This window comes from Barbatula barbatula, assembly GCF_947034865.1.
Source record: "Barbatula barbatula genome assembly, chromosome: 25".
NCBI classification, from domain to species: Eukaryota; Metazoa; Chordata; class Actinopteri; order Cypriniformes; family Nemacheilidae; genus Barbatula; species Barbatula barbatula.
Window position 1 is genome coordinate 8,161,464 of NC_136788.1, and position 144,179 is coordinate 8,305,642.

Consider the following 144,179-nt stretch of genomic DNA (forward strand, 5'->3'; position numbering starts at 1 on the left):
TTTGTGCTTATTTGCTTACATTGAAAAAGAAAACAGGAAGGATGTGCCGTGGGCCAATGAATGTCTACTAAAACTAAGTAAAGCCATGCAAACCTCAACCATGAACACGATCTAATATAAGTTCTTAGTATGCGAGTATATGGGTTCACAGGGTTTGCATTATTAACAAGGTATCCCATCATGCCTCAGATCAGACTTTAAAGAATCTTCTGCCCAACCCAGGTGCGGCTGAGTTCAGCGGAGCTCCTGATATGGGTCTCGGTGTTAGGTCTTCATTTCAACATCATTTAATACACACGTGTGACTTTAAAGGGTTCTTAATATGGATCTCAAATGTGTGAACAAAAACGCCTCAACGTCTACTGTTACACTCATGGATTTATAAAAGTTGATCCAAAATAAAGTCTCACTCTGGTATGTAAAATGTGTGCGGTGTCCACTTGTAGTGGTTGAATGGAGTATTTTTTTAAGCGGGGTTGACTCGAGCACACTCCAACAGCCCTAATATGGTGTCGATTGGACAAGCTTTAGTCAGCTGGGAATCTCTGACTCCCTTTACCTTAAATCACAACTAAAAAGGCAGCATTTGTTACTTTTACAATGGAAACTAATGGATACTAAAAGAATGTACCTAAATAATGCATGCGGATGTTTCTTTCAAATGTAACATCATCTGCATTTATTGATTCAGTATCATTTTAAATGCAGTTTTAAAAAGGAACACAACATGCATTTGTACTTGTTTCATTATGAGGCACCATTTTGACCGTACATTATGTTCTGTTATAGTTCACCATCTGGAGCTAAAGGGAAATGCCACATGTCCTTTTTTGGTCACACACACTGTAATTTGGCCATCCCCTACATCTTTCCAAGGATGAACGGGACCACAAATCCTGAAGGAGTAATAGAGACACCTGCAGGAGAAAATGTGTCACATCTAATAACAGACAAACAAACAGCAACAACTCTGTATATTCAACCATTATAAATTATGCAAATTTTTTATTATTGTAATAAAATTCGGCGAATGCTGGTATGGTGGCATTTGCTTGGTTTAGTGCCAACTTGGAGGTCATTTATTTATTGTTTGTACAAATAAATCCAGATTCAGACATGCATGTAAAGCTTTCCAATTCTTAATCTATACTTTTAATAGAGTATTTAAAAATGCAAGGGTTTTAGCCCAAAAAAGGCCGTACTTGTTCATTTTCTGAAGATAATGTGAATTGTGCTTGTGTGCGTAAAACTTGCTGATGGATATTGGGTGTTTTAAGCAGTTTTAAATGTGGTTGTGTGGATTTAACTTACTGGCCCCGACGAAAAGGCTTCCACTCCATATCTAATATTCTGTTCACTCCATGACTGCACTGGGTTGTTTCAATCCATGGTTAGGTCAAATATGGAGATTTTAATTTAAACCTGGTTGGGTTTGTTCATTCAGTTGCTTCCACCCATCCCCTTGGGGTTTTTGTAAATGTAATTTTATGAGTTCTGTTCAATATTTAGAATGAGCAACAGTAGTGATGTTGACCTTTGCAAAAAACCCTAACTAGCTATTTACATGTTTTTATTCAATTCAATCCAGATAGCACAGGTATGTCCGTAAGCCGTCTAATAAAGATCTGGAGATCTAAAATCAAGAAAAAAATCTGTTGTGTAGAAAACAAACATATTAGAAAAAGCAGTTTTGCATCCGTATACATCTGGCAGATATCTATTTGAACTCTACGTCTGCTGTCAGATGTCATATAAACATCTAGAAGATGTCTGTGTGATGTTTATGATTTAGAATGGATGTAAAACTGATCTTTCTAAGGTGCTTATAAGATGTTTTACACAGTAGATGTTTTCCTGTAGCTCAGTGGTAAGAGCATGGCGTAAACAACACCAAGGCCGTGGGTTTGATCCCAGGGGGATCACACATACTTAGAAACAAATGTATAGGATAATGCAATGTAAGTCGCTCCAAAAGCGTCTGGCAAATGCATAGATGTAAATGTTGATATAATAACTTATGGTTAAAAATGTATCATATTTGAGATTATTTTTAATTCAACAAAAACACGTTCACAAGTCACAGTTTGTTGAAACTCTTTATTTTCAGGGAAATACAAAAAATACTTTCATGACCAGATAAATATACATACATCATTTTTAATGTTCATTATTATTATTAATATTATCGTTGATTACAGAAAGCCCTAACTTTATTTCAAAAGGCGATAGTTCTTGCCGTTTTCTCGGTTCCACTATAAGACACCACATTTTCAACCACATATTGAAATATCTTCATTATAGCCATTACATAAAGTAAACATAAAACGAGAAACAAAACTTCATAGTGGTTTATCAAAGTGAAAAACAAAAAATGTATTGTAATATACTGGACCAACTGAACCCAGTCTTTCCCTTTGATTCACTACTGTGGCTTGTTAATTCGTGAAGATATACATCTAAACATTGAATGTTTCATACATGTGGCAGTATAGCGGCCTGCCAAGGCAATCTTTAGGCCTTAAGTAGGTACAACATTGCAGAACAGGATCGAATAACCGTCAAATAGTCGCGCAACGGACGTCCGATAAAACGCCACGATGCTGTACTGTACACATACAAAGCTAGTTATAACAGGACAAATAAACATTTGCTTCACTCATCTTAAAACAGACAATGTTTTGCTCCTACAGCAAACAAATACTCCTACACAGATCTGAGACCAGTTTGGAGGTTACGCCAACATTGTCAAGCTTCATATCCGTGGAGCGAAATCTGGTCCACAAGCAGCATAAAACAGCAACTTACACACCGAGCTACCAGAATAAGGCACTATGACACAATGCAGTCCAGATTTGAAGAGAAACCGGCGTTAACACAACAGTCGATATAGTGTAGCTCATCTCTCATAAGTGCCACACGTTATTCTACGGAGTTATTAAAAGTTCTGACCAAAAACATACACAAAGTACACTGGAAGTAGAATAAAGGCGCGTTATTCGCAGGTAAGTGTACATTGAAAGCTCATTGATGCCGTTTAATCCTACAAAGCTAGATGAGATGTTTCCTGTAGTGTTTGTGTCTCACAGCCATGCAAGTACAATCTTGAAAGTTGATATGTAAATGAACCAAATTATAAAGACACGTGATGTTACTGTGGTATAAGATGGTAAAACTAAGGTACTTTCATAACAGTTGGTTCAGAGTTAGCGTTGCTTTCTAGTTATGACAGATCACTTTATTTTTACATTTTATCCACTCACACTGTGTGTACATGTAAGACTGTAAAATTAAGTGCTACCATAATAGTCCAAAATACCATAGTAGTACCGTGGTACATTTTGTAATGCTAGTCTTTTTGTGTATTGTGGAAACAGTGAGATGTCCGGAAACGAATACAAGAATACTTCTTACTGAATACTGCACAATTCATACTGCCTACTATTTTCGTTTGTATAGGAGCTTGTATTCTTTAGTGACAGTCATTATTGAAATAATAGAAATCAAGTTGTTAAATTAAGAAATGGTATTGCTTCCTATTCATTTATCACACTGGAAACGGAAAGTTAAGCGCACTGCTTTGTGGGAAATTGTGTTCCCAGCTATGCGGTTGTATACTGCAGTTTTGGCTAATATACTGTAAAAGGTCATCTGGTATTTTCATGCATGCAGAAAAGTTGAATATCGTGCGCACAATGCAGAAATACTATGAACCGTACAATAGTATGCTATTCCAAACATTGTCGTTGTGTCGTTTCGAAACACAAAGGATTGTGGGACGTGTTGTGAAACACTCCTACCAGCTATTTTGGATGTCAGACTATAAAGCACTCTGTTGTCCAATGTTTGGATGATAACGTATAACAAACTAAATGACAACGCTACCGTTTGTTTTGCAGGTCTGGGGTTGTAACCGAGATCATTTACACCTTTTTTCTGCGGATGCAACAGTTTGCATGAATGGTCAGTTGAATATCACAGCGTTCTTATTTTGATCAATCTAACTTGCAGATCTGCCGACGCGAAGAGCTACCGGTGAGAAGCTTTAAGCTACTTTTTTACATTTCTTCTATTAATAAATAATACGACAAAGCTCGCCTTGAACATTCTTTCCCTAAATAACTACTTATAACCTTATGTGTCCTAAAACATAATTGATATATGTGTGTGAGATATGTATAAGAGCAGTGCATTCTTTAAAAGCTTATAATGACGCCATACCTCATACACCGAAACAAATCTTTTCTAGCGTTTCCGCCTGCCTGCTTTACCTTTCCCGACATGGAAGGTTTCACATTGGTTGATGCATTCACAAAACATACCCATGACTCAATGACATTGTATAGAACCTTATGGTAAGTTATCATTAAAGTATACTTACGACGGATACATCAAACGTAAACACGCACCGACAAATAAAACTTCTAACAAGTCCTTCAAACTTTAGAATACAAGACAAACGTAACAGATTAGCCCTGTGTAAAAGAAAATCCATTCACACACAAAGATGTCCGCCGTTTGTGAGCCAAACGCCCAATCCGTGGTGCTAGTCCCATGCTGCCGTGAGCCAATTACATTTAACTTAAGCTATCAAAACATCCAATCAGTTCCTTTATGTGAGGAGCCAATCATCAATAGCAGCAGGCAGATAATGGCGTCCGATGGGAGAAGACGGGTTCAGCTCTGGTCTTCCCGCAGTTCGCTGGGCAGGAATTTGTATTGCTGCTGTCGGATGTGGGCGAGTTTCTTGCGAGCTTCCTCTAACTCTCTCTCTTTTCTGAGCATCTCCTCCTGCGCCGCTATGATCTGGTAATAGTGTATAACAGTTAAAGGAAACAGAGGAAATAGTTCGTAAATCCAAAGAAAGTGACATTTCATGCAAGCATGGTTTGAAGAATTATTGATGTTTTATGAGTGAATTTGACATTGCCGTAATGGCTGTTCGTCAACAATTTACCAGTATATTTTATTAATAAATGCAATGAGGAGTGCACATCAGTACAACAGCAACACAAGTATACAGGTCTTCCTTTTTTTCTTAGTAAGAGGTGAAAACGCCTATAATTTGATCCTAACAGCGCTCTGAAAATATGTGACATTTTTAGTGCAGACCTGCAATTTTCCAAAGAGATGGTTTTGTGGATTCAAAATATTTTAATGGGTAAGCTCTGGTCTTCAGAAAAAAAGGCAGATTCAGTTAGAAAAGCCTCTTTTAATTCCAGTAGGCATGCAGACGCACACAACATCCATTGAACTGGGTATATCGCCTGTGCGGAATATTCCAACGCCTTGTCAAGATGAGATGAGATATTCTGGATTCTGGAAGGAAGGCAGCTTTGAACAGGCAGACACACAGTCTTTAATTCAAGTGCATCTGGCCTGCGATGAAACGGCAAAATAAGCTGTTTGCAGAAACAGCGGCCCAATGAAAAATGCCAGCTGTGGATTCTCTGTGCAAAACCGCAGCCTGCAAATTCTAGTCGAGTCAAATCCACAATGAAGCTCTAAATGTCAAATCCCTTTTTTCCAAAAGCAGAGCTAATAAATATAATAGTGCTGACTTTGAAGAAAGTCTTGGAGTGAATGGGAATGATTCGGAAAAAGTATCACCTGAGCGATTCCTCCCACGAATCTCGTTTTAACCACGACGCTGTTGTCTTCGGATTTATCAAAAGCTGCTTTCTGCGCCGCCTTCACCAAATTGTCAGACGCCCGCTTGACAGCGTTACCAGCAGCCTGTGCAAACAAACCACGCAGACAAAAAAAGACACGCTTTTCAGAGGGTGATGATGTAATGCCAACATTAACTATACTATTGAATTTGAAAACAAGAACTGTGCAATTTAACATTCTGATACTCAAACACAACAAAAGCATACGTATTTTTAAAGGTATATAACATTGAGTGTGTGGGGAAAAAAGTATGCAAGTACCAGGAGGACACTAAAACGTAACCGGAGCAAAAGTGGCTGTCTAGACAAAGACTCCGACTCGTTGTTTCATACGTAATGTTTGCTATATATTTCACGTATTCATTTCTATTATGAATTTATTCAATATCTGAGTGAAATGGAGTCTGGAATAAGAAATGAAGAAGTATCCTTCAAAAGCCATCACGAAATCAAAACAGACAATTGTAATTTTTTATTGTATGCTGCAGTGTTTATTACTTATTTAATGGATGCATCCTCATAAGCCCCTCCCCCTCTAACGACAGACAGTATGCAAATGAAGATGCCATCCACATGGAGACGCGTTAACCTGTACACGTGAACATTTTGTATCATATCTGTGTTTCGTCCAGATGGATCCGGTATTTTGGAACCTGAAACCGCAATTTTTTTTAAACCGGGTCCCAGAGTAGATAAATCTGAAAACGACACCCTTGCGTTTTCGTGTGTACAGCCACTCCGTATGTTTTCTAAAACGATGATGTCATCACCCCAGCGAGCAAGGCTGCAAGTCTTTTTCGTTTTAAGTTTATGTCTCGCAGAATTACAGCGCCACATACTGATTTGGTGTGTTTACTACATCGCTTTGAGTCGGTTCGAGTGGTTCTGTATGTACGCAGATATTTCTTGAGCCGTGAGAAAATGTGATTGGCTAGGGAAAGATCTGTCTTCCTGTGCCAAAAACAAGAGCTAAAAAGTCATTGGCTAAATCTCAAAACGCTAACCAAAAATGGTCAAGCATACGACTTTTTTCGATGAAAACTATAATGTCCAACATCCGGCTTAACTGAACCACATAAGAGGATTAAATAAAATCAAGCAAGATCTTTTTTTGTTTGTTTTTCTGTATACATGTGGGTGATTAACCTGCAGTCTTCGCATGGCCTCTGAGTCCTGATCAGCTTTGACTTTACAGGCCACCAGCAGTTGCGCCGTGGAGGCCGCCACCTGTTTGGCTGAAGAAATCAACTTCTCCTCGCTGGCGTGACCCTGGACCGATGCGTTTGCAGCCTCGCACAGGTTACTGGTAGCTGCCGCAACCATCCGGGCCTGACAGAGGCAAAGACTTCTATTCATTCGGTTTCTTTTAGCTGGAACTACTGTTACCATTAACAGATGCATATCAGATGGTATGAGAAGACAAATAAAACTCACAGCCGATATCAAACCCTGGGACCACTGGCCGTCATCAACTGCATTGGCGGGGATAGAGCCCACCTACGTTAAACACAACGCGATGTGTTTAACATGAGAATAATCTGTATTTAATCATAATAAACGCTGTAACAGATGATTTTAATACCTTGCCCTGTGCCACGAGTTCTCTCTGAGCTGCCGATGCAGATTTGACCAGAGCGCTGGTTGCCGCGGCGATCGACTTGGCCGCTTCCAAGATCTGCTCCTCGAAGTCCAGAGACTCGTCGGCTTGCTGAGGACACAATAGGAAAGCAGAACACATAGTAAACTGTAGGCTGTCGGATGACACAGCTAATCGTGAAGCTTCAAATATGACTATATTTGCTTCAATCAAAGATAAATATTAAAAAATAGATTCATCTGGCTATCGATTTTAGACAAAGTGTGTCTTTCTAAAGAATTTCCAAAGGTTCAAAACAATTTCGATTTCATGTTTGTATAATAAAATAATGTTTTATGTTTTTAATGTCAATAATCACAAGTTTATTCAGTCATAGCTTCATTAATACTCTCAATTGTTCCAATTAACAATAAACATTTCTTTATAATAATATTAAAAAATAAATCTTAAAGTTTCCCCAAACTTTAGAAAGGTCAAGTTTAGTTTCATTCTATTGCATTTTACTGAGAACAAACAGTTCATTGATTTTTTCAATGTCAAGATAAATGGGTAAAATTCTTTCATTATTTACACGGCCTCTTGTCATTTGAAATCTGTATGACTTTCTTCTGCAGAACACAAACAAAGATATTTTGAAGAATGTTGGTACAAAAAAACGTTGGTCCCCATTGACTCTGTGTCTGTACAATGGAAGTCAATGGGGACCAATAGTTTTTGGCGACAAACATTCTTCAAAATATCTTCTTTTGGGTGCTGCGGAAGAAAGAAAGTCATACAGATATAACATGACAAAAGGGTGAGTAAATGATGACAGAATAATTGTTTTTATCTCATTTATGTTAAAAAGAACAATTGAAAAGATGCAACCCAAACTATTTCTGATATGAGAAGACACTTCACTATTAAACTAACATGAAGTATGAGTACAGTATGTTGGTAATAGCATCCTACAATACTACTTGTACCATTTTGTAGCATGTAGAATGCATCACTATGGAAATCAAAGATGAAGTTCATTTGGATTAAAACATTGTAACTTGATTTTATTACAGTAAGCATGAGTGCATTGCATTGTGGGATTAAGCATTCCATGCAGTGTGCTTTTTTGCATACATTTTAACAAATTAAGTCAACTGTGTGTTATTTGCTTACAGAAAATGTAAATACTGTGCACAGTTTACATACTATATGCCGTTGAAATAGTAAGATTACCATGTTTGTATGCATTTCTCAACATAACCAAAGTAGTGAAGGCAAAAATGAAATCTAACTTTGAACTGTAATCTGAGGGTGACACCTAGTGGCTTGGAGGTGCTGTGACAGCATCTAAGGTTTACCTTTGACATGGTCAAAGAAACAAACGCGACTCAACAAATACACACCCTTGCTAACCACCTTCGCAAATAGATCGGTCAGAGGCCACAAAAGCACACACGTTCATGAAACACAACACACACAAGTCTGGAGACGGAGCAGGACACTGTAGGAATATGTTTGATATATAGTTGGACAGAATAACAACCTAATATATCAAACATATCAAACAGAGCCCTGCAGAAAGGCTTCCAGGTTTACCTTAACTCCAGAACATGGGGAAGAGAGGAGAGAATGAGAGGACAAGGTGAAGCAGGGCATGCTGGGATAGCAGTTGGACAAACAAGGATGGATAGAGGAGGGAGCTCTGAAGTAAGTGAGGAATGAAGATATATTAGGGAGGACACTCCAGGGGTGATAATAAGCACCAATGACTCTGTTTTTGGGTCTAGACTGAAGTTAAAAAGTCAGTGTCTGGCAGGATACAACGTTGTAAAGTGAACCCGTACATTCATGAGCTCTAAAACTGATTCAAGTGTTTAGGTGTAATCGGAGAGTCTAGACCGACAGATATATAAATAGAAAGATAGACATGAAAACAGACAGACAGACAGACAGACATGTAAAGATACATGTAGATAAACAGACACATATAAAAAGACAGAGACAGACGCAGACATGTAGATATAGACAGACAGTCAGACAGAAATAGACGGACAGACATGTAGAAAGGGGAAGAGAGATATATATATACACAGGCAGACAAACACAGACATTTATAGGTACAGACAGACAGACAGATGCATACATGTAAAGATAGACAGACAGACAGACAGACGCATACATGTAGAGACAGACAGACAGATGCATAGATGTAGAGACAGACAGACATGGAGAGACAGACAGACAGACAGAGAGAGACAGACAGACAGAGATACAAAGGCAGATAGACATGCAGAGACACATACATGTAAAGATAGACAGACAGACATGTAGAGACAGACATACAGACAAGTAGAGACAGACATACAGACAGATGCATACATGTGAAGATCGACAGAAAAAGACAGAAAGAAAGAGACAGACAGACAGACAGACAGACAGACATAGATACACAGGCAGACACAGAGGTGTAGAGACAGACAGACAGATGCATACATGTAAAGATAGATAGACAGACAGGCAGGCAGAGAGACGGACACATGTAGAGATAGATAGACTGAAAGACAGACATATACAGACAGACATACAAAGAGACAGACGCAAACATGTGAACATAGACGGACAGAAAAACACAAACAGACAGGCAGACAGATAAAGGAAAAAGACAACACATAGAGATAGAGAGACAGATGGATAAACAGGCAGACATGTAGATATAGACAGACAGAAAAACACAAACAGACAGGCAGACAGATAAAGGGAAAGACGACACAGAGATAGAGAGACAGATGGATAAACAGGCAGACATGTAGATATAGACAGACAGAAAGACATGCACAGATGCAGACAGACAGACATACATACATGTAGAGACAGACAGATGGATATGTAAAAGTTTTCACTTGAACACAGAATGAGCTGTTCTTCTTTAGCCTGAGCAATAATTTAAGCAGCAGTCAGTGAAATCTTCATCTTGAGCAGTGTGCAATATCAAGAGCTTTATGAATATTCTTCCCCTGAAACAATAACATGATATTATTAGAGACGTTCTTTCTCTCTACAGTGTTTGGCCTGTGGCTGAAAAGATCGTTTCTTGGCAGCACTTTTGAGTTTGCTTTGTGATTTCGCTACAGAGAAGTCATTGATATACACCCAGGAGGGGGAAACAGGTTTAGCTTTGAGAGGCAAAATGTGGATGGATGTTTTTCCGGCGAAAAGCATCGCTGACAGTCGAGCTATAATACAGATGGATGGAACAATAAAACAGCTCCAGGGAAGAGCGTTTCTAGAAAGTGCTGACCACCTTCTTGGAGATGAGATTCAGAGCGGCAAATATAAAGTAAAATGAAACTGAAGAATATTGAATCATTAAAACGCTAGACAGAAAATATTGTAACCACAATAAAAACAAACAAGAACCGTACAGACGTGTACTTCAAGTACAGTGTGCTTCAGACAATATCTAATTCTTAAAGAGATGGAATTAATTTTACCACAAAAGAAAAAGCTGTAAAGATGTTTTAATACTTACAAAATACATCAAAAACACAAACATATCACATTCGGAGTCATAAAATTGCTAAAATTGTTTGACCAACCCACTTTCAAGTGAAATAGCAGAGATGGTTTCAGTGGAATTGATTTGACAGAGATTTCTTGGTAGGCTCTTTATGTCTATTTGTGGGCGTTATGTTTAATGGGGCGAGGGGTGATGGATGAATACCTTTGGTTTGGCTCTGGGCTTCAGCTGCTCTAGTTTCTTGGCCGCGGCCTCGATGGATGCGGCGGCACCCAGGAGCTCGGTCTCTGCTATCACAGTAGGGTCTTCTGGGTCCACCCACTCAGAACCTGAGATGATGGACAAACAGTCGACATGACCAACATTCACTCAACACATGTATAATATTGATGGATGGAAATGTGATCACGTGGTATAAAGATAGCTGAAATCTTTCAACAACAACAACAAAACATGCAAGATGATGAAGATTCAAACAAAATAAGCTTTGGAGGGATAGAATCACATTCCAACACAAGAACTTCGAAAAACATAAAAATGACAAACTTAATTTTACACAAAAAATATAGTAATTATTGGTAAATTTGACAAAAAAATAAATCAGGGTGATACTTCACACGAATTGTAAAAAAATACATTTTGCAATGAACCATTACCAGTTTTTATCTTTTATGACAATAAGCCACACTCAAATGTATAACGCAAGACATAAACATTATAAAAACACATTAAGTAATCACTTAAAATTATTTAGTGAGTTTGAATTTGGCTCGAAGCTATGATTCGTAATTTTTAAAGATGAAAAATATTTATATTAGGGCTGTCAAACGCATGACAGTAATCGCATCCAGAATAAAAGTTTGTTTTTAAATGATACTGTACAGTGCATAATCATTTTGTATTTATAAGCACATATATACATGCATATATTTGAGAAAAATATAAAAATCGATAAACGTTCATATATAATATAATTATTCAATTATCGGTAAATCTAAATGAATACATCAAAATATTTATTAAATTTTCTTGATGCCATTAATGACAGAATAATTTTCTTCTGATTTTAGTAAAGAATTGTCTAAGAATTTTGGTCTAATGTCCTGGACATTTTTTGCAATTTAACAAATCTTAAATGACTACTAAAACGCGACTTAAAACTAATTTTCAAGGCTATATGACATCACGCAAAATGACACAGCTTTTATATTATTCTTGTTAATTTGCAGTGTATTTCTGTTATTTTATTTTTACCCAATTATTAAAATCTGTAAAATTAAAGACTTTTTTGAAGTGTATAATATCGATTTAAAACGATTCTGTCAATTTATTTCCTTTTTAACACTTGAAATTCATAAATGTTCTGGATAAATGCACACATCTCTGTACTAACAACCGTAGAGAATTCCTTAATAAAGCACTAAAAGATGTCAGTTTCCTCTCAACAGCTTCAAACAGATGGAGCGAATCTGTTTGAGGATTATGTTTAACCTGAGGGAATTCAATTCTATCTTTCCTTCAATCTATAAATCCCTGCGTGCGTCCGTGCCGCTCAAGTTTGTGTGTGGCCTGACACTGGAGAGGATCAACATTGTGTGTGTCATACTCACCTCCATCTGTGGCAGAAGGAAACAGAATAACAGCGTTATAGAAGAGAGCTAAAGAGTGCCATCACACAAACGGCTCTATTAAACCTGCACAAATACAGCTCAATTGAGCTTCAATCTGGCCTGTTAGCTCTCAAACGGATATACTATTACTGGACCAACACAACTTTTTTTTTTAAATGCAAAAAGATGTTAACACTTGAAAATCTTTTTTAACCAAAATACCAAATAATAAATTAAAAAATTAAGAAGCAGGATGCAGATTTATAATAGTGTTATATATTTACTTTTATATTTTAAATAAGCTTTTCTTTTAAATAATTGTTTGTTTTTATGTAAAATTTAGTTCAAGATTTAGAAACTTTGTTATATGCTTTTATCATTTTACGCATGTTTATTTTTATAATTTTGGTGCTCAATTATTTGTAAGTTTTTCCAAAAATATTTTAGGTAAATTTTCTATTTCACTTTAATAAACAGAAAGGGTTTCAAAGTTTTAATCTTAGTAAACTAAAATAACTAAAATGCAAAGCAAACGAATTAGCAAATTCTAGTCAAACTGTGACTATTGCACTTTGAAGATTTATTTTAGATGCTTTTAGTCACAACACATTACAATTGTTATTTCATAGTTGTAACGGGTTTACTATTGCTCTAAAATGTAAAAAAATAAAGCCGGTAGTGTACATATTTTCACCATCTGGCAACTAAAATGCCAACTTTTCACTAAAAATGCAATGCTTTGCCAATAATGATAATCTTAAATAAAAATTTGTATTCATTTTGCCTTGTTGTTTTGCACTGTCGAGCTTGTGCAGAGGCTGCAGCTTTTGCCAGAGGGGAACTGGAATCCCCTGGTTAGGCCTGGTTTCCCTCTGAGGTTTTGGGTTCCTCGCCACCGTTTGCATACTGTTTTACACTGTTTGCCTGGCCGGGGGGCTGCTAGAATTTTAGAGTCTTATTTAATTAACACTGCATATAGGAATTTATACTGTGTCTGATATTTGACCTGTGTTTTGACTTGCATAACCTCATATGTTTTGCTTATAGTCAATGTTTTCTTGTACAGCTGCTTTGTAACAATGAAAATTGTAAAAAGTGCTATATAAATAAAGCTGACTTGACTTGACCAATAGAGCTACAGGAACACAAAAGCTCAGTTTAAGTAAAGTAAAACATTATGGTTCCTCAAACCAAAATGGTATACGGTTTCAGCTATGCATAAAATCACAGAGGAACCATGAATTTGGTTATTTTGGGGGAATTTTAGGAACCGATTTAAAAATCCTATCATGTGTCAACATTAAAGATCTTGATTGGCATCAAGTTTTATCCACTGGCCAAGAATTGTCTGTTCTGTTCTGCAGCACGTAACCGCATGTCCAACTTAAATCAGCTGAACAAATAAAAACAAGCTGTTCTGTTAGGTAGTACATGTGACTGATATGCAGATTACTGTGTTTTAATAAACTGATATGAAGTTTATTATAGTGAGAGATTACTAACACAATAACCTGTATCAGTTGTGTGTGTGCATGCGTGTGTTTGCTCACCTTTCATGGCCTCAGCAGTCTGAATGAGCTCTGTGACCGAGCTGGCCACTTTTTTGGACAGGGTGACCAGCTGCTGTTTCTGTTCGGCTGTTGGTTTCTGCAGGACCTGTATATAGTAAACACACACAGTTACGAGTGCACACGAAAGCTTTACTTTTACAAAAGTAAAAACTCTTACTCACGAGAAGAACGTGTTCCAGCAGGTCGATGTATCCGGTGGTGCACTCGATACCGTACAGAAAAGCTTTATTCCTCACATCCTTGCATACTTCTGGGTGGTACGCGGCTTGCTGATAAACACAGACACATTATTTAAGACACGTGACCTGCGTTACACAACATGCCTAATTCATATTACTAAATGAAGCCACTTTCATAGTGCTGTAATGTTAATGGTAATGCAGGAAACAATAAATCAAATTAGGGTTTTTTAAGAAAGGGAATGAGCAAACCAATGTAAGGTGTTGAGGTGCAGCACTTAAAAAAAGGAATGCTTTTTTCTTCTTTTGGCTTTATTAAATGAACCAGTCTGCTGCAGGAAATGCAGTACATCAGAATGACACAAGGTGGCGCCATTTGGGGCTCAAAAGTAGGACAGGTCTTGTTGACATGGAGAAGTATTCAGATGTACATAAGGAGCAGTTGTGCCAGCTTAACTAGCTGTGTGTGTGTATGTGTGTGTGTGTGGAAACACAGTGTTTATAAATGTGCAGTTGTTTATGCGGTTACAGTGGGTCAGCACGTGTTGTGTGTGTTTGTGCGTGTATAAGCACCTTGCAGGTGGTGAGCATGTCAGTGAGGGCTTTGCGACTCAGGTTGGCAGTGGATATCACATCCTCCTGCTGGGCAGAGTTGCCTGCTGCCACAGCTTTGGCCGTGGCTACGGTGATGCCCTTGGTCATGCGGATGAACTCTTCCGGGGTGGTGGATTTCTCCGGAACGTCCTTGGACTGGAAAACCTAGAACACGGGTGATGCAACAGTGAGTCAAAGCCAAACTTTGAGGCCATTTTATACATAGTCTACACATCTTAAAGGGATACTTCACCCTAAAATTTTCATGCAGTCATCATTTACTCACATTCGAGTTTCTCGAAGAACATTCCCTTTGTTCTGATGAACACGGAGAAAGATATTTGGAAGAATGCTTTAGTGCATTTTTATATTCTATTGTCTTGTAATTTATTGCATGTTGCCCTTCAAACATCTCTTCTTGAAATAAATGAACAAAATACAAATTTTATTGTACCAAGTACATAATGATCTTTTGGAATCTATATCTAGATAAAATGTGTTTATGTAATGCACAAATTTGGCATGGAATTTTGCCTTTTTTAACCCTTTCATGCTATTAAAAAGCCATTTCTTGCTTATGCATTGGTTTTAAGGGCATAGCTGCACATCAATCACTACAGAAGTGCATCATCTTATACATTGTTACATTCACTTTAAAGTGGTTAAAAAAGAGCAAAATGTGAATAAAAGGGGGATAAAATCATGTTTTCATACCCCGAGTGCAATAACAACATCCTGAGGTTTGTATAATTCATAAACAGGTAATACAGTGCATGTGTTAGTATAAGTCCCTTACCAACCTTTATGGGTTCAAACATGCAACCGTTTACACAGCATCCACTGTGCTGCATCATTTTAACATATAGACGGTTTCATCTATACAGCACTTTTGTGACACAAACAAGCAAAAGAAATCGAGAAGAACCGTTACTTGACTAAACTTGTCTCTCCAATATTTTAAATTTAGACTTTAGTTGTACCCTACGGTTTGTTTAAATGCGACCAAACTACAGGACCCATTCAACAAATTGTTTATTTAATACAATCATTATACATTAAAATAAAAATACAGATTAATATAAACATAAATGAAATCAAATATAAATAGTTATATTATTAGACACTAGCCAAACACAAACCGGAAGTTAACTGGGTGTCAGGCGCACGTCCGACGAAACGGTCTATTCTGCTTTCTGAATGTCCCAAGTTTCCTGATACTTATCTGATAACAGAAGCATTAAAGCCTTCAAACCAGCATAAAATCTCTTGCCTCCTCATCCCCTCATCTCAATCTGTCACACAGCCCCTGATAAGTGGAGACGCCAGTGAGAGGAGAACGAGGAGCAGGTGGAGAACGGGCGAATATTCACGCGGTATCCCCCTCTGTATTAGCGGTTCGTATCACAGATGGATGGGTTTTATTTTGGTTTGGGCTGATGCTAATTAGGCCGGACCTAATTGGTGCTAATTCAAGGCCAGACACACAGAGACCGTATTTGCATATCTTAATTAAGATCAAAATGAACATAACATCATTGACTTTTCCAATGTAAAGACTAGACTCAAGGGCTTGAGAGTCGAACACGTGTTTTGGAACAACTCCAGTACACACAAGTACTTATTTAAGAGGTGGGCGGCAATAAACACAGTCTGGGCTGATGTGACCCAGACAGGAACTGAACACCTACTGACCTGTCAATCAAACACAGAATTGCCTACCCTCCCCTTAAGATTCAATCACAGGAGATTCACTGCAGATGCATGTTACCACGAGGTGTTATTTAAAATCAGTCTCGTCTGTCCACTGCCAAACGGATCACACACAACACTGATAGAGCTAAAAATGTTTCGTACTGTAAGTTCCTGTTTGATGCACTCGATAGTGGCTTCCAATGCTCTTGTCCCACGAGTGGCCTCATCCTCCACTGCTTTCACAGTCTTCAGTAGAGACGTTACGTTCGTCACCATTACCTACAACACAAAAACAAATAAGAGAGGTCAGATTTTGCTTAGAAAAGCTGCTCCTGTTTTGGGTATGAGAGCTAAAATGACATAACTAAAGAATGTCAGCTGCATTGATATAATACAAACCACCCAACAAAACATTAGGGAGGGGGATTGAGATTATGTTTCATTTAACCCCTTTAAATGGGCATAACCATGTTTTTTTTGCAGGGGCCAATTAACTACAACGTTCTTTTTTATTCAACAGCTGCTTAGTTACTTATGTACTTTTACAATAACTTTATACTTCTCAACAATTAAAATGAAAACATTTTCAAAAACATTAGCTTAAAATAAACGATTCAAGATAATGCTAGTGTAAACATATACATTTCTTAGATTATTTGATCTGTTTAGCTTACTAAAATAATTTTTTACCAAAATTATGGTGGTCCAAAAACATTTTGTGAAAACTATCCCACCTAGAACAGTATGACTGATTTGCTTGGCAATTATATCCCAAAATATACCGGTGAAAATGGAGCAGTCGTGTGTGAGCTGTCAAATAATTGAGAGAGGTCCGTCTCCTAGGGTTTAGTTAAAAACCTCTCTCAAATCTAAACCAAAACATTAGCAAAGTCTCTCATGTTTTAATGGACTAAAGATGAAGTCTATATAAGGGATTGTAGCCTTACTTTAGGCAAACTTTCAAACATAAGAGGAACAAATGGGGAAAACCCAGGAAAACAAAAGGGGGTCTGACGCTAAACCCTTGGGGGTTACCAACACTACTTTAAAAACTAACTAAAAAAACAATGAATGGGAAACCCCAGAAGACCTCAAGAAAACATATGTTGGAGGAATGTTGAAAAAGGAAATCAGCGTGAAGGTCACAAGGGCGTCACAGACTGCATTAAGACTCATCCCTTGAATACGTTAAACAAAACATATCGTAGACATGGAGGTTAATCCCAAATGTTAAACAGAAAAAGTGAATGAAAAAGGATTAGGGAAAGATGGTAGTGCAAGATCCCTGTGTAGTAAACATCAAATTTCTGTTCTTACCGGCCTGAGGAACGTTCTCCTGCTTAATATGATAAACAGTGTGCAATGAGCCACACAGTAACTTCACAGAAAATCAGCAAGTGCTGTTTTAATTTTCTTTTAATTAGCTTTACAAAATGAATCATTCATGCTTTGCTAGATAATAATAATGTGGAATGGAGGGTAGATGGTAAAGAGAAAGGGAGGAAACCGTCCACACAGTGTACTCATACACAGCATGGTTTTGTCCCCTGCAGCGTGTCCATTGGGTCGTTAATACTAACACACACATGCATGCACGCACATACACACATGAAACACACACCACCGTAAGATAGTGCTTTAGTAATTTGTGGCCACACACAACGATGACAACCACTGAAGAATGAGATGACAGCACCCAGCCAAGAAAATGATAGACTGGGCCAGCTGTTAGCTAGACACGCACACACACATACACATCATGATAGCCATAGGCATAAGATATGGTCATTACTAAGCTGCATAATGCCTTACTAATAAACAGGAAAACACAGACACGCACACAGTACCTTAGCGGCACTCTTCAGCTGGTACATAGACGGGTCGTCCGCTGCTTTGCCTGCGGCACATTTGGTGGAGCTAATCAGCTCTGCCAAAGCTTTGGCAACGTCTCTGACTGCATTTATCAGAACCACCTGAGAGAGAGAGAGAGAGAGAGAGAGGAAGTCTTTATCTGAGCCACCTTTATCTGACACTCCATCCCATAATGCATTGCACTCCTCCAGGGGCGTCACAGAGAAAGAAGGGAGTCTTTATCTGTACCAGCTACAGTCACGACACAAATGCCATCGGCTTTTACACAAAGCGAGTCAGAGCATGCACGCTTTCCACCTGAGCAACTAATGATCTGTGTCTAAATAGGATCCATTTATTTTGAGAAAACTGCACATGAAAGATTTCATGAACATCACAGCACGCACCTGTGTCTCCGGGTCCTCTGAGCCCATGCTCGTGGCGCCCAGCTTGACCACGTCTGTGAGCTGCGTGATGGTCTTGGCAGACGACTGGGCCGCCTGGGCGAGTTTGTCCTGGCTCGAAGCAGCACCAGACACGAGCAGCTTGGTGTCCTCAACCAGAGCTTTTGCAGTTTTCAATATGTTCTCCCTGAAGCGAGAAACCAAAGAATGCACTGGGGTTTTTAGAAACTTCTACTACACAGGAAACAAACAATCAAGACAAAACTTAATCTTGACATTGTTGCACATGTCTCTGATTTACTCAAAGAAAGTGTAAAGTTTGGATTCAAGTTAGAGATTAGAGTTGGCTGGTCTGCAGATTTGGGGCAGTTGGAGTGAGATGCCATTAAATTACATATAGGCCGCTTCTCAATACGTGTTCTTCAGCGGTCTTGTGTCCTTGTGTTCTCGCTCTACGTCATCAAGAACCGTCAAAGTCCGTTCCATTACTCAAGAAAAGAGAACGCATGAAAGTACCCTGATTTGTTCTTGATGTCAAGGATGCATCGGAAGCAGCCTTGCACACATACAGTGTCAGCTTGAAGTCCCAGAAGTCACTGGGGCATGTCCATCCAAGTTCGTTCTTCCAAGGCTGCCTCCCAAGACCCGTCTCCACGAGAACACAAGTCCGTTCTTTGCGTTCTTAGAATTGAGAAACGGCCATTGTGTCCAAGCGCTTATATTTAGTTTTTTACCCTCCAACTAGTCAGATAACATCAAACATGTTGAATTTATAGATTTTACGCTTTGTAGAAAATCTTGTAGTTTATGATGCTCCACAACTCAAATATGAATTCATACGCTGACCTTCTCTGCAAAACATGTCTCGGCAAGAAAGTGAGACTTAACTGACTGTCCAATGGCCAGGCTTCCAACGATCCATTTAATTTTCAAAGAACAAAAGTCATTTCACTTGAATACATGTCACAAAAAAAAGCACTATACCAACTTGTTTCACGGTGACGTCAATATCTGTTTAGACTTTAAAAGTTGTGTCATCTCGCATTCTGTTGTGTCTCACCTGTGGTCAGCGAAGGACTCTTCATTCTCAGCATTGAGCGTGCCAGCCGAAGCAAACATGATGGTTGTGTCCAGATCAGCGATGATGCCGGAAACAGAACTGGCAGCAGTTATGCAGGCCTGAGTTCCTTTATTACCGGCCTGCAGGGCTGATAACACCATGGACACCTGGAGGAAAGAATCACACTTCATTATAAACTCCATAGGTAGCATCTGGACGACCTTCAAAACCTTTAGGAGCTTCTTGCGTGATGATAATAAAATGAATAATGTTTAGACAGAAACACACTTCAAATAACTTTGTATTTTTTGTGCCTTTACAGAAACAGCTACATTAATGGTATGCACTTAATAAAATATATTTTTATGACCCATTTAATACGTATTCACTTTACCTCTTTTTGTAATATATTTTGTACAATATCATTGTAAATCATAGTTTTTGGGGCTTGGTAAACCATTTCATTTGGGACACTAAGCAACTGCTTGAAAGGCAAAGAGAAGACCCTAGCAGCCACTTTTCTCAAGACCACTTCAAACACATAGCAACCACCTGAAATACCCTAGCAACTGCACATAAATGCTAAAAAGATCACAGACACCATTAAAACTACACAATAATGATACACATTCACCCACAACACGTATAGAGGCTCTTATATTTCTTCAGAACATGTCAATTATTTTACATTAATCCAAATCAAAATCAAAAGTTCACTCTTAAACTGTTTACTCTTAAATACCGGTTTTCACGAGGGTTAATAAATACATACATTTTTTTAGGTCAACTCTCCCAACATAAAAGTGATCCATGATCTATATAAAAAACAACTTCTACCATCCCCAACACCATAGAGAGACAACGGACTGCTTCAGAAAAAAATATTACAGTGTCATAATCCCCAGCAGTTAAATGCCATTAGGGATGCGTTTAAACACAAAGGTCCCATTAGAGAAATGAGTCTGTGTTGAGGTTACAATATACAGTCGGGCTGGTGGGGGACCTGGACACATTTAAACTGAGCTCATTTCTAGCAGTGAGAGGCAACAGCACGACCACAGCAGGGACAGAACAAACTCCAGCTATTGAGATGTAATCAAAGACAAAGAACATCATGCTGAATATAATTCACTGCATATGATGTCACAAGCAACAGGGATTTACTGTTATCATTCCAGAACGGTATAAAAATGGCAGTAGATACGGAATGCGCTTTTCACCGCAACTGAAACAAGGCAGTCGGCTCTCGTAGCTTCTTCCACAGGCTTGAGATGTCAATGGCAGGTAAATCATTTGCACAACTTTCTGCGAAAGTACAGTTTTTATCATGGCTTTCACTGATGTTAAACTGTAAACATTGAAGGTTAAAATCGTTTGATGTCAATGTGAGCTGGATTTGCCATCAAAAGTCGGTTTGCAGTACAAAAATCAAACATTCTTAAATCAAAGTATGTTTTTTCACAAGCAAAATGACCTAAGACATCAGGCCTTGTTTCTAAAACCAGATAGTACAGGTATGTCTGTTAAAGATATGGAATACATCTACTCTGTAAAAACATCTGATAAATGTCGTAAAAAGACAGTTTAACATTCCTTCTAAATCATTGACGTTTCACAGACATCTATAAGACAACTGACAGGAGACATATGAGAAGAAAAATATTGAAGAAGATCGAACTTAAAACCTTAAATAAATCTTGCAGACATCAAATAGACATCTCGTGTGTGATCAGTGTGTTTGTGCTTAAAACAAGCAAAAATAAACTTCAATTAAGTTCGACCTCTTTATAAAGTACTTACGTTTATGTTTCTCAGTCCAGTGGCAGATATTTTGGCTTGTTTTATGCATAAATGTACTTCATTTTTTTTTAAAGATATTTGCACTAGAAAAAAGAACTAAGTATTTTTTTTCCGCAGTGTGGATTTGTTAAGGTTGAATGTCAAAATGAACACTATACAAAAAGGTGACAAACTGGATTTTAGTAATAACTACATTATTACAGTTAATAAAGAAATGTCAGTGCTTTGTCATGCCAAAATGTGCCGTGCCTAAATTAATGGTTTGCATTTAATAAACAATCTTTTTATGAAACATTTAATACGTATTTTAGTAGAATATCATTGTATTTTGGGGCTTGGTAAACCATTTGATTTGGGCCCCTAAGCAACTGCTTGAAAGGCAAAGAGAAGACCCTAGCAGCCACCTTTCTCAAGACCACTTCAAACACATAGCAACCACCTGAAATACCCTAGCAACCGCACATAAATGCTAAAAAGATCACAGACACCATTAAACCTACACAATATTGATACACATTCACTAACAACACGTATAGAGGCTCTTATATTTCTTCAGAACATATAACGGCCCAAAATAAAAATTATTTCATAACTTTTTTCACCTTCATATTATTTCATATGACTATTTCAAACCTGTACGACTTGTAGGTGTGGTTGGTTGCCGGGGTGAAGTTTGCATGCAGTCGCTGGGATGTCTTGGGTGGTTGCTTATCGGATGTCAAAAAAGTCATAAGAGCCCCCACCCCAAGTTCCTAAACACCGCTCCTTTTTGCTTATTTATCATCCGTAGCCGAAATCAGTCACTTTGAAACTTGACATCACACCTATTCTCAATATGCGTAATAAAATAAAGCCACATATGAGCCACGTGCAGAAATTGTAAAATTTTAAAAATTTCTTTCAATTACTATCATTAAAGGTCCGACACAACCTCAAACACAACAAAATCACCCAGACACCAGTCGTACCTTTTCAGTGACGGCACGGGCGCATTCGATCAGCTCTCTCTTGGTGAAGCTATCTGTCGGGCTGATCTGAAGAGCTCCAGCTTTCTGCACCAGGTAGATACATCCGTGGCCCAACTCCTGAACCCTGGATTTGATCTGGGATCCCACCTGGAAACATGGCCACGTTACAGCTCCTATATCGAAACCTCGCATAAAAAGTTAAGCCATACCGAGATCTGTATTCAAGTCTAATTTCATGAATGCATGTGCGTTCAGCGGCTGCCTGTAAAAGGCACTGCATCCGTTCAACAAAGCGCTGTGCGATAATTAAGAAGTGATTGTGATGGCCTTTGAGGGGGTCCGCTGTATGTTCATTACCTGACACACAGATCCACGGGTGGGCGGCTCTTCATTATGAATATCACAACAGGCTTTTAGGGCTTGTGGGGGCGCGCGGTTGCTACGGCAACGGCGGCTGCTAACAGTGTGCGGAACAAGTAGCGAGGACAGCTAGCGAGTAATTTCTTTTCTAACATGGATGATGACAAAGATCAAAGGTGTGAAATGTGTTGGCTGGTGTTTATGGTTTGCTTATGGCCTTAAAGTCGAAGTGTGTATGTTTGCTTTAGCTTAAACACATGTTTTTCATTCATTTTTATGGCTGTCGTTAGCTATAATCTAAAATGGTGTGAATGAGTCTATTGCATTTACGATTAACAACCCAAAAAAATATAAGGATAAAGGAACAGTTCATCCACAAATGATGGCAGTACCCATTGGGGTTTGCTGTGGTCAAAGATGCAGCCGTGCCTTTAACAAAATGATTAATCATGACACATAATCGGGCAAAAAATAAATACGAAACGAAAATAAAATGTTAAATAAGTTGCCTATATTAACAAAACTAGTGATCACGGCACACACTGTGCAAAAAACTAATAAATACGAAACGAATAAGAAAGGGGATACAAAACAAAAAGATGTACAAGGATTGTAATCGGTTTGCGGGTGGGCACCTTGCATCACTGGTGACACAGACATCGCAACAAGCCTAGTTTAAAATGATTTCTTGGATAAACTATCCCTTAAATCGCAGAAATGTCCCTTTACATCTTAAATATGTGTGCCGTTTATAGCATCTGGGTTTTAAAAAACAGCATGTTCATCTCAGATCACTGGTCTGTGGGATGTAGTCTCACAACGCTGAATTGATCCTCACCTCCTCCAGCTCGGCGGTGGCGGCTGCCAGACGGCCTTGCTGTGCCAGCTGGCTGTAATCCACAGTCACCTGAGACGCAAGACCACCCAGCTCTTCTGGACATGTCACAGACTTCGTCATCTGGGGTCACATATCAAAACACATGACAGTTTGAGAATGATAAGCTATACAACTAATGCGATCAAGTGTCAGTAAAAGCATTTTTTTACAAACCACAATAAAACATAAATTATATTCTTTTATGTAAAACGTTTTATTTTATAATCAGTATAATATCAATAAAATAATTAAAAAGCATATATAATAAATTAAAGAATGTTATGTTATAATGCAATTTATAAGACAAAATTTTTCTTGACACAAACAAAAATAATATTTGTCATATTTACGGCTTGATGACCAGTCAAACCCCTGACAGGATGATAAGCACAGCATTCATCTCCGCACATTTATCCAACAAGTGTCAGACAGGAAGCGAGGCTCTTTTGAAAAGCACCCAGAGAGGAAGTGTCTGAGAGGTGCTCACCATTTCCTGTGCGGTTATAGCGATAGCTTTCGAAAACTTCACCATGGTGGTCTGGTAATCCACAAAAGTGCCGTCAGGCTCTGGCGGCGTTCCTTCATCCATCTGTGAAGCCAAGAGATCCAGATAAAAATGACAAACTGCTGGAGTGAGTCCTAATACAAGCTTCCAACAGAAAACACATGAGGATGGATTTGCTATCAGCTGTATTGTCTCCAGTGACAGAATAATTAAAGACTGCATGAATCCAGTGCTGATGAATAGAGATGTTGTGTGAAGTCGGTCTAATAATGAGATTTACAGACAGCTGGAGTGTGTGACCCTCGTTTATATGACTGGCAGATTGAGGTTTTGAAAAATAAAGTATACTATTCATTTCCTTTATATAAACTAAATTCTCAATTTGGCACTTTATTTATAGGAAACGTGGATATGGATTTGCTGCGAGCCAATTTTTTCTTGTGTCAGTTGAGTTAAGTTCATAAATCTTCATTTATATTTCTTGAGTTCATAATTCTTGATTTAAGTTCAGTGCGTTTTTTCCAAATAAGATTATTATTGTCTGAGGTTTTTTTCTCCTCCAATGGAGTTTTGGGTTCCTCGCCACCGTTTGCATACTGTTTTACACTATTTGACTGGCCGGGGGGCTGCTAGAATTTGATTATCTTATATAATAACACTGCATATAGGAATTTATTGTGTGTCTGATATTTGACCTGTGTTTTGACTTCCATAACCTTTTATGTTTTACTTATAGTCAATGTTTTCTTGTACAGCTGCTTTGTAACAATGAAAATTGTAAAAAGCGCTATATAAATAAAGCTGAATTGACTTTATTAATATTCATGTTATAATCAGGGTCGATATATCCTGTCAATCAAAAGAGGACGGGAAAATGCAACAAATGTGTGCTCTGTATATAGAAAATGTTAAGAAACATCACCAGTTTGATGTTCAATATTTCTAGTCATTATATTCATTAATAACATATTAACATATACTGTATCAGTGCATCTCGAAAAAATATTACATTACAAATGACATTATCAGCATAACACATTTGAATTTTAAAATATGCATTGATTTCATAATGTCTCAGTATTTTCTTTTTTATTTAAAGACGCCATGCGCTCAAGCTGCCATGAACTCCACACAGTTACTGCAAAACTTGATCATCTAGAGCATGATTTTAAAAGAGCATCTCATGCTTCACAGCATCTTACGTCCTTTAACAGAAGCAAAGACATTCTGAACTGTTGGGTTAACAAGACGTTTAGTGCCCAAAATACATTCACATTAAATCAGTGACCTATACATCATGCATCCTAAACATTTCTTATTCATTGAAAATCGGCAATGAAAAACCCATTTCGGTCATTTTGGATGTAGTTGTATAAAGCCACTGACCCGTCCGATGGCCTCAGCGATGGATTCCACCATGCCGCCCACCATCCCCCCCTCACTCGCTGCCTCATTCAGAGTCACCATGATGTCATCAACCGCCTCTTTCATCAGCTGGGCCGCCTCAGCTATGGCATCATGGGTGTGATTAGCCTGCAAGATGACGGCCATGTCATGTCATTGATATGGCACACATCCAAACCCAACGGTTAACCAACACACATAAACATTACATTGCATCATACCTTAGGATTTCCACCGCCCTCTTTGGCAGCATAGAGCATCTGTAGAGCCGATTCAAACAGGGTCTTGGTCTGATCTAATATGTTCATCTGTTGCTGATGGTCGGCGTGTTTAGACGCCAGGCCCACCGATGCCACGATAACCGGCTCGAAGTAGCCCGCCAACTGAGTCACCTGGAAAGGAGGATTGTGTGTTATATTCGGCACATATAAATCAACCGAAATTAGCGAGTCTTGCACTCATGTTCCTGTCGCTCAGTTTTTTTTAAGGTGTGATCCATAGCCATCATAAATGACTGCAACACTCATTTGGATTGATAGTGCTCTCATATGGTAATTCGTTCATTAAGGTAATTTGAGGGATTTGAGTGGCACTGTTTCAGCAATAATGAATCCTAAGTGCGGTGCAGAAGCAGCATTAAATCTATCTAGAGAAATTTTGAAGCTACGACTCCGTTTTTACCTTGTGTCCGAGTTGAGCAGCTTCTCCTCGTGCCGCAGTAGAGATAGGGTCAATGAGGTGACCGATCTCCTGTACAGCAGAGGTCAGCTGCTCCTGCAAAGCCTGATGGGAAACGGTATCATCAAAAATGTACGTGAATACAAATACTGACACTATCATTCATTTATAGCACGTGTGATGCTGTAACCCGTTTCATAGGTGAAAAGGATAGCCAATAATACAGAGATCATTTACATATAGCTCTTAAAGGAACAGTTCAACCATTAATTTAAATTCGTTTTTTCAAACCTCTATGCATTTCTTTGTTCTGTTCAACACAAAAGATACTTTGAAGAATGTGAACACCATTATCTACCATAGTTCTGGGTCATTATTGACTACCATAGTAGCAAAGGAAAACTACGGTTTCGTTATAAATTTAACAGTTTGTCTTCCAAATATCATTTTTTGTGTTTAGCAGAACAACACAATTTATACAGGTGAACTTTGGAACAACTTGAGGGTGAGTAAATGATGACAGAAATGTCATTTTTTGGGTAATCGATCCCTTTAAAGGCGCTGAAGCAAAAACAGCTTTTTAAAACCCAATAATGTGTTAGGATAAAGTGATTTCTTTGTTACCTCCAGTGAGATGTCGTCTCTGCGGGGCAAACTTTGACCTACAGCGGCAAGGGACACCTGCTCAATGTCCCTGATGCTCTTGTTGATGCAGTCTATGGACTGGTCACATTCTCGTTGCCCAGGGGCCTTGTCCCTATGACAACCGAGCAGGAGAGATTGCGTCAGAGATGCCCGACATATTTTTCTGCTAGGACTTAATTTAATTACATTCCTCCACTCGATCTGGATATTGTACATTACAGTATCATAAAAAGGCAGATTAAGTGCAATCTTAGGTAGGCTGGATGACCTCCAGTTTTGATTGGATGTAGCGGGAGGGCAATGTTAGTCAAGGGCAGTCAAGTGGGCAATGATCCCGGTTACTGCTTCTGTTAGAGCGCTGATCTCAGATCAGATTCAGCGTACGCTCTGTAAGCATACGCATGGATGAGTATCTGATCTGTGTTCGGTCCTTGTCATGCTACATTAATCTACCCGGGCGCTCTCTGCGAGGTTGGAAACCCATTAAGAGTCGCTTACGATCGTAATATACAATCCAGCGAAATCGCACGCCGCCTGTTATCCAGCTGTTATTATTTACAGTGAAAAGAGCTTTTGGATTGTTTTATGATTTTCTGAAACAGGTGGTCATGCACATCACAGTCAATATAATGGAACATTCAGTGGCAATTAAATGAAGTCATTTAAATACAAACTAAGTAGCCAATTTATTTTTTTGTTGGAAATGTTTGCTTTGCTTTTACAATGCCAGAGGATGTTATGCGGTTGTCACAGTGATGCAGTGGTTGCTACGGCATTGCTTTTGAGGTTTCTAGGGCATTGCTTTTGTGGTTGCTAGGGTGTTCTGGGTGGTTGCTAATTGGTCCATGTCAGAAGAGACCACCATCAGGTATCTGAAATGATCTTATTTTATTCCTTCAATGCAAGTCTGTGAGCTAGGAGAGTTACAAAAAGTACTCCTTTTGCATTACCGAGAATATCTACAGACCTGATGGATGTGATGAGGCCCTTAATGGAGTCTGACACAGTGCGGGAGTGGCCTGCCAGGATGGACCATGTGGGTGGGTCTTTGGGGTTGATGATGAGGGAGCGGGCGGTCTCTAACAGGTGGGTTGAGCTGTCCAGCATTGAACGAGCAGAACGTAGAATCGGCTCCTGCGCTGCTGAACCCTGAATAAATGGTTTAAGAAAAAACAGACACACATTTTATCTTGCCTGTAAAGCCTTTATCATCTTCTGTTAGGTTTTTAGTGTGAGCTGTGCTTGTGTACATGTCTGTCAATGTTTTAATGTTAGGTTAGAAAAAACATAACTTTAAAAGTGTTTATAGCTTATGTAAAAACTCATTCATTCGAAACAGTACAGAAAAACAGAAAAAAGGGACTGCGCTTCGCGTGTGCTAAACATAGGAAACATCTCATCCACATTCATTGACCTATTGTGCTTTCTGTGAAAAGGCAGATAAGAGACAATTCAGTGTCACACAACTGAGAGAGAGCACTTTTATTCGCCATTACAGGGCAATACTTTGGAAAAACTGAAAGTACATTTTAACGCACTTGATAAAAATAACAATACACTTAGTGCACATAAAACTAAAAAGTTATTTCTCCTTTTGTTTTTTCTTTTAATGAAATTATAAAATAGTAAATGTGAATTATGTAATTTATAAGTATAAATATATAATAAAGAAATATAAATAATGAATACACCCTAAAACAAACCGTAACGCTTGGTAGTTCTGTTACAAGGTTATTTAAGATTTGAATGATCATTTTTGGCCTAATAAATATCTTCAATTTAATAATATTTTAGACCTTAATAGAACCAATTCACTAGCAAAACCAATTAAAGTGTTCATTTGCTAAGGTTAAAAAAATCATGTTTATTTTTAACTTATTTGTATTAATTTATATCAATCAAACTGCAGTTAGTTTGTTAGGATTAAGTAATAATAACAAAATTAATAGGGCTAACCAAAACAATAAAAACATGATAACACCAAAAAACTGTTATTTGTTTTTGCAAATAAACTCTTCAAATATACAGTCTACAGTCATATAAGTTTGCACGCACACAGTGAGTAACATGTGGTATATTTGGATATTCAGCACATCATCACCTCATGGCTTATCTGTGCAGGAATGCTTGCAAACTCCGGGTTGGAGGCAAAGGTGGAGAGATTATCTACGGCTTCAATCAGCGGCGTCGTGGCCACTCGGCACCTTTCACGGTTCTCATCTGAGAAATCTCCATCTAAAGCCTGAGAAAAACAAAATATAGAGGACTTACGGTTAAAATCTTTAACCCACAACAGAAAATATGCAATATTGGGTGACTAAGAGCTTGCCACGCAAGCTCACGTCTGTCATGCTAATGCAGACAATTCAATCAATTCTCAAATACTCCTCAAATGACTTTTTGGTTATTATTATAATTATGATTATCATTATTATTGGCTATTACCTTTATAGTTTTGACAAGGTTAGCCGTGGTATTGGCAACCTCTTTAGCTGACTGCACAAAATGTCTTCTGGCTACCGGATTGGCTGTTTTGGAAGACGCCAGACGGCAGGCGTTGCAAAGTGCCGAGGTGTGTTTTGCAACAATGGTAGCTGCTGACAGAACCTACATTATAAAGAAATGTTAATTGGTCTTTAGGCTCTTGTTGAATGACAGTACAAGAATCAATTAGAAAATGACCAGAAATGGAATAAAGGGATGCAGAACTGAAGAGTCAAGTTCATAAAAAAGATAACATCTCCACCTGTGAGGGGCTGCTGGCTGGGTCAACCAGGTTCTGGCAGGCCATCTGAATCGCCTGATTGGCTCTAGCAAACTGGATGGGATCGACCAATCCCTGATGGCCGGACTGGCTATTGGGGTCTGAGACGCCAACTAAATAGGAGGCCTAAGAGAGACCGAAAACTCATAACATCACGGATAAACCTGCTCGCAACAAATGTGATTTTGTTTCAAGACACAGCGTTGCATGTGCATTGTGGGTGTAGAATCAGACAGAACCGGGCTAAAAGCTCACCTGTCCCGCGGCCTCAGTCAACCCACACAGTGCTTTTGAAGCCACGCCCACGCAATCCCCGAACGCTGGCACGTTTCCAGTCTTACAATGCTGCGAGATTCCAGCCATAGCTTCCCCGAGAACCTGCTCGGCAAACAGCGGAGACACGTCAGACCTTTAAAACCGACGTGTTTTTCTTAAAGTCCCAGTGAAATAAAAAATGTGGGTCATTCTCTTTTAAAAATCTCTTTGTAAGTCGCTTTGGATAAATGCGTCGGCTAAATGACTAAATGTAAATGTAAAGTTTGTGTGGTTTCATTAACTGTAGTTGAAATTTGAAAAGGCACTTCCTTCCCGTAATGACTATCCATCTTAAATGACGTATGTTAGCCGGCTTGGGCGGAGCATCCGTTAAATCCTCCCCATCATCTGTCAGTCTGCTCTGATGTCCATTTCAAAATGCAACAGCTGTTTTACATCCAATCAAATCTCAGAGAAAGCCCACTCTCATTAAAAATTTGATTTCACCCGGAAATGCGTCAAATACAGAAGTAAAAACGATAAAAACCTTCGGTTCACAGGGACTTTAAAAATTTGGGGAATAAATTCCTTACCTTGGAATTCTCCATTACACTTTCAATGCAGTCGAAGTAGGAGAGATCGCTGACTGGCTCATTGGGATTGTCCAGCATTCCTCGAACAGCCTGTGTGTATTTGGAGGAGAGATAAGATACACTAGGACTTTTAAAACAGTCTGAAGATTCTTTTAAAACAACATGAAGAGGAATTTCAAGGTTCATAAATTCAATACAATAGGTTTTATCACAAGCCTTGTTAAAGTTAGTAGGGCAAATAAACAACTAAAAAACAAACTCTCCTTGAGGACAGAGTGTGTACGGTGTGTGCGTACCTCTAGTTCTCTGAGAGCATTGTCACACTCTTTTTGTCCTGGTGCCTGCTGGGTACACAGTGTGATGAGCTGATTAATGCTCTCTGTCACTGCTCTGAAACACAAGAAACACAGAAAATCAGAGATGCCAACCTGTACCAACGTCTGGCAAACACATCAGCGTCAGACAAAACTAGGTTTTATTTCAGTCAAATGAGCCCAGATGTATGAGTCTTCTCTCTCCGTCATTAAAGGACAAATAAATCCATCTTACCCCAAACCATCAGGAACAGGTGCCATACCTGAAGGGATTCAAGCAGCGCACACACAGGTGGGTTTTGCTTTACACATGTTTGGTATCTTCGTGGGGAGAGATTTTTCATACTAACCGAATAGTATTTCTATCTCCTACCCTTAACCACACCTCTTATCAAACACTCTAACATCTTTTGGGTGTTTTTACTTTTTGAAATAAGCAATTTAGCCAGTTTGCAGTCTATATTCAAAATATTGGAGAGACAAGTTTAGCCAAGTATCGGTTCTTCTCGGTTTCTTTTGCTTGTTTTCAGAAATAATCTATTTGTTTGTGAATGTGTACTGGAAGTTCAGTTGGGTTCAAAAAAGTGTGCAGAGCAATAAAGTTTGTTTAAGTTGTTGAGATGAACCCGTCTATAAACTGTTTCTTTTTTATTTCTCAAATTTGTATTGGTTTGTGTTTTATGGGTATTTTAATTTATGTCCTTGTGTAAAGCCGCTTTGCCAAAGAATAAACTGTGAAAAGCACTTTACAAATAAATGTTTTTTTGAACAGACTTATTTAAATAATTAACATTTTACTTATTTATATACACGTAATTTTTAATGAGTTATGTGGGACCTTGGACCTTACCCGATATTTCAAGTTTTTTGTCAGCAAAAACCATGTGACAAAAGCTTGCATTTCATGGTGCAGGTAACATAGAAAAAGTAAAAAAATAAATATATGTATACAATAACATTGTAGACATTGTAACTATGTGGGATGAAAACCTATAAATTTGCACTTCATAAACATTGAAAATATACACCCACACTTGCTCAGAAACAAACATATCGCTGCGTCCTCCTGAAACCTTGTATTTCCATATTTCGTGATTTTTATTTTTTCAAAAAATAATAATAATTATTACTATTATTAAACTTTTATGTTTGTCACTGTGTTTTGCAAATATCTAACCAATAAAAACTATTTATTAATTTTAAAATGACAGTGTTTTTTCCATCTCCTGAAAACTGTGAATTTGGACATCTGAGGTTTACGAAGGACAACAACGATTTATATTTTCACACATATAATTCAAAACATTAAGCTGAATAGAAAATGACGGCTCAACTCTCCTCAGACCGACGTCTGAATGTTATTCCTACCGTGCTGCAGCTGCGAGGAGATTCTTGGCGTTTGCGGCTCCTGGATCTACAGAAAGGGACTTGGCAGCCAACAGCAGTTTACTGGATGCCATGGAGATGTTCTTCAGGTTGCCAATTACATGGATCTGGTCGTCTTTTGACTGTGAAAAAATAACATGCAAGCTAAGACAAAAGTGAAATGAATGAAAATAATGAATCTATTAGGTCTTTAAAGCGACAATCCGTTTCTTATTTTTAAACAGAAAACGGGTATTGAGCAAATATGTGCTCAAATCTGTCTTTACTATAAGCTAACTGTTGCCGATTGAGTTAAGATTTACTATTTGAGCTGTCTGGTCTGATTTCGTGGGAAATTTCCAACACACTTTAGATAAGCAACCTGCAATTTTACGTTTCAAACAAAGATGGCAATAGAGAGGTCATCAGTACCTGAGTATGTCCGGCCATCTCAATGCCAGCATCTAGAAACTCATCAAAGTCTTGGCTGAACTTTCCAGAGGCCACAGCCAGCTGACTGCTGGTTCCTCGGGTTGACTGCACCACATCTCCAGCGGAGTGGTTCAACTCTGCCGCCGTGTGATTCAGATCCGTCTGTGCCTCTTGGAAGGATTTGGAGCATGGAGGAAGCTGGAAGGCCAGTGGAAGATGACATGTCACAGATATGGTTGCATTTGGTTAAGTGGAACAGGAGCATACAGTACAGTATATACACAATATTGTCAACGTCAGATGGAAAACTTGTACTTGCATTTTAGTTTTTTCCTAACTCACTGCTGTTGGTCACCCTTCACTTTATTTTGTGGGCTTTGCCAAAATTCAACATATGAAAAAGTAACAATTCATAACTCAAAGTTTTTATCCATTTCCTGGAAAGTAGTGGATTTGGATATACAAGGTTTCTACCTGTCATGATATTCAGATAACGCATGTTCCACATCTATTTGGCTAGACTGCAATATGTTAAAAATAACAAAATTTGTAGGTAAACTAAATAAATAAGTAAATGAATAAAAACTATTATTTTGAGTCCAAAACTCGCAAGGACAATGCTTAAAATGACATTTAGACAGGATTGTATTTGTTTATGTAATCATTTTCGAGGAAAAGGGAGTGCAATACAAACTGTGCATGTTTGCACTTATATTTATTTGCTAGCTTCTACCAAATGAGAGATCATTTAACACCAGAATAGCATTTACATTTTAACTCGTAGCCTTTGAAGTCAACAGCATAAAGATATGGCATCTTAAAGCTTCACATTTAAATGCATGCGAATTCAAGGGGCGTAGGGCGAGATTAATGACTTCAATTCCGTCTAGTTTTCACACAAAGCTATTGTACAGCTTCAGTAGACTGAGTATACAATGCACAAGACTCGAAGAATACTTTCATGGTGTTATATTAGTCAGTTCTGAGCTTGACAACCACAGTCTCCATTCCCTTTCATTATATGGACTCTCACACTTTTAAATATCAGTCTCCCTGAAAAGTTATTTTAAGGATCAGAAGCACTGGTAAACGTATAAACCAAAGGGACGACTCACATTTTCCACCAGGAGTTTCTTACTGGCCTCTCCGATGCTCCTGAGGGCCATGTCCACATCTTTCTGTCCAGGTAAGCAATTCACGCAGTTATTGAGGGAGTGAGACACGGCCTTCGCCACCTGAGACACAAAAAAACACATTCCCACCAAATAACTCTATGATGTCCTGGGGAGATGCATGATGAATCTAAAAAGTCAAATCATTCCCTTAACAAAACAGAAAAATCCATCTCTTTAATTTATGCTGCTGTCAAAGACATATGCCAGGCAATATGTTTGCGTCCCAAAGGAACCTGCGCGAGTCGGGAGCACGCTGGCACGCTCTAAAAAGCGAAAAAGAGACACAGCTATGCCGAAAAAGGGCTGATGGGACATCATTCAAAAACAATATTGTGGCCTCCAGCCTTGAAGGCTGAAGACAAACAAAAGCATACCGTAGATGCCGCAACCTTTCTGAAAATTATTTGAACCCAAGTGTGTGAATGTGTGTAATGTACGATTCAACTAAACCTCCCACCTGCGCTAGTCTCTGCTGGCTCTCGGCATCGCCAGGGCACACCAGGGCTTGGTGGGCTTCGTGGATTAACATGGCTGAGCCCTCCATCACGTGACAGGCCGAGTCCAGCATGCCGGCCGCAGCCTGGAGCTCCACGCTGCTTGCAGCCACTCCTCTCGCCGCCTGGGCCAGCGACCTCAGGGCCTGAGCGGTTTCCCTCGCGGCTACACCTGTCCAATGAACCAACCCACGTAGTTAAGGTTGAGTCACTCTCCTCTTCGAAAATCTTACTGTGTACACAGATATTAAATGTAATGTCTGGTTGTATACAAATACAAATTCAACTATATAATATCATGAGAAATATACTAAAAATGCTATACACAAAGGCATAAAGTTGTAGAATAATAACTTTTTTGAATAAAAACTCCTAAAGGCACTATTACTCATACTTTACTATTAGTCTATTTGTATTTATTTTCCACATATTAGAGTAGTAAATTGAGTGTTGTTTTGCTTCAAAGTGAATATGAGAAACAGGTCAGAATTACAAATAATGTTCAGACCTCAAATACTGCCGTCTTCTTTTGGTCAAACGTCATCACGTGATACAAATTCACAAGTCGGAGTTCACGAAACGAGACCTTTGTATGAATGGAAGTCAATTGGATCGACATCGGTATATGAAAAAACGATATGTCTGTCAGACTAACCTGATCTCACGGGAATTCATAACCTTTTTATGAGGTGGCCATTTTGTATAAATTTGTACGATGTGAATCGTACAAAAAACTAACAATTATTAGAAAAAAGCAATACTGAAGCCCCTCCCCTAATCCAACCCCTAAACCTTGCATCACTGGCGCTAAAGTAAATCGTACTAAAACAAACGAATAAGATCATACAAACTCATACGAATTAGCCACCTTGTAAAATAGTTACGGATTCCTGTAAGATGTGTTCGCCACACAGATAAGTCAGATATTTTGCATTGCAAGACTAACGTCATTATCCTTCTCAATGTCAACTTCTAGATATGGCCGATAATGGATTAAAAAACAATCAACCACTAGCATGCGATCATTACACCGCATTATACAATAAATAAGCATTAAAATATTTGCCTTAACTATACTTGTGAATCAACGACCTCAACTCCATTCCTAATAAAGTGCCACAAACAGTAAACGAGGGACACATTTCTGGAGTAATACAGAGAACAAGCCCAAACATTCAGTTCCAAAATAAGCTTTCAGCCTCGTTTTGGTGCATGGCTGACCCACAACGCCCCTGCTGTTCCAACAAATGAGCGTGGAAGGAAAATGAGGCGCCATATGGGATATGGCCTTTACTTATAGAACAGAAAGCAAAAAACTGTAAGAGGCGAATGCGGGCAAATTGCATAAAATTGCATTATCCAGCCAAGTAGAGCCCAATTGCTGATGGTATGTTAAATCTAGTGAAAATAAGATTAATGAGGGACGGGGGTTAGTTATACCCTCGGCTTGAGAAGCTGCAGGAGCTGGGCTGGTAGAGGAGGGGTTTGCTCGAGCGTGCCAATGAAATCTGTCTTCAGAAACTCTCCGGAGAGCAACGATCCAGCCAGAGAGAGTGAAAAATTGATGGGTGGTGCAGGTAAGGAGCAGCGTACATCTATCTGTTCTGTTTTAAAGGTCCAGTGTGTAATTTTAGGAGGATCTATTGACAGAAATGCAGTTCAATATACATAACTATGTCTTCAGAGGTGTATAAAGACCTCACGTAATGAAGCGATGTTTTTATTATCTTAGAATGACCTATTTCCATCTAAATACACCGTGTGTCCCCTTGCATGGAATTCACCATGTTGTTTCTACAGTAGCCCTAAACGGACAAACTGCTCTACAGAGCGCGTTTTGTAAATACATTATCTCCTTCAGCAAAAAAGCAATAACGCACCGATATCTTAGCCCAGTGTCAGCCGACGTAGTGCGAAAGGGAGGAGTGGAGTGAGCTGTTGGTTGCGATTCGCATCCTCACCACTAGAAGCCGTTAAATTTCATACACTGGACTTTTAGGCTTTTAATTTGGAAAATGTAGCTTTGTTGGGAAAACACAGGATGTTTTCTAGATTTGACGACACAAACAAATGTTCAAGTGGAAAATACCTCTCGGCGGATACAGACCCTAGTTGTAAAATCATGTTGTACACATCATTATTCATCGATTAATAGTCGATAGAAATATCTCTTTTATACGTTGTAAAGTCTTAGAGGTCCTCTTACCTGTATAATGTTCATTACCCTGGGCGGCACAGGTAAGGAGTTGTGCCATGGAAGAGCCCACAGCCTTGGATGTACTCCCGAGATCCTGGGCACACTTTTCTAGCTATAAACATGAGAGAGTTTAATATGAGTCCTCAGGTTTTTTGTATTTCGCCTTTGTAATTTCGTTAAAATAATACAGAAGGTAGAATTTGACATACCGATTCCCCAGGCAATGGTTTGAGTTGCCCGTCAAGTGCAGCCATTTTAGCATCCTGTAGTTCACTCTTAAGAGACTGAACGGCATTGAGCGCCGAGTCGATTTCTAGAGGACCACACGCTTCATGTGCCTACGACACAGTACACACGGGAAAATCTTCAAAACTACAATTGTATAATTGTGCCAATGCACATGACGACTACTAAGGCTGCAGTCACGTGCTTAAAATATTTGAAATGGAAAAAGTTTGATGTCTATAAATTTTTTTAAAGGATATTAGCTATTAAACATTTAAAGGGATAGTTCACCCAAAAATGAAAATTCTGTCATCATTTACTACCCCACATGTAATATCATACCTGTATAAATTACTTTATTCTGATGAACACTGAGAAAAAATATTGAGAGAATTTTAGCAGATTCACTTTTGGGACATCATTGAATACCATAGTACCAACTCTTTATTTTCCTAAATTCTTAACGATATCTCATTTTGTGTTTTTTTCTACTATGGTAGTGGATGATGTCCCAGAACTGTTAATGGCTAACATTCTTCATATAGCTTCCTTTGTGTTCAACAGAACAAAGATATTTAGACAGGCTTGAAACAACCCGAGGGTGAGTAAATGATGAAAGAATTTTCATCTTCGGGTGGACTATCCCTTTAAATTCAGTAAATGTCACATTGAGAGCTTTACTTAAAGCAATGCATTGTCGGTACCTTCTGCGCCGCTGTCCGCAGTTCTGCCAGGCACGTGGCAAGGTTCTTGGCACACTGACCGAGTTGCATCGCAGCTGCCTGGTCGGCTACCGTTGGAACAGCCGATTTAGCCGACGTCACCATTTTACTACCGGGCTTTTTGGAGATAAACACATAAACGTTCAGTCGCCAATGTAAGAGTTTGATCAAACAAACATTCAAGTTTGTTTGTAGACAGTGGGCACCTGTATAAAACACTGGCTAGCGATGATCAGTGCCAGCTGAGCACCGAGGTCTTCGGGGTGGGTCTGACTGCCCCTCATTCCCTGGACAAGCTGTGGAATATGATCTGCTACGGCCTGGACAGACATCCATTCACAGAAAGAAGAAAAGCAAATGCACACGTATTAAATAAGCATCCCGTTATCACACATTCAATTTTCAAAACTTCTTAAAACATATGTTTACCCACAATACCTTGCAACTGAACACTAGCTGCTGATGTGACATTGGGTTCTTATTGGACGCAGCTGCATTCTGAGCTGCCGCGATGGTCTGCGTCGCTGCTGCCGCGGCCTGCTTGGCTGCATTCTGTGCGAAGATTCAAACGTAGTTAGCATAGTATATAGCAATCGTATTTCTGGTTGTTTCGGGACCCCTCTGAAGTTGTCGCTCTCCTGCCAATCGTTAAAAGATTGGGCAAAAACTCACAGGGCACCTTGAGTCTGCCGGTGCATGAAAACATCATACCACATGCAACACTTTAGAAGCATTAAAAAAGGCAGCGAGGAAGAAGAGAAAGATCCTCAAATGAATAGTAAGGGATTTAGGAAGGGTGGAAGAGAGAGGAGAAAAACAAAGCAATCTTTGTGGACGTGAAAGTCCAAACAGATCTCAGAATGCTAGATTCTGGGTCCTAACTAGGATTCAAGCTACAATAAATAATAATGAACATAAAATAAATAAATTAAAGCTATTTTTGCCATTTAAAATCAACATTCATGCAATGAAATATTTTTGTCACCCGTGTGCGTTCCAACCAAAGTTGTTGTTTATTACTGTAACAAGGCCAAAAAATATCACATTTTTAAATAAAAAATGGTTATTTTAACTCCGTTAACCAAACTATCGGCAAACAACATACGTAAATCAACAGCCGTACCACATTTCCACAATACGAACGCTAAAGCAAACCCCAGATCTCCATTTTCACACAGACTTCCTTTCTACACCCGGAGGTGATTAACAGCAGGATGTTGAGTGTTCTAATATAACCCTCAGGATAAATGAACGAGGAGCCATTTAAAGAAAGAGATCAAGGCTGCTCTTAAAGGAACAGTTCTTCTTTCTTTAATTAAAATGTCAAATACAAGTTCTTAGCTAAAAGACAATTAAAAAGAAATATAACAATGACTAAATTTGATCATAACATTATTTTAGTAACCTTGCTTGCTGCAGTTTAACATTGTAATTGCACAAGGCCTTTACATTTTGACCGGCTATCTATTTTTTATTGTTCATTAGTTGGTAAACATAAATGATCCCAATAATAGGTGTTGGAAAGAAACTTTATTGTCCTTAATGTAAATGGCCTTTTTATCAGGTGCCATTCTATACAATGAGTGAATGGGAGAACCGGCTGTTGCACTTAAATATGAAAACAATTAACAATATAGACGGTTTCAAAGTCACAACATACGTAACTGCTCGTTCGTGGATTGTCCTTAATTTCCGGTACACATTCACAAACAATAGAGTGCCTGTGGATTATTTCTGATAACTATCAAAACAGCCGAGAAGAAGCGTTACTTGGCTAAACTTGTCTCTCCAATATTTTGACTTTAGACTGCGATGTCAAGCTCAACCGCTAGATGTCAATGTACAACACGGTTTCTTTGAATGCGACCCAACGACAGGACCATTAAACAAATTGTTTATTTAATTAAATGATTATACAATAAAATACTAATATATTTATATTATCATAAATAAATATATATATATATATAAAATATTATAAGATACTAGCCAAACATAAACCGGAAGTTAACTCCCGGCGTGCACGTTCCGATGAAACGGTCTATATTATAACAAAAATATTTTTGGGTAAACTGTTTCTTTCTACATTTCCTCAGCACCCTTCACACCACTATAATTCACCAGATTGAAAACTGTGTTAGACGGCTGAACAGGAAGTGGGAGGATAATGCACTTCTCACCTCCAGCCGGTGAATGAGCTTCTTTTTGATGGCGTTCTGAGCAGCTGCGTTGGTGGCGACTCGCAGCCCTTCAGCAGCCTCGCGCAACCTCTGCTGCTGGTCTTCATTCTCCGGGTATGCGGCGGCTCCCTGCAGGGGAGCAATTCGGTTTTAACTGCTGCATATAAAGCATTTCCTGCATTTTGCACCGTACTGTCCATTTCGTTTTATATTTACATAATCTAAATGAAAATATTGGCAGTAGCCAGAAAGAAGTGTGTTGTCCAATCAGCAGCCAGCGTTGGCTACATTGTACAGTATAATAATATTGCAGTATCATATTGTCAATAAAAGGTTAGCTTGATAGCTATATAGTTTCCCATATAGTCAAATCTACCCGCTAGTATGCAACGTCAACCTTGGCTTAATCTCACTGTTTTTGAATTTTGTATTTGTTTAAGCAGAAAGTGATGGATAACTCTGAGAGGACAGAGATGAATTTTATACTCGGTCAGCCCTGCTACGACATCCGCACATTAGAAAACGTTTAATGCAAAGAGGAATTAGGGGCTGTCTGCTCCATTTCTGTTACCAAGGAAACTGTCTGCGGCGCATTGCTCTTCTTTACATTTGATAATGGCAGCGATGTTTTGATTAATGCATCATGGATCAAATGTGCCTAACAAACCAGCGTTTCTCACGTCTGAATATGAATCACTTCCTGGCCATTTAATGTGTGTTGCTAAGAGAGGGGCTGACAACCATTTCTGTAGCCCATCTTCAGTCAAATCTAAATGATGGCTCAGGGCTTCTTGGGTATCACAGAGATGAAGCACTGAAGAGGATAGAAAGCATTTTTTACAGTATGTCTGCTGATCCTGGTTTCTGGATTAAAGAAGCGAGCTTTAAGCACTGTTTGCATCCAAAACCAATATTTAAAAGGGAAAAAGACACTGTTCAGATAATGTGACAGACATTAAAACAATGCATGCTTATTTTATCAATATATTTTTATATACCATGTATAAATATACACATACAGTACATATATACAACTCGTCTAGAAGCACTACACCAACGTAAAAATACATATATATTTTTTATTGAAATAATTTTTTTCCAGAAAGTGGTATGTGTTGTATATGTGCATACTTTTATACTAGATGTAAAATATTTACATCTATATACATCTTCATATTTTTTTGTATATTCTGGTTTACAACATAATTCTAAATGTATGAGCAAATGCCTTTTAAAATCACAAAATACATCTAATACATTTTTAGCTTTTGAATTGTAGAGTATAATATATATAAGAGGAATATACAATATACATCATACTGAAAAAATTAAGAGACCACTGCAAATTTTCGTTTAAATCAGCATTTCTAGATGTATTGTGATCATTCGAGTCCAGTGTCTGTTGAGTTTCAACTAAATCAAACCTCAGAAGTGACGTAAAGTCATCAAATAGTAATGTGAAAGACTCACAGCATGACAAGACACTTGAGAACTGTGATACAAATCCAGGTTATCACATAAAAAATATATTACTGTTGTATTGCTTAAAAGGGAATATGAACTTGTTTTCTTTGCGGTTTTTGAGGTCTGAAAAAACAGAGCATCTTTCTTTTAGTCGTCACATTTTTCTCCAGTTTAAATGCAAATGGAAACAAAAATTGTACTTGAAATTTGATAAAAATACTGTTAGTAGTTCACAGATTGAAACAAAAAAGATCATTTTGCCAAAACACATACCAATAAATCAGAAATCATCTAAAATCAGAAACAACGACTCTAAAATGGTCTCTTCATTTTTTCCACAGCTGTATATATTAAATATAGTCTTCCTACAGCTTTCATACCTTTGCAGCCTCCACCATTCTGGCAGTAGCATCGGCCAACAGCTTGGCAGCCGCCAGCAGTTTCTTAGAATTATCCACATCGATTTCAGCTTCGGCATCGGAGCGCATCGCGTTCACCAGGTCAGACGTGGCCTGGGCCAGAACCCTCGCCTGCCGTACCATCTCACCTGCAAACCCACAAACACATATCCCCACATAAACCTTATTCAAAAATAAAAATACCATCGTGTTTTGTGGGTAGATCTTATGTTTGTCCAAAAACCTGCTCTATCCATTCCCAACGTCCTTGACTACAGACTGTGAAAAGGCCTACGAGTGCTTTCCGTTTCTTTGATTTGTGTGAATCTGGCGGCGTTGAAGCCTGCTTGAAAATCAATCTCTCTGCATATCGCTTTTAGAAACCGAAGCGCTCGAATGTTTGTGATCCTGTGTGACCTGAAGAGCATCACTGATCAAGAGCCCTTTCAAAAGCGTGCCTACACGCATTCCCTAACTGGTCTCTGTATTTCCCGAACACCTACGTACATCCAAAAATACAAGCGGTGATGAGATTGTCGTGGGAGAGCGATGCACGTACAATGTGTTTCACCTTTGTAAACGTAGGATGCGCTCGGTACGAAAATGGTATGATTGATGAAACAATATGGAATGACAATCCAACGCATTTTAGTGTTACGCATGTTCTAACGTGTAAAATTATTCATTGGCCATTGACTGGATTGTGGAAAGTGGGCATTGCACAAAAGAACAGAGCGAGATCTGAATGTCAGATGGACTTCTCCGATACTCACATTTTAGGTTTATCCTCGAGGTGTCGCAAGGGTATCGCCTACCTATTGTTATTTGCTACAGAATAATTGCTGTAACCCAATTACATTAATGCTAACTGGCACTCATTTACCGCGATACTATTGCCAAGATGTGAAAAAAGGTACATTACATACAACTATTGCCTAGAACAATGCCTAAAATTTTTGCTTTAACAGAATTGCCTAAAAAAAAAAAATCTGTTCATTTTAAGCGACATTAGAGCCAAAACAGCAAAGTGAATTATTACATTTGAATGAATGATTATGAAAACAATCGTTTTTTCCCTCTGGGTCAACATACACTGATTAAGGATGGAAAATGATGGAAAATAAGACTAGGTGTGTAAAAACAGTAAACAGTTTAAAATAACGTTCACTCAAAACAATTTTACGTGCAGATTCCTTGGCCGAGTCATACATCATTCCTTGTTTTACTTGTTTTGCATTTGTAGCCAACCCCCCGGCACCTTTATGCCATGTGTTTTCTTTTAAGAAGTTCAAAGACAGGGCGTTTATGATTGGGACCAGATCGGATTCTCTGTTGAGTTTTTTCGCATGGCATGTTTTCATCAACGTCACAGAGGATCCTTTGAGGATTCTTTGAATTTACGGCCATACCATAACAAAGTCTTCAGTTTTGCAAACAGCTCGAAAATGTGGTTTACGCCACAGACAAAATAACGCTCAAGGACCTTTGTTGAGACTTGATTGCAATAAGTAGGGCTGCGGGGGGGCGAGAGAACCAAAATGAGGGCAGAAACACCAGGAAAATCGTTGGGAACACGTTGTGCAATACTGTTCGTGTTCTGTCCGAATACATACAATATATGCTTTGTCAGACATACGGAGTGCATGCTTTTTGTGGACGATATGAATGAAATACATCAATGCTCGCTTGGGGGATACTGTATGCCTATTTGACTTCGATTTCAAACTACAGGGAACTTATTTAATAAATGGAAATCTGTGTCAGTTCTCTGGTTTAGCCCATCTATTGTAATCTCTATTACTATTGCTTATGTTTGGGGATTTAAAAAAAACCCTTAACAACCCATTAAAGGCTGGAGCGTAACTCATCCTGCACAGTTTGTGCTACGGACATAAATGTTTTCAGAAATTCTATGGTTCATTGAGAGCTTATGTTCTATTACTTTTCTAAGCAATTGGGCGAATTATAAATTCAAGCAAATCCAAAACTATCCAAAGAAGCAGAATATTAAACACATTTAAGGTAGTGCTGTATCAAAAGATTGGACATCCGTGACCTAGCCTGCGCACTATTTCTTCATCTTCTCACGGGTCTCACCTGCATCCCCCATCGATGTGAAAATACTCTCTGTTACTGTCATGATGGTATCAGTGGCCTGGTCGTAGCGTCCGATCGGTTCCCCACAACTGGCGTAGTGCCGCACATGCTGGAGAAGGTCGCTGAGGGCCTGGCTGACAGCGGCGGCCGCCATGCTCACCTGTCGGAGCAGTTCGCCTTCCTCAGAGGCGGCGTGGCATGCTTTTACACACCCCTCCACCGAACGCTCCACCAGACGCCCGGACTCCACCAGCTGCTCCTGACAGACCGGGGAGGAGATGGTAGGGCTCACCACCTACGACAAGTACACATACACAGAGAAATGTTATTTTAGGCAAGAGAAAATCTTATCATACCGTTTTTTTCTCATAGCTCATCATCACACTCATGACATATGAAAAGCAAACCAACCGCATGAAAATAAAAATAAAAACGTTTAGTAATAAACACCATTCACTTTTAATAAATGTGAATGTTGTTAAAAAAATAGTTGAGCTATGTAATGATTTACAAGTGGTCAATAAAATATAAGCAAAGCAAATACATTTGGTGTTGTATTGACACTGTATTTGTAAACGATCCAAATAATTTATTTAAAAAAAATGAGTGATGTAATTTCAAAATAAATGTTTGTGTTAATTTAATATTGTATGAGTTTTGTGGATGTATATATACTTACCTAAAGGATTATTAGGAACACCATACTAATAAGTGTTTGACCCCCTTGACCACTTAATTCTACATGGCATTGATTCAACAAGGTGCTGAAAGCATTCATTAGAAATGTTAGCCCATATTTATAGGAAAGCATCTTGCAGTTGATGGAGATTTGTGGGATGCACATCCAGGGCACGAAGCTCCCGTTCCACCACATCCCAAAGATGCTCTATTGGGTTGAGATCTGGTGACTGTGGGGGCCATTTTAGTACAGTGAACTCATTGTCATGTTCAAGAAACCAATTTGAAATGATTCGAGCTTTGTGACATGGTGCATTATCCTGCTGGTCATAAAAGGGTTGTACATGGTCAGAAACAATGCTCAGGTAGGCCGTGGCATTTAAACGATGCCCAATTGGCACTAAGGGGCCTAAAGTGTGCCAAGAAAACATCCCCCACACCATTACACCAACACCACCAGCCTGTACAGTGGTAACAAGGCAGGATGGATCCATGTTCTCATTTTGTTTACGCCAAAATCTGACTCTACCATCTGAATGTCTCAACAGAAATCGAGACTTATCAGACCAGGCAACATTTTTCCAGTCTTCAACTGGCCAATTTTGGTGAGCTCGTGCAAATTGTAGCCTCCTTTTCCTATTTGTAGTGAAGATGAGTGGTACCCGGTGGGGTCTTCTGCTGTTGTATCCCATCCGCCTCAAGGTTGTGTGTGTTGTGGCTTCACAAATGCTTTTCTGCATACTTCAGTGTAACCAGTGGATATTTCAGTCAAAGTTGCTCTTCTATCAACTTGAATCAGTCGGCCCATTCTCCTCTGACCTCTAGCATCAACAAGGCATTTTCGCCCACAGGACTGCCACATACTGGAAGGTTTTCCCTTTTCACACAATTCTTAGTAAACCCTAGAAATGGTTGTGCGTGAAAATCCCAGTAATTGAGCAGATTGTGAAATACTCAGAGCGGCCCGTCTGGCACCAACAACCATGCCACCCTCAAAATTGCTAAAATCACCTTTCTTTCCCATTCTGACATTCAGTTTGGAGTTCAGGAGATTGTCTTGACCAGGACCACACCCCTAAATGCATTGAAGCAACTGCCATGTGATTGATTGATTAGATAATTGCATTAATGAGAAATTGAACAGGTGCTCCTAATAATCCTTTTGATGAGTGTATATATACATACATACATGTATATGTAACAAACATTTACATTGATATACATTTTTATTGAAATCTAATTCAGGTAATGTAATGTATAAATATCATTGTATATCACACGCTTTTTTGTTTAAAATATATACATGTATGTTTGAGTTTTTATATATACATATAAATATACATGCCACATACACATTTATAATATAAACACAAACATTTATTTTGATATAATACATTTGTTTATTAGATTAAAATAACTATATTAACCTTTTCTCTCTTTTGGCAAATGTATGAGCACACATAGAAGCACCAGTTCTAGAATACTGTATGTTATTATAAAACTTAAAATAAACAGAACAGAACTTAGAATGACAATTACATTCAGTTCAATGAAACTCAAAGGAATAGTTCATCTTCAAAATTAAAATGATGTCATTATTTACACGCCCTGTAGTCATTTACATTCATGTGCTGTACTTTCTTCTGAAGAACACAAAAAACATGTTTTGAAAACCGCTGGTCCCCATTGACACTGGTTTTGTGTCCGTACATTAGAAGTCAATGGAGACCAACGGTTTTTGGTTACAAACATTTTACGAAATATCTTCTTTAGCGTTTTGCAGAAGAAAGAAAAGCAGACAGGTTTACAATGACAACAGGGTGAGTAAATGATGACTTCTCCAATAACAAATTGTCATCTTCAGTGAACTCCAATAAAAAAGTTGTAGCATGCACTTGAACTAAGTACGCGAGTACCTTCGTGCAGGCCACCAGCTGTGAAGTGGAGAGTGCACACTGTGTGGCGGCAGTAATGACTCGGTTTTGGAGCGCAGTGTCCTCGGCAACCTGTGCCACGTTCTTAGCCTTCAGCACCAGCATGGCGGCGGCATTGGCCACGGCTTTGGCCAGGTTCATCATAATGTCCTGGAACATATTCATCAGTCAAGCAACACACTGTGAGGCAACCTGGCCCAGACAAATGAAAGAAATAAACCGAAGGATAGAGTGTAACAGAATAAAACACGGGCTAATAAAACGCTCACATTGGCTAACCAAGTGTGACAGTATCACCCAAATCACACAAAATTAAATTATACGTGAAGAAAATGAACGCTGAAGTGTTTACAAGGAGAGAAAAAACACACTGCCAGGGGATAATGAACGATGTGATTGGGTAAGAGGCTGGACCTAAACCAATCAGAGATTGCGAGAGAAAAATAAAGCGTAAAATATCTCTTTATTAAGAAAAAAGGTTTATTATTGAAAACTGTTGCAAACAACAGTACGATTCCAGACAAACACTTTGAAGTGGAGACAGGCATGCACATAAAAACATACCTGAAATCTTTCATCAGTTTCACCTTCTCCTATCTGTTTCAGGAGGTCTCCGCTGGCCTGGCCGATGCTGCCCGCCGCACTCAACACCGTCTGTCTGGGCTGAAGAGCGATAACATCACCACAACGTTAAAAGAGATCCTCATATCACCGCCGCAACGTCTCAAAACTCGACACGCAGCTAATCACATCCTGTCTATCATCTCTACACTCCACTACAATTACCCTGTCAAACACGAGCCAAACAAGTCAACAGACTGTGCCAGTGCTCTGTACGCCAGAAAGCACAAACAAATTTTAACGAGTTCATTATAAAATCTGCCCGCAAACAACGCCGCGTTATTGACGGATTAGATGTGTAGAGGTCAAAGGGTTTGAATGTTTCGTCACCTCTCCAGAAGCTGGTTCCACTGCCCTTAACAGATCAGACACGGCTCCTGTGAGGGTCCGGGCGGCTCCCATGAGGTTCTGACCGCTGCCCACCTCATCTTCAATGAGGGCTGCCAGGAGCTTCACTCCTTTGGACATCTCGGTCAGGTTGGATGAGATGGTGGTGATTGCACAACCCACGGCAGTGTAGTCTGTGTCCGTGGGGTCACCTTGAGGAAGGAACATGTTGATTATTTTTCAATTGAGTCATGAAAATGAAAAGGTACGATGCTATCGGTTCAAATACTTGAACCAAAATTGAAAGCGATTATTCACCCGAAAATGAACATTCTGTCATTATTTATTCACCCTAATGTCATTTCAAACCTGTCACGCACCCATTCACTTATGTTTTATGGACACAAAACCAATGCAAATAAAATGTTTAGGTCTATGCAACCATGAAACTTCTTTAAACTTCGTAAAGTTTTTTTGTATGTTTTTAGTACTCTATTACAGCAGTTAAATGAATTTCTTCACATTTCAATTTATTTAGCTACAATTTCCTTCCATTATTAAATCTAACAATGACATTCAACATTGTGATTCTACCTCCCGTTGCCACCACCATTCAAATTCCGGGCTGAAATGTGAATTTTAAAGGCATTCTCAATGACAATTCTATATGGCGCACGATTCTGATATGTACATCAACACATCAGTAAATCCTAACAAGCTCTTCGGGGTATGTGAACAGATGTAAAGCACAGGCTGCGAAGAAAAAACAGGCGAACTGCCGCACAATCAAACAGATGGTATGGAGACATCCAATCCAGTAAAAACCTGATCTGGTTCGCATGGAATCTCACCAGAACGTGGGAAGAACTACAAACCCTGCCAAACAGTTCAGCCGAAGGACACCACGATCTATATAATGTGAAATATTTATTACAGCAAATGGAATTGCTTATTTAAGAATCAGATGACGCATTATGGCAGGTAGATTTTTTGAAGTGTGAAGGTTCGTCATTTGAGGGTATTTTCTGCTTTCTACTAAGGAGACACTTTTTAGACAGATGGGGCACTTAAAACTCTGAACGACCAACTCTTGAGCTGCTTAAGAGCAAACACTGGACGCTTGCATACCGGCAGTGAGGTTGACCACGGACGCTGTACCAGCTGTAATGGCGTCCACCTGGGAGTGGATCTCGTGTTTGGATTCATCCACCTTGTTCTGGACCCACACTCTAGATGCCTTGTTGTAAAAAGTAAAGAAAAGTAAACATACAAAAACATTAATAGCAATCCCAGGAACATCCATATCATCTTAGCACAGGTCAATAAAGCCACTTTATAGTAGAATGATAAACATACAACAAAGCCACAGTCCGTTACTGTAATGTCACAATAACAAATAACTGTCTCTTGACCACAGTTCTTGTAGTGTGTGCACCTGTTGTGTAGCGCACCATCATTGGGTTGTGTAATAGGCCCTTTTTTCTTTTCTTTTTTAACATCATGCCAACTTCTATGGCTCATGTTAACGGCAGTAGTTCATTGATGCATATGCCCTGTAAGCAACAGCAAAACTACTTTATCTTGTGATTGGTTCTTACCATGTCCTGTCCAAGTGGTGGCAGATTATCAACCTCTCCCAGGTCAGCTTGTGCCTGATGGACAGCCTGCATACTGGTGTTGATGGTTCCCATTAGCGCTTGCTGGGCCAGACTCTGACGTCACAAGAAAACATCATTTAGTAACTTAATAGTAAAATGATGATTTGTAGTCCAACGATAGCTGTCAACTGTCAGCCACAAACAGATCGCAAAACAAAGACTTAAGTGCCAGATGGAGCCCTGAAAGCATAACATTCCATATGATGCCATCTATAACATAAACACCCGTGAAGTTGCACATACTCACCAGAGGGGGCATGTGTCCTCTATGCATCTGTCCCATGGTGATCTGCTGCTGAGCCGAGGGCATGCTGCCCATGTTAAACGTGTCGGGGCCTCCAATTGACCCTGATCGCATAATGCCGGGCAGAGCCACGGACCCGTGCTCGACCCGACCGACCCGGTTAAACTGCTGCTGGAGGATGGTGGACCTACAAAGTACAACAATAAATTATAAACTTCTATTCTGTGAATGATGTCTGTTGTTTCGGTGGCATCTACAAACAGTCATTAAAACGGGTTCACAGCATAGAAACAGAGGCTTCAGGCTTTTATTGCTTAATTACTGCTCATTGTGTGAGGCTTCAATTTTTGGATTACACTTCTAGTGGTAACATGAGCAAGTTGGCACAATGACAGACACGGACACTGATGCCCGACGTGGCTGTCTCTCTCAGGGGCTCTGAAGAGAAAGATGTGGGATGCAGTCGCCCATAACAACCGCTTCCTAGGCCGTGCTTGAGAGTGCGATTTCATTTTGATAGAAGCAAAGCCCAGGCCAGATAAAAGCTGCGCAGCTGGACGAGGAAAAAACATTGTTTGTGAATCTCCTAAACAACACGGCTGGATTTTACCACAAAATAAAAAGACAATTATTATATTTCTGTAACAAGAATATAAAGCTTATTTTATGAGGATTTTTTGTATAGTATACATATTTTTTTACATTCAAGCACATATCCTCGTACAATTCTCATTGTGAAGATTCAACTTTTTATAGATTTTTTATAAAATAATTAGCATTTGTATTAAAATAATCATGCATTATGTTAATGTGAATGTGGTATTTTGTATATTGAATATTACACGTACTATTAAATAAGTTATTGAGCATGTACATACAGTACACTATTAAAAATAGACTAAAAATAATTTTTCCGTAGCTGAGACGCAAGTTATTTTCATGTAAAATCACATGTTTTTCTTGTAATGTTTAACAGTTTTTTTAAATAAGAAAATCCTGTAAGAACAGTTATTTTACAGCAGCTGGGGCGCCAGTCAAATACCGTTAAATAACAAATTTTTCAAATAAAAAATTACATATATAGTCTTTTTTTGTAGACGAATGTGAAAATCTTTATAAAACAGAAAACTCTTTATAATGTTTGTTCATTCTACTAAAAACGATAAATATTCAAACCATAGATTGTAAAAAAGAATGACGGCGTGACGCCGCTTCCTTCCACTGTAATGAACTGAACGTAAATCGTCCAACGATGGAAGCTGACATGTTACGCAAAAAAGTCAGTTTGGAGCCTGGTGCCGTGCAGAAAAAAATCGTCAGTGGAGCCAAGAGGCGGAGCCGCGGTATCGAACTTCCGCAGAAACTCTCAAACGCCCAAAAAACCACACCCCCTGAACTTCTCATTTGACTGTCCTATACCGAAGGGATTTCTATAATAAGATACATACAACAAATCCTTAGATATCAAACATGAATAGTTGGTTATATCTTCAATCTTCACTCGTACCTCCGACAGTCTGCTCAGAGAAGCTGTCAATCACAACTGTCAATCATCATGACACCCACCGTTTTTATATCATCAAATTACTAGCTAAAATAAAACTTATCATAAAGATGAATAATTGAACATATATCAGCGTTTTGACAACGAGCTTAAATGATCAAAACCATATTTCGGAAGATTTTATTAAAAGTGTAAGTTATTTTTTAATTTGACTCGACTCCTATTCGTTTACATGGAGAGGGCGGGGTTTATGACTTGTTCTGCAGCCAGCCATCAGGGGGCAGCAGAGAGCCCACAGCTTCACTTTTCAGGACGTGTGAGGCACACCAGATTCAAAATCACTGCGGTTTGTAACAATAAGCTTATAATACTGATTTATAAATTAAGCTATCGAGTCAGTTTTACAGGAAATGTCAGTTTGACCTTATTTGACTTAAACCCACGTAGAGATATGTGCATACAGTTACCTGCAATGTTATGTGTTAAACAGAGATGGCGATAGAGCGACAATAGTAACAGATTGTAGCTTTACGCTAATGAGTATGTTTACATTACTTATGCTTCGAGAGGGGGGGCAATTTCTTATTAAAATATTTAAATGCTAACAATCTTTAAAGTATCATTTCTTTCTTTTGCATTTGGAGTGGCACATGATAGACGTATTCTTGACAGTTTCGTGAGATTCACATATCCTCACTTGCTTTCTCCCTTCCAGGAACCGAATATCTTAATTGAAGTCTTTCTGATGAGTTAGCGATTCCTGTAGCAATAATATTCTCGCTCTCGACGTCCTCTCCTTCCTTCTCAAGGGTAAAGGAGGAAAAAAGCCTCTCTCCATCTCTGTGATTAAAAACGGCAGTGTGCAGAGTCTGCAGACTGAGCATTTCTCCGAAGTCATCTGACACTTCGATTTCATCCCTCTTTTGCTTGCATACAAATTCAACTGCTCTGCGATTAAAAGTTCTCTAGGTGTGTAATCGCAACGTAATTACAAGTGTGACAAGCAGCTATTCTGAGTGGATGACTGCCTTTTCGAAACAAAGCATCATGGGTAGTCTAAACACGTGCACTGACTTTTTGGGGGATACGGATTCCTCCAGCATAGTGGCTTCCTCATCACCGTCCAAACCAAACCGATCTTTACTCTGCTTCTGTAGAATTAAGACGTAAAGGAAAACGTTCAAACAAACAAGTGATAAACAATGATTTGAATATTTATAAGGTCGAATATTAAAAAAATCTTTTGGGAGGAGGAAGTGTCAAGTTCTGTGACTTGCTTTCTTAAGGATGATGTCGATGTATCCAGCGATGAGCTGAGAGATCTGTTCCCCCTCTGTGGTTTGAACAGAGTAATAGCTTTCCTGGTACTCACCGAAGTCCTGCACGACACACACATACACACATGATATAAGAAGCACACGTCTCGCGTCTTATACAGTGTGCATGTAAATATTCTATTTCTGCTACCAGGAAGTCACACGGATGTCCTTGAAGGACGAGAACGCGCGATGCTATAAGTGGCTCTTAATGGTCGAGCAGAACTGTCCATAAGAATGCAAGGTTAAGTCTAGTAAAAAATCATCCTTGACCTCGTTTCACAACGACATCAATGTGTTCTATTTATTGACTGAAAACAAATGCCATTATAAAAACAATAGATATGTTTAAAACGGATGGTTATGTGAAAATGACTTTTTGTATCTAAATGAACAGAAAACATTCCAAGCCAGCAAACCTGATTGGGTTTCATGTTTGTCCTCGTGCTCTTTCAAAGAACGGATTAACATGGATTCACGCTGGTTTTTATAATTACACATTTCTTTATACTCGTATTTCTTTTAGGTTGAGTAAAAACACATATGCTACCCTGGATCACAAAACCAGTCTTAAGTAGAACGGATTTTTCGCCTTTTATGCCCAAAATCATTAGAATATTAAGTAAGCATCGTGCTCCATAAAGATATTTTGAACATTTCCTACCGCGCATATATCCAAACTTTATGTCTGTGAGTAGATGCAGCAAAATCGCGAATAAAAAGGGCCAGAAACACACCTACACACTTGCTCACTGCTATTCGCTCTTTGAAAATTACCCACTCGAGTTAAGTCTCAATGTAAAGCTTAGAATTTCTGCTTTCGGGTTCATCCACTCTCCACAATATCATAACAGCGGTGAGCCAAAAGAGAGCCTTAAAACAACCCGTTTTTTCTTAGAAGCATGAATCCATGTTAATCCGTTCATTGAAACAGAAACTGTACTCATCCTACAGGATCTATCTGCTGCCTTTGCTAATGTTAACCACCACTTCACCATCAACTTTAATTGAAAGAGATTAAGTGGAAAATAAAACCTTTTTTGCAAAGATCACAAGTTTGATTTCAGGGATCAAGACTGTACTTTTTTCGTACGTTACGTTCGGTAAAAACATTAAATCACAACTTATCAAAACAACTTGAATCTATTTCAAAGAAAGCACAAGCACATTAATGCAAGCCAAATATATAAAATATATGTATGTTAAAATTGATCCAACAACAGACAAAGTTGGGAATTAAGTTTTTGGTTGCCAGATATTAGTGGATCAAATCTCTTGGTAGAGGGAGATTATTTTTATTGACATCATTTTTTATAAAATTTTTTCAAAGTCATGTAATTTTAAAACTTGATGTCTTTCTTCCTTCAGCAGAACACAAAAGATGAAGAAATTTTGAAGAATGTTGCTAACCAAACAACAGTGGATCCCACTGACTATCATTGTATGAACAAAAAACCACCAAGACATTTCTCTAAAATATTTTCTTTCGTGTTTCACAGAAGAGTCATATACAGGTTTTAAACAACACGAGGATGAATAAATGATGATGGAATTTTTGTTTTTGGCTTATCTATCCCTTGAACCTAAGATATGACTCATTAATATCGGGCAACTGTTAATATCAGGCAACTAAATATACTGCAGTGTGTTTCTTTGCCATGTTAAATATTCCCTTAAATTGATAGCTCACCCAAAAATGAAAATCTTGTATGATTTTCTTGTATGAAACCTCTATGACTTTCTTTCTTCCGCAGAACACAAAAGATGATATATTGGAAAAAAGCTGGTAACCGAACAGCTCTGGGCCCCATTAACTTCTATTATACAGTATGGACACAAACCAAAGCAGGTGAATGTGGTCCAGTTAACAGCATTTCTCAAAATATCTTCTTTTGTGTTCTGCGTAAGAAAGAAAGTCTTACAGGTTTGAAATGACAACAGTGTGAGTAAATCATGACAGAGTCTTTATTTTTGGGTGAACTATCACTTTAATACGATGAACCGACTTCACACATCAACAGTAAATGACCTTGACAGCAGTGGGTTAAAACATCCTGTAAAAAAGTGAAGCTAATCCTATGTAATAAATGTGGCAAATGCCATTTGATATTTTGTAATTATTAAAAATGGTCTCCAAATACGGTTGTGTTTTTCGGAGACTGTATATGTAACTATACAAACATATAGCAAACAGTCAGTCAGATGCAGAGGAATTCAAAGGAGCGGTGCAAACGCTGCCTGCTGGAGATAAAAGAAGCCCAGGCTGAGAGTGAATAATGGAACATACCAGTGTAAAGCTCTTGGGGGACGCCGCCCACCTCTTCACTGTGGTGAGAGGCCACTCCTGTACCACCTCTTTGGTCTTCTCCTCCACACGCATCACTGACTCTTTGGTAATGCCCAGAAGACGCGGCACCAACTTATTCTTGCTTTTCATCTTCTCCTGTTTAAAAATAAGCCGTTTGTTTATTGTGTGGAGAGCGCTGAAATATACAATGGGTACGCCGCGCCGACTTCATCTCCGCATTTATGTTCACTATATTTGTTTAGCTCATTAATCACGCTGAACAAAACGTTGCCTTGCTTGCATGCGGTTTATTGGCCTTATTTCCCTCTGTATTTTTACCTCTTTTTGTACCATAACTAGAAAAATGTGTTGAATCCCATATGTAATATACACATACACAAACAATAACAGCATTATTCTATCTGGTCTAAGACACACACAGATAAAAATACGTCCACAGATGACACCCTGCCAGGGGTTTTGAACCTCACACAAAAAATTATAAAATAAAATGCTGGACGTTTAAATGACCTCTTACGCTGTACTATGGGCTATTGTTTCACCTCAGGGGCGAAAATAAGCCCTGATATAAGCACAATATAAATAACTGCTTATCTCACGTTAAGACGTGCAGATATTGTTTACTCTCAGGCGTGACGTCTCAGTCTCAAGGATGAGTCCTATTCAGTGTGGGTAGATATAGATTTTTAAAGAGATGTTCATTGTGTAATCGCGTGCATCAGTCAGGGACAAGTGCTTTAGCTCAAAGTGTTGTGGTCTATTGTTAGGATGCATTCTTTAAAAGCATTTAGCAACACAGAACTAATGAGCCCAGAAAGATCCATGAGCAGACAGCTTGGTGCCCCACTTTCCAAACTCAGAGACTATATATGTATACACATACATTTTGGTATGTTACGTGTAAATTTGTAAAAATGGTTAAACAATTTATGTAATTGGCATAACATTACGCTGACAAATTTTCGGCAAAGATCCAGCTAGGTCTAGGCCGATGAATTATATAATATAAACTTGCAATAAAACATATGTCAATAACGATATGGATTCATCTCACACTAGGTTCACACCAAACACGAATTAAGCGTTTTGCGCGCGTAAATTACATAAAAAGTAAATGCAAAAACGCGTCTAGAGCCGAACTCGCGGAAGGCGGTGCGAATGACACGAATCGGGTGGCGTGATTCTTAAATCTTCCGCGAAGGTTGAAAATATATGTCAGATCGAGTCACTCAAGCGTAAATAACTAACTTTTCCCGCGAGTAATGAAGAGCGTGGAATGGGATTGTTCGCGTTTGGTGTGAACCCAGCATTACAGTCAATCAGACAGCAAAAATAAATGCGATAACAGCCAGTCAAGCACGCTGTTTTTACCATGCACGTCAAACTTCGGAGTTCTTTTTATAGAGCTTGGCAAAGAAAACTCGACACGCGGAGGAAAACATGATTGGAAGCGGCAACGAAAGTGTAACTGACGCCCTTTCAGACTGCCAGCGACTAGCAGCGGCAATCAACGAAATCTCAATCATTTCAATGGAGAGCCTCCGACTTCCAGCGACAGTGATCATTGGCGACAGAAAGAGGGCGTTGTCCAGCAACGAGAGTCAAGCGACAAAAGTTAAGAATTGTTCAACTTTATTCAAATGATGAGCGACTTTCGTGAGCGACTACCAAAAGGAGTGAAGCAGTGAAGCTCACGTCATCAGTCTCGTCAGTTACTTGAGGGTTTGTTCAAACTGTTACTAGCTAAAAGCTAAGAACACCTTTAGACGATCTTTATATGGAACGTTAACTTATCCGCTGATGCATAACGTGAATTATATTATTTGAAACATAAGAAAATGGAAACCAGCCCTGTCCATCTCTCATTACAAAAGTGATGAAATAAATTGGGTGCATTAAAAGATCGAATCATATATGTAACATGCTTGCATTATTGAAGAAATGTTTATGCAAGATGTCTTTTTGATCGTTTTATTGGGGCTCACAGAACGCATTAAATCTCGCTACTAGAGCAAGACATTGCAGCGTAAAATAGTATGCTGGTGCGGCTCTTCTTTTCAAATAGAAATGAGCCCATAGCGTTCGAGTGTGAGCCGCGACGGAGTGTTTTTATTGGTTGAATGTACTGAATGAATACGCCCTTTACAGAACTAGTCAATTGAGTCAAAAATGAGATCGAACGAACTGATACATGCCAATCATGGTCTTGGTCTAATATCCTCTGTGTTGCATTTCTAATTAGGTCATATTCATGACGTGATTTAAGTCAATTAAATTAATTTAAACTTTGTTTATGAATTGTATTTCTCCCTTTCTCTTTTGGCTTCAGTTATTGTTGGGAAACTCTCAAAGCTGGCAACATTAGCATATTCTTTGTCGATATAAATATCGTTATCGATCAATATGGAAAAAAAATTATCAAGTTGCCATATCGCCCGGCCCTACGTCCGGTGGTCCTGTGTCAATGATAATCAATAGCAAAATCACAAAAAATACCTAAAATACAACAGTCTTACGAAAATCCTTCGACTACTGTGACTCTTTTAAATGGCCATCTGTTATCCGGAAGTGTCCTGCAGTAACAGTAGTAGTTTTGTTTACAGGTGCATTTTAAATACTGCTCACTACATGTTCACATAATGTCAACCAGAGAACAAGAAGCCCAGTCCTGGACTTCACATCAAACAGATTAGAAAATTGCGGAACACCGCTGTGATATGATTCTGCGAGAGATGTTTTATTGGGTTTTCTCCACTCATACATACACATACACAACCACCGGCCCGTCTACACGCAGAAGTGAAAATTCATTTTGACAGGGTCAGCAGAAGCAGATTAAATGATGATACACCGGTAAAGGTCCAGTGTTTTGTACAAAATCTCACTTGTGTTGCTGATAGAATGAATTATTAAACGCTACATCCAAACGCTATTTCCAGAGTTAAAAAATGTACGCACATATTTTTTTCACAGATCCCCTCAGTCCATATTTATTTCATTTCTCCTCTCTTTGCACTTTGAATGAAACGTGTAATTTAGTCACCTAAAAGGTAACTCACCTTTACCAAGAAGAACGACACCCCGTACGTGCGCAGGGAGCGGGCAAGCTTTACGTATTTCACCTTCACCTCAATCTCCATCATCTCACCGCAGCTTTTGTGCTCCTGTGACGTAAACAAACATAACTAAACATCTTCCAACATTTCCTTTAAAAGTACTCGCCCTACAGAACGCTTCCTTTCTAACCTCATAAGTGAATGTTTCTTGCTCAACAGGGCCTCCGGGCTAAATAAACATGTCCAGAAACGAATAGACCTTTCTCAGGCCGAACACATGCTGAGAGCTGAACTAGCATTTTTTTACTAGGAAAATGGATTAAGTAAAACCAACAGAGGGCCACAAACCTGAAAAACTCTCTTCTCGGCCCCTCTCTGTTTGATATACTCTTTTGGAAGGAACTCCTTCAGGCTGCAACAAACATTTGACACATTTACAGCAATCATTTCCCTTCAGAAAAGCACAAAACATGTGAGGTCATCCTGAAACATGTGACTTCCCAAATCCTGACAACACTCAATGAATGTCTGGGAAAAACCATCGTGAACATGTAACAACTGTACAGAGTGAGTTGAATGGGGTCTTACTCCAGAAATCCCTGCTTGTGTTTGTGCTCCACGTGCGGACCAAACTGGATCTGTGCCTGAATTCCAGCAAACTCGCAGGCCTTGTCAAAGGACACCGGGTGGGAGCCGTTGAGAATGTCATCTCTCGCCTGAAACACAGACATGAAAAAGAAGATGGAGTTGTGGAATGTGAGCGAAAGTAACAAGAGTAACTATAAATGATGGGTTGAATAGGTGGTTGCTAAGGTGTTCTGGGTGGTCACTAGCATTGGTAGGGAGTTCACTATGTCAAGAATAATTGAAATGATGCGAGATAAACACCCCATTTTTGCATGCAAGGATTGAAAAGGATGAACAGGAAGAACAGTTCGGAATTGATATTATAGACTGTTTCATCGGACGCACGCGTCGGGCCCGAAGTTAACTTCCGGTCTTTGTTTGTTGATCGGTCTGGCTAATTATATAACTATTTATTTAATTTCTATTTTTATTCAATTTTATAAATGAAATGTATATTACACTTATTTATAACACATGTTTTTGCCTATCAGAAATAATCTACAGGCACTATATTGTTTGCAGATGTACCTGAAATTACATTTGGGCAACAAAATTTTGCGCAGTAATGTTTGTTTATGTTGTCGCTTTGAAATCCTCTATATGTTTCTGGTAATATAATAATAATAATTGTATTATTAATATGATATATTATGGTCATGTGACTGACCACATGAGAAGCGCATTTATTGTTCCCTTACATTACAAACGCACACTTTCACTGTGAATTTATCTTCATGTGAACACACGAGTTTTAACACCGAGAAGCCATGCACATTTCCAGACAATGATAACCATACAAAGTGATTAAACAGTAAAATAAACACTTGAACATTTTATAAAAGAGATTAACATTAAGGGTCGTCCATTACCATAGAATGAGATACTAGCAGAGACAACGAAATAAAATGCAGTTTTACAGTGGAGCGTGACAAATAAGCAGCTTTAACAACTTGATGAGCGCTAGAAAACAGCTTATTCGTACAGGGCTGGGTAATCCAAGGACATCTGCGGTAGATAGATTTTATGAAGAGGAGGGGTGTGTTCTTATCTGAGCTGCTAAAATTATGCCATTTTTTCACACGAAATTGGACGAAAAAAGGCTTATGACTCAAGTAAACATGCCATAGTTGAACTACAAAACTAAAACTGTGGTTACTGTGGTATTGAGACCATAGTACATTTGTTGTAAATATGGTTTTGCTACAAATAAACCCAAAAAGAAAACCCCCACAAATTTTAGTTTGACATCACATCAATGTAAAGAAAAGTATGTAAAGTGCAACTCTACGTTTAAAACAGAGATGGCGCCAGAGAGGCAAGAGTTACACATTGCAGCTTTGAAGCTTTTGCCAAGTGAGTATATTTTAAATAAGAGAGCATCTTTTCTGCCAGTGTCAGGTCTGTGGGAATGCGTTTTCAATTAAGATGAAGCCATTAAATCCGCAGATCCGCACTCGTACGCCAGCGAGTAAACTTGGCACAGATTTGAGTGCGAGGGTGTGCTGAGGTCATGAAAGTTAAACATCATCACAAACAAGACCGTGAGGCCCCGCCCTCAGGAAATCCACCAATCATCTGGCAGCGTTCCTGGGATGACATCCACATGGTAACGGTAGCAGAAACACAGAAGGTTTATGAGAGCATGACAAACCCAGATATCACTTCATCACACCCCCCGTGTCTCTGTCTCAGTGCTGAGAGGAGAAATCCCCTTCAGCCTGCCAAACATTACCGCTCATATGTATGCACAAGAGACTGTGTGTGTCTGCATGTGTCTATGTGATCCAATCTTCTGTTTCTCAAAGTATGTGGGTGTGTGTTTGGCAACGTGTCAGAGAATTTCATGGGGGAGTGTGTGTTTACTAGAGAGGAAGAGAGAGGCAGAGGAACGGAGGTAAGTGTGTGTGTGTTTCCACTGTATCCATTATAAAAATATAATGGTATTATCACTGTATCATGGTACGTTTCGGTAAAGAATGTTTTTTGGACAAGTACCAGGAAAGGTACAAACTGCTCTACAGCGCGTTTCATAAATCAATTATCTCCTTCAGCAAAAAAGCGAAAACGTGACGAGATCTAAGTCCTGTGTCAGCCACTGTAGTGCTTTGAAACAGAGGAGTGTTAAATGACATTCAAGCTCTGTGTGATTTACAACTGCGTGTGATCACGCTTTAATGTTTTTCTGTTCCGTGCAATAGAAATCTATAAAAAATACTAATAATTATATCAATACAATTATACAAAGAATGTAAAATGGTAAAATGGTTCTCCGTGAACATACAATGGATTGAATATATTTATTTATTCCTATTTTTTGCGTTCTGACCTCAGTTTTCTTTCCGGTTGCAAAGCCGTCTGCTTGATTATTTCCACTGATGCCTTTTCTTTCATGTGCTTCAATTTGCTTTTTTTATTAGTTTATGTCCAATTTATGTTATATTCTACGTAAAAAAAATCGCTGTAATTAAATGTCGTTTTTGAAGATAATACAAAACTAGCCTATAATGTGATATAGGCTAGTTTTCACATTATAGGCTATTTTCGCGGTCTGATGTTGTGTCCTTAGACCTTTTAATTTTTTGCACTAATATTTTAGTTTGGGAAACAGAGCCGAGACGATAAACAAATCAGCATCTGTGAAGACAACTGGATTGCCTTCTGGGCTGACCAATAATTCATTCTTGAGTACAGATGAATTTCCACAGCTTTCACAAAACTAAAACAATGACAGCCAAATGTTTAAATGTCTATGTAATAGTGATTCAGAGAAGCTTATTAATTGTTAGAGCAGGTGGCGACACAGACTTTTTGGCAAACTGCTGCAATACAGACAATCCAGCCAAAAAAGAGGACATAGAGGACAGACAGAATTTCAGCAGTTATTGCAGTTTTGCTTTCAATTATATTGTATGTTTATTGTTTTATATATTTTGAATTAACCTTTGATTTTTTTCATGATAGTTTTAGTTAAAGTTAAACTTTAATAAAGAGTATTATTATGAAAAGAAATGCAGAACAGTCTGAAAGCGAACAGAAAGCGCATCAATAAAGGACAAAGTGTCAGCGCTTAATTTCTAGCAATTTTATGAAGTGCTTTCTTTATTTTTAATATTGCAATATACATTTTAAATAGTGCCTTAAACTTATATCAGTTTATTCCTAAAGTATCATTTCTAATTTCATTTGATTTCAAGTAACAGAAATGTTTTTATTGCAAACTATAATACCTTTGCATGAAAGTAAAAGACGATAACACTAGGTTAAATAAATTATTATTATTATGTTAAAATTATTACTTAATAATAATGAAAATAATATATATTTTTTGGGGGGGTTTAACCTAAAGTTATTGTCATGCAAAGGTATTATAGTTTACTAATGATGATGATAATAATGATGATTTTTATTATTATATTGTTTATTATTATCGTTTATTGACTACTATGCTGTTCCCCAATTTACAGAGAGCTGTCGCTCCAAAGCTTACTAGCCAATGAGAAAGAGGTTTGTGTTAGAATGAAAAACCTAAACTATGGTATAAAATCACAAGCAGCTAAGATTTTAAGCACAGCAACCACAATCATGAAGCCTAAAATAAATCTCATCATAACATCCCAGTAAACGTTTGGAAGGTCGCTCGGTTTCTACTTCAGTTTCGCTGTGATGGGAAACCCCGCCCACAGTGATATCTTACTGGTCAAAACTACTCCACACAAGTGCATTTTAAACATGAAGTATTAGGGCTGTTAGATTATGAATTGATTCCGAGTCGATTCCGATTCATTCGAAAGAATCGATTCCTAACTGCTGTTTTCGATTCCTGCTCATTTCCCTGTTTTACAGTGGATTTTAATTTATTGTTACACATTTTTAATGCGATACAATTTTCGAAGCTGTGTATTCATTGTTTCTATAACAAAAACCTAAACCAAATATGTTGATCTTGCCTGCAATTCCAATGTGTGAAATTTACTTGCTGTTTTCAAAAATAAAGCACAGGTCAAGTTATTCCGCAGTGTACACAAAGATACTTGAGGAATATAGATAGAGCAGACAGATCGAATATGTAAGAATATGATGCATATTAATATTACTGTTAAATGCAAGTAGTGCAGACAGGTGTTGAAAAAGTTCAGTCCGGCTTCAAACAGATGTCCAAGTAAATATAGTGTGAGATTGTGCTACAGTTATTTCTCTTTACGCACGCACTGAGCTCATCGGTAGAGAGTAAGACGGTCCGCTTACACTTATATGATTTTTTAAATGTGTGGATACATGTAAATATATTGTGTGTGCGAACAAAGCGTTTGCTTTAATGGATGCAGAATATTTGGGCGCTAGACTTCATCCATAATTTCTATCTGAAGTCTGTACTGTTTCAGACAAAAAACTGATGTGAATTAGTTGACCAATGACATCAGCTAAGGGGCGGGAGCTTGTGCTTATGAAGGCTCCTTTGGACTCGACTCTCAATTCTTTATGGAATCGATTCCCAGCCCTATTAAATATGCTGTGATTGCTTTAAAGAACTAAAATAACTGGAGATCATCCTTTACCTGCACGTAGAGGAGGTTGAGCTGAACGGGGTCGCGCGAGTCCACGTTCTGATCTGAGTAGAAGAACTTCCTTCTGAGAAGTAGTATCTCGCTCTCCTCTACGCCTTGCTCGCGAAACGTCCGACTGTGATCCAGCCAATTTACTTCGAAAGAAACGTAAGCATTAGCAAAATCATTTTCCTGGTAGGTAAAACACCTACAATTTGTATTTCCTATAAACGATTTGTTATTATGAATGAGTCATTTGTCATGAATTTGGATGGTTTCTGTCAGCTGCAAATATTCATTGTATTTTAGATTATAGAAATCTCTCAGAAGTGTGTGTGTGTGTGTGTGCGTTTAATTCTTAGTGAAGTGTTTTGTTGTCAGGAGTGTTTGGTGAGGAATCTCACAGTCATCGTCCGTGTGAAGTTTGGCTTTCAGCTTCTCCATCTTCCTCTCGTCTCGGAGGAGAGTTCTGTCTTTCTTCAGCGTCCCCATCCCATCCTCTTTCTTCTCCTCCACCTGCTCCTGGATCAGTGAGTACTCCTCATAGTTAGTTATTCCTGTGGGGCAGAAGACAATCAGCCGTGTCCATCGATCGATCTTTCCCTCTCATCTATGGGTTTTGGACAGAATTTTGTGCTATTAAAATAAAATATAATTTAGCTCACAGGAATCTGAAAATATAATCAATAGTTGTGCCTGCAGGCTTTACCGCAGGTTGTAAATCATTAGGAAAACTAAGAAGGGATAAATAATTCAAGGGACTGAGGGAGAGTTTTACTTCTCACGCTGGGATAAGTCTGGTCCACATTGCTGCTTAAAAACAACTGCCCAATTAAACACGGAATCATTTTGACATACATGTAAAAGGACCACCCTTAAAAAGTAGTATACTTAAAACAAGCAGTATAGTTGTACACTTAAAACTATAACTAGTAGTATGGTAGCATACTTAATAAAATGATAAAGTGTACTTTAATAAAGTTCTTTTAATGTACAGTCTACTGTCAATGTACTCTTAATGAGAAATATAGTTAGTCCAGTAAACTTGCATATAAATGCCAAACATTCTTAAAATACAATTAGTACTTCTAAAGTGCACTTGACCTGTATTTTTTTTACTTTTTTGATTAAGCTGAATTTTCAATAAACAGCAGGTACAGTACATAAATAATACACAAATAGTGAACTAAGTATGATTTTAAAATGACTATCCGAGTAGTTTGCTGAGAGTATACAGTACTTCAAAGTGTACTTTTATAACCAATAAAATGTGCCCCGAGTATAAAACCAGTACAGGTTAGTTAACAAGTATTATAGTTAAATAATAAGTATTATCTTAAAAACGTAGTTGTGTATACCTTGTCCAAAAATACGAACCGTCCCAAATAGAACAAAAATACCCTCACAAAATACTACTACTACATTAATATAAGTTGACTTACTACATAAAGTATATGGTTAAAACTATACTTCAATGTAATTCAATTCCTTAGATACTTAAGTACTATACTATAAATATACTTATTTTTGAAGAGGCAATTTCTATTTTTAAGATTGTTACGGATGAGCAAAAAACTGGTTCATAGCTTAGACATCTTTATATAAAGACTTCTATTTCGTTATAATTTTCCAATTAAATTGTGAAAAGTGGAAATTTTAGCGACATCTAGTGGTGAAGCTGCGAATTGCAACCAATGCCTCACTCCACCCCTCCACTTCCAAGCATGGGGGTGGCTGAAACAGAACTAAGATGTTGGCATGTTTTCGCTTCTTTGCCAAAGGCGATGACGTATTTACGAAACGCGCTCTGTAGAGCATTTTGTCTGTTAAGGGCTACACTAGAAACAACATGGTGAATTCCATGCAAGGGGACCCGCGCTGTATTTAGATAAATAAAGCTCATTCTAAAATAATAAAAACGTAACGCTTAGTTATGCAAGTTCTTTATACACCTCTGAAGACATCGTTATGTATATTATATTGTATGTCTGCCAAAAGATCCTCCCTAAGTTTCACACACAGCACCTTTAAAAAGCAGGTGGTCATTTTGCACACTATTCAGTGGATGATTCCTGATAAACACAGCACTCACCTATCCTACTGGAAATGGTGACCAACAGCTCGCCTACTGTCTTGGAGTCATCAACCATGATGGTTTTAATGGTCCCATCCAGCATTCTGATCTTTTGAGGTCTTTGTTTCTTCTTGTACTCCAAGACATCCTGCCAAGATGACAACACGGCTCAACTGATGTTCAGAACCACAATGGATGTAAAAGAAATGTAAGCATCTGTTTTGCATCACTGTTTACCTACGGCCTGAGGAAACTGCAAATTTGTTTAACAATGTGATTTACCCCATTCCGCAGCATGTAGTAATCGAGGGTGCGTCCGGATTCCAACCAGATTCCTTTTCTAGGGTCATCATCGGACAGGAACAGCCCATAATCTGATGCTGAAATAATATTGATATTATAAAAATAAAAAAACTCGCCCCACGAAAGAAAATACCAGAAGCTCTGGTTACTTTATGTGCTAACAAATATGGATGTAATTAATCCGACTCTTCATTAAATCTTAAAGCAATGTCAAGAATGCTCGTAGTTGAAAACAACTGACATTTACAAGATCGAATTCAATCCATTGCGGCCATTAAGAATAGCAATCATGTCCAATGCACTGAGACAGCAGTCATATAAATGTAGATGGGTGTATGAGCTCAATCACTCTGTGTACATTCATTAGAGTCATCACACACAAGCACATTTTTGAGACTCAGACAGAGATGGATGTGTAGGCGATGAAAGCGAGAGAGAGACGGAGAGCATAAACTCAGTATGAAGCAGAATTGGTGATCAGCTGAGGCTGTTTATAAAGCAACTGAAGTTTTGACATGTCGGATTAACAAACATTTCTTTCCACACTGCAGATGTGAAACATGTATCCTGAAATCCAAACTTTTGTCAAGATCTGGAGATTTGCAGAAGTCAGCTGGCCAAAGATCAAGTTTACGCTACTCTACAGTAGATTGAACGTCTAGCTAAATAAATAGTTTTACTCATTTTAATGATACATTTAGTTTCTGTATACCATTTTTATTTTTTATTACGGCCTACTCCTAACATTATTTCAAAGGAATTTTTCAATTCATAAACAAATTACAGCTATAAAAAATAAACACATTACAGCATTATCTGCAAGTGCATGGAAAATCTTTATTCAAAATCACCTCCTTACCCCTATTCGCAAAGCTGAGCTTGGAATAATATTGGTAATATCTTGGAATATATATATATATATATATATAAATAATATTGTTATCTTAAAGTCTTTTGACCTCAATAATAATCTAAATATTAGTAATAAAAGTAATAAAATCTGATATTGTGACAGCCCCATCACGACTGAAGGGGTTTACATTTTTTCATATAAAAGAACAACCATTTTTAAAAGCCTAAACATGCTGGAACACACATTTTGGAACTCGTACCTTGTCCGGTTTGGGCTTCTGGAACTCTCTCTCTGATAATCCGACATGCGTCATAAATTGGAGTGGAGGGCTCAAACTGCATGGTCTTGACCACATTGCACTGCCGCACACAAATCTTCAGCGACAGCGCCACCATCTTGACTGCTGCTCAAATGGGAGCTGCCACTACCAAGACTGGGGAGAGAGAAACAAACCTTAATCTTAAAATATGAAACAGTAAATCTATATCTACTGCAACACAATAGAGACACGATTCGATCTGGATTAACTAATGTGAACACTCCTAAAGGGAATTGCAATCCAGTTCAACTTCACTCCATCACTGAGCGAACCACCGAAGGAAGATACATCAAAGCTTTCCAGAGGCTTATAATTCTAGCTCCTTACTTTTATGTAAGACATCTGTAATATAGTTATTAGATTAGTGGAACAGCGCTGCCCTTTAAATGTCGAGCAGAGAAAAATATACCACAGCCAAGCGGGACTCGAGTTTAATCTCTCCTCTGCCACATATCAAATCCTAATCGGTAATCTTCAAACAATAAAGAAAATCGTCTTATATGGTATGAAAAAGTGGGCAAATATGAATTGATTAAGACAGGAATTAAGTAGAGCCTTTGGAAATGTGTCTATTTTATATTCTTAGACAATACAGCTCAAAGACCAGCACCAAATCAAAGATCTCTGTTCTGAGTGTGATCCAAATCTGATCTAATTCACATATAAGAAAGTTTAGAACCAAAACCAAAAATTAAATTGTCGCCATCATTTATTCACACTCATGTCGTTCACAACCTGTATATGACTCTTTCTTCTGTAGAGCATAAAAGAAGATATTTCGAGAAATGTCTTGGTGGTTTTTCTCTATGGAATGGAAGTCATTGGGGGTCAATGCTGTAAGGTTACCAACATTTTTCTAAATATCTTCTTTTGTGTTGTCCAGAAGAAAGAAAGTCATACAGGTTTGGATTGACATGAGAGTACTGTAACACTTAAACTGACATAAAAACTGGTTTTACTACACACACAGGAAAACATTATTCAAGAGTCTTAAAGAAATGTATTCAGGTCTGGAACAATCTGAGGGTGGGTAAATGATGACAGAATTTGCTTTTTTTGGTGAAATTTCCCTTTAAAGGACTTATCTTTTATTGATAATGGATTTGTGAATGAACTTTGCCCATGTTTTACTCTCTCACTCAGCAAGCACACACACACACATTACTAGGAAACTAGGAATATCTCTACATGGTTCTTTTACTCTTGGTAGGGAACAAAGGGAACATGCCGAGGTATTTTTAGAAACCGGATAAAGGTCCCACAGAGACCACACACACAGTCTATATCAGAGGCACAAAACTTAAGACAAACTCTATTGAGCACGGTGACTTCATTAGAAACTGCAATATTACAGGTTTTGAGTAGAACTGTATAAGAATGACAGCCTGACGTTTCCTATTGTTAATGATGTGATTCAGTATCAAAGACATGCAAAATGACCTACAAAAGAAAACATCATCTTTGTTGAAATTTGATGAACACAGAGAAAGATATTTGGAAGAATGCTTGCAACCAAAATGTTTGGCCACCATTGATTACAAGGGATGTACCAAATGTTTGGCAACTGAACATATTTGGCAGAAAATAGCTAACAAAGCATGTTCGGTCGAATAAGGGAAATAGACGAATATATTTTAACCGAACATCAGGGGTTTCATGCACCCATTGTCTTTAAGGGGGGCACAGTGTGCACAACACAGAGACAACATGTCCTGTACGTCCAAATACATACATTTAAAGCAATGTTATAGTGAATAACTAAAAAGCGTATTAAAAACATCGCACAAATCATTGCGAGAACACGATCCGATTGATATATGGATCTTCTTCCCCGTCAAAAAACAATGTATATTTTAAAAGTAAATCTATCAGTCATTTTGAGAACAATATCTCTATATAAAATGTTGTGCTATAGTAGTAAAGAGTCATTGTTTGCATGAATATAGAGCACAAAAGTAAAAGCAAAGTGGTTACCCTTTGTTAAACTGCCTTTAGTACAGATTTATTATCCATTACAAAATTCCTTCCATTATGAAACAAAAATATATAATGCGCCATAATACATAATATACTAATTGCATATATTTCTTAATATATAAAAATTGTGATATGTAATGTATATTATTTAATATATTATCTCAAATAAAAACAAATGCTTTGCCTAAATGACGGCGCATACTAGCATAGAACGTGTCTGAAAGTCTTGTTTCGGGGACGCGGGTGTTTCTGTGAGCCGAGCTCCCGCATTTAATAAGTGTCAGAGAAAGACACAGCGACAGAGTAAATCTCAGAACGAAAGCGTCTTTACCGGTCGGTAACTTCAACTTGTGTATTTCACACCGGAGAGGGCGGTCTGACAGTAGCTTTGCCGCTCGCGACATCATTTGACATCATACAGTGGTCGCGTGCTAAGTTCCCTGTACTTGTCAAAGTATGTTCTGTGCATCCCCGCCACGGCTGCACCTCCTGAGGAAACAGTGATAGTCTGGGTGATAGAGGGTGTGAACTGAAAAGGTTGCATGGATGTTTTTTCCTTTAAATCATTCTGCAGTGCAGCCTATAACATCTAACAGTTTCGTTTATTCATATTTTTATCTTATAATGTTGAATGACACTTTTTAATGAAGGTTTGCCGAGGGGTACAGAGTACAGTACATTCTTTCCGCAGTCAGTTAAAGGCCCAATATAGGTTATTCAAGAAGTGAGAGGGCTCAATTTTTTGTTTTCATTTAGACTACTTGTTATGCTCCATTTTCTTTGAAGTTATATTGGATTATATTGGAAAGCAAGACAAAATATGAAAAGCACATTTTGACCATTCGGTTTATGCAATGGTGAAACTACTGGCTAAATAAATCGAAGAAATACAAAAAGCCATGTTCGGTGTTTGGCCTTTGGCCAAGTGTTTCATTCATATTTGGCTTCAGCCAAGAATTTTTCTTTTCGGTGCATCCCTATTGAATACTATAGTAGGAAAGAATGCTTTATAAATTTCTTTATTCTGTTGAACACAAAAAATATATTTTGAATGTAGGAAAGCAAACGTCGAACAGCACTTTTGACTGCCATTGTAATTTTTCCTACTTTGGTAGTCAATTTTGGCCAAGAACTGTTTGGTTACAGGCATTCTTCCAAATATACTATTTATACAGATTTGGAACAACTTCATGGTGTGTAAATGATGACAGAATATTCGTTTTTGGTTGAACTGTCCTTTTAACAAAAACACGAGATATTGTACAAACTCGACACACAGACAAACTCGATGTTTTGACTTTCCCAGTTATTTTAACAGATAAATGGAGTTACACAATCCCCAAACAAGAAGTACAATAACCTGTTCTGTTTGATGCAAATATGGATTATTGGAAATTGGTTAATTACAAAAAGAAAGCAATATACAGCTTCACAGCTACAGAAACACGTAAGGCAACGTCCCCAATTCACCTGCTATGGGCAAAAAAACGAATTTTTGGTCCCTGCTTGGGAAAACAAGCTGCAGGACAATACAGCTTATGTACAATCACACTGTGATTGCAGAGGACATCTGAAGTGAGACGGAGAAAAGGAAGGTTCATTTCTCATCTGATTCTCTTGCTTTTTCTATACTTTGGCCCTGTGTGACAGACTCTGCAAAATACCTCTCATTTCTGCCCGCACCTCCAGCCACGCTCAAAGCATTCCAACACTCACACCGTTCATGCCCGAAACAGCATGTGACTCTACATGCACTAATAACCTAGTGAAGCCCCGGGGACAGTGAGAAAGCAGAAATCACAACTGTTATAAATGTATCTATATGATCTTTTATGGCTTTCATCCGTTTTTCACAAAACAAGATCCGCTTCCTACATGATGTTTTGCGTCCATGTGAAGGATGCAGAACCAACGAGGATAAGGGTACTTATAATAATAATGCTTCAGCAAGCACAACATGAACCAAAATATTTGAAGACATATTGAATGCGAAACATTTCGATCTTACCCGTTTCACGGAGGAAGAAAGTCACACAGGTGGAATGATATGATATGTCAGCAATTGATTTGTTATGGTGATGTAGTTTTAAACCTCATCTTTATTGCGAAATTATAAACCAATATCTTATAAAAGTTTATATAAATTAAAACCGTGCCAATGAACACATGCACTAAATTGTTATGTCATACAAGTATACAGCTCAGGTAAAGGATGGATGCCATAAAAAGCGTCTCAGGGGTTGAAATAACGATCTGCTCCTTCTAGATTCTTCACTATCCTTCCTTCAACTTCAGCTTTAAGAACAGCAGATCTTTCTTACATCGACACTCAACACGGTCGGCTCATTATCCAGCAACGCAAACGGAAATCTGCCATGAAGCGCTAAAAGCATCTCTGCATTTCACGTTGAACTTTGAAGTGCCTCTCGAGGGCATTCCCTCTAATCAGAGCCAAGACCTCTCCGCAACAGTGACCATATTAAGTTATGCTGCTGTACATCCTACAGAAAAGACAAAGCGAGACGTTTCCGGATACGGGCAGAAAGATGCATGAAAACTCGCTCCGGAGGCAGTCGTAAAAACGGGCAATTGGATCAGGCAGAGGGAGAGGATGGGGCCATCTGGAAGGGATTGTGGTGTGGTGATTTGCAGTAATAACAAAAGCAACAGAACAGAGCCCTGAAAGCCACTAAGCCTGAATTCATTATGGAGTGTGTGTGCGCGTGGGACTGGAATGAAAGAGTCCGATTCTGTTCACCTCAACAGGTATTACAGTACAGTTCGCAAACTTTGGTGTCATTTTATATTTTTTCTACACCTAAATCCCTAAGCAGAGTATACGAATGTCCTAAAGAAATAACTTGATGCCACTTTGCTTCTTTAACAAAGATATGTTTTAACAGTTTATATGTCACAGTATGTAACAAACCTGATCACGATTTATGCTTCCCACCATTAACTGAGCATAAGGTCACAAAATGTGCATTTTTCGATGATAGCGTACATTTTTATAAATCACAGCAGCTTAAAACATGTATCAATTGGCAGTAAAGTATATTAAACCTGCTGAAGTGTAATTAAAAATGGATTATCACGATTCTTCATTCAAATTAGAAATTGGAAAAATGTATCTCGACTATCATTTTGCCCGTAATCGTGCAGCCCTAACCATAACAGAAAGGTGTTTCACAAAAACTGATACAACTCAAATGATGGAGAAATGTCAGAGGTACTACAGGAAATACAGATCCATGTCTCTTCTAAAGATACACAACAAAAGGTCTAACAACCGCCATGGTCAAATATTTATTTCACGACTCTTGTCGGGGACAATTTCGAGGGAAATATCAGTTTGATGTCACTTAACTTAAACCTGTGTAAAGATAGGTATGTAGTAACCTGTAAGTGACCTGCAATGTTATGTTCCAAACAAAGATACAGAGGCAAAAGTTATAGACTCTCCAACCAAATATTGTTTTTAATCCTGAGAAATGTGAGTCTTAAGGCGTACTACCAGGTGTCCAAACAACCCCCTCCATCCAAACTTTAAAGAGTCACAATAATTGACTTAACCTAAATTTTCAAGGCAAACGCTGCACAACTTTTTGAGTTAACTCAACTTTTGGCCAAGTACTCAATTAACTGATTAATGTCACATGACGCTCAACTGAAAAGAAGATTCTGCAATGTCAACCGTGTGGAATGTGTTTTTTGTGAACAATTTCACATGCCCTGGAAAGAGAGTCAGAACCCATAGAGCAACAATCTGGAAGCGTTTGCGTTCGGAACCGGAGCTTTGGAAGACGGACCCAAGAGTCTCCAGCTGTGATCTGTAAACATCACCGGCCAGCTGTTAGCAATGAGATACAGACTGAACCGGTTGTGTTAAACAAGGCCTATCTTTGTGAGACTTACTTTTATTATAAACATTGGCACGACAACAAAGAAATGGGAATATCAAAGGTAATACTGTCATTTTGTGATGGAGGGAAGATGTGAGGTCACACATCATTTTTGTCGAATGAAAACACTCTAAGTCTGACCAAACTTTAGCCTGGGAAGACAAACAGGAAGAAGATTGAGATATAAAAAGACGCGAGGGCGATCTACATTAAGCTTCCTATTCTAACACACAAAAACAAGAACTTCTCTGGTATGCGAAGATGCACCGATGACTCTCCACAGATCAAACGAGAATGTTTGACTACGATTCTCTTTGGATTGTGAAACTAAACATAGTTTGCATCTGGGCTCAGAATGAAAGTGCGTTTTCAGTGTGTAAATAAATACCTCATAGTTACCTTTCATTATTTCAAGGAAAGACAGCAAAAGATAAAGGTTGAGCAGTAAGCTGTTCCATATTCAATCCAGTTTCATTTTAATTGTATTGTAAGAAGTATCTTTTTATTAATGTACACTGTAAAAAAGTTTACATAAATATTTATTCCCAAATGTATTATATAAGATGCTCTACAGCTGTTCTTGAAGGTTGAGGTTCATTCAAACATACAGTAGGCCAGACATCTCTTTTAACATAGCTCTTAGTGAAAAATCTCTTCTTTCACAATCATTTTCTGTCGTCCTCTGTTTACCCCATAACTCCGAGTCGTCCATCCCCAACATGCACACATTAAATGAGAAGATTGAGAATCTTTCATTACAGCAAAGTAAGGCCTTGATCTACTAGAAACCCATTCAGTATTCGCCTCGATCTCTAACAATAACATTAAGATCACCGTGACCATCCACAGAAACAGAGGCAAAGCGACTCTTATTGGACTCATCCGTGTAATTTCCTGCTCCATCTCTCTTCACTTATATCATCCGATATCCTGCAGTACGTCCTCTTGTTTTTTCTCCTTTCTGTTCATGACGTGCTTACCATTTTTTACGATTTGGCATAATGGGCAAATGAATCATATTGTGCACCTATAGGGATAGTGATTGTAACTGCGTATGTTGTAAGATACTTCAAATCCAGACAAACTGACCTTTGCAACCACCCAGAACATCACAGCAACTGCATAGCAACCACCTGAACATCATAGCAAATGGATGACGATGCCATTGCAACAGTCTGGAGCATCATAGCAACCGCACAGCAAGCACCCTGGCAACCACTTACAACATCACAACATCTGCATAGCAAAGACCCAGAACATCTTAGCAATCATATATCAATGTCCGTGCATCCATCTAGAACATCTTAGCAACCGCATTGCAACACCCTGGCAACCACCTAGAACACCATAACAACCGTACAGCAACGTCCCAACAACCATCCAGAACATTGTGGCGGGCGTCTTTTCCACAGCTTACATTGTCTGAAGGAAATATGTTTAATTCTTCTCATTGACCTCTGCAGTGGTTCCTAATCTCACAGTAAGTACCAATACTAACACAATGTTCAAATCCATAACTTAAAGATGCAAATAATGACTTTCATATTAATAGTGTAAGAGTCATCAGAGTGAGAGTAATTGAAAAGCAGTAAATCAGTCTGCTTTAAAACAGCTTGCCAATCTGTACACCCATTAATCAGCCATCATAAATACAAGAGCCATGTGTGATTTATTCTGTATCCCAGAACCACTACCTCATTAAATGACTTAATTTAAGGGAAGTCGATGTGAAACAGTATGTGCCCTCTGAATGAAATATTCCATTGCTCCAGCATGATATCCCATGACATTTTTTGTCCATTTGTATACCTGGGTAACAAAACAAAAGGAAGAAAGAGAGAGAGCGAGTGAGTGAGTGAAATTAATACAAACTCCAACTTAATCTGGACGGACCAACAGCTTGCTTTTTTCAAAAACATTAACAATGTTGCCATCCATGGCTTTATTTGCGTAAGAAGGTTTAGTGCTTCAAAATTACGCAATGTTTAGAGATATAGCTGATGGAAATACCATTTGTCGATAAAACCATAAAATGTCAACACAATCTTTTTCCATCAATTTTTAAAGCATTAAATACATATAGATACATCAAATATCGCAAAAAAAGGGTCTTTATCTTAATAAATGTGGTCACATGACGGAATTCGCTAATACAGCAGCATCAGTGTTCGTGATGTTGTTCCCATTAAAGCACTGATTCTCTGTAAAAGGTGCTTCGCGGGTCTGGATGAGAACAATATTGTCTTGGAAATTTGGAGCTCAACAAAAATGAGTGGCACTGAAATTGATATTTTGATGTTTGTAGTATTAAGCTTTATTCATATTTTAAATTAACTTTCATTTTAAGATTCATAGTTTTGTGGATTTTTGTTCAAATTTTAGCAATTTTGGTGTATACGTTTGTCTTTTCATAAGATTTATGTTTTTTTATGATGCTTTATAAGATTAATATATTTGTATGAGAGTTATATTTTAGTTTTTTTATTTAAGTGCTTTTTGAGCCAACGTTAAAAAAAAACAAAATAAAGTTTTTCTAATAAACAGAATAAACAGAAACGTTTTCAAAATTAGAATTTATGAAAAAAATAACCTTGCTTGCGAATTTGGATTTTCTCATTACTCCGTACATTTAAAAAAACATTTGCGATGCAAAAGGCCTACTTATTTGCGAGAAAAGCAACATTCGCTAATGTCATAACATTTAAGCATTTGGCTATAATCAAGACGATCAAGAAACAGGAAATGAACTGAAAAAGGATGTATAAAGGCTCCTTTATTAGAGTAGAGAGCGTTGAAGATCCCCTGTCTAGTTCTGAATGAAAATGATAATGGCACATTGACCCGAAGACAAAGATAATAGTAGAATCTGCTGGAAACACTGGCTCTGTTTCCTCAGAGGGCAGAGGGACCGACAGGAGCCTTCTGATGAAACCCCCAACACCGAAGCGTGGTAATTGGGTAAATCGTGTTTCAGCGGAGGTCACGGACACGTGGAGGAGGAGGTTAAAAGATTGTGGCCAGGCTATGAATCACAGAATACTTCGCTTATCAGCCTATATCTAGAGATTGTTTCAGATGTTTTAATCAGGGAAGATTGTCCACTGACCTCGACCCAACCGGTCAATGGTGTAAACCTTTCTTTTACATAAACCCATGAAATGAATATCTCTTTGTAAATAATTGTGAAAAAACACGTTTTAGAGGGATAGTTCACCCAAAAATGAAAATGCTGACATCATTAACGCACCCTCATGTCATTTTATACCTGTATAAATGAATTGTACTGATGAACACAGAGAAAGATATTTGGAAGAATACTTCTGCGACATCATTGACTACCATAGTTGGAAAAATTAAAATGGTAGTCAAAGGTGGCCCAGAACTGTTTGTTTTCCGAAATTCTTCCAAATATCTTTTTATTGTGTGTTCAACAGAACAAATACATTTATACAGATTGTAAAGACAGTAAATGATACAGAATTTTCATCTATACTATAATTGTTTTATAACTAAGAGTTTCAATGGTGACAATATTGCTAAGAGAGTTAATGGCATTGCTTTATTATAAATTTCTATTTAACCTCTCCAAATTGTGCAAGTTTGGTTTTTATTAAGATACGTAAGTGCTACAGCAGTGCTACGCTAGCTGACAGAAACATGAATCCCTGTCTCTGGGAAAAAGTAGAAAAGAGGCTCTTCTGCCGCTAAAAATACCCCTCGACGTAGAACATCCCACGGCATTCTCTTACGCTCTCATTCTGCAATCCTCTTCGAAATCCCCCTCCACCATATGGGAGTTTGGCCTCTTTGAGGCTCATTGAATCGCTCAAACTAATCAGCGGGTGAAGAGTTTCATGTGTTTTCAATGTCTTCCATGTTCAAACCGGCCCCTGGCGCTTCCAAACACGGTAAAGAGATACGGATTTGAGAATTTCCGGTGCTGTTCTTCCCCCAGAGGTTTCGGAACGGCTTATTTCCGATTAACGTTGATTCATTGCGATCACATTTAAGGACGTTGGAGACGTGATTTTGGTAACATGCAGCGGGGGCCGAGACGAGTAACAAAACAGTCAAGCTGGGTCGGAAAAACAACACACCCAAATACAGATGCTCATGAGAATCTGCAAACATACACAATGTGCTGATGAACATGACTAGTATCATTTAATCTTATTTTCCAGAAGCTTTAATCCAACGTGTTTATATTCAATTACACAAACACACAGAAGTAATACAACATGTCTTCACACAACCATCTTCTCGCATCCAAACCAAGCTTTTGCCCCTCGAATCAAAACTTCCCTGATAACCAGTGTTAGGTTGTGATCTCAGGATATACCTTGGTAGATGTAGAGACAGAGCCCATGAATACATTGACAATAATCATATTTGATACAACAAACGCACTGAGAAAATGAGTTTGAGAGATAAAGGAAACATCTCAGCTCCCACCCTATAAACTGCATATACTCACACTCCCATTCGCTTGGGTTATCATGGTCACAGTGTGTGTAGTAGTTACAGTGCAATCCCTCACAGGGTAGTAGTCATCTAAACTAAAGCCGTGTCTGAATTCGCTCACACTTTCACTCATTCCTTCTATAGCGAATGCTAAATAGTACACTATATGGGGAAGAAGTGAGTGAGTGAACGATTTCAGTCACAGACGTAAAATAACCTGTCAGACGGTACTGTCGCGAACATTTGTTATAACACTTATATTACACATGAGGAAGAAAACGTTGACCTTATTTGCCACGTTTATTTTATTACGTTTAATACGATTATTTAATATATTTAAAATAAAGCACCACTGTCTATAACATCCATTTAATTAGTTTATTCTCCAAAAATAGATAAATAACAACAAGAACAAATTTTAAACATATTATTAAACAATTGATATTATTAAACAAAAAAACAAAAAAAAACTAACACTCTTCTCTCAACAGGTAGTGGTCTAGCTTTTGTTGAAACTAGTAATTTTTACTTTGTATTAGCTCCTATCGTACTATTGCTCTTTGTATGACATATCACTTATTGCTCCCCGAACTCTTTGTAAGTCGCTTTGGATAAAAGTGTATGCTAAATGACTAAATGTAAATATTATAAAGTATAAACGTGCAGTCATGGAATTTACAGTCACTCTCCACCATCTGATTCAAAACATACGGTTGATTCGCAATGTGTTTTGGGAAATAACATGCACATAATAAATAACTAGATGTCGTATTGGCGGCTTTGCTCCACTGCTGTGATACGTCAACGGCGCCGCCATATTAGTGAGGGCAACAGCGCACTAAAAGCCCACTGAACCCAATGTGAGAGCTGCGCTTTTTTGACATTAATAGCAGAGTCACGTTTACATTACTTAACACATTTCAATGGTTTACAATACACGTAGAGTGCAACTTTATCATCTATGTGCTTCTTATCTCAATATTTATAGCCTACTTCAAAATGACTGGTTGTCATAAGGAAATTAAAATCCATTATTTGTGCCTGTTACTCGTGAGAATCAACTAGATGGCACTATGTTCAGTGATATGTTGTAGACAAGACAAGCCGCAGAATAAATAACCACGTCGCAGTAGTCGAGAATTAAACATTTAAAACAGAGATTTACAGATCAATCCTGCGATTTATTTGAATCATCGAACAAAACACCCAAGGTAATATAGTTTAATTTACGTATTATATGAAAATATGGAAATAGTTTTTTTCTGTTGCAGTTTTAGACGATAAAAAGATTAAAGATATTAATCCGGTAAACCCGTAACAGCAGTAAAACATGATGTATGTGATATAGTACAACAAATAACACTTCCGTGCATTATAAGTATATAAATAGCAGTATATATAGCAGTCAAAAAAAAGACGCATTGTTTCGATTTTTTTCAGGATTTTAAAGGAAACGAGCATATGTATTTAATCCACCTAAAATTATTTCATATTAGCTATGTGTACACAATTATTAAGCCTAAACAATTTCTTGACAAGTTTTAACAGTCCGTATGACAATAAATAGATTCTCAAGTCTAACCATATTTAACTGGAGCCAAAACGTTTATGTACTCCACGTAAATAGAAAAGTATTGAAATACAAACTATTTTTTATCGAGAAAACTGCAGCTCCACCATTCACTCTTATGTCTTTGTAGTCGGCTTTTGCCCTCACCAGTATTGCGGCGTTGACGTACGATCCAGTGGACAATGAGGCATCTAGTTAATATACAGTCTATGGGAAATAGTGAAAGAATGAGTGGACATCGGATGTACACTCAAAATCAGAATGCACGGTGGGTAAAAAGTAGTAAACGAATGTAGGGAATGAGTTGTTCACTCAGAATTCAAACAACATTACAAAATGGCGGACACCCGAAATAGTGCACTATTTAGGAGATGGGCGGAGAATTCAGAAAACAGCAGCTTCAATTTAGATAATCTAGTTTACGCTTTTAATATAATGGTAGATGGACAGTACTTCAACGTTTTCTGAATAGGCAAAAGTCTATGATTTTGATTTGAAATGCACACAACTCAAGAATATAAGCCACTTTGCAAAATGTAAACACATCTTTCACAAGAGGCCTGCTTCGTCTTCTTGGACGAGAGCACTTTTCCACGTTGTGAGTCAGAGCGCCGGCGTCCAATAGCACACAAACCTAATACGCATGCGTCATAGTGCTCTCGTCCAAGAAGAAGACAAAAAACACCAGAGGAAAATATATCGATTAAAATTGATATTTTGGTATGTTTTTCCCTTTAAGGGTGCAAGAACACTGTTTGGAATTTGTCCTCACAGTCATGCCAACTTTAAATCTACAATCTGTAAATTTGCCTCTCTATCGCCATCTCGGTTTATGACATAAAATTGCAGGTTCAGTTTTAAACATGTTTTCTGTATATTCATTTTAAAACAAAAAAGTTACGGACTGCGGCTTTAAATATCATGTTTGCAATTCACACACATTTTTTAAAGATACCCCACCATTCGGTGGGAAGGAGACCGCCAAACCTCTCGTTTCAGCTGTACGGACCTCCAGCGCATTTCGTGATGCTGGGGGCAGACAGCTGGCATTCCCCATTAACCTCACAGTAAGCTTTTCGAAGGCTGAACGCTGTGGATTTCTCATCAGGATGCTGTCAAAGGGAACGTCAGTCAGTGGGAAGGCTAGAGGGGTGGCGGGCTGAGCGAGGAAGAGATTCAGGCTCGATGATCTCCAGTAACCCTCAACAGTGTAACATATAAATACGCTGCCAGGAACATAATCAAATCAGGCAGAAACTCTGGCCTGTTGTTTCAAGCTATTTCTGTTCACTCTTCTTCTCAAAAGACTCAATTACTACCACCCCAACTAAACCTGACGGGTGTTACACTACATTTACAGAACAATGAACATTACTTTACCTCTCTATTTGATATTTATTTTAAGGATCGTCTTATCTTTTGGTTGTGTTTAACGTATGTTGTTTGTCTTGGTTGTGGTTTTCTCGTAAAGCTGCTTTGATGCAATTCAAATTGTAAAAGCGCTATAAAAAAGGAATTGAATGGACAGTATGTCTGGATCTATGGGCGTTTATCACTGATGCATATGTAAAGGACGTAATGTAAAGGTCACGTCAATGTAAAGCTAAATACTGTACATGCGATAGCAGGCGTTTTCTGAAAACTAAAACTGACAATTCGCTATTTATTTGCATATCGTGCATAATGCAGTGTTTTTAACCCAACCCTAACTTTATCACTAAACCCACTAAACATTCTTGTAATGTTGTGCCAGACGCAGCAAGCATGTTGAACATAAAGTCCAAAAAACCAAAGCAAGGAAAGTTATCTCTCTCTCCGGCCATATCTGCAACACCTCTGGGCAGATGTTTCAGCTACCGTATTAAGTGTTGCCTTTTCCCATTTACAGTAATGGAACGGAGGCATTTATTTAATGTTTATAATCGTTGGGTTGAATCAGCAACATGTGGAACTCTACAAAATCAGGCTCACCATCAACTGGCCCCTAGAATATGAATTACAGTGAAATGCTGTGATTTATGAGGTATGGAAATTGGTATTTTTAACCATAATAAATGTAAAGGTTATTTTTGGGGGGGGCCGGAACATTGTTTTGAACCATCATTAGGAGCTGGTTTAGAGTTACAGCAGAACCAAGCGGTTTCCCTTTTTGTGACAAATAATTGTGGGTGCGTGTACAACAAAAGAATCTCACAGACCGCTAGTCTCAATTCACCGTAAGGGTTTACAGAAATATCTGATACGAGCTCATAAAATAAGATGCAGAGAAGAGCTTCCAATTTTACAGACACGGATGTGCCAAATTGACTAGAACTGATCTTAGGTCTGTTTTGGGGGGCGTAACAGCAGGCAGTCACCGGGTCTCAGATTATGGTTTAAGAAAATACAAAAAGTCATCCATGTGGTGATCTTTCCCACCTAAAAAACATGTCTGGTTAACAGTGACTACGTTTACATGCGCATCAATAATGCAATTATTTCCAATAATCAGAGTAAAGACTTAATAGCAGTAACATGACGGGTGCCAAGTAATATATCTTTAGGCTTGAGGTTGTGACCAAGTGTGCTCAAAGCTGTATAAAGAGTTGAATACTCATTAAAGACACATGTCATTTGAAGAATTTTCTTCATTGATTTGATCGTTTAAAGGTTATGTGTTGTATATGTTCAATGTGAGATTTTGTCTCCCCTACAGTTGGTAAGGATCTTGCTGCTTAAAGCAAGTCATTTCTTTGTTCAGAATGCGTCAAAGTATGCATATGCAGAATGCGACAGAGTATAGTGCCATTATGTTTGTGAACTCGTCGTTAGATTGTTTCTTTTTTTGTACTTTATACCTACAGTGTACATGTTTCATCTCAATTCTGCCTCAATTAAACACATTTTGGGATTATAATCCATGTCTTCTGAGCCTTCGTACCACCTCCCCTTAACCAACTCGGGGCGCACTGCAACAGTGTGTTACTGGCTTTCGTTTTAATATCTTTGCGTCAAATGCAAAACACCTGGTTATTCGGCCCCGTGATGAATATAGAAATGCGATGAAAAATGCCTCAGCAGCGGTGTTGTACACTGTCGTAGCGTTCGCGCCGTTTCTGTTTGAAGTTAAGGAGCAGAGACTGCTGACAGCAAGTTGTGTTGATGGTAAAATTTCAGACTTTCATGTTTACCATGAATATGGGCTTAAGTTGCGTGACAGAAGCACATGCGCACCTTGATCGGAGCAGCATACATGCGATTAAGATTATGTTTACATGTCTTCATATTGCGGCGTACACCACATATCTTGCTTTGATTATGCTTAATCACATTATTTAAATCGAATGATTGTGTTTACGTACATGAGGTAAAGTGTAATCGCAGTATTGCCAAAATCCTATTATAATCGCATTTTGAGGATGCATGTTACGTAGACAGTGATGTTATGTTTGTGATGTTGGTTTAGAAAGCAAGCTACTTGACCAACAAGACTACAACCTGATTCACCAGAAACGTACATCAAGATCAAAAGCACTTGCAAAAAACAGCTTAAAAGCACTATTAACCCAGTACAGACTATCCCAGCAACATTCATTCTTATCCAAAAAAGTTGTTCCAATCAGTTTAAAAAAGACTGCTTCAATATAACACTACCAGGTTCAAACATCTGATTCAAGCCCAATAGGAAATAAATATGTCTAATGGCTGGACATTTAACTAGACATCATACACATGCAGACTTTTAGAAATTGCAGACTTTTTTAAATAGATAGATAGAAACACACCATGTGATCAAATCTGCAGATTGGCACAGACTTTCTGCAACAAGTCAAGACTGAAAATCGTGGCAAAACGATTTTAACATTAGGTTAGCTAACCCAGCCTCTAAGCCATTAGTGTTTGTCTGCACACGAACGGCAGCATGCAACATAAATCCCACGGTGCCTGCCAACAACGGTAAATTACAACCTTGCATTCCTCCAGCCAATGAAACCATCAGAGTCGGGGCACCTGACAAAGAGACGGGTTTGGGTCCCCCGAGTGCACGTCTGGAACGTGGCCCAAAACCTTGGCCGGGGGTATGACATGATGGAGTGAGGTTTTAATACACACAGCGCGGGTGATGTTTGGAAACGTGATCGCGGTTATGCTAGGGCCAGCGAGAAGAAAGCTGACATGGTGGCCGAAGCTTTCAAGCAGGGAGTTTATACGAGTTGGTGAAATAAAACGGTCTGTCTTTTTCGGTCTGAGAGTTTAAGATAAACTGGATTAAGTTTGTTATGGTTTTCAAAGCGTACGTAAGTACAGAAGAGAAGAAAAGAAATTGTGACGGGCTGAAATTGAGTGCAGTGTGTATATTGTTACCGTGCATTTCATGCCTCTTTGAAAAAATACAGTGTTATTGATGAAAGGAACGAGTATGTGAAATGATTGTTCCCAGGCAACTTTAATGTTGCTGGATGTACATTTCTACTTTACAGCCACTGTTGCCTTGACAACTCTACAGTACCTGTCAAACCTACATAGTTCAAAACACTTGGACCAAAGAACCTCCATCATTCAAGATCTTTCTGTGATTTCTCTTCAAGATGGCAGATTTACTTAGAAGAGCGCATCTAGCCAGTACACTCTGCAAGAGAGAATAACTAGAAACACGAATTTTGAACAAATTCATTGTTCATGAAATAACAATTCCAGTATCTGACCCTGTCTGTAAAAACCCAGCAAAAATATGTTTTTACTGTTGTCCACATAAAAACATCCTACATATTGCAAAGAACATTCTGTGAAAATATAACCTTGATATTTGTAATATTGACTTAGTAAGGACATTTCAGACCAAAGGCTCAAATGAATGGATAGACCACTTTACGAGATGTAAACGCTTGTGCAGAAGCAATTGCGGTTTCAGTTTTTTTTATTTAGTTTATACATTTTTTAAAAGCTCATGTATATGATTAAATCTAAGATATGTTTTTAACATTTTAAATCTGTTATAATTGTCCCAATTGTTTCTCTAGTGCTAAAAAACTGAAACGGGAAGTTATTTTGAACCAGCATTGGACAAGCGTTGTTAACGTCTTCCAAAGGGATCTATACGGAAGCATTTATTCACACTAAGTGAAATGTCCACAGAAACCAATTCAAAAACTCGGTTTCTCTTGCTTTGAGAAAACTGAGAGCAAAAAGAAAAGTAAAAAGAGCTTAATACACTTAGCTAAAGCGAAGACAGAGAAACTCAACGCCCTTTCATGTTATAAATGTCAATTCTGCTACAAAAAGCTTCAGATCAGTGTGTCACTGCTCAAAGAGATGATCCTCAATAGATGATCCTACGAATTTCAAATTGGTTTGAAGTCCGAACCACTCGCCAGGTGAGTCTTTAACAAAGCATAAGAGCGTCAATGAGCAAATGAGAAAAAGGTGATGGAATCTGTAGTAAAGACAGAACAACGCAAAGACGACAAACAAAAACGGCAAACAAGGGAAGGGAGGTCAAGCGTCTAAATTCAATTGGATAAAAGATTAAATGCAAAAAAACCTAAACTTGAAACCTTACACATGGTCCATTTTGTCTTTTTTATTCTATAGACCACTTCAGATGACATCGTCAATGCTGGTCCAACGCTGGTCCATAAGAACTTCATCTTTCATTTTTTGAACACTGCACAAATGTTTGAACAGAACACTTGCAATTGAATCAAAATGATAAACAAATATGTTTAAGATTTAATCATAAAGGTAAGATTTTAAATAAAATCGCTGTTTACATCTTGCAAAGTGGTCTATACAAAAGTTATCTGTTGCTAAGAACACGAGTCTGTTTGAAAATAATCTAGAATCCTAAAAGAACCTACAGTAGATGCACTGTTACCGATGATGCAATGAAGTCTGTGATTAGCATGCGTTACATTTTCTAGTTAATGTCAACAGCACTTCAGAAAACAACAGTCTGCAGTCTTCTATTAGCTTGTGTCTCGCAGTGTGCACTTGACTTAACCAACACTTGTCATTTGGTTGTTTTCTGAACTAGTTTTCCTGCAGAGAGATACTGTGGAGTGTCTAGCGGGGAGGTGAAGATGCTGATGGGAATGAGTCCCATCTTCTCAGACTGCTTGTAAAAAATTGAAACAGAAAAGCAATCTGCCTGCCGGCCACTGGCAATGGGGACACGGCAGTAGAGACTAAGATGCTTTATGTCTTTTTGGTTGTCATTGATAGGACATTAGAGTCAGTCACTTCTGTATTTAAAGGAGTAGTTCACCTTCAAAATGAAAATTCCGTCATTCACTCACCCTCTTGTCATTCAATCCTGTATGACTTTCTTTCTTCCGCGGAACACAAAAGAAGATATTTTGAAATATGTTGCTAACAGAACAGCTATTGTATCCAATGCAAGTGAATGGGGGGCTGTTAACAGCGGAAGAAAGTCATAAAGGTTTGTATGACAAGAGGGCGAGTAAATGATGACAGCATTTTCATTTAAAGGCACTGCTCCTTTAAGTGTCCATTGAGATAAAACCTTTTATAAAGGTCAACCAAAACTTCAAACTCAAAAATGTCACATTCGACTGCATACTAGCTGTCCTCAAAGTGTTTACCAAAAGCGTAAACAAGGTTAACGCCCCATACTGTATATTCAGAAGCATGAAAATAGAAAAGCAGATCTGGTTGTGGAATCAGCCAGTTGGATAAAGAGCTCTCGCAAGACCGGCTTCCCTTCACTGTCAATTAGGCTGGCAGCTCTCTCGCTGCACGAGCACCACGATGATGAACGATAGGTCAACAACAAGAGTCAATGCTAAGAATGAAAAGCAAACAAAGGCCGTCCAAAGCAAACTAGAAACCACTATTATTTTCTGAAGGCAGAAGAAAGGGTAGAATACAATGACGTTTCATTTACAGCTTGGAACAAGAATGAGTTGAAAATGGCTTCAAAGGGGCAAATACAGCAGCCATCACAAAGACATTATTCACTTCTCTGCGTTCAAAGGAAGCGTGGATTGCGGCAGTTTGGCAAATTAAGGTGTGTTTGTGGTGAACATGAATCAAATATCAGGATCAGTGTTTAAATGTAGCTCACCCAAAAATAAAAATTCTGTATTTTTTCACATTCAGAAAATATTTTGAGAAATGTCTCGGTGGTCGTGTTCATACAATGGAAGTCATTTTTCTAAATATGTTCTTTTGTGTTCTGCAGAAATCATTGGAAATGACATGAGGGTTAGTAAAAAATATTTAGCTGTGACTAAAATATCCAGGATGCCCACAGACCTTTTAGTGAGCCTCAGAGAGACTGCGGAAGCATCTTTTGATGAAAGAACAAGACTGATATGAGAAAAGAGTGAGAAGGCCTGAAGCAGCCGAAGGATTAACACGTGAAGAGGGATGCTGCCACGCTTTGTTAGTACTTGCGGGCGGCTCTTTTTCATGCTCCACATCCGCAGGTTTCCATGGAAACCGGAGTTTGGTCCATTCCCAAGGCTAGTGGCTGTTGTCTGGCCCCATTCACGGTGCATGAAGCCTCTTTCCGAGCTGCACGGCACTATTCTGAGCCCCTGAAGACCCCATCCCCCTGGAGCAACAAAAGATCCCCACATTTCATTACGGACCTTTGGGAAGAGTCAAAGCTGAATGACTATGACAGTCAACACTAATCCTTTTTAAAGCCCTGTTTCCTTTGAGTAAAAACACCTGGATGTGTAGATTAAGTGACTTTTTGGTCAGATTTATTGTTTGATGCTTTAATTTATTTACTGTATTTCATACCTTTATGTAATAGTCACAATTGACAGAAAAGCAAGGTTAACACAGTTCTTACAGTGTTAACTAGAGAAATCATATCAACGCGCTTGAAAGGGGAGCGGACGCCCTGTAAGAAACAGGAAGTCAACTGACAATATGATCTTGCTGAATCATTGCTGCTGATCTAAGCACTCGTGCTGGAGAGAACTGAACAAGCTGCATGCTTAACAGTTATTCCAAAGCCATAAAGTCCTGAAATGCACTGAAACTGTTAACAACCGCATTTTATGTTGGTAATGAAAAGAAGTATGGTTTTGTTTTTAGACAATTTAAGAGCCAAAATCAGTTCAGCTTTAAAATGGCAAAATGTGTACAGAACACAAACAAGCTAGGGGGGTCCTTGACCCAGCAGCCAATACCTTAAAGGGACAGTTTACCCCAAAATTCTATCATTATTCATTCACCCTCATGTTGTTTTACAACTGTTTAAAAGCATGCGTTTTGTTGAACAAAAAGCACAAAGAAATATATTTAGAAGAACGTGAAATATTTTATAATTCTGGGGCACCATTGACTAGCGTTGTATTTTTGTATACGTACCTGTATGACTCATTTTATATTGCAGTTATGGATTGCAGCTTTAAGTTATATTAATTGTGTCAATGACAGATTTATGTTCACATTATTATGTTCACGGTATATAAGGTTCCCCTATTATCTGGTTCATTCAACATGAACATACGTGCAAGAATCTTTTTACACAAATGACCGTAGTTGCGAGGAGTGATGGATTCTTTCTCTCCCCTGGGAGTCCGACTTCTCTATTTGATGAATGGTAAAGCTTTTAAAGGCCCAGTGTTTGAAATTTAGTGGCATCTAGTGGTGAGGTTGCAAATTGCAACCAACGGCTCACTCCACCCCTCCCTTTCGATGCACTATTGGCTGACACAGGACTAAGATGTTGTCACGCCTTCTCTTCTTTCCCGAAGGACATAACGTATTTAAGAAATGCGCTCTGTAGAGCAGTTTGTCCTGTAGAAATAACAATGACCCGTGGTGTATCTAGATAAAAATAGCTCATTCTAAGGGAAGAAAAACGTAACGATTCATTATGTAATGTCTTTAAATGCAATATAATATACATAACTGTGTGTATAAACTTTAAATAACTTGAAACAAAGAGCAAACACTACAACTGTGAAACTGTATGACTGACAGCGTTTGAAAAGCAAACATACGGTGCTCAGAGATAAAGGGACCCACTTAGTTGAAGTCCGTCATTACGCATTTAGTTTTGCATTTCTAATTAAAATACGTTTTGATAAACAGTTATTTCAAAAGCAGCTTTTAGGAACAAACTCAACACAACTGATGCTTAATAAGGAAAAATAGCACCGACAACACATTTTGCTGTTGATACGTGTTTCCTCGCCATTGACAGTCACCGGTCGCCACTGCTTTGCACTTCAAAGTCTAATTACAGACCATGATGCTTTTCTACAACCATGTGTTACTCTGTTAAATGAAGACCCTTAAGAAAGACAAAGAAGCTCTTGCTGAGGGGTTTTTAAATGTGGGGGACCCTGCTATTAGGACTGGTCATTATACCAGCATGCATACGGGTGAATGGGCTGTCCAGAGCTGCTGGAGAACATGACACAGCAACTGGTCTTTAGCGAGGGAAAGGGAGGCGTGGTCGAGCCCAGTCTACGAGTTACAGCCCGAGGCCTGGTCATGTCCAAACATATCTCATGATTCCCGTAATGAACTCAAAGGCCTCCCCTAGAGAAAATGGTGCATTTTAACAGGTCTGAAACCAGCTTTTCTGATCATAAATCTTCAAGGGGCATGTTTTAGATTTCTTTCTACCTTTTTTGACTGGAATGAAACAGTCAAGTTATGTCCCCTTTTTAATCTCTGGCATCATATAAAAACTGGTCTCAGGCTTCCATACAATGACTTTGGGCTACAGCTGTATAACCAATGACAGCAGACAGTGAACCATTAAAAGCAGTGCTTCAAGGCACAAGGGTGATCGAAACATCTTAAATATTTAAAATGAGACAATAACAAGCTAAATATATTTTTAGTGTTTTGTTATTTTTATAGTAAATATACTTTTCTATTGGGTAAAAGTTGTGAGTGGGGGATTTCCAAAAACTGTTGTGGACAATGTGGAGGCCTCCTTTTGAGATTCACTGCATTAAAGGGATACTTCACCCCAAAATTCTGTCAGCATTTACAAACCCCCAGATTCTGTATACATTTATTTTCCAAACATATTTGGAAGAATGCTTGGAACCCAGAACAATTTGCTTTCCAACACTCTTCAAAATATCTTATTTTGTGTTCAACAGAACAAAATTTCTACTATGGTAGTCAGTGGTGGCCAAGATGAACTGTTTGGCTTTAAGCAATTTTCCAATGACCGTTCTCGGTGTTCATCAGAACAAATACATTTATACAGATCTTCATGAACTGTTTCTTTAACGGAAAAGGGTCCTTAACATACAGAGACCTTAACATACAGATGTAACATACAGACGTGACAAAACAGAGAGCAAAGCAATCTTAAAAACTCCAGACGTTTTTCAGTAATGTCGAAAAATAAATATCTTCAGAATCAGAAATATTTATGTGTTTGTGTTTGGTGGTTTTGTGAATTGCAAAGAAAGAAACGGATGCATGCCTAGAAAAAACAACTGTCAAAACACAAAGCATTTGAATGGCTAAAAATCACAGTGTGTTTTCTGCAGAGGCTGGCAAATAGCAGGACTGAGTGTCACATTTCAGATTCATTTGATGGTCAAATGTCATTTCTCAATAAAACATCATCATATCTGCAATTTAAATAGTGTCACATGAATTAGCTTCGGTTAACCCTCTAAACCAGTGGTTCTCAAAGTTTTTAGTTGTCAGTCCATTGATTTTCGGTCCCCAAACACCAAAAACTTAGTTATGCAACATGGAACATCAATTACTTTGTTTGGTGGTTTTATTTTTCTAATGTTTGATTGCATAAAATCTATGACAAATTTCTATATTTCATCAAATAAAAAAAAAAGCGTGGTCCCCGCATCCATCTTGGGGCCCCCCCAGTTTAAGAACCACTGCTCTAAACAAACATTATGTGGCCAAAACGTAACTTCCAGTAGACCTTCAGAAAGAATTAATAACTGTTGAATAGTTTTAATTTAATAAAATTAAGAAACAATATAATATTATATTAATATAAATTGATATTAATATAATTCAAATTGTTTTATCATAACCAAACACAGACCGGAAGTTAACTTGGGCGAGGCACATGCGTTGAATGAAACAGTCTATATGCAGTAAACAACACTGAATAATGGTTTTTCACACATCAATGATCTCGAATTTAGCAGCTGAAACTGCATATGACTCAATGTCCCATCTTTAGCACCTGTGAGGTACAGAGACGATGATAAACCCGCACGTCTTGACAGCACACTAAAGCCAGCGTGACATAATGTTCCCTGCACTGTCAGAGGGCTAAACTGGGAGCGGAAAGAGAAAACATCAGTGCTGACAACACTGGCTTCCCTAAAACACTTCTGAGGAGCAAGGTTTTCAGCCTGCTACCTGCACACTGCCCTTCAACGTCTTTGCTTCCTGAAATGCTCACAGTTTCCAAAAGACAAATCCATAAAACTGAATAATAATTTATAACCTCAGCTGCAGCCTGAGGGAGCAAAAGGAAGTCATTCCCATGACAAAACCCTTCCTGAGTGGGGCGGTGTTTGGATGTTGCGGAGAGTGATGGACGAGAGCGAAAGGAGTTGGAAAGGGTCAGGGCGGTTAACAAGTTCAGTGTTTCCCAAACTTGTGTCTTATGTCCCACCCACAGCCCCCATTAGTAAAGGTCAAATGCCCCTACAGGCACCCTGTCGTGCCCTCTTCTCCCCAACACTTCCCCTATAAAGAAGCAACACAAAATTATAAACGTATTCTCAAAGTGACTCCATGAATGAACAGTGGCGTTTTGTATGAAGAAAGCATATGCACATTCTCCCATGCAGCACAGAACATAGATAAGCCGCATAACAAGAGACAGAGGAAATGTTAAGAATCAAATCTTTGAAGAATTCAAGACCAGACGAATAAAAGAGACACTGTGCTCGAGTCACCGCTGGTGGCACATTTGCTCTTTGGTGACGTCATATCCAGACGGTGCTGCTGGAATCTCTCACTGGCGTGGAAGGGGCCTCTTGTTTTGAGTGAGTATGATACTGTGTTTCGGCCCCGGAGGAATCGCTATTCGGGAGTTTTGATGGATGTTTAAAGAGAGCAGATTCACTGAGAGCAGATGGAAAGGCATATCTGGGAATTGTGAGAAAGGGAGGTCTCATCCGAGTTGGGCTGACATGAACAGTTTGCAATAGGAAACAAAAGGTCCAATGTCATGTGTGCGCAACAATAGGAAATCAATTGGAACTCATTTAAAATCCACAGCTGACGGTCCAGAATAGTCAAGTGTAAAAACGATAATATATATGTTTTAGAATGGTCAATTATTCACAATTATGATTCATTATAAAGAAAATAACTGCTAGAAAAATGTAAGCAAAGCAATTCATCATGTCCCTCAAGATAAATAATAAATTTTCATTCGACTGAACCAATTCAAGCTTTAAAGCCCCAGTGAAATCAAAATGAAAGTTTTCCAGTTAGCCCTAAGGACGTCAATAAACGGATGTGCTCCTAAGCCCTGACAAAATTCCCATTTGGAAGATAGAACCGTTCAAAACTGACAGTCTGGCACGTAAACTCAAAAATATCTAGAGATTCCATGACATCACGCTACACTTCAGCATCTCGTCAAAGTTCTCGTCCAATCAAATCGGCTTTAGAATCCGAAGAGTCACGCCCCTTCATTGTGAGAGCTGCGGATGCAGACAATATTATAAATATTTAATGGAAATTCGACACGACAATCCATGCAAAACGGAGTGCTACCATACCCAGCCAATCAAAATCCAGAATCAAACGCTACGGTTTGCAACTCCATCTCCTGCCAACAGAACCGAGGGCTCCACTAAAGACAAACAGTTCCGTTAAACCATACCACGCTCCTTATTACACTGGCACAATGAAGCTGCTACCATGAAAACCTCCACCCACATGCTTTCTGTGAACCCTGCATTCAGCTCCAATTAACACACGCGCACTAAGAGCAGTAGGCATTCCAGGCTCAATGGGGTTTTATAGACATTTTAGGGTTTAAGAGGCAGGAACCATGGCTACATACATGCAAAGCAACACTGTGGAAAAGAGCTTCAGGAAATCTTAATGAAGTCAATCTGATAGGGATGTTAAATCATTAAATCTTCATAGGCTCATTAAAGGCCTCAGTCTCCTGCCAAAGGTAGCTTATTGTCGAGTCATCTACACTCATTACATGACCTATTATGGTTGAAACCTTAAGACTTAAAAACAAGTGGAGGACCAGAAAAGAAACAGAAAGCAGATAATTTACTTCCTCAAGAAGACTGTACACAAACCACCGATGCCTAGCAGAAAAATGAAGATCACATAATAAATGAAATGGCCAACAACTGCATCTCATGTGCCCTTTTATCCTATTTAAGGGAACGGAGGTATAATTCTTATTAACGTATCATGAACTACCACGGTCCCACAAGTGAAACCTGTAACTTTCTATTAAACCAAAAACATTGTATTTTTAGTTCGCTTGTAAGCCTAATAGTAAGCATACAACCAAAGACCCTCCAAGGAAAGTCTCTCTTTTCACTAGTCAGACATATTCCTATCTGCTTGTATGAAAGGACAACAGGTCTGTCTTAAAGAGAACGTTCACCCAAAAACTTAAATAGTCTCATTTGGTTCCAAACCTGTCTTTGTGACTCTTCATTCTGAAGAACACAAATATAACAAATATTAATTTGACAAATCTCTCAGTTGTTTTGAGTCCCTATAATGGAAGTCAATGGGGGAGGGTCAATGTTGTTTGGTTACCAATATTTCTGCTTTTGTGTCCTGCTGAAGAAAGAAGGTCATACAGGTTAGGTATGATATGAGGGTGAATAAAGGATAAACATTTTCTTTTTGGTGGAAACAATGCCTTTAAATTGCTGAATAAAGTCACAATTCAGCAATAAAAATGGTCACTCAATCTACTAGATACATGATAACAAAAGACTTATATTTATTTGTAAAATTTCAATAAAATTCAGTCACCTTGCTGCTACTTGGCATTTAAATAATTTGCTCAGGTTTCAGATAAGCTCTAACCTTCTATCGAGAAGGTATTCCTAACACGAGTATGAGCAAAGCTTGTACAGTGAAATGTTATACTAGTAAAAAAAAATGCTTTCAGGCTTAGTGTATCAGAGGGGTATAATGAAAGGGCTTTATGGGACAGTATCAAAAGAACTGCTTATACCACAGAATGTCTCTTTGGCTATAGAATTTGAACATTTCCCTCTAGGGTGAAATAAAAACAAGAGTCACGTCTCAGAACAGATGCCGTCGGCAACAAGATGGACAGGTGGGAGGAAATACACACCTACTGAAAAAAGGTCCACATTTTTTCATAGCATAGCAGGATAACTTCAGCAAACTTCTAACATTACTATCGAAATTGTCTTTTCGCCAAGAATGTCAAGGTTATTTATTTTGGATCCCTAATTGAATGTTTCATTGTTGGCATTTTTTGAATGTTAAATTGTTGGCCATCCCTAATACGTTTTCGGAGAATATCTGTAAATCTTCAACCAACCGAACAACTGAAAATGCACGCAAGCCTCGCTTTCATAATTAACTGACATAGAGGAAAGCATCAGATGTGTTCCACCGTCTACAGCACACAACCACAAAAACAAAGATGCCTGACCAATTACATGAAAAGTCAGCCAAGAACAAGCATGACGTCTCTCTCCTGGGCTAAATTTGAGCATTGAGACAGACTTGAAACGTTTAGGGGACCAAATCCGGCACATTTTCGACAAAAGCTCATCTACTAGGCTGAGCACATATACTGTAGCCTCAGTCCCCACGGAAACAGGTTCCTGTAATCATTCCCTTAGATACGACATTCCCGTATAATCTAGTTCAAAGCTACACCAGGAAACGAAATCAATGATCTGTTGTGTCTTTCCACGGAATTAATAGTTTTCTTTCATGGAAACGATATATTTCACGGTAACAATCTCCTATTTTCACTTTCTATTCCTAATGTGTCAGGTACCTTTAAACGTTTGGGACATTTACTAGCTTGGAATCGCAGTCTAAATTTTAAATCTTGGAGGAGTAAATTTAGCCAAATAACAGTAATTCTCGGTTTCTTTTACTTAAATAATCTACAGGCACTCTATTGTCCGAAAATTGAGGTCCATACACAAACACGTGTATGCACGGTAACATGTCTTTATGGTGTTGTTTTGAAACCGTCTATAGGATAAAGAGACGTCATACTGTAAAACAATCACCACAGTTCTAGGATATACAGTATAGATCTCAGATTGTTTGGATTGTGCTATGCAATATATCAATACGTTGTTATTACGATAATATAAGTACACTTCAGTATTTTAATGTTCTTATTTCAGTACATAATCAGTGTTTTTCTTAATTTATGAATATATTCTTGTAATGCTAGATTCTGTTGCATTCACAAATTATTTCACACAATGAAACATTTTCAGTGTTAGTGTTCAAATTAAATTTGAGGACTGCCGCATATGATACTGATAGTAAATACTAAAACATACTTTAAAATTCCCTACAAATGCACTCCACGCAAACAGCCCAGATGGCCTCATATTTAAAACGACACACTCTCGTCACATATGCTTTCTCCAAGTAATTTAGTTTAATACCTCACAACACATTCACTAAGATGAAAAGCTCATAGAAAACTTCAACACATAATGATAAATAAATAGAAGAGAAATAGAACACTTTTGACACCAGTGAAACAGTTTGTTGTAATCTATTATGTTTCCTTCCTCGCTAAGCTTCGCTATCTGGTGCCCTTTTCACTAGCGTAAAGGCTAAGGTTGTCTGCACATCTGTGAGGCAGCTGTCGCCAGCCGCAGTTTAGAGGTCACTAGGTTAGCACACAACCTTCTAGATAAAAGCCATCTAATCCCGGCTGTGAAGATTCCCTGGAAAATTAAACCATGGCACTCTAGATTGCGTTTGGGAGTAAAACAAGGGCCCATCCTAACCGCTCCTTCATATTATTAGTGATTCTCTCCTATGGGACACGGTGTGTGTGTGGATACAGTGGGGGGGTTTGGAAGGGGCAGTAATTCAATTAGTCTCTAAGCTGAGCTCACTCTCTCAACAACCACGAAAGGAATCAGATATGTCTGTCCACACATGGCCAAGCATGCCGAGGCCCACTTCCAAGATATTTGAGCAATAACGGCACATGTGCAGTATCGGCGTCAAAAGACTTTCTTCATGCCAATTTGCCATTTAGTTACAGTAAAATAATCTCCAAAACAACAGCCTGTTGTTGGGCAGCCTTCATTTCAACTCATGACATAACTAAAATGTACTATTTTTAAGTCATTCGAAGATTGCAGCCAACACCACCAAGACAACGCAAAGAATCTTTCCCATTTTTAGTCAAACGTTCGGCTCTTGTAAAACGACCCCCCACCCTAAACCCCCCGTGGACTAATCCATTTCAGAGCTTGTGTTTATACGATGGCCTCATAATTCACTACAGCCTCGCTCCCCTGGCAACAAAGAAATCAAATCACATTGTAAATGCTGCACATATTTCCATTGGTCTGACTTGCTCCTCCTTAGCTGACCGTTTACTTGCAAACAGCAACGATTGTGGCGGTCATTAAATCAATGCATCCATAATCCTGTCTGTGGCTCTGATCCGGGATCATTGATAAGGAAATTGACTCCAGCTGTGACTGGCGGCCCGGTAATATTTAAATGTGGGTACCTATAGTGGGCGATGTCCCATGCACTTGTATAGACTTATTCCCCTCTGGAGGCCCCTTATAACGTTATGATGTATTGTAACGCAAAAACACTTCAGACACCAATAAGTGCACAAGCGGTTTTTCTACCTCACCATAAAATACACAAATACATTTAAAATACAGCTAAATCAGCAAATAAACTGAAGCTATGATGACACTGGTAATTGCTCAAGTTAAGCCGTGTTTAACCAATGCATTTGGATGCATTTCTCCTATAGGTGAAGACGATATGGGCATGACTTCTCAGAGACCACCCGGTCCAGAATATCAGCCATGCATTGAGTAAACGGAAGCCTGGCATAGGGTGGGCTGCCCCAGCTGCCTAATCATGCAGACAGCAGATGGTGAAAGTGGTTTAGGGTAACACTGTATCAAGTCAGAAAGCGAAAAATTGAAAAAAATGCCATCGTCAGCTGTGCTGGGTTCATGCCAGTATCTTTTCAAAAGGCTCATACTTTCATGATCTTCCGCAACACAGAGTTCTCCACTTCCATGTGTTGTGCAAACAGGGCTGCTAAAATTCCTGGGAATCAGGATCAAATGATTATGTATGGGCTCCCACTCCGCAGGGCCCTTTGCGTAGGTTATAAAATAAAGTAGTGGTTCCCAATACTGTTCCTGGGGGAACCCCATGCACTACACATGTTGTATAACTCCCTTGTCTCACCAATTTCACATTTGCATTAACATTTAGCAGACACATTTATCCAAAGCGACTTACAAAGAGTTCAGGGAGCAATAAGCGATATGTCATAAAACAGCAATATTACGATAGGTGCTAATACAAAGTTACTAGTTTCAACAAAAGCTAGACCACTACCTGTTGAGAGAAGGGTTAGTTAATTTTTTTTTTCTGTCTAGTATTCACAGAAGAGATGGCTTTTAAGTAGTTTTTTGAAGGTTGTGAGAGATGTGGTTGACCGGACCGCGTTAGGACAATGTTCCACCAGGAAGGAGTTGTGAAGGAGAATGAGCAGGAAAGCGATTTACTGCCCTTATGAGAAGGCATTACAAGGCGCCGCTGGTTTGCTGAATGCAGGGTTGTTGATGATATATAGGAGTGTAGGAGGGTGTGAAAGTATGCTGGAGCAGATCCAGTGATAGTCCTTTAGGCAAACATCAGTGACTTGAGTCTGAAACAGGCTTCAACCGGTAGCCAGTGGAAAGAGATGAAAAGGGGCATCACATGAGCCCTTTTGGGCTGTTGGATGACGAGGCGAGTAGTCCAACCTTGAGATTACCAGGGCCTGGACAAGTGTGCCGCATGTGGGCACATGAGATAGGGTATTACCTTTCGAATGTTGAATAAGGCATATCGACCGGATTGCATTGTCTTTGCAATGTGATCATTGAAGGACAGCTGTTCATCAAATTTGACTCCGAGGTTCCTGGCTGATTCAGAGGGAGTGATTGTGGAATTTCCAAATTGAATGGTGAGATCGTGTTGCACCGTGGGGTTTGCCGGAAACACGAAAATGTCATGTTTTGGAGTACTCTGATGGGTTCCACCAAGTGTGTTTGATTTAATGAGACTTTTAAAATGTTCCTTAGAGGGTTCGTCTATTGTGCAACGACTTCATAATATCGCAAGTTTCCCGCTGACAGGCCACAGATCTGTCCAGATCCTGTTACATATTCCTTTTGATTTTACATTTTCTTTTTACTTTATCATGCAAGTGGGCCTCATTCAAAGAGGAAAGAGATGGAAGCCGGCAAATGAGATACAGATTCAGAGTTCAGATTCTTTAAAAATGCATGCTGCGCATAAAATATTTCTAATTGAAAAATATGATGCATTACGATGGACACCAGAACCTGTTCTCAGTATCAAAGAGAGAGAATTTTGACCAACGGTATAAAGTCTGGTCCACTTTTCATCTCATAACTGACCTTTAAAAACTTGAAAACTATTCCACTAAAACTAAACTACCAACCAGTTTGCTTTTTTCCATGTACATAAATGTTATGCATGCAGAATGCAAGAGGAAAACTCTATGGTCTTGTTGTCAGAGGCTGAAAAAAACAACCTTCACGAGCAACACACCAAATGAACATGCAGAAGTATATTCATATATTCCAGCCAATGGCAATACTACAGACGTGTTTTCTGTTATTAACTTTCAACCCCCCAACCTTCTCTCTCTTATGAGAATTTATATTGGAGTGGTACAGTAGATGAGGGGGTGTTTAATCACCTGGGTCATGCCTCAGCTTGTGTCACTGCAAACTGCAAGCCCCACCTGTCTGAATTTTTCATATCTCTTTCATGGGTTATCGCATTATATAAACCTGAGACCATGTGATCCATTCTTTTGTCTGCGAGACAACAGCGTCTACCCTTTCTCTCTCCACCCTTTACATTCAGAACTGAATATCTGCTCAGACTCCCTCCCTGCACTTATGACCGGCATGCATTTATCTGCCCCTGATATTAACACACTCATTTGGCCCAGTGAATTACAGTACCTCGTGTTCTTCCGCCGTTAATAAAAGACACCTTTTTTTCTGGGTATTCACAAGCAGTGCTCTCAAGAGACCAACACTCGTATTCCATATAAATAGGGAGAGCATGAATACAGCACGCTTTAATGAGCACGGCATTATATATTAAACACAAGAGGGAGAAAACAGCCAGACATAATTGTAAAGCCACAGAGCAAAATAAAAAGTAATGTATAGTATATTGGATCACAATGAAGTCTGAATGTGTTGTGATAACAAGACAGGTTAATAGTTGAATAAATATGCCTGGATTTTTGCAGAAAAAATAAAGATTTGCATTATTGCAGTGAGAATATTTGTAACTGTGTTGGAAAATGTAATGTGATTTTATTAAAGCACAGTGCGTCAAAATCAGAGATACATGGGAGAGAAGACTCTATCCATCCATTGAATATTCTGTAATGTGATGCAATGCCATTCTACATGATACAAAAGCACCTGAACGACAGCACACACGTCACTGTTCTGTTGTCGTCCTGATACAGTAAATGTCCTCCACCCTGCCCAGACATACACGCAAAACAGCTCTGTGCCCATACCTGGAGACCTGGGAAGCTGGAAATAAGGGAGGGTAATGGAAAGGAAACCGAAAGGTCAAAGAAAGAAAAAAGACAAAAACAAAAAGGGAATAAAAAGAAGGGTAGTGACATGAAAGCAAAAGGTAATAAAAAGGAAATTGAAAAAAATGATCAAACAAAGAAATATGAAGGAAAGGAAAAGAACAAAAAGAGGAAAGGAAATTTACAGGAAAAAGGTAATATACAAATAAATAATAATAGAAAAAAAGAAATAAAATGGAAAGAAAAAAGAAATAAAATGAGGGAAAAGAAAGGAAAGGTAGAAAAGACGAGAAAAGAGCCGAGGTGAGAGAAGAGACTGTAATGAAAAACTAAAGGAAATGTAAAAAAGAGATCAAGGAAAGTGAAATGACAGAAAAGGTAATAGAAATAGTACAATAGACACAAAAAGACGACAAGATGGCAAATGTAATGGAAAACAAAGACAAGACAACATAAAAAATGAAAAGAAAAACAAAGGAAACAGAAAGACAAAGAAAAAAGACTAGATAGAAAATGAAAAGGAAATGGAAAAGAAACATAGAGGGATGGAACAGGACAGGGCAGGAAAAGATTACGGGTTCCTTTATTAAGAGTGCAAACACACACAGACACATGCAAACTGCTTTGTATCCAAACACCTGGAGACTGGAGCAGCTGTCTTCCACAATTTCTTCTTCCCAGTCATGATGTCTTTATCTTTTAGAGGACAAATCATATGTACACTGTGAAGGTAAGAATCCTTTGAGATCGTGACATTATCTTTTCTTCCAGCCTCTCGCGTGTGGCGTATCGGCCTGCTAATTGCTTGGGTGATTAGAACAGGCAGTTAAAGTGGAGAGTAATGAAAGAGCTCATGTGTGGAATTAAACAGGCCCTGCAGTGAGATCTTCAACACACACACACACAATAAAGACCCTGACCATAGTGTCTGTGAGACAAGCCATTCTCTAATAAGAATGGTCATGGAATATTGCCTGTACAAAATCTGATAATGACCTTTTGATAAGATCGATAATGCATTATGCTAACAATGCAAGAAGTTCTTTCGTTCGTTCCCTCTTTGAAAGCTGTGTTTTATCCGAGGTGAAAGCTTGCTGTGCTTGCACATCCCTCTCATCCAGAGGGTGGAGAAGATGAAAGAGAATGGGGTGGGGAAAGAATAGAAAGCAAGGCGAGGAGGGAAAGACACAACGAAAGATAAAAGATAAAAAGGATGGAAAAAGACAGGATAGAAAGATGAGAGGGATGGAAGATGACTGGCCTCTAAAGCTGCAATTCGTATGCTTTTGCATTAAAAATAAAGACAATCACATATTGCAATATAATATATACGAGTCCAAAATCGCATACTGTGACAGTACGAACTGAATTTTAATAAGTACCTACCTGTCGGCCGTTAAAACAATACGTTCTATAGCATGAGTGAGAGTAGTATGAACGCATTTCAGACATACTGCATTCGCCATGTTTTATGATCCGTGTGCTCTTTGACCTATGACATATTTACAACAACCTAGACATGAGCGTTAATAAAACATAATTAAGGCACGAGAAATTCATTTATTGGCACTTACATAAAAAACGGAGTTCCGCCTTAAACTATTTATTTGATTTACTTTTTTTAATTTGACCGTTGCTCAGCTCCCGTGGCATCATGGGATATCCAAGTGTCCATCCGATCCACATTCACGAATCTTGGCGGAAGTAGTAGACCATCCGGGCATCTCTCGCCTACTGTTTTTATTGCATACCGAGGTTTAGAGAAAATGTAGTTTTGTAAAGTAATGTATATATTTTTATTTTTAGCATTTATTAACAGTGCAAATAGTTTCGTAGTGTTTGGATGTACACGCGCATACTACACCTAATACGCATGCGTACAATGTCATTTTCTCATTCTTGCATACTTCGGGGTTTACACGGAAATGAGAACGCCGTGGTTTTTAAAACCTTGCACTTTGAAACCCGTTTTAAAAAGTTCGCGTTATCAGTCCCCTAAAACGCAGTTTCCGTGTAAACGTACAGCCAAATCGCAGAAATTGTTTTGCCCTTTCACTTCAAAAAACGGTCTCGTGTAAACGGCCCCTTATACTGCAGTATTGTTTATTGATATGTTAGCTAGTGCATTCATAATATTAACAAAAACAACCAGCATTACACATTTTTCTCCACATTACTACTTCAAACATTTAGACGTGCATTCAGATCAAACGGTGTTCAAGATCATGAAGCATTTCAGCCGAGTGACCCTAAACCTTAAAACAGTAGTACAGACATGCAAAGCAAAGAGCACTCGGTGTGGAGTGAGCAGCAGAAAGAGAGGCAGAGAGGCTACTGCTGTTGTTGCTGAGTCAGCAACCGGTCACGGAAGAGCTCAGGCGAGCACAACAGTATTCCCAGCAGTAAACACAGCCAAGCCATGACATCTTCACTAGACAATGACAACGTCATCGATCAGGCAGGTTATAACTGTATTGCTATTTTCTCGATGAGAACTTTTAAAAGAGGTTACCGGTGCCAAGACTGAATTCTTCTCACTGCATCCTTCCACACAAAAAACACTGTATAGAACCTTCTCCAACCGTTTTACAGAATAATGCTGCAGCAACAGCTGCCATTCATTAGAAATATCGGCTTCGGATCGATTTATTGTGCCGTCTTGGCTTCGTTCTGAATGAACTGTGCAGAGAGCAATCTCTTAAGCAGTCTTGTCATTAACTTGCAGTTGCAGTGGGGTCGGCATGGCAAACGCTATGATTGGTGGGGCAATCCCATTGAGCCTGGCCCCGGGAGAGCCCCATGCTAATTCTCTAAATGGACTGGAGTCATGATGACGCTGACAAAAGTACAGTGAGCACTAGCTGGAGAGAACAGAAGGAGCTGGGAGATGCTGCTTGATACGGAGAGGATGTGGCATGTGCTCTTTTTGAGCCGGTGTGGTATTTTGAGACTACAAGTGGCAACAAATGGAACTGCAAAAAAACCAATTAGTGACGCAAAAGGTTGTTTTCTGTGCAAAACAAAACAGCGGTGCTTGGGGTGTTGTAGGTAGCTGCCAGGACGTTGTTCTGATGTTACTGAGAGGGTTCAAGAAGGTTGCGAAAACGTTTCGTATTAGACTGGCTACTCAACATTCACCGCAACAAAGACAAGATTTGTTGGACGCGTCAGTCAAACACGTTAAAACCGATGCTAAAGGTTTCCCCTTTTCCTGTGAATTCACTTCCACATTGTAGAAACAGCAGCTTGAGGGGATCGACCTTATCTCAAGATCTTTCACAGAAAATGAATGAAGACAACAAAGTCTCCTCAACACATAAGCAATCTAAAAGGCCATGCTCTCAGCATCCATCATTACCAACCCAAGAGCGTGTAACTTTATCTTAGGTTTACAACCAGTACTAGCCACCTACCCCTGGGCTAAGGTCACATAGGCGGTACAAAGTGTCGACCCCTAGGTCAAAACATTTTACAGGGGCCAATATTTGTAATTGCCGTCTTTCTCTAGGGAACAACAAGGTCAGAAGTAAATGGTATCACCTCGGTGTTCCTTTAAACATAATGCAAAATAACACCATAATAAATCCAAAAACAGGCTTCCTTCCATTGTAATATTTGTTTACTATGCAAAATACAAACAAATGTAAGGAAAAAGTAAAACATTACATTTTTCAACTGTATGCATGTACTGTGTAAAATACATCTTGGAATATGAATCCTTGAAAGCAATACTGAATAATAAAACAACACTCCCCCGAACTCCCATGGAATGACTCTGACTGTGATGAGAAGTGGGGAAAATGAGTGGAGAGCTGGAAAATGTGAATGAGAGGGACAGAATTATTCCAACAATGAAAACCACACCCCCTACCTCCCAGTGCTGTACGCTTTTGCTGAGCTTTGGTTCATCTGGAAAACATACTGGGAAAGGAGGTCAAAACGAGCTGAGGTGTGGTCCTCGAAAGAATGTATAAGCACTCGTGGGAAAGTGTGGGCAGAGTTTGTCATCTTGACTGTGATGAGAGTTGGCATGCGACCGCAGCTAATGGTTTTACAGTAGGGCACTGCAAATACATTGATGTACTCCGTTATGATTTATTAAGTGGCATTTGATCTGCACATGATGCACAAATGCAACAAACAACGCTAGATAAAGTACGTTTTAAAATGTACGAGTCCTGTACGATTAAGATCACCTCAGATCAGATTCATTGCTTGGGGGGAGTAAGTAATACAATGCAATACAACGAAGAATATTTATCTTCTCAGTGTACAACGCTAAACGAAAACACACAGTGAATGGAAGAACATGCATCCTTACAGGGTTGTTCATCCTTTCGTCATTTGCTCTTGCTCTCGTGTCATTTCAAAACTGCATGACTCACTTTCTTGTACAACACAAAAGAAGATATTTTGAAGAACGTTATTAACTAAACAACAATTGTCAGTAAAATGTATTACACCAACAGTGGTTTAATGAAGAAGCAAACAGAGGGTTTAGCATGCTTAAGTGCAACACCATCATGCCCATCCCAAATGAATACACCCCTGCCATTGTCCACCATACCATACACCACAAATCTCTAGAGAACCACAGCTGGCAATATCACCCTCCACACCCAAATCCTTTAGAACATTAGATGAGCTCAACAAGAAAAGGAACCGCTCACACGGACAAGCCCAATTAACTCTCCTCTATTCAGCCCAAATAGCCTCATTGGGAACAAAAGATAAAGCACACTACTCTTCTCTTTTTTTAATCTTCTGACCACTGCCCAGTGAATAAAAGTGCTATTTTAACCATTGAGGAGGTCGTATAGACTGATGTCTGCAATTAAAGAGTTGATCAATTACATAAAATCAGTCTTCAAAGACCAAAATGTATCAGCCAACATTGGCTTATTTGCATTAGATCATAATTGCCTCAACTGGCCGATTAACAGAAGAAACTGATGGTTATTCAGTATAGTGTCAGTTCCAAAATTTACAGAAATCATATTAATAAATAAAGAACATTCTGTTAGCAAATCTTTTCAAAAGCATTATTTACAAAGTTTTTATATTCAGCCATGTTGAATGTTGTGTACATCTTATTTAACCTGTTTACCTATTGCTGGGAAGAACTGTCCCAGCCTAAGAGTTGGATGAAGAACCCACAGGTTTATCCGGCGCTCAACTTTGGTTCTTCACTGTGGAAAACAAGCGCTCCCGCTCAAGTATTCATGTTTAATTCAGGACAAAACACCATACCGATTCTCTTCTGACAACAAGCCATGAACCCTTTTGTCTTCTGGTCCATCGGCTAAACATTTCCTGAGGAATTCCATCCAGATCTGTTTTTCTTTGAGATGACACAACGGCGACTGCAAAAAGAAGGAAACCGCTTTCTAATTTTTTTATTGAAGGAAAGGAAGATCCCGTCTGGTTAAAACAAAAGAGCTTGTCATTAATAGCTTTTAGAGCTCTTGAATCTTGTTTACAAAGCAATATTAAAGGGACAGTTGACCGCAAAATGAAAACTCAGTTACAACTCACCCTGTTGTCATTTTAAAACCCAAAGAACACAAACAAAGATATTTTGTAGAATGTTGGTAACCAGAAACCCTTCACTTGCATTGGTTTTGTGTTCATACAATAGAAGTTTATTGGCGCTACCGCTGTTCGGTGACAATCTTTTTTCAAAATATCTTATTATGTTCTTCGGAAGAAAGTTATATATGTTTGATATGACACGAGGATGAGTAAATGATGACAGAATTAAAAATTTTTGTGAACTATCCCTTTAAACTGGTTAACTATCAACCTCCTCAATTACACTGACCTAAGAGATTCTTCTTATGCTGTGTCCACACCAAACGTGAACAATCGCATTCCTCACGGGAAAAGTTAGTTATATTCGTGTGAGTGATGCTAGCTGACAGATATATTCAACTTGAGCAGAAGACAAGAATTTCACGAGTGTTCGCAACAATCGCGACGCTGGATTTTTAGCTGGAGTTAGCATCTAATCGCGACTTTGCATTGTCGATGTAATTTACTTGTGCAAATCGCTTAACTTGGGTTTGGTGTGAACCCCCCATTATTCTTTTACTGTCTGTTGTATGATGGACATAAGACAATAAATATATAGACAAAACATTCGGCTAGCTTCATCAAATCACTTAGGTTCAATTAAATGATGCTTTGGCATTCCAAAGGACAGAGATATCTTAATATAGACGAATCCATTAAGTCACAAGAAACCAAAACATAAATTCAAACTAAATTGATAATACACCAAGCAAATCAACTACAACGCCATCTTCTACGGCCTATTAAGATACAACTAATTACCCAGAATCAATTCCAAAACTGGAGTAAATCAATTCGATTCAATTAGTCTAATGATCCATCTGCAATAAAAATTCACAAAACGTTCAAGAGATTCAAATGGTAGTCACACAAAATCTAGCCCTAAAGATAAGGTTTCAAATGTTCTATTTGGCTGCCAGTTCAGTCGTCCGTCTACCACCAGTATATTCCCAGAGAAAATCCAGCTCTAATGGAATACTTCAAACGAATCCTGTTATTCTCGAAACTATTGAGGGGTACATAGGCTTTTCAAAGGAAAGACCAACCAAAAATGGCACTTCTGTTAATAAAAGACAAACAAAATTATATAGAATGTCAAGGCTGTTTTTATCCACACAATGAAATGTATATAGACCAATTGCCGACAAGCTCTAAATAACCAAAACATCATAAAAAAAGTTTAATTGTAGAGATCCTGAGCCAATCCCACTCAAGCATTTGACATAACTAAGATTTTACATCATTAGCACCTTACAAATGTCTAAGCACTCAAGTACAGGCCTATGTAAGAGAATTAGCATAGGCTTAAAATTGACCCAACATGAAAACAATGACCTCCTGCCTTTTTACAACATCATTTTTAGAGGACATCCTTGCACTTACAAAACGGCTAATAACCCAAGTCTTAATGGCCCAGCGTAATCCAAAGCAATTTTCATTATGGCCTCCCTAACAGGAGGCTTGTGATCCAGCCAAGTCAATGCACAAAAAAAACATTCAGCAGGCGTGATTTTAATTACACCCTTTCTGAGAAAATACATGTACAATGAGAGGTAAGCTCATATGCCTTGCATTAATTACCCGATCATATTACCCCACACTTACTTAAGAGGTGTCTAGATATAGTTGCTTGCATCTACAGGTTTTTATAGCATCTTGAAAGTGCCTTCAGAGTACTTTGCTTCAGTTGATCGATACATTATTGATGGAGCATCACTAAATTCATTAGTGAGATTAGGTGAGGCTTGAAGTTCGCATTCATGCAACACATCACAGCATTCCAATTCATTTTGAGCATTGAGGTCCATGTTGAGCTGAATTGAACCATCAACATTCGGAAACCTCCCTGTCGCTGAAGTGCCATAATTAAAAGCATGAGGTCACCAGCAGGAAGGAATATATTTGCCAATAAACCAAACACAGCTGCTCGTAGCTCGCATTTCTCCATAGCCAACAGTATAAGAAACTCCATCAATCATGATGCTGGTGGTCAAGGTCTAAAGTTAAAAGAATAGTTACCCCAGAAAAAAAATGCAGACATTATTTGTTCAACCTCATGGGGTTCAAAACCTGTAAATGTATTTTTCTTCTGTGGTGCAGTGGTACACTTTGAGAAATGTCTGAATGGTGTGGAAGTCAATGGGGGCCAATCTTGTTTGGTTACCAACGCTCTTCAAAACATATTCTGTGCGCTGCAGAAGGAAAGTCATACAGGATTGAAATAACATGAGGGCGAAACAATGATGAAATTTGTATTTTTGGTTGAACTCGGTCTCTTTGACCCTCCCAAAGCTCCAAATTAGCTCCAAACCATTAATGGTGTCCTACATGATTCTATACAAATCTATATGGGTTTGAGTCAAAGCCTTCTAAGACATCCTGTCCTCTACAATCAAGAAGTTCTGCTCACAGTTTACTTCTATTTTCATAGTGTTTACCCCCGTTTTATCCTATGCTTGTACATTGTGTCATTAGTGTTGCAGAATTTATCAGATGCGGTTGGCGGGCAAAATGCTGCATCCCAGATTGCAACATTTATTAAGAGGAGAGCTAATTATATCCACACATATGGGATATAAAGCCAGAGAGCAGGTATTAGCTATTCTCTTTACTGATGAATTTAAAAAAAACAGTGCCGGCATTACCACCTGTGATGTCATGTAGGACTGTGCACATGCAAGCACATCAGAAACAAAATATTTGTCTTGATCTTGTATTGTATTGTGATTATTATTAATTCTTATTATTGATCATGTCATAATCAATATATGTTATTAGTTAATTTTGTGAAGCACATTTTGAAAACCCAAAGCAAGAACTGACACATCCATGTTCTAGATACCCAATCATACATTCAGTTAGGGCTGGACGATCTTCCTAAAAAAGCACGTCACAATCTTCATAAAGAATCTCGATCCACGATCTGAATTGAAATGCACATTAACTTTTTTTGCACACAGCACTGGTGCTGCAGGTTTAAGGTTTTGTAGCACAGGCCAAAAAGGTTATACAGGTAGAAAAAGTATAAAATGTCTGTTATCGTCTTTTAAAAAACACAAATGCAGGTCATCACATAAATAGACTGGTTAACGACAAAGGACATTAATGTTATATACAAATGGACCAATTAGGGCCATATCATTTTTAGTTTACCAATTTGTATTGCTCCCTCAATAGACACTTGAGTTTCAGTGTGCGTAGTTCAGTGACGGTATTTTCTCAAACAGTGAAAGCAGTTAAATGCCAATGTGCTGTTAAACTATGCAACACATTCACTCATACACGCAGAACCGGCAAATGACAGATTTGAAATGCAGGATTCCCCGTCTGCATCACGGAAATCTTAGGGCTCTAGATATGAACTCAATGCAGCCGGGAAACGAGTTTCAATAGCAAAATAGACTAAAACAAAGTACATTAGTTTAACGTCACACACAAGGACAAACACACTTCGCACACAAACAAGCCGTGCTCTCTAAATCTGTATCCCATGCGTCAGACCTCGCAGCATGACGAGAGTCATTCGAAAGCATATAGAGCTCTCTGCTCTCGCGGTGCTTTAAATAGCATACACCAATGGGTCAGTGCAGCGCTGAATGATGTCGAACACACCTCTAGTTTTAGACAACAGATGAGATTATGATCCTCGTGATTCCGTTGAAAAGTGGATTTAGAACGCCTTCAAAATCTATCAAGATTCAAGATCTTCAGATCGCCCCCCCCCCTACATTCAGTGCAGCCTAAATATCAGCAAACATCGGAGTTTCATCAGAAAACAGTTTATGCTGACGAAGGTTCAGCAAGCAGCCGTTAATAATCAATACACATAATGAGCAATAACCTTTATCATCAAGCATCCTCTCTTCTTATTAGAAAAGCATCCTCTCTCTTCTTACTGTGCCCTTTAATCGACAAAAAACATCCTTTGTTTCAGGTTGAGTGAAGTCAGAATAGGACTTTTCACCAGGCATACCTTATTGACCACATGCAAGGATGCAACCAAATTTGACAACATGCTAAACTTCAAAGTTAAAAACTGAGGTAGTAGTTACCCAGTTGCACCATCGCTGTATAGTGAGATTTTTATTGTATATAGATGCAAGCAATTCATAAATTGTCGTCCCTGGCAAGAAGTGGGAGTGTTGCCTGGCAATAGGAGAGTTAGCGTCACGGTTTGGCACACGCTTCATTAGTTACGGACATCATGCAAAAACATTATGAGAAGCGCGCTAGCCAGAGCGGATTTAAACTATAGAGCTAAACGTTTGGTTTAAAGACGAAAAACGCACCAAATGTTTTCTCACCATTCCATTTCTAATACACGCATACAGTGTTGGGCGCTGTCTCACATCTGTCAAAGCAGAAATAAAGCCGCTGATCTCTATATGTATTTTCTGTCATCTCTGGTCGCGCTCATATGTAGATTGCATGCACTTATTTAATCTATTTGAATAAAATATCAGAATAAGCAAATACATTCACCCAGCCAGGGTGTATGGCGGGGTAAACGTGTTTGCTTCTTCAGATATTTCTTGAAGAAATCAATACAGAAGTGGTCAAAAGTGGACAAAATAGATGGATTACTACAGCAGCAGATTTAACCGATATATGTGCCTCTTTCGCCCACTTGTGATCCGAACGACCAAAACGCATCTTAATAGCAGGCATAAAGAGGGCCTTATAAAGACTGCAGGGAGCCGCAGCAGGGGGGGGTGAGAAGAGCCACGTCCGGCTCAAGAGCCACGGGTTGCCGACCCCTGCCCTAGGTTGTAATCAAAATAGGATTATAACTCAGAAAACTGGATTCACTTATGGTGCGTCTAAATGACGGTAAAATGACACATAATGGGCACAACTGGACAGTAGCATTGTCAGGAAATCATAGTAAATCATGCATTTCCATAAGAATAATCATCGCTTTTATGTCCTAATGAATTTTCCCAGGTCCAGTGCACAACTGCACATGACGACTAAAAATCCTTGTTTCCTGTCAAACAGTGGTGCTAATTTCCTTTTCCTTGCAGTCGTGACCATGACAGGATCCTCAGTGTGGAAACCTTCCAAAATAGCCTCAAAAACTGCATTCACACATTAATACAGGTCAAATAATGTCTGTTCCCTTTTTATTTCATAACTAGAGCTGGAAGCGCTAAGGGAATGATTGATTTAGGATGTCAGTAGATTATTAAAACTAGGCTAAAGTGCATAGTGTGTCACAGTCACCATCGCATCTCACATAATGTAATGTGAACGACAGAGACAATAAGTAAGGGAAATGCACTTTCTGATTGCATTTAAATTTCATTGATCACATCAACTTATTAAAGCTAGAGCTATCGATCTGCCCTATTGTGTTTTGCCAAGTAGGACAACGTCCTTGTTGGTCCTAGAACAACATTACAGGTTTGTCCCGGGGTTGGAGCTTAAAGGGGGCATGCAATGGTGTTTCACGCATTTGGACTTACAATGTTAAACGTGCTGTATTCTCATGCTTGACATGGTCAACTTGTCAAAAAACGAGTTGGACGTATGATGTTGAATTTCTGTGCTCGATACACTCCCCCAGCATTCGTATAGGTTTCAGAACGTTTTTTTCTAACATGAAAAACCGTTTCGTAACAACTTTTCTTAGTCCCTTATTGGGCAATTCTCGGCAACGCAAAAGAAATAGCCGGCCTTGAGATTGGCTGCACTGCGTCAAGCAGCTGCAGGTCGTTACTCTTGCGATAGTGAGAGGTGTGTGTGTGTTTGTTTGTTCATGGTATTTTAGTGATTGATGTTATATAAACAGAGGATATAACTGGATTTGGAGATCCTTTGAACTGATAAATGACGATAAAATAGATGACTGATAAAAGACGCCTGACATGAACCGCATGGGGTAGGTGAAACGGAGTCAAATGTCTGTGTTTTGTTGGCAATGGGTGCGCATGTGCTTTCGTTCCAACCCCCCCCCCACCCCCGTACGCGTCGTATGTGTTCAGAAAGAATCGTACAGCTGTATCTGTCTATTATACATGAAATAAAGACTCCACAGATTTTTGAACGGTTACTATTCTTGAGTTACTGGGGGGTAATATTAGGAATATATAGGAATAATACATAACGAAGTTATGCATGTAATGCATTGCATTTTATTCACAGCTTTCATTTTCAGTTGAATATGCTGTAATATATTGATACCAGGCATGCTGTCTTGCCTTTAAAATACAGCACAGATTTCCAAGGGGTGTGGCGCTACACACAAGGGTTTCTTCAAAGAACATATATTTGATTATCCACATCTGCTTATCCAAGACAAAAATCAATTTCAGCTATTACCGGTCAAGATGAGAGCAGATAAAGTGCAAACGCCTGTGTGGTGACTCGATAGTCTAAATAATGATGTCGCTCACAACCAGATGCTCACTTGTGCATGCAACTCCAAAGAAAATAGGAGCAAATTATGTTTTAGGGACCAATGCATTCGGGAGATTTGTCTTAGATCTGCTGTCCAGTTTTTTCCTAGAGAAATGTCACAATTATCATGAAGATAAATGTCATTTAAAACGATGCTGAGATCAAGCGACCATCGGAGACTCGGATGACAGCTCCATATAACGGAACCAGGTGTAATTGATTTACAAATTGCCAAAGGTGATCCATTCCTGCATACAGTCAAACATTTCTTTGCCGATAAATAAATCCGATTGTATATTTTTTCTGCTCAAGGTTTATGCATCCATTCCTCTCCAAACTGAACGTAATAGGCAACCGTTTAAAGGCTACGTCTGGAGTTCACGAACATGCACATGAAAAGATGCGGCGAGATATGAAGATGTGGGTTATCGTACATACCATTAAAATATGGCGGCGTCAGATTTCGCCCTTCTGAAACGACCCCTCGCGTGGGGCTACAGAGCATCCAAGTCATTTGCAAACAGCTTGCGTTGACACTATGTAGGTTGTGTGAATAGGCAGTATCGTTTCCTTCCTTCCATCCATCCATCTAACTATGTGGAAAGGGAGGATACGCGACCCCGTTTCTCACGCACCTCGATGTCAAATGGAATGTGGGACCTCATGCAGGTGTGACTTGCCAGCAATCCATCCAGAAAACTGTCACGCAACTCTCGTTTTCACAGGATGGCTAAACCCATCCTTATATGTGTGACATTTACACAAACATCAACAGGCAACACGAGACATGTTACGATTCTTACGAAGCTCTAAACGGGACGCGCGGTAAATCCACTTATGTTTGATAAGAAATAAATCGCCGGTTTAAAATACGATGACAGATCGCGGTATGCACACGCCGCGCGAGACCCAACACCGCCCATTCATTCGACTCCATCAAAACACGTCCACCATAAATCAACGATGATGCGCGCCGGGCTCCTCGCGAGAGAGGAAGCGCGCATTAAAGAGTTTGGAAAACGAGTCATTTGCGCAAAAAATAACGAGAAATCCTACCTGAAAGGCAGCACGCGCTCTCGTGCGGCGCGAGAGATGAGTTGATTTACAGGCGGCTCGAGCTGAGCTGCGGTCCCGCCTCTGGTACATGAAGCCCCGCCCATCTTGTTACTATGGTCCCCCGTTGAGGCGAAAGTATGTTGAGGTGAGTGAATTGTTTTGAAGTGCGACCTTTAAACGCTTCGAGTTGTGATTGTTACCCGCACAGTTGGTAAACTAAAAAGCGTAAATGTTTGTGTTTGTTGGGAAAACTTGTCTCGGATGGATCAAATTGTGTTCCAACGGTTCGACCACAACATGTCGGTATTCAGTTACCGGGCCATAGACAAATATTTGACAAATATTATACACCTGACTATCGCTATTTCAATACCACGGTACCTACTTCAGCATAAGTAAACCACCGGCAGTGGATTTAAATACGCATGGACACGTTTCAATCAATGCCCTCAAACGTCACATCCGATTGTTGTTTTTACGATTCAGGGGTCAAAAGAGACAGTTTCGGTCTTTCGGAGAGATTCTCCGGTTACGTTTGTTAGTGAGAACCGTCATCAAATATTTATAGGCTGGTGCTGGTCCCCGATGACCTGTCTGCGGTCTGCACGGGATGACCTTTCGCGGTGACGGGCCTGGACACAATGCGGTGTCAATTGATGACTTCTGTTGAAACGTTTGGTAGGGCTGCAAAAATCATAATCGCGGTATATCGGTCGATATCGAGATCGCGGTTATTTAACACGATTACTCATTAACCCTTAAAACAACACGGAAAATCGAAAACACTTTTAAACTCTGAATTCAAGTGAAAAATAAATAGCACTGTGAAGGAAAGAGTGCGCTGTGGATTTATACTACAAGGAAAGAGAGGAATCTTTGCTATATGGAATGCGGCACAGTAATCTCCCACATCCATTATTTTCTTTTTGTCGGCCAAAATTGACGATTACGATTAATTTTCGATTAACTGCACAGCCCGAGCGTATGGTCGGACATACTGTACTATACTGTACTGTACTGTAAGCAACGGTGTAGGTCGTGTTCTTCTATACAGTTACAGTATTCAGAATGCGTGTGCGTGCAGACTGTAACTCATTAGAGACCATGGCTGTAACGGATAGTGTTGTAGTGGTGGAACTTGAACTGCTTCTTGTGTGCATGATGAATATGCAAGCACAGCTAATGAGGCTAATGGAGCTGAACACGAAGTGTATTATTAGAGGTTATGTGCTGTCAAACACACAAAACCAAAGAATTCAGAGGTGTTTGTGTAGCGCTTGCAGATGGACCACAGGAAAACAAACAATTTGACATCACCGTGTATCCAAAGCCATACCCGCCCGCATGCATTTCATTCACATACACGTATCCACAATCAAGACAAGATACGACAGGTGAGCATGCTGTCGGGGGAAAATAGGTTTTAAAATGCGTGATGTTTTTATACATTTGTTTAATGTACTGTGTATAATATGTGATATGTGTATCAGAAATCATATTTATTTTACGTCAGAATTGTTACACGTTTATTTCCTTGTCAAAAAAAGTTAATCTCTCCAGTCCATGGAAATAACCGTTAAAACGTTTTATTTTAACGTTGCATTTGGTTCTTCAGGAAGGAGCTAAACAACTCAGACTCATGAATTGGACAAACCTTGATTCCAATATATAGTCAAGTAATAGATAAATAGACTTATAGAAATAGAAATAAAGGAGCACTATTTTCATTCCCATACCTTTGACCTGCTAGAGTCAAATGTAAAGCTTTGACCGTCATAACTGAGAGAATGCTGTCCTCTTGTGGTCTTATTAAAAACTACAGGGCTTAATCCATGCCACTTGTATGTATGTCGTAAATATGGTTAAAGTCCCTTTTATCCTTTAATGGGTGATGGATTGTCTTTGAGAGAATAGTGCGGAACAGTTCTCACAGAGGTATTTCAAGGTCATATTTAGAGGTGACTGACCCTAAAACACATGATATTCATTACATGTCGGACCATGACAATTATTCAAACCAGATGCAGCAAATGGTCAGTAGCATGTTTTAGAGGGAAAAACAGAGGATTTGCAAGTGAGTGATGCTTTCTCAACAGTTTTTATGTACTTTTAATAAAACATGCTCCTAAGGCAAGCATTATAGCACACCCCTTTTGTTTTCCTTTTGTAATTCTAGAATTTTTTGCCAGATTATTTAAGCATTCGATCTAATATGTACTTCATATGTATCTCAATATGTTCATAAATTGTATTAAAAATGACTAAATCAATGTTTTAACAATTCTGTCCAAGTTAATGGTGCGTTAAATCAAGTCAAGTTCATTTCTATGGTGCTTTTATAATTTGCATTGTTGCAAAGCAGCTGTAAAACACGTTGTGAAACAAACAAACAATAAATAAATATTTATTAAAAAGAATAAATTAGGAAGAAGGAAAGAATAAATATTCAGAGCGATCATTTCATTATGGCATGATGTCAAGTTTTTCATCCCAAAATTTATATATTTACTTTCTTTAATTTCTTTTTTTAATTTTCTATTAAAATCCAAAAGGCAAGAAATATATAGATTTTTTTCACTTGAAAGCACTCCTTCAGCAGTGTATCATACAAACCTATTTATATGACAGTTATCTTCCTGTACAGCTGTCTGTAATATCTAAATTACTTCTAAGTGCTATTTAAAACATTTATCCACCCTAAAACCCTTGTTTACATCATACTTATCTAATGTTAGTGTAACCTTTCGCTGCTGATAAAGAACTAAAAAAACATTTCTTCGAATCCATCAAAAAGGCATCAGCTTTATTCTGCCGTCACTGCATCTGGCCACTTCTCTAATGTTACCGCAGTACCACCCCATGAACTTTGACCATGAGCTAACAGTCAACAAAGACATAAATTCACTAGGGATGATTTCATAGACAGCTCTGGTTTGAGACCGATATACCGATGTGATGCTTAGCCTCAATGTCTATATACCACTTTAAAGAATCACCCTGTCTTATATATATTTAGGAAATATCTGAGTATTAAGATTATATGGAATAGGGAATTAGAAAAGATCCAAAAACTAATTTTGTGAAGCTGCTATTTCTATTACCACAAGAGGGCAGACCTAATATATCTTCGACACTGGTGGAAATAGCACTGGTCAACATTGTCCTTTAACTTTTCTTGTATTCTTACATAAACAAAATAAGGTTATTACATTTTTGGAAAATATTTTTTTTATTATTAATATTAAAAAACAATATAAAAATAGTTGCACATGCTACAACAGGTATAGAGTTCTATATTCTCCCATATTCTTTTCGCAATTTCATGTTTTCTTTCCCTATAAATACAATTTTTAAATGGTCAAAGATTCATAAAAATGTTTTGTCTTGCAATAAACAACTGTGATGATATATTAAAGTTTAAAAGAACTTTACAAAACACACCTATCATGAACAGAGATTTGTAGACTTTTGTATATTTGCTTCCAAACTGTATTGCATTTGGATTAGCAGTTCCAGATACTTCAAACACTTTTGTCTTTATACCAAATAATGCCCCTTTCATCTTTCATTTAGTATTGAAACAACTTGCAAATCACTAACATCATTCTCAGTTTTCCTTTAATGAAGACTAATCCAACATCACAGTAATAGTACATTGAGTAATGAAAAACCAAACAAATATACACGCCTTTTGTTTTATCAGCAAAATGTGTTGCATTTCAATACAGTTTTCTTATCAATCTGGCCTTTACTTTTTCCACCGTTAGATTAAACATGTAGTTTCTAAAGGAACTGGTACCCTTTGAAAGAAGGACAACCCTCTTTTTTCACAGATGGGTGTGTTCAACTAGCCGGTCTCTCCGCCTACATTGGAGAGTATAAAAGGCCAAGAGCCCTTCACTTGTGTCACAAAGTAGAAGCTGATCTATGAAAAAAGCTTGAGCTGGCGGGTTAGAGAATCTAAGCTATCATTTCGAAGACTTTAATGCAGCATATAGGACGTTCACACAGGCCTGTCTCGACATACTAACATCTCTTTCCATTCGCTTGAGAACACAGAATACAAGGTAAGCCGCATGCAAAAAATTTTATTTTGACCTAAACTTTGAATTATACCTTCTTCTTGGAATAAGAAAACCGGGCAACTTATAATTGCAAACTTTATTTGCAGAGTTTGTTTCTTGTCTCCAAACTGAATTCCCATGTGGGTGGTAGAGAAGATCCGAGTGTCGGTGGAAAGGACCAACCTGCCACTTCCCATATCGGAATACAGCTTCAAAATTGGAGACATAATGTTCGGAGACAAGTGTTCCATCGACAAAGCCAAAAAAATCTTGCTGTGTCCCAACATCATTACTCCAGACACTATCCCAGAGTTCTGCATACCCCCTACAATCTCAACTTCGCTTGAGGGCAAGATCGCAGAACAGGGGAGGCCGGCTCCATGTATCCGGGTATCTCCATGTGAGAAGGGCAGTCTGAAGCGAGAGGTTGCACGAGAGATTCATAACAATCATATAATTCAGGTGGAAAGTGTGGACGATGGGCCGTTTGACAATGGCTGCAGTGATGAGGAGAACACCAATGCTGATCCTCGAAGCCAGGCGGCTCTTTCTCTGCCTCATCTGGCCAAAGCTCAAACCTGCTATGGCTTTTGTACATTGCTTGAAAGTCCCCACACCAGGAGAAAGGAATCCCTCTTCCACAATGATCCCAATTCCACTGGAATCCCCCTGGTTCTTCCTAGGAGTAGATCAAGCACTTACTCCAAATCTTCCCTGTCCAGTACCTTCCTGTCCTCTTCCACATCCCCTTCGTCTTTTAGTCTGAACACTTTAACGTCCAGACTTTCTCCGAAAGGCTTCACCCTGCACAGACAGGGAACCCTGGACAGTGACACTACCTCCTCTGCTGAATCTTCTCCGTTCAGTTCTCCTCTGCTGAACAGATCCCCACCTAAACCTTCTCTCCTCAAAGCGCTCAGCCATGAAAAACGACTCTACTGTAACCTCAGAAAAGCCGCTATATCCAGAAACAACTCCCTCTCAACGGATGAGGGCAGTTCAACGGACAACAGCCCAAACGTCATGAGAAGAGCATCCGAAGGCCTTGTAGAACCTCTCCCCTGTGGTTTCGGCTTGGCACCTCCTGCTATCTTTCCCATGGACTTGGTTCTGCACCGGGAAAGAGTGATGAGGGAGAATTTGGTTCCAGTTGGGAGGGATGGAACCTTGCGACTGTCGGCAGAGTACTGTCCCGAGAACCAAAGACTGCGCGTGCGGCTTATAAGCGCTGAAGGCCTGTACGCCTTGTCTGTGGATCCCAAGAGCATTAACTGCAGCGTGAGCTTATCTCTAATGCCAGGAAAAATTCAGAAACAGAGAAGCACGGTCATCAGGAAGAGTCGCAATCCAATCTTCAACGAGGACTTTTTCTTTGATGGTATAACGGAGGACGATCTGTGCCAGAGGTCACTCCGATTCAAAGTGGTCAACAAGATGTCCACCATGAAAAGAGACTATATTTTGGGAAACTGTGATCTTCCGCTAACTAGCATAGTTACCTTATAAGTCAGAATGTGTTTTATAATTTATAATGATACATGTATTATTATAACATTTATTATTATACATGTATGTATTTGTACAGTGTAATAAATAAGAGGTTATTTTTTCAAAAAGTGTTTATTTGCCAAAGATTTGTTTTGTATTAAAATGCTTAAAACTAAACCTGTGTATGGTCTTTTCGTCTTAGGAGGAATATTCTCAGGTATTCTTTTAAACAAATAATAATGTATTCATAATGAGAAAAACTCAGTCAAAAGCAAGGTGGTTCTAAAAATGTCCTAAATTTTTTCTAGTCTCATCTTGATGAGTTGATGCAAGTGCTTACATAACATGCTTTTTCAATAAAGCATATAGGTCTACACAAATTTTGCAAGGATTATTCAAGGCTATAAAACGCATCAAACATTTGCTTTTGTAGAGGATAAAAATATACCTGCATCCATCAACTGATGCTGCTCTATTAAAAAACACCCTAGGCAATGCATACAATAAATTACACACCAGAGTTCACAACCAATGTGTCGTCTTTTATGTCTCTGAGCAGTCATTTAGTTTAAAGAGCTTTCAAACATCATTCATTTCTCGGTGGCTGGGCTTAATATTTACTGATCCTTCTAGGAGCTAAACAATCAGAAGCCTTTCTTTAGCGTGAATCGCAAAAGAGTCACCTTCTCTTATTTCCGCTAAGCCTGTTGTTTCCTGCTGACCTTTAAGGGATTATAAATACCCGGGGTAATTTGAGACGTAGATCGGCTATTCCTATTAAACCACCTTTTTCTATTGCTCTCTTTTATTTGAAAAAGGCGTATTAAGTAGGCCTGTGCTGCCAACCATGCAGATATTTAAAGGGATAATGTTTTAAAAGATGAAAATTATGTTATCATTTAAAACCTGAATATGACGCTTCTGTGGATCACAAAAGAAGATATTTTGAGAAAAGTCTCAGTGGTTTTGTGTCCGTACAATGGAAGTTAATGGGGTCAGTGTTGTTTATGTTACAATATTCTTCAAAATATCTTATTTTGTGTTCTGCAGAAGAAAGTCAAACAGGCATAAAATGACATTAGGGCAGGTGAAATATGTAAAACTGGCCACAGATCAAGATACAAAAGTGTTTTTCTGAGAATACTGCTGTGGGAATCAGCCTTTGTGATAAGGGAACTCGTGCAATGTGTGTGTGTGCCATGTTTGCTTTCAAAATGACCAAGCTTACTGATTATGTTGAATTACCCTCACTATGTTAAGTGGCAGTCAAATAAAGTGCTAGTTTTGATCGTGATAGACCGAGAAGGGCTGTCATCTATCGTTTCTAGATACTCTGTTATCTCACATAAAATCAGCCAGGCATATAAAGTAGCCTGTTTTAAACATATCGAATAGCCATATTATTGGAAAATGCTAAACGCGCTTTTGACCACAAGCCTGAACACATGGATTTGCCATGTGTTTCAAAAACAGTACTGTCACATTTATGCATGTGTGTATAGCAGTAATACTTGAAAACAAAACAGCCTGCCCTGGGTTATTGTGCTCTAATGCACAACACGAATATTCAAACACAGATATATTAGTGGGAATGAATGAAAACCCTCTTAACATATACATAAAGAGCACGCATATCAATAACCATCAGTATATTCATAAAACGTGTGACAGATGGCCATTGGCTGACTGTTTTCCTCACTTAATTCAATCTGATCTAATATAGATAATGGCTAATAAGTATTTGTACTGCAATGATACCTCAAATTAAAATACTTTTTAAGGGAAGGTGTGTTATTACTTTTCTCTTAGCTAACAATTTTGTATCTGCTCCCTTATAAACTTAAAATGGAGGGGTTACCAAACCATAAATCTGTAGATTTTTGGCAATGAGCATTAAGTGATTGCATTGCAGTGTTCTAAAGAACACTCAAAATGCCTCAATAACAGCATAACAACACCTTAGCAACCATCTATAACTTTGGACAGGCATACATCACAACTTTTCACAAAATATATAGTCAGGTGCTGATTAATTCACAGTTTTAGAATTATCGTATAGAAATGTCACAATGTCAGTAATATTGATGAATAATAAATGAACATTAACATTAACAGTAACATTACATGAATGTTTTTTATTTTGTTACTGAACAAACAGAGTTATTATTCAGATATTAATGATTTATAACTCATAATACTAAACGTTACCTCTTCAAATATATTAAATACTCCCTTCTTTTCCCCACTTCCTACAGCTACTATAACTAAAGGGTGTCAAAACTTTGCCACTATAGCAATATTTCAACACAATCCTTACCACAATTTGTAACAATTTTACAATGTGGCATGACTTATGGAATTTGCATTCATACATATTCACTTAATAGGACTAGATCAGTGGTCTCCAACGTGGTGCCCGCATGAACTCTGTAAGGTGCCCGCTAAACACAGGGCTCACCAATGATGCTCAAGGCAATTGACAAATCTGTGACTTTACCGATCAGCCAAGTGCTACATCGTCATGAAAGGTTATTATTAGCAAGTGTTATAGCTTTAATATCTGAAAGGAAACTGAATATGGTTCTGTGAGTGTAAAAATAAGGCATCGCATGTTTAAAGTTTGAATGTATGTTATCAACAATGTATGTTATAAAATCTAGAGGATTTTAGATATTTTGGTAGCCCTCGCTTACCTAAAGGTTGGAGACCCCTGTAGTGACTAGATGTTATAATCCCACTATTTCAGCACAGTTTAATTGCCCAAAAGGACATTTCCCACTACTTGGCTGTCATCTGGCAGCCAATGCTGTGTTCATCCGCCTCAACCACAGCCATTGGCTTCTACTTTCCGCACCACTGGCCACTTCTTGATTATCCTCCACTGGACCTTTCAAACCGGTATCAATTCATCAGATTAGTGGCTGCAGTCTCAACTACACTTGCTTTGCTTTGGGTAAGGCTGTTCAAGCCCCACTGGCACCGTTAATGCATGCTTAGTGCCCCGGTCCTGTATAGCATAGCATTACCATTACCAAAACCTCAACGCAACATTACATGACACACCGTTGGCTAAGTCCGTACTAGCCCCACTGGCACTGTTAATGCATGCTCAGTGCCCTGGTTCCGTATGGGGTACTATTACAAAACCATTTTATTATGTGGTCATTTGGCAGCCCAAATCGTGTCCTTCCGTTTCAACCACAGCCAGTGTCTGCTTCTCTCTTCAACAGTGTTGTTTAGGTGCATTTATATTCCTCCACAAGGCTTGAAATGGGAAGAGAGAGAGCTCCATTCCCGTACAGCCCTATGTTGCTAAGGCATCTTGGTAGCCCAAGCCATTTCCTCATTCGTGCACTCACCAATCTCTCCAGGTTCTTGGCAGGAGACACTGGGCTCATATATTGAAATTGGCCACATCAGGCAACAGGCCAAATTGGAAGCACCAGTTTCTCGGGAAGAGCTGCATTATTGATTTTCTTGAGTTCACTGACTGTCTCTTGCCTGAGTTGTTCCACTTGTTCGGCGTCTTTGAGGTCTGCGGTGTACCACCATTTAAGTTTCACGATTCTGCATCTTCGTGTCATGGCTTTCTTGGTCTAGTGGCAGGATCATGACAGAACCTTGTGTTTTGTGTGGAGAGAAACATATTATAGTCGGTCACAAATAAAAGCATCTGTAAAATGCCTAAATATAAATGCAAATGATGTAATATTTTGGTTGATGCAGAACAGATTTGCTATAATTTGTTTGCTTACAATAAACCTTCTTGATCATCTAAATATGCTCATGAATCGTGACTCACTACTTTTTTGCTGCAGAAAGTCCTCTATAGACACATGTAGTTATACTAGATTTACGATATTCCAGAAAGTCCAGTCGTACTCCGGAGAAGCGAGAGAGCACATGGTTGCTAAGCAACACCTTTCAGCATGGTTAGGCCCAATGTCTTGCCACGTCGAGCTGCACAGTTAGGACTGTCAACAACAACCGCTGTTATTTGTTTGGCTTTCCGGATTAATTAACTGTTCTATTCTGTCTCTACTAGAAAAAGCATTTTCATTAGTGTTTAGTATAATTTATTTTTTATCATTTATTTGATCATTTATTACATATATGAAATTGAATGAAGTGTTTGAATTCTAAGCAGCCCGCCTGGCTGGGTACATTTGCTTTGGCATCAATCAAAGTAAATTGCATTACAGAACCCTTTTTTAGTTTAAAGCAATAACTTTGTTTTAAACTGTCTGACCACATTATTTGCCAAATGTGCCTCTACATTTGATGCCTGTTGCATTTAGTTTATTTAATAAGGTACTTTAACTTCCCTAAGAGGCCAATTGTTTGAAGCAGTGTATTCAGGATGAGAGTAAGCTTGTTTTTAACAAAAGCAGACAAGACCATAAAGCAGATTTTGTGGAGTGATTCCGCTGCTTTCAGCAGTGCTGATGTGTCATTAAGAGCATCCGTTGCTATTTTGAGTTTGTGATATCTGTGGTTAAATATTAAGCAGAAAGCTCTTAGCCTGGCTTCGCCGATAGAGATTACGTAGAAGAACCGAGAAACGTGCCACCAAATTGCGAACTAAAACAAGGGTCATTCTGCAAAATTGGTGCCATTTGTATCTTATTCATACTGTATGTCATATATATTCCAACTTTTCCTTTGTGTAAATATAAAAGACTTTTATCTTTAAAGTTACAATCTATTAAAATTGATTTTAAAAGAGATCTCTTAAATGTCAGCCCTTTTACCATGATTTTCTAACTAAATGGTTATTTATATAAAATTGTAATGTGTAGTGTGTAAGGTTGCTGTGTGTGAATGTAAAGCAGTCTGCCAAGTTGAAATGCCGAAAGTGAACGAATAACAAAGTTTGTGGCTTCGGAAAAAAGGAGTCCTCTCTAATCTCGTTCTAATTTCAATTCCGTGTCAGATTTGCGTCACTCTGTGTAATGCCCGCTTACTTTCATTTGCGACACTGCAAGCGGTAGACGAATCACAGCGGACTAGACCATCTGACCAATCAGATCAGAGTGGGCTGACGGAAAGGAGGGGATTAGACAAATGAACTGCTGAACAAATCATCTGAGAGTTAGTCAAGAAGTAAGGTAACGAAAACTGCCTGTTATACCGTGCATGTGCGTAACGTTGTTGGACACTCCGTGAATCAAAGTACGACCTTCAAAATCACAAAAATATTTCCTCTTTAAAGTAAACTGTAAAAAATATCCCACACTAGTAATATCCAACAATATCTTTTATAAACTGCGAAGCACCTTGTCACTTCATAATTTTTAGCACAACACTGTAAAGTCTAACAAAACTGTCAACCCTGTTAAACTGTCAATCCTGTTACTTTCCTGTGTCATTTTATCCCAGCATACTTTAAAATTCTGCAATATCTAGGAACACTGCAATCTACACATATCTTAACGCAAAATAAGCCCGACAGAATACGCTACAAATTTTCCTCAACACATTTTCTCATTCGTTAATTAACGACAGTGATTAGTTTACAAGTGCGTCACGATTTCATCATCATGTTATTTTCTTGAACAATTCATGATGACGTTCCTGTGGAATAGCCTCCTTTCATTTTCAGATAGTGACGTACATGAAATCCCCCTTTACAGAGGACACAAAGGGGAATGTCTGGGGTTGCCCACCAGTATTGTACTGATTGGTAAGGGTGCTTTGTGCTGTGGGTTTTCTCTGGGTTACTGTCAGCTATTACCACTATCACACACTAACCCCCCTCTTTGCAAATAGATCTGAACAGCATTTATGGCTTAACAGGCCGTTGCTGGTGGGAGAAGATATGTCGGCCATCTTTGTATTCCGTGTTGATTCAGCTGACATGCTTGTGTTACAAATGGGGATTTACAGGTGGTTCCCACTGCCTGCTTGTGGATGATTGCCACATGTTAGATTACTTTTCATATTGAACCTGCTTTGCAAAGGGCCTCATATTAAAAGTGGTGTACAAGATTTCCAAGATGTGACCACAAAAGGGAATTCAATTGAATCTATTTTCACTTTTAATATCTCTTTTTTAATGCATGTAAACTATTTCTTTATAGTTTTGGATGCTTTATGATGATGTAGATGTGATAGGGTCCCAGGTGGTCATCATCTGTACGCACTGTAAGACCATGGGAGAGATTTTATTTGAAAAATAAATTGTACTGCAATGTAATGTATAATATGTATTGCAATGCATTATACTATAATTATACTACATTGCTCAATTATTTATGAAAATAACTAATTTAATTGCAAAGTGTATATAGATCCTATAAATATCCTTATACGTTTATGATACATAAATAAACATACATTAATAATACTAGATATACATTCTTATCAAATTCAACAATTTGATTTCTGGGGGTTTGCAGAAGATGCTAGATCCAATTGAATGCGTATCAAAGCAAAAGGGGGGTGTATTTTCTGTGGAGAGGGAAGGGCCTCTCTTGTGTCCAGACACAGAGCCGTTGCTTGGTTACGCAGGTGCTCATCTATGTTCCCGGGACAAAGAGGAATATTACATCCTAATTTACTTTTACATTAATGTATTTGGCAGGCACTTTTATCATTAGCGACATTTGAGGCAGCTACTTTATCTTGTCATCGTGTACAGTATAATACCTACAGTAGTGGCCAAAAGTGATGTCCAACTTTGGAAAAAATAAGTCTTTGCTCTTTATTAAGTTGAGATGTATTAAGGATTTTGACATGATTTTTTGGCGAAGTTGATAACATACATCTCATATATTGTGGTTTTAAGGAGCATTCAAATATTGTACAACTATGCCTCATGGGACATTCATTTTTGCCACTACCGTTACGCATTCATGACGAGACATGATGGGTAAGAGTTAACCAGCAGAAAGACAACTATATTTTTACATTTTCTGAAAAAAAGGGATTAGTACTTACATGCTATGCTAAATAGGCACTGCATTGCTAAGGTCGTGTGCATTTTTACACAGTGTATGGTTTCTGCTATTTAGTCCAGACATTCTGCCTTCAATCTGAAGGTCTGGCTATGTAAGAATAAGTCAAAAAGCCCATCATACTGCAAATAACCAGTATTAGCAAGTCTGGACCAGCACAAAAAAAATCATAGACAATGAAGAAACTTTGCTTGAAACACCATACGCTAACAAACCAACATGCTGTACAAATAGGTTCTAAAGTTGCCTCTCCTGGGAAATGGTATTCCTGGCAGGAATGTTCTGCCAGGCGCTCTGAAGTAAATTGGTTGTGAGGTTTGGAGAAGATCGGCTTAAACAATCGCATGTTTCCATATTAAAGTGACAGCTGTTACACTCCAGAACAGTCAACATTACATCAGAATCTTAAAAGCAACAGTTTTTCTTGTTGTTTCAGAAAGAGAGGAAGCAGGTAAGGGGTGTGAAATAGCTAGGGACAGGAAAGTGTTGGTCTTATCTGAGTCTGAGCAGGAAAAAATCAGCTTTAAACCAAAAAATACTAGTGCGTATAATTTACAGTTGTTTGAGTGTGGTATTTTAGTATGAAAAGCTGTTTTATTTACTAGCCGCGCAAATAATAACTGGTTGTCATATATTTCTGCACACCACATTTGTGTGTAAATAAGCCTCCATAACAGATTGCGCTTTCTTCAAACTCAGATTGCGTGATAACCACCCAGTGAATGAACTGCCCATTTAAAGGAACATGTACTTAAAAGAAATGTTTGCGATGATGTCATCAACACCCAAAGGGAGAATTCTGAATATTGATGTTTCCATTTACAACTCTTTGATTTAATGCATGGCAAAGCTGTCTTTGTATAAATACACAACGATCAGCGATCAATACATTGTGCTCGCAGCTGTAAGAAGTCGTTAATTTATGACTCATACATTTTGTGCGGACGGACCAATTCGGATCATAAGGGGTTTATTAGTTGGGGATATCAGTTATGCGTGAGAATATTGTTTGACATCACTCTCATTAACATCTGCCTGTATTTGCACACTATGGAAGTCAACATGGGCTGCAATTGACAACTAGTAAATTCACTTCCTGTACTATGTGACCTCTCTGCATGGCCATGACATCATGCCATATGAGCGACTCTGACATTCTAATGTTGCTGTTTGCCAAGATCACTTTGATACTAAACATAGAACAGTGCATTCTGTAAATTCAGTCCCAACTAGGGCTGTCAAACAGTTAATCACGATTAATCGCATCCAGAATAAAAGTTTGTGTTTACATAATATACTGCCGTCTGTTTACTGTACATATTCATTTTTTTATTTATAGACAGATGGGCATACATATATACATATTTAGGAAATAATTACATGTATTTATGTATATTTACCAATAATTTACATGATATATTAATGTTTAAAAAAAATATATTCTTAAGTATACAGGATGCATGTATGTGAATGTTTTAATAAATACACAATTAATATGCATGCTACATGTATTTTATGTAAACACATACTTAAGAACGATTAATCATTTGACAGCCCAAGTCCCAACAGCATGGAACGGAGGTTATGACATTATATTTGCATGTTTTATAAAGGATGGTTTTCCCCAAACATATTTTGGTTAGACACTTCCTTTAATGAACGGGGTCAAAACAGTCATTTACAGTAAAGGCTCTCTAGTGTATTCTTTATCTGTTTTGACTTCCTTCCATGCATGTGGTTCAAACAATGGATGCTGTACAAGCATGCTTTCCTTATCGTCTGTTTGTATTTTGACAGGCTCTTTTGCTGGCTAGCCAATTAAATGTCTAGTTTGTGTTTGAGGTTGGTTTGTATGTTTTGATTGATATTAGAGGAATAATATGGTTTTGTGACGTGGAGAAGTTTGTTTTCAAACATCTAGGTGAGGCTGGAGGAAGTGAGGAAGAACAAATCATTCATATTAAAACATGAGTGGTGCTTGCCCGTGCAAAGGGTGTTTGCCACAGTGTTTCTATGCAGTTGATGCGGCCATCTGAGTGGTTACTAGGGGTTACGCTGATTTATAACTACATTTATAATTGAAGTTTTATATTACCTGCCAAACTAAAATTATAAGAGCCTTCTCTCTAATTTCTATTTCCGACCTTTCTGTGTTCTTTCTGTTATTAGTGAATTATCTAATTCTAGACCCCAAATTAGATAAGCAAGTTTGAGACATTGACCATGACTTTTGACCTCTGGTGCATTTGAATGGAAGTCAATGAAACGAAAAGTCTAGTTTGTCTACATTTTTACACTTTAACCTGAATTGTTTAGCTGATGGTCATTTGTAATGTAAATAATAAAAATGCATATTGTTTAACTTCTGTAATGTATATTCATCTTCTTTGTTTGGAAAAGGCGAAATTAAAGATTCCCGCACAGACTTGTTTGCACAGTCTCATTCTGGAAAGACACAGTGATGCAAAGTATGGATTTTCCCCACAAACGTGCTTGCAAAAATATCGAGGCGCGTGTATCACTTGTGCTAACAAAAGAAACACGAGGAAACCGCATGTGCCAACGCAGCCCGTCTAATTCAAATGAAGTAAACCAAAAACACAAGAACACTACAGGAACAGAATCCAGGCTCCGCCTCCTCAAAGGGACCTTATGGCTTCTGTCTGAGTGAATACCGGTTGTGAATTATGTAAGCAAGTCCATTGTGTGTGTGATGCTTGCATCTTCCACTACATGCGCATCCATTAAAGGCAGAGTAGTCAATGCTGTCTAGAAACGTTTTTGTCATGCTGGTTGGAAGTCTCTTAACATCCTAGAAAACGTATTTCTATAATTATTTATCGTCTGTGAAAGGCGTAGGGTCAAAAAACGTTGGAACAATTACAGCCCTCGGTCCGAGGGCAATGAGACGTCATGTGTACATTTTCAGGCAACGTATTTTGCATCCCACTGCGAACCCTGTTCACGCAGACATCATACGTCATCAGCGAGCTCATGTGCGATGTGCAGGCAGCGGGACAATGGCGGACAGAGAGCAGGTACCTGGAGATGTTCATCATTGTAGTAATGTAATACACTTTGTACTGTAATCTTTTCTCACTGGTGAATGTGACATTACTTCACTGGAACCGATCCAACAGCTTCTGGTCTGTGCGCGCTCATGTGTTTTGCAGGTAGCATGGCTTTGGATGGGGATTCGCAGTGCTATAGTACTCGAGTCCGGACTCGAGACGTTTTTCTGTGGTCTTGGACTTGTTGGTATCTGCACTCGGACTTGTCTTGGACTCGGTCATTGGACTCACCAAATGCTCTAGTTGGCGTAGACCAAGTCCAATAATATTTTCTCCTTCCAAACAAAACCGTTGATGAAGCATTTGTTTCCTTAAGTTGGACTCTTGACTTTCATTAAGTTAATTCTATTTCCTCTTTGAGTAGGTTACTTTTTGTAATGGGTGTCAAGCTGTAAAACAATATTATAAATTACACTAAATTAAATTATACAAAATTACTGACTTGAGTGTTCTGGTTAACAAAGCTAAGATACTGTACCATATTAAACTGGTACTGTGATACTGTGCCTCAACAGTTCTATTTTAGCACACTGTTATATCAGACAATGAAAACCTAACATTGAAACACAAGAACCCAATTAAAGAAAATACTGATCACAATAATAATGTTTGTTGAAACTTCTACATTCTTTCAACATTAATTGCGGTGGCAAAAGTGATGTTAATTCAATGAAGTTAACACTGACAAGTCAACAAGCTGAGAATGGGAACATTTTCCATTGGAAGCCCAGAATGTACGTATTCTTTACGTATAATAAATAAAATGACATAATTGTATCCGCTTTTTGATCATTACAAATGAAGTATGTGGTCTTGATTTTTGAAGAGGATTGATGAAGAAAATATGAATCTAGAGTTTTTAAAATGAGTCAAAAAAAAATCGCTTTCATATTGTTGTCATATTGAATACATTTTCATTCATGCGCAAAATCCTTAGATAAATTCTGTAGTTTGGATTCGATACCAGTAACAAATGCCTGACTAAATATTTGAAACCCTCAAAAATCTGATGAACTGTCAAGCCTCAGGCCTCTCTTCCCGTCACGTTAAAAGCAAGACTTCACCTCAGTTTACCATCAATTTATTTGCCTGTCGTGTTAGCCAAGCCATGTGTTTGCAGTACATGTGAAGTTAATTGAACTCGTAGGGCTTCTGCATACAGAGTTAGTGCACCTTGCTCATTGAGAGTAATTTGCAGGTCTCAGTTATAAGCGTAATGTTCCTGCGTCACAGCATGGGAAAGAGAATTGGTGCAGTCGTGCACGGCGACCCTTTGGGGAGGGGCAAATCTTGGGGGGGCACTTCTACTACATGGCAATCAGGCTCTCCATCTGGCCACACTGTCCTTGTACTCCCAATAAGAACATTACTGATTTTTTCAGGAAAAATCCATATTGGGCTGTGTATTAGCAAAAATGAATTATTTAAGCAGTTGGAACTGTTTTAAAGCTGAGTGTGGCCGTACTATTCGCATTAATATAGAGTATGCAGTTCGCAGTTTAGGATGTTTAATACATTCTTGTGATATTATAAAGTATTACACAAGTGTTAGAAATTCTTTGACCCTTTGATGGATTCATATGTTTGTTTTGTTATGGAGGTCACAATGTTCTTGTATCATATTTATGGCTTGATGACATGCTAAAGTCGATTGGTTTTCAATTGGTACTGACCTCAGAAAAAGAAATAATGAACTTGCAGGAACCATTCGTTATTGCAAATGAAATAAACTTGGGTTTATGACATGTGGGCTATAATGTCTATCCAGCATAAAACTACACACACACACACACCAGTGTCTAAAGTGGGTCAGTATACTTAATTTGAACTTATGTAATTTTTCATATTTTTATTTAGAAATTGTAATGTTTAAAGGCGGGTTGTCTGATTTCTCTTAGCCGTTGTTGATGTTCAAATCCTCAAAAGAAACACACACCTGGCCTCATCGGTCGCTTTCATCAGTGCTTGGCTCCATTAATGTCCGTCCTGTGCACCGTGCACCTTACTGCTGATTGGCTACAAGGTTGTTTTGGTACTCGGCCCGACTTTGTCTAAACAAATGTAATTCGGAAATCGGACACCCCACTTTAGTGTAATTTTAAAACCATAAAAAAAGAAGTTATTTTCTGATCAGGTATGTGTTTGAATGTCTTTGTTACAGTACTTCCAAACCATCATGTGTAAACTTTGACCCTACTGCATGCATATTTAGACAACTCTAAGAAAGGATCACTTTCTGAAAAAGAATTTCAAGCTGATGAACGATAAAACATCCTGTCAAACAGACTTATGTCTGAATCAAAGCCTGTAGCGGTCAGAAAGCGCTATGTTTATGGTGGTATATTATATGCTGATGTAACGTCTGAGTAAGCTGGCAAAATATATGCTTTACATCTCAGACACAAGCGCACCTTCATCCTTCTGAGAGAGCATCCGTCCTTTGCTGTCATATTTCGTGGGAAACATAGTTCGGGAATGAAAACGAAAGCATTAGCAGCAGGTCATGTGCAGTACATTCATTTTAATGATTGGGAACCATGCAGCGTGCTGGTGTGGAAGCATCTGCTAAATGACTAAATGTAAGATGTATTATACAGTTAACATTATAGTTATTGCAGCAGTCAATAAGAGCTCCGAATGAACTAGGAAGATGGGAACTAGAAGCATCTCAATGTGAGACCTCAAAAAGCTATATGATGAAACGACAAGAGAACAAACACCAATTTTGATTATGCTAAAATATTAAAATAATTTAAGTTTTAATTTATTTTAGATTTTTACAATAACATAAATCTCATGACATTTGTGTTAAAGGGATATTTCAACCAAAAATCTCAACCTCAAGTTGTTCCAAACCTCTATTTATTTGTTCTGCTGAACATAAATAAAATATTTGGAACAATGTTAGCAACTGAGATTTCTGGGGAAACACTCCCGTATCCGAACAAATAAATGTGTACAGGTTTGGAACAACTTGAGGGTGAGTAATGACAGAATTAGCATTTTTGGGTGAACTATCACTTTAATTTATAGTGTTGAGTAAACTATTTCTGTAAAAAATAACAATAAATGAATGTTATGACTGTATATCATTTAATAGATATTTCCCATGCTCACTTGTGCATGCACATATGGGACTGCAAGAGGTCATTAGGTTTATTGGGGCATGTGTTAGTCTTGCACGTACTGGATCTGTCTGGTGAAGACAGCACCTGCCCTGCATGGGTTATGTAGTCACTATAATCCAGATACACACATACATACTATGGAGATGACATCAACCATGACCGGCTGATTATACTTTACTGGATCTGATTATAGCTACATAAACAGGATACACATATATGTGCGGACAAGCCTGAATGCAAGTCTTGTGTACACACAAGCAGTTACCAATACCAGCAGTAACAAAATTATGAAACTTTGTCATATGTTGTCACAATAATTGAAAATTTAAATGTATGCGCAAAATGCCGTCAAATGAAAATAATACTAGTTTGTACTAAATTTCATACACTACACCTTTAATATAAAATATGTACAGTATTTTATTTTATAAAAAAAAAATATATACTGTCTATATATATTTTTTTATATCATTTATTTTAATTATTTATATAATTAATTTATAAATATTAAAGGTCCAGTGTATGAAATGTTGTGGCATCTCCGTTCAAGGCGACTGTATTAACAACTTGTTGAATTCCATGTAAGGGGACCCGGGGTGTAGGCTATGTAGATAGAAATAGCTCATTTAAGTAAGAAAAACATTATGCACCTCGGATGGCATATTAAAGGTTGTTGCTTTTCTGTCAATCGATCCTCCAAAATTTTTTAAATATAGTAAGTTTTACATATAAGCTTCCCAAAGTGTATCTAAATTAACTTATATATAGAATATATATATATATATATATATATATTTATACAGTTTATAACTTTTATATATCATTTGTATCTTATACAAATGTTTAAATGATACAAATAATGTCTGTTCAAAAATGCACTTAGTCATCCAGTCCTCTATATTTAATCAAGTAGTAAAATAATTGTATTTATTGAATTTTAACTGGCCATCATTTGCTGTAAAATATGTGTTGTAACAGACAGAGCCATTAACATGCCCCAATGCTTTCCATGCTATCCCTTTTCCTTACACATCGCAATTTTTATTTTAATACGAATTTGAGGTCTAGAAATATGTCATTCAGTTTTTACAGAATGTAGAAAAGTCGAAAGTCGGTTTCTGCAAGCAGCATCCTAGTAGAACAGGTGCCTGGCGGTAGCCTGATTAATCATGAGGTGGGATGTTACATAACATTTTCTTAATAGCCATTAGCAGAATGCAAACAGCACCTGCTGATGGTCCTGTGTGCAGTCCAGTCACTGAATGTTATATATCATAGTACAGTAGATCGCTCTCTGAATGATGAGAAAACCTATGCATGTTGACTCAGGGCAAACCATAAGGAACTATTTGACATACAGTACAATCTAAAACTCAGGTCATAAAGAAAATCTTTCAGTTACCTCATATGATGGCTCGTATTTTAGCAGAAAGTGCATCCTGGTCTCCTTAGTTCGTCTCATGAAAATATATATCATAGACATAAAAAATGAGATTATCGGGATAATCAGTTTTTATTATTTAATGCCAGATAGAAGCTTCAACAGGTGAGCTAAACAGGTAGACTCAGCTCATCAATAAAGCAAATACATCATGGCAAGAAAACCGTACTAAATTAGCATTAAAATAGAACCACTGCGCATGGACGTCTTTTCTCTCCCGTGCAGCCTTTCACTCGTCCATGGCAACATGGACAGACAGGAAGAAAAAAGCATGAATGGTCTTTCATCAGAGGAGTGGGGCTTTTATCCACACACCCACACTAACCATGAATATCATGGGCTGTTCACAGGGTTTACCATTTAATGTAAACAAATTCTATAGATGAAAGGTTACTACATGCAAATTGAAGGATTTAATGTAGTCTACTTGTATAATTGATTATACGAGAATGTAATGTAATACAGACCACTATATTATAGCCTACAGTGTCGAATCCACATGCAAACCTTTTAATTTGTAATTTATACATAGTGTAGTTTGTTCTGTCAAAATGAGGCACAAAGATAAATAATTCAGTATGTGGTGTAACTAAGAGCAAACAATTAGTTTGACTTGTAACAGCATCACACCTTACACAGGACCCATAAAATCACAACTCTAAATTGAATGGGGCACACAGGCACAAAAAAATCCTCTATTCACCTGAGCAACTAGCCAACCACATCCTTGCAACATGAAAAAAAGTTTCGATGGCCAAAACCAAGTCCTGTTTTCTTCGTAACATGTACGGGGCCCATGGAAAAGGTTCTCTGTTTCTTTTTATCGAGTCTGCTTTTTTGTTACCTTTCATTATTCAATCAACTGTCACAAACTATAAATCATTTGAAAGCTAAAATCCTCGACATTTATGTTCGGAACTTGTTTTTGCAATCATTAAAATGCGCAAAAATAGCTGGCGTCCTATTAAAACTATGGGAGTGTCTATTTATACTGAGTACAAATAGCCCGCCTTGTTCACAGATATTATCCACAATAGCTCCGCCCACCAATATGTGATTGGAATAGAGAAGTAGAATGTCGCCATATCAAGCCTTGCCTCCAGTGGAAACCGGGGTTCTAATCCACCTCTTGCTGAAAGCGCCCTTTTAGCACACATCTTAAACAGGGTCTTTAGATATTTATGAAAATATTAGGTTGAATTCATGAAAGTCAAAAACGCTTTTACTGCGTTCATACATTCAGCACAAAAGTAATCCCTGCGCCTTGTGACGTTAGACTGGCGTTTTATAAAGCGAATCAATTGGTCTGTGCAAGAAGCTGAATGCTCTTAGTATCTCATCTTCGGGCGACTTCCAATCGCATTTATGTGCCCCACGCCCTTAGAAGGGATGATCCTTTGAAGTGCATGTTCTGGAGGGAGATGAACAGCTGTTTTTTCATAAATATAGCTGTTTAAATCTTACATATCATACATATGAATGCAGTAATAAAAATAACATGTTTTTTCTTGTATCTGAGACGTGATGTATACCCTTTTATTCAGTTTCTTTCAAGGGGACAAGACGCGTTTGACCTATCGCATGCACAAACCCACTGCCTGTGACTGTGGATTGCCGATTGTAACATTGTAAATAACATAACGTTTCTTGGACAGACCGATCAAATCACTTTTTAAGACGTCAATCGGTATGAGCCGCGGTATGATAACTTACGAATTGAATGTAGCAGCATTCTGGACTTTCAAAGATGTGGTGTCTTAAAGCAAACCATTCTTAAAGTCTCTCCACTTATTTGAAATGTTAAGGTTGTCCAGGTAAATTTGATTGGCGGGCCGCATGTGTCCCGTGGGCTGTCAGTTGACTAGCCCTGTCATAAAGGATCATAAAAGCAGTTATTTCATAAAATGTAGGTTTAGTTTAAGGTTATGGGTAACATGGTAGGGCTTTAATAGCTCAATAAGTTGCCATCATTTGAATAATGCTTATAAATATAATTATTTACACTCTGTTATGTGTACAGCAATACACAATAAAGCGCTATATAAATGCCTTGTTCATTCATTCATGTATAGGCCTATACAAAATGTATAACCAAAATGTGACAGATAAGCTTCTTGTGTGAGCTAAGAATTGTGAATTACGCCGCTGCTTTATGAATAATCTTCCAATAGATGCCATCATTGGACGTCTTTCTCGCTCCCCCTGGCCTTGTATCTGTTTATAAGAGACACCGTGTTTCATAGACAAGGCCAAAGTCGCATGCAGAAACTGACTCACCAATATGTGGCAGACATCTGTTTGCTCCACTTCTAAATGAAACATCTCCATTATCAAAACGGTGAACTTGATTTTCGACTTACTAAAACAAACGATGTCTCTTTGAGACACACTCTTGATTCGAGCTGTATCTAAAAGTGATTTAGTGACACTTGAAGAGTGGACACGTAAAATAGCTTTAGCATAATGATTAACTTAAGAAGCACTGGTTAGTGCCCTTGATTTTCTCCAGAAAGCTGTAAGAGGAATTGTAGTACTTGGTTGATTTTAAGTACTTTATGTGGTTTTGCAGTGGCTTACGCTAGCCCACATTCAAACATTTTGAAATGTGTTAAATAACATCTAATGGGCAAAACAATACGGTGTACACAAAGTGTTAGCAGCAATAATGTTAATAGGTGCTAATTTTCACAGCTGCCATTGAACGTTGAAAAATTATTATAGATGAGTGTATGGGGCTGACTATTATGAAATTCATGAATTCACAAAAAAATGTGAAATGACTTCACTAAACAAATCATCTTTTAATCTCTTGACATTCACAACGGTGTTCTGTAGCAGTTGGTATGCATTACCAGTGCAAAAATTGTGGGGTTTTTTCCACACATACTGATAAAAATATATGCCACGAATGCATTTTAAATTGCTTGGGATTAAAGAGTCTGCCAAATATCTAAATGTCAAAGAGTGAATGCTTTGCCTAATGGCAATAGCTCTCTCTACAGTTCGCCAATGGAACTTCTGCCAAATATACATTTTGGGAAAACTGGACTTAAATTGTAGTTACTATAACATATTGGTGACAACTGTCATACGGAGACGTAACTGAAACTTTGATCAAGTTTGTGATTAAATATTGAAGAATATGTCTAAAGGATTTGCTTCAGAAAACGTAAAGTATGTAAATCATTATGGTCGTACAATAGTTATCTGAGGTAAATGCCAATATGTATGAATGATTGACATTTGATGCTGGGATTTAGCCTACCAGTTACACAGTTTGACATCATCACTGTACGCAATTGTACTGCTAACCCTGAATATGAAAATTCCCTTTAGTCTGTTCTTTCATTAAAGGCTTGTCATTTATATGACTATAATGTCTATTGAATGTGTTTAAGTGTGTTAAGGCGCCATTTATTGATAATAAAAACGTTTCACAATTGAGAAGCTCCTCATCAAACGTAATGTTCCATTATGACTTTTTGATTATGATTTTGTAATGTATTTATTCTTGCTTTATGTATTTGGCAGGAAACAAATAAACCCAAGCCATCTTTGATCTAAAACACTAACTCACTCTCTTCCAGGAAACAACATTGAGCGCAGAGTAACAGACTGCCATTGAAGTAAGTGCTCTTTTAATATAAGCATCGGTGAAGTGTGAGTGGAAGCTATTATTGGACATTTCAAGAATAAACCAGCGAAAGATGTGCCGACAACATCCTGATTTTTGTTTCACAGTGCTCGAGTTTAAAACAGCATCTCTCTCAGCATAATCAATTGCTCAAGAGACATGGAGGCCACAGTAGTCAAAGAGCTTTAAAGTGCCTTATCTTAAATTCAAGCTGATGTCTAAACCAAATCTGTTGTACAGTATGCTGCTCTGTGTACAGTATGTTATAGGCATTCGATTATATATTATTATGTAAGGTCTTCATGCACAATATTATATTGCATTTACATTTAGTCATTTAGCAGAAACTTTTATCCAAAGCGACTTACAAAGAGTTCAGGGAGCATACAGGACCAGTGCTAATACAAAGTTACTAGTTTCAACCAAAAGCTAGACCATTACCTGTTGAAAGAAAGAGGGTTAGTATACATAAAAATGTACAGCTGTTCATCAAATATGACACTGAAGTTTCTGGCTGTTTTGGAAGGAATGATTGTGGTATTGCCAAGTTGGATGGTGAGATCGTGTTGCACCATGGGATATACCGGAAACACGAATAGTTCTGTCTTGGGCGGGCTCAGCTGGAAGTGATGCTCTTTCATCCAAGCGGATATGTCTTCTATATGCAGGCTGTAATGCGAACTGCTACAGTGGTATCGTCTGGGTGAATAGAGATGTAGATCTGGGTGTCGTCAGCATAACAGTGACACAAGAAGCTGTGTGCACGTATGATGGGTCACAAGGAGGTTGTGTAAATAGAAAAAAGCAGCAGTAGGAACCGATCCCTAAGGGACCCCAGTGATCATGTGGTGAGCAGTGGACATTGAGCCCCTCCATGACACCCTGAAGGATCTGCCGGAGAGGTCGGATTTGAACCAGTTGAGAGGCATGCCTGATAATCCTAGAGATGACTGGGTTGCTAGCAGTATCTGGTGATTGACAGTGTTGAACGCTGCAGATAGGTCTAGCGGAATCAGGACTGAGGATTTAGATTCCTCCTTGGCTAGCCGCAGTGCTTCTGTGATAGCAGTGCCGTCTCAGTGGAGTGGTTTGTTTTGAAGCCAGGCTGCTTGTCATCCAGTAGTTTGTTCTGGGATAGGTAGGAAGACACCTGGTTGAAAACTGCCCTTTCAGGTGTTTTAGCAATAAATGGGAGGAGAGAGACAGGTCTGTAAGTGTTGATAGTAGAGGGGTCCAATGTGGGTTTCTTATGTAGGGGCATGACCTGGACCTGTTTGAATTTGGATGGAAAAGTGCCGGTGAGCAGATAGGTTTCGATGATGTGTGTGAGTGCAGGTGTGAGTGTTCTGGATATGGCCTGAAGGAGATGGGAGGGGATTGGGTCAACTCTTGGGATTCTAAAGCGGATTTGATTGGACGAGAACTTTGAAGAGAGGCTGAAGTGTAATGTGATGTCAAACTATTTGCTGCTTTATGTGAGGTGACTCGTGCAATGAGAAAACCTTTTATGATGGTTGTTAGATGCAGCCATGTCATCGGAACTTGTCCCTACATTCAGGTGGTTATTGTCTGGTCCAATTGAAGTCCTTTGCAGGATTTCTGAAAACATGGATGTAACTGAAGTCAGGGTGATGGATGTACTGAAAAGAGTTCTCTTTATCGATTGATACTTCACACCCACCATGAAGAAATAGTAAGCAAAGCTTAAGTGTGTTCAAGTCGTAGATTGAATTTATCAAAGAAACAGTCCAGTTCTGGCCCAGATCAATCAATAATGAAATTGAAGTGATCCTCAGAATTAATTGGTTTCTTCAAGATGCAGGCATACTTATGTTTGGACTATGATTCATAAAGTAAGCTTAATGTTGTATAATAGAGAAGGTAAAATGCCGTTTTCTTATTGTGTTTATTAAGTAATTGTACACCCACTGCTCTGTGAATCAGTATGTGGGTGTAGAAGCTTATTGAATTGAGACAGCTAGCCAAAACATCAACCCACACACACACCATCATTTTATCAGCAGAAAACACAACAGAAGGATAAAATTCATGTCTCATGTCTGAAAAGCCATTTCAATCACTGCTATTAATGTCTTAAGATCTCACTGGGAATGTAATTGTTGATTCTGCTCTTTCCAAGGTTGAGGATTTGTACTACCAGGAAAAGAAAGCGCAGTGGCTTCTCCAATGTAACTCATTTTTTTGCCACTAGCAAGATCTTGTCTGGAAAGATTTTCTGTTTGTTATCGAAATTATGTGCTAAAAATCCAAATGAATTATTTAATGTGACATTGTTTTATGTTACATGCTGTTCTTATAGTTCACCCAAAGAAGAAGTCTTTATTTATTGACCTCCATGTGGTTACAAACCTGTATTAAATATCAATGCCAAGACATATAAAACTATGGGAACAATGTGTAGGGCCAGGTTTATTATGTGTTAAAACAAATTAGTTTTGTCAAAAATCTTCTGTTTGTCTTCAAAATGGTCGCTATATGTGTATCGCCTGTAAATTACCCCATAATAAAATAACATTATTTTCAAGGGATAGTTCTCCCAAAAATAGATACTCCGTCATCATTTATTCGTTCTCATTTCATTCAAAACATCTAAAGTAAAATACTTTTCTGTGGAACACAAAAGAAGATATTTCGTAAAATGGTAGTGGTTTTGTATCCATAGTCAATGGCGTTCATGTTATGAACATTCTTCCAAATATCATCTTTTGTGTTCTACTACTAAATAATGCAAGAAAATGCTGCAATTTAATTTTATGTTTTAACTTGATGCTTTTTTCCATGCTCAAATGTGCCAGTTAAGTTTCCTTTGTTTACAAATGTGCAGTTTTCACAAATGTGCAATTTCAGGTCTGGACTAAAGGTGGCACCTTAACAAGTGTAACATCATGAAATATATTCTCAGTTGAGATGGCAAAGGTCTGATTAACGGATCGGAATCATGAAATATTTAACGCTTCAGTGGGGGAACCTAAAAGAGAAAAGTCAGCCAGTATAAAAACATTAGTTATATTAATGATACATTGAAGGCAAACAGGGTTGGTCGGCGGTTTAACATCATGAAAGTTAATATTGAATGTCTGATCTACAGCAGAACTTTCATAAGCTGTCTGGCTGCAGCAGGTGAACTCTTGTAAATGTCACAGTTTAATAGAGGTTACGTTGCATATGTAGGGCAGCCTGCGTCCTGTCCGAGCAGACATTCGCCTTCTGTGTTTCTTTTTCAGTCTTTGTAAAGCTTTTGACTACTTATTTCGAGGTAACCATCAACATTGCTGTTGCTTTTAAAAGATAGTTCACCCCCCACACCTGTATGTGACTCTTTCGTGGAATTTATAAATATGGACACGATTTTTCAAAGTATCTTTTATGTTCCACAGAAGAGTCATATACAGCTTTTGAATGACACGAGGCTGCATAAAGGATGTGGAAATGTTTATTTTATATATTGTATATCAGCTCCTCATAGAGCCATACGTAACATGTTCCACTTTTAAATGATGTACTTTAGCTAAGAGCAGGCTATGTATTTGGTTAGTTCGGCCTTTCAAAGACCTCAGCATTGTGGGTTACTGTCTGGCGCAAACCTTCTGATAGCGCGCTGCTCTTTCATGCTGATGCTGTTTTTCCAATGAGTCTTTTGAAGTGATAAACCAATTAATTCACATCGTCTGAGAGGTTTCCTGCTTCAGTATGTCACGTATGTCGTGTTGTGGAAAAATACTGCCCGCAATTAGCAAGGCTAATTCAAAGTGGCTATGAAAGACCGCACAAAGTAGATATTATGTGCCCTGCAGTTTGAACTCTTGTCTGTTTGAGAAATCATTTTTAAATGTTTTGTGGTTATTTTAGATCGTATTTAGCCAATAACACATGTTTTTTATCCTCTGTGTTCTGTGTGTGCCCAGAGTGTGTCATATAACATCCCATAATATTTATTCTAATATCTTTCCAACTTGTTCTCAACTTGTTTCCGAGGCCCATCATTGTATTCACTAATATTCAAAGCCTCCCTCCTTCAACCCCCCCACAACAAAACTTTTACACACTTAAATGTTTTAGACTTTGACATTAATTGGAAAACAAGTTATTAATTTGAAAAAATGTCAAATAATTTGAAATATTTCGCTATTTTTGTATATCTCAATGCTTGTTTTGTCTAATTTGTGTCTAATGTGTTTTCTTTACCGTTTTGGCCTTCTAGCCACACTGAAATAGTGTTTTTGTCAACGAAAACTGAGCTTTTTGAAAACGCTGTCCTAAGTGGATAGATTTGAAAACGCAGTTTTGAGTTTTCGCATCGTAATGTGATTGACAATAAAAGGCTTATAAAGACGTATTGGCTTGATGTCATATTTTTTCATCATGTGACACAGTTGTTTTGGTTGCTTTACAGTTTAATAGCGTTAATGTCAGTTGGTGCGTATTTTATATAGCATTTTAGGAGACTGAATTTTTATTTACTCGCAATTATTGTTCGGCAACGGAACGTGACAATACTCTCACTTTCGCAACTTTGTAGTTTGTGTCTCTCATTGTCTTTCCATTTTTTTAAAACGTAGTTCCTTCACTCTACATTGCCACGAGGCAGGAAGTAAAGAACCACTTGACAGAAATGACATGAGTTGAAGCGTCTTATGTTTTGCTCATACGCTGTCCATGGAAAGATGCAGCTTCAGGAAGTTTTAGTGTGGTTATCCTGCACTTGGAAAACGCTAGTGTGCAACTTGCCTTATACTATGGCCTAAAAGTAAGTACTGAAAAAATACTTTTAGTGCATATTGCATAGCAAAGGACATAATACAATAATGTGCAATATTTCTTTATTCATTATTTCTTGTAATGTTTACTGAATGTATTTAAATTGATTGATTCAGTGATGCCTCATTTATTTAATATTAATAATACATTGGAGCGTCACTTAAATCTGCCCTCTCCGATGAGTTGTGGGTAGCCTACTATCAGCCTTTTGAGTTTTCAAGGATCTACATTTCAGATTCAGAAAACAGGTTCTTTCGTGTACTTTGAGAGTATTTCAACATCTAATGATCCATACGGTGTAGGATGGATGGTATGCAAATTGGGACACAGAGATACCCATATGACGTTTTGAGTGAGTGCATTCTTGTGGTTGCTAAGGTGTTGCTAGGTGTGTTCTTCATAGGGAGACAGAGTCATTTAAACATGTTTTGGCTTTGGCTGTTTCTAACAGTTTACTTTGCAAACTTGACATAATAAAATCGAGATGTGATGCAATGATTTGATTCCATTGTCTGGACTCTTCACGTTTCAGTGATCACGGCTGAGCTGTGAATGGCCGGGGTTCTGCTGGGACCTATTTGGTTTGTAGATGTGTTTCTGTTGATCCAGTCAAAATAACAATAATGGCATTAAAAGGCCAATCTGCTCAGATCACACATACACGCTTCTGTCTTGTGTCATTACACTTTTGTTTTCATGTTTCTAATAAAATACAAAGAAAAATTCAGATTTTCTTGAATGCATATGCATTAAGTGTTTGGGGTAGGTGTTTTAGTTTGAAAAACATCTGCTGAAAAACACTGCAATGCTGTTTGATTCCTGCCTTTAAGGTCACAATCCACATGCATTTGCGTCTCTGTGTGGGCGGGCTTTGAAAATGCAGAACTATGGATGTTTTTGTACACATGTCACTCTGTTATGGTGGAAGCATTGACAGATGTGCTACTGTGTGTGTGTGTGTGTGTGTGTGTGTGTGTGTGTGAGTTTTCTAGTTTTAATTGCCCGTGCAAAACTCATATGAAGCATATCACCTTACTATAAAATACGTGCACACTATTATTATTCTGAAACAATGTGATTTGTTAAATAACGTGAAATTAATCTGTATTTACACCTCTAAGGTCAATTCATTTATATGGAGTTTCCCAAGGTGGAGTAGGTGTGTCACGGTTTTCTAAATGCGTGTGTGTGGATAAACATTTGAGAGGAATGCCTCGGGCATGATACTAAATCCAGCTTTCCAGAAATAAGGTTTTCCAACCGGATGCAACCTTTAACCTTTTACTCTTTAAAAGTAGCCATTACTGTCGAAACAGGCCTGTGAACGGAAAAATCACAGCCAAAACGGACACGTCAGATAAACATCAACAACAACACATATAACACATAGCATGCATAACAAATCAACATTGTGGCCACTTAAAGTGTTTAGACATTTAAAAATGCCTGAATGTTGTTGTCATTGCACATTCAAAAAACAATATATATATATATCATTTAATTAAGGCATATGAATGAGTCTATATGAAAATGAATCTATTGTGTTATGATTTAACACTTTATACGGTTATTTTTCTGCAATGCTTAAAGCGTGTTTGTAAAACAAATGCCAGATAATACCAAATTATATTTTTGTAAAGTGTCTCAAATAAAGGCAGCTGATTTGGGGATTATATAAGGGGTACATTCATTATTTATTATGTTATAAGGGTAAAAGGTTCAATGAATAAAACGTTTGGTGGCAACCAAAGGATTAATATGCGCTAATGGTTATATAGACCGTGAAGATTGGGTGACTGCTGACCTCTACTGGTGATTCTGGTGAACTGCAAACAGTGCTGGTTTACCAACGACCGACTTTATAAATGCTGCCTGTGTTTCTTGTTATTTAACTTTTACATCGTTTTTTTTATTCATTCATTTGCAGCGTTAAATAACTAAATCAATTCTGATGACATTCATGTTTTAAATTGTAATAGCCCTACTGTTGGTTTCATGTGGATCATTACAAATCCTTTCGAAACTGCTCAAAATGTGGACTGTCAAGCAAATAGATAACGAACATTATTTTCTTAAATTGTATTGTTGTATAATGTTTTATATAATTTATTAATATTTAAATCATATTTTCAGAAATTATATTTACTGTCTGATGCCCAATATACCAGGGCCTGTAGCAATTAAAGACATATGACCACCCCCTACACGCCCTATTTTATTCTAAACAACTCTATAGCCTAACCAAAATATTTTAAACATCAAAATAAAACACATTCAGTATTTAAATAATATTCATGTATGGTAATGAATGTGCAAATTGCTCGCATTCTTATGAAAGCTGAATACTGAAGAGTAAACGGTTTAATCGTTTTAGTGTCAACTTCACACCAAACAGAGTTAAAGGGACAGTTCACCCAAAAATGAAAATTCTGTCGTCGTTTACTCGCCCCCATGTCATTTCAAACCTTTAAGACCTTTCTTTGTTATGCAGAACACAACAGAAGATATTTAGAAGAATGTTTTTAAAAGGTTCCCATTCGCTTGCACTGGTTTTGTGTCCATACAACAGAAGTGAATGTGTGTGGCCACTGATCGGTTACAAACTTTCTTTTATAATATATGTTGTGTCCTGCAGAATAACGAAAGTCATACAGGTTTTGAATGACAAGGGGTTGAGTAAATGATGACATCATTTTCATTTTGGGGTTGATTGATGATTGATGCTTTAATTGGAAAAAAGCAATAAATAATAAATAAACAATTTTGTTTATTGTCTTGCGTTTGCTTAACTAGCCTGTAGGGAGGCCTATAAATAAAACCAGGATTTTCTATTAATATCAGCTTACATGCTGTTGCAATAAATAAGATTTCAGACTAAATATTATCCAGTGTTTAAACATTCTCCAAGTCATGCGTGACGCAAAACCCGCTTCCTATCTGAGCAAACATCCTTGACATTTAAAACAAAACCAGAACGTTCAATCTACATCATACAAATCGCCAACATGGAAATCTGTCAATTTGTCAGCACAAGTTATGAGCTCACAACAAGCACGTCGCGATATGGAAATAAGTGTCAGACCTTAACACTATGATTTCATCACGTCTCATCCGAACATCCTTTACCTCAAAATGACCTCACTAATAATTGACTCTTGTTTACACAGCACACCAAGCAGCAGGTTCTACGAGGAAACATTTGTTTACCAGCGTCTTTTCAGGATCTCGATGCAGAAATGTGGCTTTGTAAATCTCCTTTTCTTCCACGTGCTATTTTTAGGAGACACAAAAATGCCTTGCAGCGAATAGCGCATGAATATGGATGACACGATGCGCTGTTGAATGTAAAAAATTCTAGATTTACTTCAGCAACAAATCCCTACAACTAATTCAGTTCTGTTCAAATCAAACAGGCAGATTCCTTATTAAATTGTGTGCAATGACGTTTCTGTTTTTTATCCTAAAGATTTAAAGCATAGGTGAGCTATTTTACAAACTACCTGGAGCTTAAGCCCAGGGGCTGAGCCAGACGTTGTAGACATTGGGGGCTTAGCCCAAATGAATGGGCATGGTCGCCCAAGGAGAATATTTTTTATATTTTTTATATTTATGGCAGCTATGTAACAATTTTTTTATCTAAATGTTTTTTGTATTATAATTTTGAAACCACAACAAAAGAAATGTTCACAATGACATAATATGTCTGTTGTAAGCCTGTAAGAATGAAGTTACATAAGAAAGGTTGATCGGGAATTTGGAATAAACAGCATCACTAATATATAATCTTAAATCCTAGTTTCCATCTCTGAATCTTACCATCTAACATTCCATTGTAAACGTTGGCTTTGTTATGTCTGCCTTACGTCTCACTACAGTCTGGAATTCACACATGGTTTCTGTAACCTGCCGACTGGATGACGTTCGGTATTCTTCAGTTTGGTTGGCTGATGTTCTGCTCGGCCTCTGTAGTTTGATTGGCTGGAGTTGCGTAAACTCTGTCTTTCTCATTTGATTGGTCAACTTTTTGACATTGACGAACGCTAGCCAATGGTACTGCTGCTGCACCTGCACCAAGTTACTATAGGGCACAGAAATCACGAGAAAAGCTAGTAACGGTTCAAATATTACTGTTATTAATTCTTTATATCCCACCAGTGGGCCGGCACACATTGAGCAACATGAGCTATTAACCCGTTATCTCTGCATCAGATAACAGTTTTCACATCACACAACTATAAACATACACTTTCACTATAATAAAGATGCCACTGTAATAATGACAGATTTGGAAAAACAATTGGCATTTTAATTTTCTTACACGTAATTTTCCTTTGTTTTAATCTGAACGTCTTTGGTAAAAGTTACTGTTGTGGAGTGCCGAGTTTAAAGGCTGAATGCTGTCACCCAGCGTACTGAATGAATTCATTTTAGAAACCTGAGACGAATTCGGGGCTTTTGAAAAGACATTCGTGGCCTGTGCCCCAAAATCCACCCGCCCGCTCCGCCCCGCTTAAACCGTTAATATGTGTTAAAATTCATTATTCGCTTTAAATCGAGCTTTACATCATTTTCATGTCAATTAAAAGGGCTTGCTTGTCACGTATACATCAGAAGAACGTTGAGTTCTGCAACAAAGTTCTCCGTCCTGTCCTCTATGTAACTCTGCAGGTGTAATTGAACGGATGTCTATGTATATAGCTTTCAAATTTGGGCCAATTTGGACTTGGCGAGCATGTATCTTCGAAGACAAGTTTATTTTTACGATAGTCAATTTTTCAAGTCTCCTTCGGCGTCAGCTCATATCCTTGAGAAGGAGGCCAGAGAAGAAATGATTTACTAATCAAGTCTCAGTGGAGCAGTGGTCAAAGCGAACTCTTCTGTTTAAATGCGTCATAAGATCG

At 38.4% G+C, this 144,179-nt stretch overlaps 2 protein-coding genes across 3 annotated transcripts; one reads left to right on the forward strand and one right to left on the reverse strand.

Moving 5' to 3' along the window:
- Nucleotides 1-2,092: 2,092 nt before the first annotated feature.
- Nucleotides 2,093-66,077, reverse strand: tln2b (talin 2b; the record flags this gene model as incomplete). Its single annotated transcript, XM_079449665.1, has 56 exons — nucleotides 2,093-4,803; nucleotides 5,608-5,733; nucleotides 6,816-6,998; nucleotides 7,104-7,166; nucleotides 7,252-7,377; nucleotides 10,967-11,091; nucleotides 13,923-14,028; nucleotides 14,105-14,212; nucleotides 14,696-14,881; nucleotides 16,571-16,687; nucleotides 18,256-18,381; nucleotides 18,667-18,850; nucleotides 19,724-19,890; nucleotides 22,492-22,638; nucleotides 23,690-23,809; nucleotides 24,216-24,317; nucleotides 25,620-25,766; nucleotides 25,859-26,029; nucleotides 26,319-26,420; nucleotides 26,940-27,072; nucleotides 27,928-28,109; nucleotides 29,062-29,202; nucleotides 29,406-29,567; nucleotides 29,707-29,850; nucleotides 29,980-30,102; nucleotides 30,573-30,662; nucleotides 30,869-30,962; nucleotides 32,255-32,394; nucleotides 32,684-32,881; nucleotides 33,799-33,918; nucleotides 34,316-34,524; nucleotides 36,559-36,661; nucleotides 36,759-36,887; nucleotides 37,479-37,613; nucleotides 37,703-37,816; nucleotides 37,935-38,048; nucleotides 39,677-39,805; nucleotides 41,521-41,687; nucleotides 43,636-43,930; nucleotides 46,230-46,397; nucleotides 46,812-46,910; nucleotides 47,199-47,407; nucleotides 48,324-48,432; nucleotides 48,794-48,907; nucleotides 49,101-49,284; nucleotides 51,676-51,752; nucleotides 51,879-51,980; nucleotides 54,205-54,360; nucleotides 57,285-57,389; nucleotides 57,630-57,693; nucleotides 57,870-57,997; nucleotides 62,465-62,607; nucleotides 62,857-63,009; nucleotides 64,545-64,674; nucleotides 64,809-64,906; nucleotides 65,942-66,077. 56 exons carry the CDS (start codon nucleotides 66,075-66,077, stop codon nucleotides 4,675-4,677), a joined length of 7,632 nt encoding a protein of 2,543 aa, XP_079305791.1. The 3' UTR covers nucleotides 2,093-4,674.
- A 44,614-nt stretch (nucleotides 66,078-110,691) lies between these two features.
- Nucleotides 110,692-116,437, forward strand: c2cd4a (C2 calcium dependent domain containing 4A). Of its 2 annotated transcripts, XM_079449666.1 has the most exons (3): nucleotides 110,784-110,862; nucleotides 114,551-114,784; nucleotides 114,889-116,437. In XM_079449666.1, exon 3 carries the CDS (start codon nucleotides 114,920-114,922, stop codon nucleotides 116,285-116,287), a length of 1,368 nt encoding a protein of 455 aa, XP_079305792.1. In that variant the 5' UTR covers nucleotides 110,784-110,862; nucleotides 114,551-114,784; nucleotides 114,889-114,919; the 3' UTR covers nucleotides 116,288-116,437. The 2 variants fall into 2 exon arrangements, with proteins under 2 accessions (XP_079305793.1, XP_079305792.1); XM_079449667.1 differs by lacking the exon at nucleotides 114,551-114,784 and having other exon boundaries at nucleotides 110,692-110,862.
- The last annotated feature ends 27,742 nt before the right edge of the window (nucleotides 116,438-144,179 follow it).

What these genes read in the sequence shown, in the direction of transcription:
- c2cd4a (XM_079449667.1), top strand. Translation starts at nt 114,920, where the DNA reads ATGTGGGTGGTAGAGAAGATCCGAGTGTCGGTGGAAAGGACCAACCTG.